Source organism: Mus caroli, unplaced genomic scaffold, assembly GCF_978045245.1.
Source record: "Mus caroli unplaced genomic scaffold, Mus_caroli_1 scaffold_9, whole genome shotgun sequence".
Classification (NCBI taxonomy): domain Eukaryota; kingdom Metazoa; phylum Chordata; class Mammalia; order Rodentia; family Muridae; genus Mus; species Mus caroli.
This window is the reverse complement of record NW_028227264.1, coordinates 38,800,301-38,944,479: the sequence shown is the minus strand read 5'-3', so window position 1 is coordinate 38,944,479 and position 144,179 is coordinate 38,800,301. Positions and strand designations below refer to the sequence as shown.

Sequence of the window (144,179 nt, the reverse complement as noted above, 5' to 3'; positions counted from 1 at the left end):
AGTGCTTCTCACCAGGACTAGAAATCTAGGTCAGTGGCTCTCCATCTTCCATGCATGTTCAGATCCCCTAGAAGTGAAAATGTTGCTGCCCACAGTTGCCAATGGAGAGATTCTGGGGCCAAGGTATGAATGTCTTGTTTGTTTTTGTTATAGCAACCCACTTGATACTTACACATACTCAGTGGATCAGTATGACCCGTGGATCAGTGATCACAAGCCTGTGATTAGTGCTGTTGGTGACCAGGAGGGCAGCAGGACTCAAGAATCAGTGCAAAGAAGGGCTGAGCTTAGGCACCTATCATGGTTTGAATATGCTTGGCCTAAGAAGTGGCACCATTAGGAGGTGTTACCTTGCTGGAGTAGGTGAATCACTTTGAGTGTGGGATTAAGACCCTCACCCTAGCTTCCTGGAAGTGAGTCTTCCACTTCCACCTTCAGATGAGGATGTAGAACTCGCAGCTTCTGCTGCACTATGCCTGCCTGAATGCTGCCATGTCCCTGTCTTGATGATACTGGACTGAACTTCTGAACCTGTAAGCCAGCCCCAATTAAATGTTGTCTGTTATAATACTTGCATTGGTCATGGTGTCTGTTCACAGAAGTAAAACCCTAACTAAGACAGAAGTTGTACCAGGGACTGGGGGATTGCTGTGATAGGCCTGACCATGGTTTTGTCTAGAAGAATGTGGATTTGGGACTTTGGATTTGGAAAGCTTTGGATGTGGAATGCTTTACATGGGGCTTAATGGGCCAACCGAGTAGGAAGATGGAAGACTTTATTGATGAGGGTGATTTGGACTTTTAACATTATTGAGACTTCGATAGACTATGGGGACTTTGGAAGTTGGACTAAATGTACTTTTTGTTATGCTATGGCTAGATTTGGGTATCTATCTAAACATAGATACTCATATGTTTGAACAAGTCTATGGGAGCCAAGGAGTGGAATGACATTATTTGAATATGTTTCACCCAGGGAGTGGTGTTATTAGGAGGTATGTGGCCTTGCTGGAGTAGGTATGTCACTGTGGGTGTGGGATTAAGACACTAACCCTAGCTTTCTGGAAGTGAGTCTTCCACTAGCAGCCTTCAAGTGAGGATGTAGAACTCTCAGCTCTTCCTGCATCATGCCTGCCGGGATGCTGCCATGCTTCCCACCTTGATGATACTGGACTGAACCTCTGAACTTATAGTTGGGGGACTGAACCCCAACTAAATGTTATATTTTATAAGACTTGCATTGGTCATGGTGTCTGTTCACAGCAGTAAAACCCCAACTAAGACAGCACCATAGTAGTCTTTCCAGGAGGCCTTTGGTCAAAGATGCTTCTAACCCAGGTTTGATGTTCCATATTGTTCATCTTGTGGGAGGAGCTCCATCCTAGGTCTAAAAGGCCTGGAGGCCACCAAGAGCACAGACTCAGGGAAAAGACACCACCAGAAAGCACCTCATACACCATAATCTCAGCTTAGTAGACTTGAGCCAGGGATGTGTGTAGAAATGACCAAAGCACAGAGATGGCGGGTCTCCTCCCAAGAAGGTCTTCACTGGCCTAGCCCTGAAAGATGCTTAGATAATTGAGCTACCCAAGGATTCTGGTCATTAGTGTATATTCTCTGTAGGACAGTTCTTGAAGAAAATCAATGAGAAAGCTAACAAGAAATCTTGATAAATGGGTCTTACTACATCTTTCAGTTTAAGTTGGGTAATTATTCCATTAATAATTTGCTCAAGAAATGTTGTCATATACTAGACTTAGTACCTCCAGCTAGGTATAAAAGTGTCAAACAAATCAGACATGTCCCTGCCCATATGTAACTTAAAAACTGAGTTGATAAAACTCTATCCTTCAGCCTATACTGGATAAATCTTTTGTGAATAAAGCTTTATTGAAACACAATATGGCTGTATGTTTACCATTATATATGAGTGCTCTCAGGCTACAGTGACAATTTTGAAGAATCAAGTAGTTAAGTTACAACAGAGCCTCTGTAGCCGGCATGACCTTGATCATTTGCTGTCAGGACCTGTATGAAAGCAGTTTGTCAACCCAGTCCTAGTAGATGGTTGAACTAGTTCTATGTCGTGGCAATCCATTCATTTTTATAAAACTTTGTATTGATTCTTTGTGAATTTTACATCATTCACCCCAACCCCATTCATCTCCTGTCCCACCCCTGCCCTTGCAACCCACCCCCCAAATAATAGAAAAAAGAAAAAGAAACAAAAATCTTGCTGCAGTATATCACAGTGTGTCCCACAGTGTATCATTCTGTCTATACAGCTTTACTTGCAAATGTTCATTGTAATGCATTGGTCTGGCTCCAGGCCTCTGGCTTCTGCTACACTATCAATACTGGATCCTCATTGGGACTCCTCTCAGATATCCTGTTGCTGCCCTATGTCATGGGGATCCTGCAGTTTTGAATCTAGCCTCTTCACTCATGCCAGCAGTTCACTGGTGAGGTAGACATTGGGGCAGCCTACCTCAAAGCCCTGGATCTGGACCTAAGTGGTAGCTAAGTTGGGCAGCCTGCTAGCTCTCCCACACCCACACTACCAGAGCCAGCTTTGCCACTGTCCTGGGTAGCTCAGCCAATGTTACAGTCAGCAAGAGGCAGACAGCTCTCCTGCTTTCATGACTTTAGGGGTGGCTCAACCACACCCATGCCAACTCTCAAGGCAGATGAGGGACCAGGCTGGCTCATTCCCACTCCCACTAACAGAGCCAGCTCTACTTTGCTGCCCAGGCAAAGTACAGGGCCTGCTCTCTTGAGTGCTATAGCCAGTGAGAGGTAGAGGCAGCTCTGCACAGCCCTTGGACATCAACATGGTCCAAGGCAGTAGCCCAGACCAGGAGTGTCCACACAGCCTTTGGTGGTAACATGGGCCACAGACATTGACACAAACCCCTGCTGTTGCATGGTCATGAACCCACAGACGTGGCTCTCAGCAGCAGCATGGCCTGTAACTTCACCATGGCCTTAGGTAGCAGTGTAGGCTGCTCACATCAGGCTACTTCTTTCCACCCCTGAGTTCCTGGTTCCATCTCTCTTCATAATGCTCAAACTGTTCAGCTTCTCTTTCTCTCCCATCTGTATACCTCACACTTGCACACACAACAGGCAAGCCTCTGTGTGTCTTCCACCTCTAATCCTCTCGTGTTTAATAAACCGGGTTCACTTGGTTGTTATGCTGTACTGACTAGTTTTGTGTCAACTTGACACAGGCTGGAGTTATCACAGAGAAAGGAGCTTCAGTTGAAAAAATGCCTCCATGAGATCCAGATGTAATGCATTTTCTCAGTTAGTGATCAAGGGGGAGGGCCCCTTGTGGGTCGTACCATCCCTGGGCTGGTAGTCTTAGGTTGTATAAGAAACATGCTGAGCAAGCCAGGGGAAGCAAGCCAGTAAAGAATATCTCTCCATGGCCTCTGCATCAGCTCCTGCTTTTTGACCTGACCTGCTTGAATTCCAGTCCTGACTTCTTTGGTGATAAACAGCAGTATGGAAGTGTAAGCTGAATAAACCCTTTCCTCCCCAACTTGCTTCTCAGTCATGATGTTTTGTTCAGGAATAGAAACCCTGACTAAGTCATATGCAAAAGAGAAAAAAACATAACAAGAAACCAGAACACAAGCCAGGTCCCCTAAACATTTCTGGAATTTTGACATCCTGGCCAGGATAAAATGTCATAAAACCAAAGACATTTCCTGCTTCTAGACAAGACAGAGCTGCCTGCCAAGGGCAAGAAGCATTTTCCAGGTCCTGCCCTACACTGCTCAACAAGTTTCTTTGATTTTCATCACCTGCAAAAGCTAAGCAAGCCTTGTACCGCTGAATTGCATGCCCTGTCCAAAACAAAATCAACGTTGCTAAAGTTACCATTGGTCATTCGATTCCAACAAGGAAGTTAATGAAATGCTCAGGGCTAGTGCCATAGAATCAAACAGTGTTTCCTGAGTATCCTGGGGGCTTTACTTGGGTATCTGTGTCTTGGGTTAGCCTAGCAATGAGTGATGATAAATACAGATGAGACATGAGTTTATTACCGAGCCCTTTCTGATGATAGGAAATGAAGCCACATGTCACCAAATCTTGAGTTTGCACTGTACATGTAGGTTTGAGCTACCTAGTGCTAGAAGACAAACTTAGGTTAGTTAAGTGGTTTTCTAGTACTGTGAAGAGACACCATGACCACAGCAACTCTTACAAAGGAAAGCATTTGACTGGGAGCTTGCTTATAGTTTCAGAGGCTTAGTCCATTATCATCATGGCAGGGAGCATGGCAGCACACTTGTCCTGATCTGCAGGCAGAGACAGACAGACAGACAGACAGACTAGGTATGGCATGGGCTTTTAAAACCTCAAAGCCCACCCTAATGGCATGCTTCCACTTCCTCAGACAAGGCCACATCTCCTAATCCTTCTAACCTTTCAAAAAGTCCCACTCCCTGTTGACTAAACATTCAACTTTGTGAGCCCACGGGGGCCATTCTTACTCAAACACCACAACTGGCTTTCTTTTCCTTTCTGGATTCAGGCAGAACTTCATTCCATGAAATACATTCCGTGTTTTAGTGGTATGAAGAGAAGATGTTGATTTTATCAACTGAAAAATATCAGAAGCAAAAGAAGTTATTGGTCATTCAAGACAAGAACAGAAAAATAACTGACTGGTTGACAGGGCCTTACCTTCCATTACCCGTTACTGCAGCCATTACTGCAGCCGAGAGAATTTCATTATCATATCAATTGACACAGACTTGTCTGGAAAACTTGGCCTTTGCTTCTGTGACCCTAATTTCTTGGAAGGTCAGATAAACAGCTTAGTTTCATCTTTACTGTGAGTGATTTCATTTTATTTTAGGCTGATCTATATGACTATGTGTGATCTTAGAAAGAAGCAATGACCTGTAATTTTTACTTAACCACCATAGAAAAGCATTTGACTACAGTTACTGCAGAGGAAAAGAAAAGATTGCGCGCGCGTGTGTGTGTGTGTGTGTGTGTGTGTGTGGTGTGAGTGTATGTGTATTTACACATGTATGAGCATATGTGTATGCCGATATTGTACATGCACAAGCTTGTAATGTTGAATGTCTCCCTAGATGGTTCTTAAAATTGTATTTTGAGGCAAGGTCTCTCACTTGTCTATTCTGGGTAGTGCAGTCAGCCAGCTTGTTCCAGGGATGCCTTGGCTCTGCCACTGGACCACAAGCAGCCACCATGCCTGCCTGGCCTGCTGTGGATGCTGAGAACTGGATCCCTTGTCTCCACACTGGCAGGGAAAGCATCTAACTCAATGAATCATCTCTTCAGGCCCCAAGAAAAGCAACTTCTTTTTTTTTAAAGATGTATTTTATTTATTTTTTAAGATTTGTTTATTCTTTCTTTAAAGATTTATTTATTTATTTATTTTTATATATGTGAGTACACTGTTGTTGTTTTCAGACACACCAGAAGAGGGCATCAGATCCCATTAAGATGGTATGAGCCACCACGTGATTGCTAGGAATTGAACTCAGGACCTGTGGAAGAGCAGTCAGTGCTCTTAACCACTGAGCCATCTTTTCAGCACTATTTATTCTTATGTATATACCTGCATGCATACTTGAGTGTCAGAAGAGAGCATCAGCTCACACTATAGATGGTCATGAGGCACCATGTGGTTGTTGGGAATTGAACTTGGCACCTTTGGAAGAATAGCTAGTGCTCTTAATCACTGAGCCATCTCTCCAGCCCTTAATTTCATTTTTTTAATCACATGTGTGTATGCTTTTGCAAGAAAGCACATGACTGAAAGTGCCAATGAGAACCAGAACTGAGAACCAGACCCTCTGAAGCTGAAGTGACAGGCAGTGGTGAGCCGCCTGACTTTTGTGTTAGGAACCAAACTCTCACCCTGCGTAAGAGCAGAACATGTTCTCCACCACTGAGCTCTCTCTCTCTCCAGCGCAGAAACTCCTTAGAGAATCTGAAACATCCTTTCCTCTCCCCGCCCTTTTCTCCTCTCCTCTCCTTTTCTTCTTCCTCCACCTTCTCTCCTCTCTTCTTCTTCCTTTCTTCCTCCTCTTCTTCCTCCTCTTCTCCTTCCTCCTCCTCCTTCTCTTCCTCCCCTTCCTCCTCTTCTCTCCTCTACTCTCTTTCCTTTTATTTTCTGACAGAAAGTTTCTGAGGACCGTTGAATTGACTGTGCACATTCAGACTTCACAAGGGGTTAGGATCTGAAGCCACCTTGATGCATCCTCAGACCTCCATGGCCCCTTGTCAAGCTTCCCTCTCTGCCACCATGGTTTCTTCTCCCTTGCCTGTCTTCCTCCACATAAACCTGAATCATCTGGCTGTCAGCTATGGTCTACATGTTTCAAGAACTTGTAGTCACTTGAAAATCATTACAAAATCCCTTAGTAAACATTTTAATTATTACTTTATGTGTATGGGTGTTTTGCCTGCATGTATGTCTGTGCACCACCTATGAGCCTGGTGCCCAACAGGCCAGAGGAGGATGTTCGATTCCCTGTAACTGGAGTTGCAGATGGTAGTGAGCAACTTGAGGGTGCTGTGAATCTAACCCCGAGCCTCCAGAAGAGCAGCAATCTTAGCTGCTGAGCCATCTCTCCAGCCCACTTAGAACAAGTTCTTACTCTAGCTGGTGAAACTCTATGGATAGTTTAATACTTTAAACAGATCTAAGAACTTGGCCTTTTCTTGCCACCAATTTGGCAGACTAGATTCCCACAGTCTTTCGAATCTCTGTGGAGTTCTGGGACTAAATCTCACGCAGAAACATGAAAGCAAAATGCCATATGAGTCTTCTGGAACATTTCCTTGAGGGAAGACAAAATGATGTGCTAGCTGGTGTTTCTCCTTTCATGAGCATAGGACCATATCCAAGGAGCTTGGGTCACTGGTGATTATAGCCCTAACCAGCCCACATCCTGGCTTCCTTCATGCTAATTTATGCAAATATTTTGGAACTTTCTATTCCTTGCAACTGAGCCTATATCTAATGTTCTTGTTCTCACTAAAAAGCCCAGGACATGGGTGAGATGGCTGAGCTGATCCCCTGCAGGGATCCAGAAAGGGGCCTGGGCAGAGCCAGCTAAGCACTCAGAAGATGTACATGATGCCAGATAACCTGGGTCTGAGTGAAGAGAAATACTAAGGCCCATCACAAAACTGGGAGTGGGTTGATGCCATACAATATAAGCCAAGGTAAGTTCAATTCCAGGGTGAAGGCTGTGAGCAGCTGGCTCCGGGCCAGGTCATCAGGTGCCCTGAGCTGAGGAAGTCAATTGCTCCACTAACAATTGAGAAAGCCTCCGTTATATTTTTAAGGGATCTGGTTAACGTGTTCCCTTGGCTACTTAGGGCTGTGATTTATAGACAGCAAAGTCACTTAGGATAATAAAACCCCCAGGCCTGGCAGCAAACTGCTGAGATTTTTCAAGAAGAAAGATACCATTTAAACATCTCAATCTGCTTTTCTCCGGTGAGTGATATCCTGAGGAAAAAGGCTTCAAAAGTATCTCCATCCGTCACACATTCAAGAAGAAAGATGAGAGAGATCGAGGGAGGAAATACTAGAAAAGCTGTGTTCATTTCAAACCTTTGACATTAGCAGAGACTGTGGCAGGTTTGTAAGAACTACAACTCCCAGCAGGCAGGGCACTACTGTTCTCCGTTATTTCTAAACACTATTAATTGACTGAGAAAATTTGGCTTAAATATCAATTGGTGTTTGTGGCCAGCCTGGGCTGCTACAGACCCTGATTGTTTTTTTTTTTTTTGTTGTTTTTTATTTTTTTTCTTTGTTTTGTTTTGTTTTTTAAAAGGAAAGGCTGAGTATAGTGATACACGCCTTTAATCCCCATACTCAGGAAACAGAGAGACGGCAGAGGCACAGGCAGAGGCAGAAGCAGAGGCAGAGGACCTCTGTGAGTGCAAGGCCAGCTTGGTCTACATGGTAACATCCAGGACAACCAGAAGTACATAGTGAGCTTCTGTCCTGATAAAGAGGAGCGGGGAGGAGGAGGAGGAGGAAGAGGAGGAAAAGAAGAGAAAAGGGTTAGGGAGAGGAAAGGAGAAGGAAGGAAGGAAAGAAAAGGGAAAGAAGCAATGAGAAAGGGAAGGGGAAGCAGAAAGAGAGGGAGGAGAGAGAGAGAGAGCTCATCTGAATGCATCTATTCTGTAATAGGAATATGTGTCATTTTAAAATAGCTTATCTTCTATACATTACACCCAGCTGGGCTGTGGTCTTTCTGTTCAACATCTTTTCTTTCCAAGTGAATAAAATCCCAAACTCTCAATATAACCTTTGTCCACAGAAGCGCCATGCTGACAATGACAGTGTCTCAAAGTAGCTGTGTTCCCCAGGTCACAGCACAGCAGGCACACACTCAGCCACAAAGGCCCCACACTTGAAAGCAGGGATTTAAGAGAGAAATCAGTTGTCCTCTGTGTCTACAAAGCACAAAAAAAAATCATAAATGGTGTTCCAAATTTGGAAACAGAGAAGCAAAACGGGTGTCCCATTCTCAGACAGCAGCAATTTCCAGTAAAAATCTTACTTACATAAACGTGAAATCTTAGAAATAAAGACCAGTTATGGGTGGTTTATTTCATGTGCTAATTGCCTGGGTTACAAGCACCCAAATAGCTGGTCACATGTGGACATGGGTGTGGATATAGAAATGTCTCCAGAAGAGATGAGCCTCTGATTTAGTTCCCTCCTTCTACTGTGGGTTCTGCTGTGTGTCCTGGAAGATGAACTTAGGTTGTCAGGTGCTGGCCCCTGTCTGCTTCTCCCCCTCAGGGTAGCCAAGCCTGTGGTGCATCAGGCTGAACTGGAGGAAGAGAAGCTCAGAAGGACCTGGGTACGTGCAGGCAGGATCTTGATCAACTGCAAGTGTGCACAGAACACGCACATCCTGGAACAGCTTCAGAGAACTGGTTCAGTTGACTGGGGGGAACAAAGGCTATTTAAACCTTTGGGGGTGGGTAGGAGCTATAGGCATATGTTTATCATTGGTCAGGGCCAGGGTTCTGGAAATGCCTCATTTGCACAGAGAGGAATACGTGACCTTATAAGACAAAAGGAAGTTTACCAGGCTATGTGAACTCCTCTGGTGGGGCAAAGATGGGGGTGGGGATGGGGGCACAGGACTACATATGCCAGGACATGTAGGCCCAGGAATGGAGTGGGAGAGATCCTACTCCTGTCAGTCTCAGGATGAGATTTTCAGGGTTTGGACAGGCTTCGACTCCACTCTTGCTCCAGGCCTGCTCCTTCTGGTACCACGGTTCTCTGACCCGCAGTCAGGTTTGAGTGGCAAGTGCTTCTATCCACTGAGCTATTTTACTGACCAGAGATGATGAACTGACTCTGAAGACAGACTTCAGACTGAGATCTGAAATGTGGCAGGAGACAGCCAGTGCAGGCCTGAATGGATGGAAGGAAGGTGGGGTGGGGGTGGGGTGATGAATCTCTTCTCTGCCGGAACTGGGCTGTCTCCTGACCTTCACACCCAGACTGGAGCTGCCCTGGTTCTCAGGCCTGGACTGGACTGGAGCTGAACCACTTGCTTTCCTGGATGAAGGTGGAGAGTTCCATCATCTGCAAAATGGAGATTTTAGAGCCATCTGCTCAGCCTCCATGATCACATGATCTGTCATGGCCTCTTATGATAAATCTCTATAGAGCTACATGTTGGCTTTATTTCTTTGAAGAATGCTGACTAATATACCAGCCAAAAGAAAAGTGAGGGCTAGTTCTTTAGTGCTTGTGTGGGAGTCAGCCTGAATCCCTTGCATTTGGCAGGTACTCAAAGAAGGCAGAGGAGTTAGAAAGCTTTGGAATAGAAGAGGGGGAAGGCATCAGTAATGTGCTGATTGGAGACCTTCCACATGGGAAACGGCAAGCAGGCCCCCAAAGACAGACAGACATCCACAGTCACTGGATAGTGGTGCATATTTTGATTTCTTGGGTTGATCCAAATTTAGGAGGAGAGACAAAATTAAGGAAGATCTTGGTTATCAATCATGCTCTGAGCATTTTGTGTCAATCCTTACAGAAGTGATTGTTTCGGTTTCTGGATTGGCGCCATGCAAGTCTGACACACAGCAGGCTGCTTTCCTGTGCTGCATCTTGGGGGATGATTTCCTGGACAGAAGGCTGCAGGTCATGGCTCAGACCTCTATTGTCTTACGGGCGCAGGCTGTTGTCCATGTGTATAGTCTACCTCTCATCTTTCAGACAGGTGCTGTCTCTCAGCAGCTAACCTCCAGCTGTTGAGGTAATTTCCAGCATTTCTAGAGAGCCATTACAGGAGATAGCTAATTCTCAGAGGCCGCCTTCTCCAGAGTGCATAAGGATGAAGCCAGCACACTCTCCCAGCTCTGCAACATGGTGGCAAGGGAGAATGGGAAGGAAGGTAAGCTTGTAGCAGCAGCAGTAGCTCTAAGGGAAAGGCTCAGAGCCCTGTGGACAGCTGCTCTCAACACACACTAATGCTGCCGCACCTCCTCCTCCCTCACCCCTTGTCTTCGAGATTCTGCTGTAACAGAGCAAGGCTGAGCATCAGGATCCACCCCACCCCCACCCCTGCCCTTAACTCCCCATGTGATCTTAAGATGCAGCCCATAAGGGCAGCTCATGACCAACATGAATAATATCCTTTGAGAAATACCAAGGAAGCCTTCAGCAATTAGTGACAATGAAATCGGGGCAGGTAGCCAGGACGCCTCTGATCTTTCTGTCCAGTGTGGAGCTTTAGAGATATAAAATGGGTGTGAAACTGAACCAGAATGGCAAACAGGGAGAGGTCATGGAGTGTGGGAGACTCGAGATGCAAAATGCAGAGACTGGGCATCCACATGGTGCAAGAACTGGGTGAGGAGACATTTAAAGCACATTCCAGCCACATGGGGTCCCAGCACTGAGGGGCTGTAGACCCAGGTCCCCACCCCTACCCAAGGTGCTGTTTACAGTCGACACCTGATGGCAAAGTGGAAGTCAGTTTTCTCCATTGGTGTGGCACTCCACATATCAACCACACTCCACGGCATGCCCAGGTGTACACAACGAATTCCGTAGTTCGAGTTTTGCTTGGGTTACTTTTTTTTTTAATGGGGTTTTTGGTTTTGTCCATTTATTTTAGGTTTTTTGGTTTTGGGTTTTTTTTGTCTTGTTGGGGGTTTGGGGGGGTTACACTTTTTTCATTTTTGAATTCTTGTAGGTGTTTTAGGTTTTTTTGAGAGAGACCATAAAGGTGTGGGGATAAGGAAGTGAGGAGAGTCCAGGTTGCCTAGGAGAGGGGGAAGCGTGAGAAAGTACATTGTATGAAAAGTGTGACTTGCCCCGTGAGGGACAAGACTCCCGCTGTATCAAGTGACACCCTTTATTTTTATTTGTAACCATTAAAAAGATTACCTTGTCATGTTAAGATGCCAGTTTTTCATGCTACATTTCCCATGCAGTGCACATGTTCTTGATGTAAACACAGGCATTTCTTGTCTACTTTAAATAGAGTTCAGAATAGTTGAACTTTGGCCATAGGAACTCTAGTCTCCACACTAAAAAGAAAAAGAAGGAAGAGAACGAGAAAGAGGAGGAGGAGGAGGGGAGGAGAAGGAAGAGAAGAGAAGAGAAGAGAAGAGAAGAGAAGAGAAGAGAAGAGAAGAGAAGAGAAGAGAAGAGAAGAGAAGAGATCACACACACACCACACACTTCCTTATTTTATTTTATTTCTTGTCATTTCTAAATTTTCAGATGCTCTGGTTTGTGATATTGATACAACATCGCCCCCTGGTGAAAAGTAATAGAAATGAGACTGCTTGATTTAACGAGAATTTTTGTAGCCCATAAAACACTGTTTGGTCTGAAACCCCAGCTCAGTGCTCTCTTCAAACAAAATCACACACAAAACCTCAACAAAAATGCAAAAACAAGCTTCTTGCCCATGAGTTTTAAAATATTTTTTAAAGATTTATTTTATTCCTCTGTGTGTGTGTGTGTGTGTGTGTACCTACAAAAGCCAGAAGAGGATGTTGGAAACCCTGAAGCTGTAGTTATAGGAGGTTGTAGGCACTTCGTGGGCACTAGGAAACAAACTCTTGTCTGCTGGAAGAGCAACAAGCAATCTTAATTGTTGAGCCATCTCTCCAGCCCTGTCCCTATACTTAGGGCCAATCGTAAAACTCCTAGGAGGTTCAAAACAGACTTTATTATTCAACAACAAAAAAAAAAAAGTACTTCTCTCCAAAAGTTAATGACATCCCTGCTCCAGGATTGTTTACTTCAATGAACAATCTTCTCCCAGGCCAAAAACCCTCCCGAGGATCTACAATGAACTGGGGAGGTTAAAGGTTCTGAGTAGACTGAAGTTAGGGAGCCAGTTTAAATTATTCAACTCGGCAATTCTCAAACTTACATTACCACAGACACATTCCCTTTCCCCCCAATACTTGCGACATGAACACTTTGTGTCGTATGTCATTTAAAAAATGATTGTTCCGTCTCCATTAGCAAATTAGCTCCTTGGTCCCATAGACGATTCAGTCTCCAGCATTGCTCATTCACTGCGCAGTCAGCAGCTCTTGATCATTTGTGGTAATGAAGTATGCAGCCTCCATGAGTGCTACGGTAAATCCCCCCTGGCAGCTTGACAAGATAGGGGATTGCTTAAGACAGACGTAAAGCCCGCCCTTTGGGTGGGGCTGAAGGTGTTTCTAGATATGGATGACCTAATCGATGACTCAATCCACGGACAGATTTGAGAATTAAAGGAACTGTTGGGAGATGGTTGAGGTATAGAAGGAAAGTTAGGACGGGGAGTAGACAACTGGGAATGAGTGCTTAGACACTGTCACCCCATCCGCCCTGCTACCTGTTCACACTGCTTTCTTGCAGATGTGAGTTGAACAGCTCTGTTCTACAAGGCCCTCCCTGGCGCTATGGGCTGCAGCTATGAGCAATGCTTTAGGTTGTTTCTGTTAGGTGTTTGGTCCCAGAAACAACAAAACAGACACAAAGTTGCTCCAAAACTGGCATAGCCTTGTAGGCAACTCCACCTCTGTCAGCTACCATGAATACCAGCTGGCATGAGGAAGCTGCTGCTGCCTACGTTCGGTTAAATACAGGGGGTCCACACTGTGTGGTCCCATCTAGTGGGATGATAACTTCCTCTGTTGGCTCTATGACCTGAGAGGATCATGCACAGCTCTAGGGCTGACAGGGAGCCAAGTATATTTCTCACACATTAATCTTCTCTTATGTGCTTACGTGCTTCTGAGCCAAAAATACAAACTCCCTATCACTTTCATCATTCATATAAATTAGCATTCGATCCTCCCCCAAATCTACCCTATAGAACAAGTATTTTTAAATAGCACATATTTTGATAAAAACTGAGCTCTGTGTTCTGTGTCATTACTGACAAGCTTTCTAAGTCTACTGATACTCATTGCAAAGAAGGTCAGACTCAACTTTCAAGCAGTGTGAAAGTTACGAGACCCGGTTATGGACCTTAAGTTGTGCTTTGACCCATATCATCTGGATTACTTGGTGTCAGCTACAGCTTCGACAAGGAAGCAGGGGTCCTAAGGGTATGGATACACTCCATCACCAGCCTGGTGGCTTCCAGAGCAGAGCCCCAGTGCACAGAGATGCCCCCACTCCCGTGGCCGTAGTTGTGGACCACAGGCAGCGTCTGTTGCCCCCGGACTAGGATCTCCTTCTGCAGCCGCACACCTGGCCTGCTGGGCCTCAGCCCCACTTTCTCTTTTACGTCGTAGGCTCTGTGGAGGGAAGGCTCGAGAGCGCAGCATCGAGAAAAAATCTCTCTGCTAAGTTCTGCATCTGGGGATAGATTCCAGTCTCCTTTCTGTCTAGTTCCTCCCAGGGTTACATAGGACATACCGGGGTAAACATAAGTCAGCCCGCCCCCATCTCGGATGAAATGCTTCACCCAGGGGGCCCGTGCCTGGAGCACCTGGCCCCTTACCGGGGAAATCATGGGGTCACCTACAAGTCGCCGGCTTCCCAGGCCTGAGCAATTGACCACGATATCAAAAGATGGCTGCAGCTCCCACAGGTCTTCTATTCTCCTGGTAAGTAGCAGACCTCCACTCCCCTTTATCCTGGGAAAGAGAGACTGGGGTGAGCCTTGGTAGCCACCACTCACCCACTTCCCAGAAATGAAGGGCAACTGGAACAACAGGCTTTCGGGAGCTTTGAAGGTTCACCCACATCGCATCACAGTCTAGCTCTGTGCTTGGCCAGTAGAGACTCCTGTGGTTAATCTTTGGAAATCCAAACCAAAGAAAATCACATCTTGTTCCTCTAACATTCCATAGAGTTCCTTTATCTAGATGCAAAACAAATACCAAATTGAGCTGTGCTTTAAACACCCAAGCACTCCTTGCTCAGATTGCTCCTGCTCCTGCTCCTGCTCCTGCTCCTGCTCCTGCTCCTGCTCCTGCTCCTGCTCCTGCTCCTGGTCCTGGTCCTGATCCTGATCCTGATCCTGATCCTGATCCTGATCCTGATCCTGATCCTGATCCTGATCCTGATCCTGATCCTGCTGTGTCATAGGCTATTAATTCTTGCATGTGCCTTGGGATTTGTCAGCTCTCTCTAGTAGATGGTTGCTCCGTGTTCCCTCTCTGTCTCTATCTCTCTCTGTCACACACACAAACACCTGCTCACTCACAGGTAGGAGGGATGTTTTTACAAAAGGAACAATACAGAGAACTGATGGAATAAATGGCCGCTTATTATTGGACCAAATGAGAAGGAATGGCTTAGCCAAGCCTCATAATCATAGTTGAATTGTAAGCTAATACACACAGAGTAAAACCTCACCACAGGGGCCATTTCTAAGTAGCTCAGTAGCCCTAAGCTCATTTGTGTCATTGTATGACCCTTACCACCACCCATCCCAGAGACTTTTCTTATTGAATAGAGAAATTCTGTAGCCATTAAAAAAAAAAAATAACCCCAGTAATCTTGTCATCATAATCTTAATCCCCTGTAATCCTATAATCTTATTCCTGGGTTACTTATAGGATACAGGAGATTTAATATAAGAGACTCTTGGCAGTACTGTTCAACAGATGCAGGTTGGCCATCTAGAAGCAAAACATTGCTAAGAGGAACAAAATCTAATAAGACACAGTGCTCTTTCTCAGGGGCCAGAGAAAGAACTGGGAAAGAGTGTAGCTAGCTGAAAGAATGAAGTATTAACATACAGATATGTGCATACATACACACACACATGTGCATGCACTCACATACAGATATGTGCATACATACACACACATGTGCATGCATTCACATACAGATATGTGCATACATATACACACATATGCATGCATTCACTACGGATATGTGCATACATACACACACATGTGCATGCCTTTACATACAGATATGTGCATACATATACACACATATGCATGCATTCACTACGGATATGTGCATACATACACACACGTGCATGCATTCACATACAGATATGTGCATACATACACACACATGTGCATGCATTCACATACAGATATGTGCATACATACACACACATGTGCATGCCTTTACATATGGATATGTGCATACATATACACACATATGCATGCATTCACATACGGATATGTGCATACATACACACACATGTGCATGCCTTTACATACAGATATGTGCATACATATACACACATATGCATGCATTCACTACAGATATGTGCATACATACACACACATGTGCATGCATTCACATACAGATATGTGCATACATACACACACATGTGCATGCATTCACATACAGATATGTGCATACATATACACACATATGCATGCATTCACTACGGATATGTGCATACATACACACACATGTGCATGCCTTTACATACAGATATGTGCATACATATACACACATATGCATGCATTCACTACAGATATGTGCATACATACACACACATGTGCATGCATTCACATACAGATATGTGCATACATACACACACATGTGCATGCCTTTACATATGGATATGTGCATACATACACACACATGTGCATGCATTCACATACAGATATGTGCATACATACACACACATGTGCATGCCTTTACATACAGATATGTGCATACATATACACACACATGTGCATGCCTTCACATATAGATATGTGCATACATATACACACACATGTGCATACCTTCACATACAGATATGTGCATACATATACACACACATGTGAATGCCTTCACATACAGATATGTGCATACATATACACACACATATGCATGCATTTGGGTGCACACATACACACACAAACACATCATCAGCTTCATCTCTGGATAACTCTGACAAATAGACTGGTACCACAGAAACATTTGTCTCCCTGTATGCTGTCACTCAAGAGAGAACCCGGGGACGACTTGACTGACAGCACAAACAGAGGTTTGGATGCCTGTACCCTCTGTGCCTCTGAGAGAGCAGAAGTTCACATGCCAGTTCTCAACATACCCCTCCTCCATTCTGGATGAACAAAGGTTTCACAAGAAGGAAAACACAAGAAAAGGCAGAACCTCCTGGACATAGCGTAATCGTGACTGGAAATGGTGGCACAGTTTCATTGCAGATTTTGACTCAACAAGAAAAGACTCTGACTTTCTATTCCCGCTTGCTAGCTGGGAAGTTCAACTGAGACTTGCATTGAGGTCTGTGAGGAACTGGCCTTCTGACACTGGTCTTTCTATTCCCACTTGCTAGCTGGGAAGTTCAACTGAGACTTGCATTGAGGTCTGTGAGGAACTGGCCTTCTGACAGTGGTCTCATTTCTAGAAAATGCCACAAGTAGAGGAGAGTATACGAGAACATTGCCACTCCCCAGCGTCACAGACCTGACAGCTGCCTTCCCAGCTCAGCTGAGGGTGGCTGGAGATCGGTCTGTCAATCGCCACATTCCTCCCACTGTGGGGACCATTTCACCACTGAGCAATTTAAAGGACAGCTGGAAACCTCTGGATTTGAGTCATGCATTATATACTAAATATTTACAGAAGGCCAGCTATGCTAAGCCCTCAGTAATTCAAACCTGGAGTGTATTTTCTTTCCATTCAGTCCAGAGGTCCTTTCAGGCACTAATTTTCACCCTGTGCATCCTTGCTTATTATTCAGAAAACCACTGGAAGGCTATGCCATTTACTTGGGACGAGAAAATCAAAGACCCTGGCAAGCATTCATGGCATCGACCACAAATAACCATGAAAAGTTTTAGTATGATGGAGTGACTTGAATAGGTGAGAACAGAACCTCTTATTTCATGGACATAAATTTCTGCTCTCTCCTTGCAACAATTTGGAAGCCAAGATCATGTTAGTTGGATGTACACTAATGGACTGTCTTTAAAGGTGAAGCCATTCTCTCAGACGGAGAGAGGGATGAGTTGGTGCTTTGCAGTGACTCTATCCAGCACACTGTTTTGTGGTGTTTAAGACAATAAGCACCAATGCCACAGAAACCTGGAATGAAAAAGTGCGTAAGCCAAAATGTGGGGAGGAGTGCTCGGGGAGTCGGTCTTCTGGGCATCCTCTAGCTGCTATAACCGTGAACTGGCAGCAGCCAGTGTGACCTGCAAAAGATGGGCACAGACTGGGCCCATCAATGCTTCCTCCTGGATAGGGAGGGGCTCAGGAGGCCCCGCCTTTCCCTGGTAGCTTCTGGAGAAAGAGGTATTGTTTATTTCAGAGGGGTAGCCACTGATAATTTGCCCATGTTCTAGTAATAAACCTACACACACACACACACACACACACAGACACACAGACACACAGACACACACACACATGTTTTAATTAAACTCAGTGGGTCACAAAAAGGAAAAAAATACACAAAAGTAGGAGCTGTCTGGAGGAAAGGTGAGCTGCTTGGTCTTGTTTTGTTTTGTTTTGTTTTGTTTTGTTTTGTTTTGTTTTGTTTTGCCAGATTGATAAAAGCTAGGGTTATCTGAAAAGAAGGAACCTCAATTGAGAAAATGCTGCCATCAGATTGGCCAGCAGGCAAGCCTGAAGGGGATTTCCTTGAGTGGTGACTGATGTGGGTGGTGCCATTCCTGTTACGTAAGAACGTAAGAACGCAGACTAGATGTGGTGTTTTGAATAAAAATGGCCCCCCTTGGCTTGAAGGGAATGGCGGTTAGGAGATTTGGCCTTGCTGAGTATGTGTGGGTTTGTTGGAGGAGGTGTGTCACTAGAGCTTTGAGGTCTCAGAAGCTCAAGCCTGGCCAGTGTCTCATTGTCACTTCCTGCCACCTGTAGATCTAGATATCTCTCAGTTCCTTCTCCAGCACCTTGGCTGCCTGGACGCTGCCACCCTTCCCACCATGATGATAATGGACTGAACCCCTGGACTGTAAGCCCCAATGAAGTGCTTTCCTTTATAAGAGTTGCCGTGGTCATGGTGTCTCTTCAGAGCAATAAAACCCTAAGACACTGAGCAAGCCATGCAGAGCAATCCAGTAAGCAGCACCCATCCATGGCCTCTGCATCAGCTCCTGCCTTGAGTCCTGACTTTCCCTCATGACCATGTTCCTGCCCATGTTTCTTTGACCATGTTTGCTCACAGCAGCAGGAAGCAAGCAAGGACAAAGGGTTTGAACAGAGGAGGCAGAGGCAGGAGAGAGGGTAATGGGAACTGAAAACAACTAGAACTCCTTCTATGTGTAACACTGTCAAAAACTAAAAGCAGACAAGGACCAGGAAAAGACTTGGGGAGCGAGCCATCTCCCCTCACTGTCCCTGTAACCTTGTTAAGCTAGCTCCTTCCGCCATAATGCCGTGAGGCCCTGGTATCAGCTCACTGTGAAACTGAAAGGAGCAAGTATCTGACTGTGACCCACCACAACTGCTGCGGCTGCTTTCCTAGAAAAGCAAGACTCTCAAGGGTTGGTCACTTAAAGCACAAGCCCAGCTCTGTGACCTGGGGGTAGCCCTGCTTCACACCCGCGTACTGCTTATATTTAACTACAACCATTTGTCTCTTTAAAGGCTTTGCCTGGTTGCTCTTTTTAAACGCTATCTTGGCTTTGATTTCTTTTAATAGGCTGTGGGTTCTGTGTGCTAGTCTTTGAACATTCTGACCTGTGCCCCATCATTCGAATCAAAACTCAGGGTTAATTTTCTAATTCAGGGAGGTAAGTGGACTTCTCAGCCTTGGGGTTCATGTAATTTTCTTAAATTCACTGAACTTGTTTCCTTAATAGCCCAGGGATAAGCGAGTGGCCCGCTCAAAGAGTAGTTAGGTCTATGAGAGGATTCAATAAATGCAAATGTTCTTTTCTATTTCAACAGCCCTCGCTGGGAGCTATGATAAAAGTCCAACATGTTATGGGAGAGGAGCCAGGTGGCGGATGGCTGGGATTTTGGAAGGCCTGGCCAGGCTTGTTGTGCCGAGTCCTTTTGGGTGGAGGAGACTTGCTGCCCATGTCCAGAGGCAGGTCAGCCCGGGCTGTCTGAATGGGCATGCATGATGCTGCCCATCCATCATTACGTATATGAAGCTGCTATTACAGAAGCTGGGGAGGCTGACTGTGGCTGTAAAAACACTCAACCAGTTCCCTCTGGGACTTTTGGCAACTGAGGGAGAGCCCATCCTGTAGAGGGAGCATGCCATGGCTGAGAACCCATGAGGAAAAGGGAGCTGTATTGGCTCAGGGCACTGATGCAGAAGGAGGAGCTCTGTTGGAGAAATACTGTAGTGAGGATGGCAGGGTGGAGGAAACAGATCAGTGCAGAGGGCAAGCCCACCCCACAGCGCTGCCCGACCGTGCCCTGGAACCCACTCACCTGGACCAACCTATGAGACACATTCTAATTTTTAAATAGGAACTTGGTGAAGAGAAAAGGAAGAACAGTAGACATTTGAAAATCATTTAAATTTTAAGTGGTTTCTAAGCTGGCAAACATTCCTTTGAGACAGACTATACCTTATTTTGAGAATGTTACCCAAGTAATTCCCTGCATTGCTAAGCTATAAGGTGAAAACTCCTTTTGCAGATTAAGTCAATGTCGGAGAGTAGGTAAAAGATTGGGCTTATGTCCCTGAAGACTACTTGCCCAGGACTTACGCAGCTAGAGCAGAGGAAGGAGGCTGGTACCCTGCCCATTCCCATGCCCAGCCAGCTTCTCAGGCATCGGTGCATCCTACCTCAGAGGATGAGAGCATCCATCCCAATAGAATGGAGGAGGCTGGAGGCCGAGCAAGGCTGCCTGGAATTGGGGTTCAGAGCTGAATGTGGAATGGATCCCAGTAGGAGCAAAGATAATTGAGAGACATTTGTCCCCTCGCTTTAGCTATCAGACTGTTGAGAATGGACCCCAATTTCCCCAGGAATCTCATGCTGAGAGAGGAAGGCTGAACCCCAGTGTTAGAGGCTGAGTGTCTCCTGGAAAGAGATTTAGGCAGTCCTGACAACTTGTTAGACCATGTGCAGAAAAGACTGCGGCTGGACACAGCGTGGTACCCAGACCACACCCTGACCGGAGCGCTTCAGTGACACACACCTCTCCCCTCTCTTTAAACCTGATGGTGGATGTGGTTCTGGAGGGTGGACTGGATTTTGTTAACAATGTGGCTAGACTGAATAATGCTCCTTTTTGTTGGTTTGTTTGCTCCACTTTGCTTTTCACCATTGTTTAATTGGCTTATGGAGAATGGGGCCAAACCTGACTTATTAGAGCTACCAGGAGCTCTGGCCGAACCATTCATTATATGAAGGAAAACATCTCTCTTGGTATGGAGTTAGGTCTCCTCTCACCCGAGAATGAATAGAGGCAACCTTGTTAGGGGTCTCTAAAGTCAATCAGAATGAGTTTTTAGTCACCATGGGAAAACAGGTTTGGAGTGGAGAAGTGAAAAACAGCCACACTGTGGATGAAGAGAGAGGTAAGGATGGCCGGGTGGGACTCAAGGACGATGCGAACTTGTGAGAGTTGTGTTAGGACCGCTCACTGCATGCGCACGGTTAGTCAGCTTTAAAGCTAACTCGCAAATCTCAACCCAAAGAACAGCACCTTCTCATCAGAGATTTAAAAAAAAAAAATCACTTATGTTCAGTCAGTTTGTTCAGAAACAAAAAGAAGCCTAGTTTAAAGTCTCAGTTGGCAAGTCTTAGAGACTGGTTTCTTCATAGCCTGACATTGCTCCAGAGTTAGAGCTTTAAAATGTATTTTAGGTTGGCAAAGCCGCCAGATGCGTGTGGTCTAATTCCGTCTTGACGCCATCACTGTCTCTCTGACAATGAGCTGCTGCTATACCCTCTGGGAGTGTCCGTCCACCCCAGCCTGGCCGACTCCATGAATACACACAAATCACTCCAAGCACACCAGACATCGGGTATAAAGCAGCTTCCGGTCCTTCGGACCCTCCGCGGAGCGTGTATGCGCGTGGCCCAGGGGTTCTGTAGTAGAAGTGGTGGCGAGAAGAAGATCCAGCCAGGAAGATGCCTCCAAGCAGACGAAGGCCTTAATAAATCTGCAGTGGCCACTGCACCCACCCTGCAGGGCACTGGCGGTAAGCTTTGTAAGGAAAAGCAGACACATCCTCTTTCTGCCTTTTACAGTGTTCTCTCAATTCGTCCTTGCTTACACCCGGAGGAAAAACAACAGTGAGCGCGTTCAACTGTGTCTGCAGCCTGTGCGGTCTCATATTCCTCTAACGGACACTGGAGGACAGAAGATAAGCTGGGGTGGCGGTCTCTAAGGGATGCTTCAGACAGGCTATGCTCCAGTAGACCCAGTGTGGGCTGGGCCAGAGGGGCACAGGAGTCTGCTCCATACACAAGAAAAGGCCCTTGCAAGTTGGTCAAGCATAAAACTGGGACAGCCTGCCCCCTAGGTGAAGTGCAGGGTAGGTGTGTATTTCTATATAAGCTAGGAAATCACAGGTGTCTGGCAGGGAGAAGAACACAAAGAATGTGAGGAAGTCTCAGGGATTCAATGCCCGCCCAGAAAAACAGCAGAAAAGCCAACAGCGTGGGCAGGGAGGTCAGCGGTGTGATCTGTGTGGGCCACAGGATAAAGCCTGGCATCCTGGAAGCAATCAGCTGGTCTAAATTACAGGCCTCCAGCACGGATAGAAAGCACCAGGCCTTCTAGATGCCGTCAAATGCAGGGTGACTCTGCTCCCTTCAGAATAATTTATTTAGGTAGGCTGCCTGGCAGGAGACTTCTTGCCTCTGTGATTCATTTCCTGGGATGGAAAGAAGAAAAAAAAAAAAAAAAAACCACAACCAAGTGTGTGACTTTACTGTCCCAAGATATAAAATATTACCTGCATGGGTGATTAAGCCTCTGAGGGCTTTTGAGTATCGGGTTGTTTTAGGCAATGTTTGAGAAGGAGATGACCTTTGCTGGTTTTAGAAATGAATGAACGATTTAAGTTGTAATAAGATAATAGGCTTTTACTGGGTTTTGAAGACACTGCTTCAACACTCACTGAGAGGAATGTTCCCTTTTGAATCAGGACACGGAAGACTGAGTGCTCACACTGCGGGGGAGAGGCGTAGGAGGCAACAGAACAGGCCCAAGTGTGAGAAGCAGCAGGGATTGCGTGACTGCCCATCTGGGCCTGCCCAGCCCACAGAGTGAGCCCCAGATGTCCAATTCCTTCACTGCCCCACCTCCCTCCAGCCTGAAGGCCTCCCCTTGGGCTGCTATGAGACCCTGCTCTGTCCCACAATGCCTTTTATGAAAGAAAAGGGGCCAGGTAACCCACGTCATCCCTTATTGGTTATCTGGCCAGATGCCAGGCTCATTAGTTATACTAAAAAACAAAACAAAAAGAAAACTAATTTCAAAATGCCTCCAGTCCCAAACATTTTAGATTCGGGTTCTTTGCATCACACCCAGCTTTGGGGACTGACAGCGCTTATATTTAACAACCTCACCCATCCCGACCCCCCAACATCATGCAATGGCTAAGAAAATCAGCCAGAGATTTGTTGGTGTATCGCAAATGAAAACACTCTCGCTGTGAATCCTAACAAGCTGGACACAGGATGTGCGGAAGCCAAGCCAAAATGAACTGTCAAGGGCTGAAGGTGTAAAGTACAGGCCTCCGAAAGGTTCTCGGTTTTAATGTTCTCACCCATCACACATTAGCAACAATAAATAGTGAAGCTATTTCTACTGAAGATGAGAAAAAGATTAAACAATAATTCATGATCAATATAAGATTTTTCCGATCATAAGAACTAAAGGTCTGTATTATCTGAATGCCTCCTTTATTATTATTATTATTATTATTATCTGAGGAAACTAAGATTTTAGTAACTGGCTTTGCTCTGAGGGAATGGGGATGAATGAGGCACCAAGTTATCACGAGTGTGCTAAGGATTTAGTCCCTGCCTGGCAAACACTCTCCAGATGCATTCATAGACCCCTGGCCCTTTGTGAGCAGCAAGACCCAGAGAGTCTGCTGCGTGAGTTAGGAGGCTGTGCAATAATTTATCACCATGTCAAACAGGACAAAACACAGAGACATTTCAACCAACCTTCTCTCCAGCCACGGGAGGTAGGCAGAAGTCTCGCACTTCAGGGTTGTAAAAGCCTGACCAAACACATACTGAGGGAATCGCTTCAGCTCAGCCTCTGTCATCTTTCGAAATCCCAGCACGACATCAGCCCAGAAAGGCACTTCTTCAGCGGGGACGCTGCGGAATATCTGCCAACTGAAGCACCAGAGGTAGAAAGTACTCCTTAGGTTTTCTTGTGAAGTTGTGTGTTTTTCATTAACTCCCTAAACTCCATTCAAATACAACTCGATAAGGCATTTTAAAACTTTACTTCCTATAAACACAAAGAGGGACAGCGGAATCCCTCCAGTCTCTGATAAGTGAGTAGCTAGATTTCAGACGTTCACAGCTGAAGGCGTCAGGTGTTTGAAAAGCACTCTCAAGGCTGGGACTTTACTCGGTGAGTAAATCCTAACTAGCACTCAACAGGTCAGATGTTTAACCCCCAGCATGACAGAAAAATAAAAATAAATAGTATGCCTTTTAAAAATTTGTACTTATTAGGCCAGGCAGTGGTGGTCTGTGCCTTGCACTTGGGAGGCAGAGGCAGGTGGATCTCTGTGAGTTCGAGGTCAGCCTGGTCTGCAGAATGAGTTCCAGAATAGCCAGGATTGCACAGAGAAACCAAACAAAATAAAACAAAACAAACTAAACTTTATTTTTTTCTGAAATGTTTTTCCATGATTTCCACTATTTACATGAGACTGTGTATTTTAGAGGAAAAGTTTTTAATGTTTTTGCACAACCCTTCACATGAATGAGAAAAGGAAAAGGCAAGGAATCCAAAGAATAGCCTTGATTTTGAACATGATATCTTATTTAGTAGGATTTTGTTTGTTTTTGAGACAGGATCTCCCCATGAAACTTTGGCTGGCCTGAAACTAACAAGAGTGCTGGGATTAAAGATATGAATCACCAAATCTGGATAATGGAAGGAAAGGGGCACGTGACTTTTAAGTCAAGTTCTAGGTCATAAAGTAAGGGTCACCAAGAGGAGACTATGGAGGGGGTACTGGGGCCACAGCGCAGCTGTGTACTGTTGGTCATTAACAAGAAGCTTGTACCACAGAGGGCATTGCCTGAAACTTTCAAAGAATTAACAACAAAAAAGAAACCAAAACTTTAGATTAAAAAAAAAAAGCTTGCAACCGGCTGCCTGGAGCTGCTCCACGCCTGGGGACTTGCTAAATCCTGGGCTGTTTCTGTCAGCAATTGACCACTGTCCCTGCTCTAAACAAGACTCAATCTGAATGTTAAAGACGTGGCTGCTGACATCCCGGAGTTTATGTCTCTTAAGTACACCAGTTTACTCAGAGAGGAGACCCTGAGAAGGAGGAAGTATGGCTTGGGCACGGCAAGTCTTTTTCCCTGTCACTGTGCAAACCCTTCCTGGGTTCTGAGGCCCTCCTCCACAACTTTGTCACCTCATGTTGTTAGACCTAGTGGGGAAACCCCCACCCCATTCCCGATTCGGCGTGCACCCAAAAAAATCACGAAGGACCATCTCTTGCTGTAATTACATGAGGACGTTTAATTACGGAGCTCCGGTCCGACATGCATCTCACACAGGAGATAACGGATGCCGGCCACGAGGCTCGAAAGCTAGGAGTTTTTATGGGGTAAGGGGCTTAGGGGTGTGGAATTCAGCATAGCGACACACTATTGGCTTATTCAAACATTAACAGAAGGATTACAGAGCAACAGGACTTTGTTCCTGTGGGCTGGGGGCTTATCTTTGTTCACATAGCAACCAGTTGATGTATGACTTTTACCTGGCACCAAGGGGCAATAGACAGAGGGGGAGGTTCCGGCCAAATGGTGGGGACTCAGACAAGATAGCCTTGCCTGCGTCCTTGAATTCTTTTCATCTTCACAGTTAAGATGTTCTTAGGAATGCCTTAACAGCCCTGCCCTGGCAGGTCTGGAGGCTGTTCGCTTTGTTCCCAGTCCCAGGCCTGGGGAGTGGGCTCTTAAACAACTCACAATTTACAATATTTTACCTTCTTTCAATGTTACCTCCAATAGGGCACAAGTCTAAAATGTTAATTATCTTGCCAGGTGCCCAGAAGAGCCCTTCTTGATCCCTAGCTCCCCACACCATTAACTTTTTTTTTTTTTTTTTTTTGGATACAGTGTCTCCCTGACAGACCAGACTGGCCTCAAACTCACAGAGATCTCCCTGTCTTTGCTTCTGGAGTCACCACCATGGCCTGGTTTAACTATTAAACTCATCTAGTCTCCTCTTAAGCAGTTTGCTAATCTGTCTGCTCTGTCTGCTCACTATCAATGTATCCTACTATCACCTCTCTCCCCAGTTTAGTCTCTCCACTACAGATAAAATGCCTTTGTGTGGGGAGCGGGTGTGGCGGCAGTCCCAAAGGCACCAGGGACTGCAGCTAAGTTGTATGACTTGCACCTGACTTCCTCATATAAACCACAAACATCGTGAGAGCTGCGCAGGTGTACCAGGTTACTGGTGAAGTCATTTTGGTGGAGATATGCCCCTGCTGCCCTGATTAGCTGAAGCTGCATACCTGGTGAGGTGATGTGGCCTGCTGTGAGTGGATGGGAACTGATAGTATATAAGAGTGAGAGGCCCAGGGCTCGGGGTCTTTCGCCTACACAATCAATGCGCAGCCCAATAAACATGTGCAGAAGGATCCTATTGTGGTGTCTTGCTGGTGAGATGGGCGCTCACACCTTTGCAATGCAAATCTGAACAGTTACCTCACTGTGTTCAATACCATGGATTTGCTTGAGTTCTCCAATACACCACAGTCACATGAGACAGGTCAGTATGTGTGTGTGCCTTTCTTTCTTCCTGGACCTGTCTCCTCTGAGCCCAAATCTGCATGAGGGTCTCATGGGAATCACTTTTTCTTACATGGCTGCTAGTGAGTCTTTAAAGCAAATGTCTTCTCTCTATATATTTTTCCATAGCCCTTTGTACTCCAGCCTTTGGTAACTGATGCTTCATTTGTAATTAGTAAGATTTGGGACATTTCCCATAGGCCACAATCACTTGAGGACAGGACTGTGTCTGTCTTCTGCAAAATTCACTTAACACATATTTATTAAGTGTAGTGGCTATTCCTGGTTGTCAACTTGACTATATTTGGAATGAGCTATAATCCAGAATTGGAAGGATCACCAGTGACCCTAATCTGCTGGGACATAGAAGTTTCTGACCTGGATCCTGGTATGGAGATCTTGAAGGCAGGAAGATCTCCGAGTTCAAGGTCATCTGGGATTAAAGGTGTGGTGGTACGCACCTTTAATCTGGGCTACACCTTCTGCTGGAGACCATATAAGGACATTGGAAGAAGGGAATCGTGCTCTCGCACCTTCGCCTGCTTGTTGTGTGGGACTGAGCAACTGCTAGATCCTTGGACTTCCATTCACAGCTACTACTAAACCATTGTTGGGAATTGGACTGCAGACTGTAAGTCATCAATAAATTCCTTTACTATATAGAGGCTATCCATAAGTTCTGTGACTCTAGAGAACCCTAACTAATACATTAAGCATTTACTGTATATGAAGTCCCTTATTGCCAAATCCCTAAGACCTAGAAGACCTGCTTCAGAGAGGACTGCCAAAAGTCCTCTTGAAGGAATGAATTGAAGATTAAAGTCATATCGGAGATACATGGGACATTTGTAAAGCCTTAATTCTAAAGGGAAAGAGAATTAGAGCATATCTGTTTCTAAGAATTACTTAGAGGCAATGTCGGTGAATCCTATTGGTTTTGGAACAAGTTAAGCATGACCATAACACAGTGAATGCCATGCTTCAATGTGGCTCCATAACTCACGTTGGGAAGGGAGATTAGACCCTGCCGTTGATAGAAAGAAGTCGATGCCTCATGTTTAAGCAAAATCTGCCATCTGGACTAGGGGCTTTGGAAAAGTAAGGATTTCACATCCATCCTGGTGGTTCTATGGTGAGGGAAGGCGTGAGAGAGTAGAAATCCTTCTGACACAAGTGTGCACTCAATACACGCATGAACTTAGAAGAGGCGTCCTTCGGGGCCTGGCATCAAATGGAGGGACAGGTACCTTTCTTCCTTCTGCTTTTTAAATATTATTTGTTTACTGTATGTGTGTCTGCATATGTTTATGAAAACTGTGTAGGCAGCCACACAGAGGCCAGGGAACCAGAGCTGTGGGCGTGGTGAGAAGTGTTGTGCGTGCTGGAAACTGAACCCACATCCTCTATGAGCACAGAAAATGCTTCTAACCACTGAGCCATCTCTCCAGTTCCAAGACTGGCACTTTTTAAATTGTCTTAATTTCACAAAGATAGAATTGCCAGTGAAAACATCCCTCTGCTCTTCAGAAGGCAGTGCTGGCACATAGGATAACATGGGTGACAAACGTCTTTTGACATTTGATGACACCAATTAATTTGATGACCTGAGTTAAAGATGCTAGAACATTTAGCAATCTCTGCTTAGGAGAATGTAGGATGAAATCATCGTTTTTTGAGTGCTGTCTGCGTTAGAAATGCTAAATTCAATATGTCCTCAAACCTCACTTAAGTGTGCATCCAATCCGATAGTAACAATCAAATAGAAACGTATAGATCTTTTCAGAAATACTATTTTCCAAACGACGCTTTGAGAGGTCGTTTTAGGAGTGGAGATAAAGCTCTGTTGTAGAGCAGAGGCCTAGCATGCGCAGGCCCTAAGCTCAATTTCCAACACTACCCCTCCCCACAAAAGCAACTTTAGTGATGGATGCACAAAACTTACTTTGGGGGCCATCTTGTTTTCTAGTGATTCTAAAATAAATTAGACTCTCCTCTGCCTAAGGTCTCTGCCCATGACTGTGTCTCATTTCCATCAGCTATGCCACCCTCCACATACCCATACTCAGGGCTTATTTGCTATTCAGGACCTTTTCTTGTTTTTTCCATATTTACAAACCTCTTCACATTCCTTCAGGAAAATTATACATATATAAAATTTATACTATATGTAAATATATATACTATTTATACATACATAATATAGTATACATATAATATATTCTACATATATTATATTATACATATACAGTATACTATACATGTGTTACATTGTATGTATATTAGACATATACAATACATTATACATATATTACATTATATTATATTATATAAAATATATCACTATATTTTATATATGTGTGTGTGACAAGAAATAGCAGTTAAAAACAAAACAAAAATAAGCAATCCCCTTAATTCTGTAAGTAGTGTTTCTCAAGTTCTCTGGAGACTTTTCTAAATCCTCCCTAAGGCTGATAAATGTTCTACTGACCTCTGATCTCTGTGTTGCTTACCCTACAACAACTTCAGATTCCTTTCCTTACCCAGATACCAGGTGAACACCCACATCTGCAGCCTCTGCAGACTTGGCAATTTCAGAAAGATGCTCGAAGGTCTCTCTAAACCATCGCTTCTGCGTGGGCACCGGGGTATCTGCGAGGTCATGGAGAAAAGCAAAGGCTGGCATGAAGGGAATGGTCACAACCATGCTTCTGCCACAAAGGTTCTCAGGGAGGGGCATTTTGACAGAATTCCCAGAATTTTACATGCTGATGTGTCTATCTGACTCACTCTTGTAATGATCTACTGATGGAGTGGGAACAGGCTAGGCAAAGTAAAAGATGTAGAGGCCAGAAGCTTGTCTTAGGTACAAGGTATAATCCTAAAATGCCAGCCTGAGAAGGAATGGGTGTATGACTGGGAAATCCAGCCAGGCTTATTTCTGGGACAATAGAAAGACCTGAAAGGCTCTTTATAAGAGGGTTGGAAACACAATAGGTGACAAGCAGGGACCCTAGGTCAATATGGATATATTAGAAGCAAGACTTTTAAATAAAGCACTGGTTATAGAATCAATAAATATTTCCATAATACTGACTAAGCATTGACATCAATAAAAAGTATACCCATGTGAGTGCCATACTCTCTCGCTAACTTTCAGATAGGCTGCTTGTTTAGAGATAAAGAAGAAATGATAGCTGCATTGCATGATTACAGTAGACTTCAATGGACTGTCCTCCAAGGACCTATGTCAGTGTGGAGAGCTGATTTAATATGCATGTCCATGTTCCTGCCCCTGAACCTAAAAACAACAGACTAGTGGCCAAGAGCCACACGCTACAGTAATCATCCCCAAATAACAGACAGTTCCAATTCAACTGTGGATCGAGCAAGCTTTGTGACCTAATTCGTATTCAAGTGCTGGTCAAGCAAAACTGTGGTAGCCAGAGAAGCAGGAGTAATTGCAAATGCTGATAGAGGGCTGATTCTGTGCAGGACACTGTTCTGAACTTTGTGATTAGCTCATTTAATCCTCACAAGAGCCTGCCGCTGGATAGGCATGGAGTAGACAGTATTTGATCTGAATCATGCCTAAGGAAGAAATGTGGGGACCGAATCAAAGCCTTCATCTAACAACAGCAGAAAGAAAATGCAGCTGATCCAGGAGACCAAGGCACTCAGCCACAGAGAGAGTGGAGGTCCGTGTTTGGAGGAACTCTCAGATGACTGGGGGACACCAGGCCATCTTCAGGATCACTCATGCCTATTGGTGGCTGGTGTGAAATTAGCATCTTGCAAATATTCCGTCTCTCACCTGCATACTTGTGAGGGATAAGCATCCCAGCTGCTACATTACTGGTGGTATCAGGAGTGAACCTGTCTGAGATGACAGTGACAGTGCATCTGGGAACCAGTTGGGAAATGCACGCTGCAGTAGACAGCCCTATCACGCCAGCTCCAACGACCGCAATACACACCGTGTCCATGGCCTAAGGAGGAAAACGCAAATGGACCACCTTGCTTAGGGCGTTATTCTCCCCAGATGAAGTCTGACCCTACAGTTCTTTCCTTACATCAGGCAGCCTCTCAGAGTAAAACTTCCTTCCGAAAAGGGTTACCAGGGCCCAGCCCAGCAACCCTTTAATCTCTCATTCCATAAATAACAGTTCGAACTTCGAGGTCTCTCTACAGGCAATTGCTACCAAAACAGAATCAGCCTAGGTTTGCCTGCTGTGCTCACCAGCACTAATCACATGGCATTCGGGGTAGAATTCTAGTCATAGTGCCCTTGCCTGAACTTTTTCCCTATGGGCACATTCTAGGGACTGCTGAGGAGGTAAACTAGTCCTGGGAAGCAGCCGAGCTGTGACCTCTGCTCCCAGGACTCTGGGAAGCCGACACAGAGGTCATGTCTGGCTGCCACAGATGATTGCATAACAGGAAGAAATGGCGGCGGTCTTTTAGGCCTTCACCTGAAGATGGCACCAAATGAATTCTTATTAGCCTCTTTGAGTAGTAAATGGCAAGCCACTGAGGCTGTCTCCCAAACAGATCCCCTGTGGGAGGATATAGGGAAAATGTAGATACCAGGTGCCTGCGCCAGGCACCCCAAGGCTGACATCTTGTGTGGAAGGCAGAGTGAGGGGCAAAGACATCAGTGTCCTCCACGCTCTCCGCAGAGGCAGCAGAATCTGTTACTTGGTGCTGACCTGTCAGCCTCCTGCCCGCCTTCACTTCTTTGACTTACTATGTGTGCTCCATGCCCAACTCCCTCTATCTGGCTCAATTCCAGATTAAGGAGAGTGGACAAAACGTAATTATTCCAGTTCGTTATTGCCATTTCTTAGGGGTAAAGTTCTAACTCTCAGCCAGCTGCTTGTGTTGTTAGCCTAAATCCCGCCCGCCCCTGGTACAATCCCTTCATGCAACGGGCAGTGAACAGGGCATCGGGCCAGGTGAGGTTAGCCATGGCAGACATTATGAGGTCTGGCTATGAGTGGTTCTCTGCCTCCTCCCTAGCTCCACTCGACTCCCACTCTGTGAGCCTTGAAGCCTTTTCAGGGAGGTTTAATGTGTGCCTTTCCTCCAACTGAGCCACGGTATGCGTTTCTGAGCAGGTGAGCTGAGATGTCAGACTGCCAGGGTTGAGGAAAGACAAGAGAAGGTTCCCGGCAGGACACAGTCCAGTGGGGAAGGCTGGGAGAGGGAGGTCCTAGACCTGTTTCCAGAGGGGGTAAAAGAAGACTGACAGCCATGAATTTACTAGTTGCCTGTTCAGCAGCCTTGCACCACAGCTCTAATAAGTTAACACTAGGGTGAAAAGCAATCTGTGGCTAAGAATAACCAGCTGCCAGTGGAGTGGAAAGAGAGCCAGCAACATAGGGCATATCCTGATATATAGTGTGACCTGTCAATCTCTGGCCCCAATCCCACCAAGACACACCCCTAAAATCCCAGAGTGGTACAGAACGACCCTAGAGCAAAGAGTGAGGATTCAAATACCTGTCTCTGAAAAGGCAGTCTGGAATCCACCGGAGGTCCTGGCACCAACGCTTGTTTTCCAGTGACCTGTTAGCCTGGTCTCCTAAGAGACAGGGAAAACGAAACTCCTTCCCATTGGGGAAATTATTAAGGACACTCTCTCTAAGCTTACCCTCCATTGGTCCATGCCACAGTGTCTGCCTCCGACTCCCCAGGAGAGAGGCGCATGTAAGCTCTGTGGAACTGCCTCTCTGCCAAGCCTGCAGGGGAAGTTTCGTCCTCTATGACCTGTCTTTGTCTGGCTTCCAAGCACTTCAGCTTGCCACCAGCCTGGAGTTTCTCCGGCTGATTTGTTTGCATGGTAAATAAACAGGTGGTCTGTCTGACTTCCAAAATGTCCCAGCTAGAACCAAACACCCATTTCCCCCGCTACACTGTTCAGAGTTGTTGATAGCCGAGATGCCGGCCTGGTGGCAGATGGACAATTTATTCAGAAAATAAGTTAGGATGAACCTAATATTTATAGAAGGGAACTGGTATTTGCTGAGTGTTACCTCCTCAGAAACACACACAGTTCAGTAGTAGGAAAAGTCCACATTAAACCTCCCTGAAAGTCATTTGCTTCTAGAGATGTAATTGGATGTATCACAATAGCTATAATATATCTTAAAGATTTATTTTATATTTAAATTGCTGTGGTCTGTTGGTCTGTGGTCTATTGCATGTTGTTCTCACATGCGTGCAGTGCCCATGGAGGCCAGAAGAGGGCATCAGATGCCCTGGAGCTGGAGTTACAGGTGGTGGTGAGCCACCTGATGAAGGTGCTGGCAACTACACGTGTTATTTGCTGAGCCATTTCTCCAGCCCAGGTAATATTTAATAGAATAATATTAACCACATTAATATACTAATAAGAGATTTCGCTTTAGCCATGACTGTATCACCACGTAACACCGCTCTCCTGTGAAATGAGATATATCCTCCTTATTCTACAGAGATATAAACCGAGGCTCCAAGACATGTGGAAAAGCCCATGGTCTCTTGTGTGATAAAGGCCATTCTGTGTAGCAGACTCCCTATGCATGCTCTCAGCCAAGCAGACGTCCTCTTTGTCAAACCTCACTATCTTATCTTGAGCAAGTCAGAGGCTGTCTCAGTCTGTCTTCCCATCTGAAAAGGAGAGAAAAATGATTCCTTTTGCATGTGGCTATGAGCCTCTGGTGAGCTCAGCTAGGAACGATTTTATACAAATGTCAAAAGGGAAAAGAAAGGGCATTGTCCCTTCAGCCCACAATCCCAAAGTCACAGAAAATGGAACAGTTCTGTGTCTAGGGGAATGGGTTCTTTCTCCACACACATTCAGCAACCAATATAGCAGACACATCCGGTTCAGCAGGATTCTCTTTCAATTCAATTCTGGCACCTTCTACCTGAAGATGGTATCTGGTACCACAGGTTGGAGGCTCAGGTCTTAAGACTTACCCCTTATCAAAGGTCAGATGCATATCTCAAACCTCGGGTTGTGCCCTGTGCCTTGGGTCCCACCACAAATCTGGGGTTCTAGGTTGCCACACAGGGTTCAATTCATTTGCTGCAGTACCTCGTAGAACTCAGGAGAGCTTAGTCTGATATAAAGGCTGCAAAGAAACCACTAACCCTGGTGTCTTAGTTAGGATTTACTGCTGTGAACAGTTAACATGACCAAGGCAACTCTTACAAGACAACATTTAACTGGGGCTGGCTTACGGGTTTTGAGGTTCAGTCCATTATCATCATGGTGGGAAACATGGCAGCGTCCAGGCAGGTATGGCTCTGGAAGAACTGAGAGGTCTACATCTTCTTCTGAAGCCAAACAGAAGACTGGCTTTCAGACAGCTAGGATGAGGGTCCTAAAGCCCACACTCACAGTGTCACACTCCCTCCAACAAGGCCACACCTTCTCCCACAAAGCCACACCTCCTAATAGTGCTATTTCCTGGGCCAAACATATTCAAAGCACCACACCTGTCCTTTTAGATATTTATGTTGACTTACATCCACAGATGTGACTGGCTATACATCTCACTTCCCTGGAATCTGAGGGAGGATGCTGAAAGTCTCTACCTTCTAACTATGCCTTGTTCATTTCTGTGGGAAGAATCCTTCATGGCAGAGGCCCTCATCAACAAGTCGATGAGTGCATACAAAAGACACTCCTAACCCTCAAGGTGCTAAGAGTTTTAGGAGCTATCAGGATTTGAGAATAAAAACCAAATGTAGACTGCACTATATCCCAGGTGATATCCATATTTTATTATTATTATTATCCATATCCATATTTTTATATTATTATCCATATTTTATTGAACACAGCTAAAAATCAGGAACTGCTTATAGAGTAGTCCCTCTGTCGAGGAACACTTCAAAGACTTTAAAAGATTTAAGGATCTCTCTCTCTCTCTCTCTCTCTCTCTCTCTCTCTCTCTCTCTGTGTGTGTGTGTGTGTATGTGTGTGTGTGATTTTTTATTTATTTATATTTTCCATTACTTTTCTTAGTTATTCACTTTACACCCTGATCATAACCTCCAATTTCCTCCCAGCCCTCCCCCCTTCACACCACTCCTCCTCCTATCCCTCCCCCTTCATCTCTGAGAAGGTTGAGGTCCCCACTGGGTACCAACCCACCATGACACCTCAAGTCACTGCAGGACTAGGTATATCCTCTCCCATTGAGGCCAACCAAGACAGCCCAGTTAGGGGCCTGAACAAGATCCACAGGCAGGCAACAGACTCAGGGTAAGCCCTTGCTCCCGTTGTTGGAGCATGAAGATCAAGCTGCACATCTGCTGATATGCATGTGGGAGGAGGGGTAGCTAGGTCCAGGTCTTTTATGTTCTTTGGTTGGTGGTTCAGTCTCTTGGAGCCCCCAAGGGTCCAAGTTAGTTGACTCTCTTGGTCTTCTTTCTGAATCCCTGTCCCCTCCGGGTTCTTCAGTCCTTCCCCTAACTCTTCCACAAGACTTCCAGAGCTCCATCTAAAGTTTCGCTGTGAGTCTCTATATCTGTTTTGGTCAACTGTTGGGTTGGTTCTGGAACCTCTCAGAAGACAGTTATGCTAGGCTCCTGTCTGCAACCATAATAGAGCATCATTAATAGTGTCAGAGATTGGTTCTGGTCCACGGGATCCCTCAATATCTGTGGCACTTCTTGTAGGTAGGACAATTTTTGTGTCAGAGTTTTTGTGGGTATGCTGGTGTCCTTATCCTTCCACTGGGAGTCCTGCCTGGCTACAGGAGGTAGCCACTTCAGCCTCTGTATCCTGCATGGCTAGGAGCCTCAGCTAGAGTCACCCTCATAGACTCTCTGGAGCTTCCCCCATCCCAGGTCTCTGGTACATCCTAGAAATGCCTCCCCACTTTCCCATGTTATTTTCTATTCACTCCTCTAGCCCTCTCTTCTAGGCTCTGCCAACATCTGATTCCACCTCCACCCCTGTCCACTTCCCATCCTCTCTCCCTCCCAGATCCCTCCTTCCATCCAACTCTGTTGACAATTCTATTTCTGATTCAGAGTGAGGTTCAAGCATCCTCCTTTGGGCCCTCCTTATTATTTAGCTTCTTTGTGTCAGTGGAATGTAACACGGCTATCCTGTACTTTATGGCTGATGTCCACTTATAAGTGAGTACATACCATGCATGTCCTTTTGGGTTTGGATTACCTCACTCAGGATGATATTCTCAAGTTCCATCCATTTGCCTGCAAATTTCATTATGTAGAATTTCATTATGTAAATGACAAGTTTCCTTTATACATTCTTCAGTTGAGGAGAATCTAGGTTCTTTCCAGTTTCTGGTTATTATGAATAAGGCTGCTATGAACATAGTGGAGCAAGTGTCCTGGTGGTCTACTAGAGCATCTTTTGTCTATATGCCCAATAATAGTACATCTGGGTCTTGAGATAGACCTGTCTTAGTCAGGGTTTCTATTCCTGCACAAACATCATAACCAAGAAACAGTTTGGGGAGGAAAGGGTTTATTCGACTTACACTTCCATACTGCTGTTCATCACCAAAGGAAGTCAGGACTGGAACTCAAGCAGGTCAGGAAGCAGGAGCTGATGAAGAGGCCATGGAGGGATGTTCTTTACTGGCTTGCTTCCCCTGGCTTGCTCAGCCTGCTCTCTTATAGAACCCAAGACTACCAGTCCAGAGATGGCACCACCCACAAGGGGCCTTCCCCCTTGATCACTAATTGAGAAAATGCCTTACAGTTGTATCTCATGGAGGCATTTCCTCAACTGAAGCTCCTTTCTCTGTGATAACTCCAGCTGTGTCAAGTTGACACAAAATTAGCCAGTACAAGACCTATTCCCAATTTTCTGAGAAACTGCCAAATTGATTTCCAGAGTAGTTGTATACATTTGCTCTCCCACCAGCAATGGAGGAGCGTTCCCCTTGCTCCACATCCTCTCCAAAATGTACTGTTGCTTAAGTTTTTGATCTTAGCCATTCTGATTGGTGTAAGGTGGAATCTCTGAGTCATTTTGGTTTAGATTTTTCTGATGACTAAAGACACTGAACATTTCTTTAAGTGATCTTGGCCATTAGAGACCACTCTGTTGAGAATTCTCTGTTTAGCTCTGTACTCCACTTTTCAATTGAGTTATTTGTTTGTTGGTGTCTAACTTTTTGAGTTCTTGGATATTAGCCCTCTGTCAGATGTGGGGTTGGTGAAGATTCCTTCCTAATCTGTAGGCTGCCATTTTGTCCTATTGATGATGTCCTTTGCCTTATTGCAGTTTCTTGAGGGCCCATTTATCAATTGTTGATATTAGAACCTGAGCTATTGGTGTCCATTCTGTTCAGGAACTTGTCTCCTGTACCAACGTGTTCAAGAGTTTTCCCCACTTTCTCTTCTATTAGATTCTTTGTATCCAGTTTTATGTTGAGGTCTTTGATCCACTTGGACTTGAATTTTCTGCAAGGTGATAAATACTGATCTATTTGCATTCTTCTACATGCAGACACCCAGTTAGACCAGCACCATTTGTTGAAGATGATTTCTCTTTTCCATTATGTGGTTTTGGCCTCTTTGTCAAAAAGTAAGTGTCCATAGGGGATTATTTCAGGGTCTTCTATTCAATTCCATTGATCACCATGTTTATTTTTGTTTCTGGACTAAGTCTGTGTGGTGTTCCAGAGAGAATAGTACAGCGGCAAAGCGTGGGTTTGCCACATGTGCACCACAAAGGCCGTGGGGGTTTTGAAGCATGGGGCTGACCAATGGGAACTTAGGTGGGTGGAGAGATTTTGGAGCTCTGAGTCAGAGAGTCTAAACGAGATAAGAAAAGGCCGGCCATTGCCACCGGTGCATAGCCGTCCAGCCCGCCGGGGCAAAAAGTAGCTGGGTTAAAACTTGCTGTTCCCCCTTTATTATTCCCACAACAGTCTCTGTACTGATGGCATGCAGATTTTAATCAGTGTCTCTCTGTAGAACATCTGAGATCAGGGATGGGGATTCAGAAGCACTTTTGTGGTTCAAGATTGTTTTAGCTATCCTGGGTTCTTTGTTTTTCCATATGAAGTTGAGAATTGCTCTTTCAAGGTGTCTAAGAAATTGTGTTGGGATTTTGATGGGGACTGCATTGAATCTGTAGATTGCTTTAGGTAAAATGGCTATTTTCACTATATTAAACCTACTGATTCATGAGCATGGGAGATCTTTCCACCTCCTGATATCTTCCTCAATTTCTTTTCCCAGAGACTTGAAGTTCTTGTCACTGATCTTTTACTTGCTTGGTTAGTGTGATGCCTTGTGTATGCTCTGCCCAGGGAGTGGCACAATTAGAAGGTGTGGCCCTGTTGGAGTAGGTGTGTCACTGTGGGTTATAATATCCTCATCCTAGCTGCCTGGAAGCTACTATTCTGCTAGCAGTCTTCAGTGCCTGTTGTCATGCACCCCCCCCCATATCTGATTTTGTCTTTCTGCATTTTAGTTAATTTGGCTAAGAGTTTATCTTGTTGATTTTCTCAAAGAAGCAGCTCTTGGTTTTGTTGATTGAATTGTTCTTGTTTGTGATTGATTTCAGCCCTGAGTTTGACTATATCCTGCCATCTTCTCCTCTTGTGGGTGTTTGATTCTTTTCATTCTAGAGCTTTCCCGTGTACTGTTAAATTGCTATTAAGAGATCTAATTTCTTTATGAAGGCACTTAGTGCTATGAACCTTCCTCTTAGCACTGTTTTCAATGTATCCCATAAATTTGGGTATGTTGTGCCTTCATTTTCATTGAGTTCTAGAAAGTCTTTCTTTATTTCTCCTTTGACCCAATGGTCATTGAGTAGAGAGTTGCTCTATTTCCATGAGATTGTGGGCTTTCTGCTGTTGTTGAAGTCCAGCTTTAATCCATGATGATCTAATAAGATGCAAGGAGTTATTCCAATCTTCTTGTACCTGCTTAGGCTTGCATTGTGACGTATATGGTAAATTTTGGAGAAGGTTTCAAGAGGTGCTGAGAAGAAAGTATATTCTTTTGTGTTTGGATGAAATATTCTATAGATATGTTAATTCCACTTGAGTCATAACCTCTGCTAGCTTCATTATTTCCCTGTTTAGTTTCTGTCTGGATAACATGTCCATTGGTGAGAGTAGGGTGTTGATTACTACCACTATTCATATGTGGGGTTTGATGTGTGATTTAAGCTTTAGTAACCTTTTATGAATGTGGGTACCTGCCACACCCACTCCAGTGGAATCTGCATGACAGGCCTAAAGGCTTGGATACAGTCCCGAGGCAAAGAGTTTCATGGAAACTTAGCCTCCTGGAACCTTGGCATTCCCATAGCAAGAATGCTCCAAATTTGTCCCTGCGATAGTGTGGAGGGTCTTGCATGCTTTCTTGCAGTATTTTACTGAATAAGAAATGTTCTATAGGGCTGGTGAGATGCCTCAGTGGGTAAGAGCACCCGACTGCTCTTCCAAAGGTCCAGAGTTCAAATCCCAGCAACCACATGGTGGCTCACAACCATCCGCAATGAGATCTGGCGCCCTCTTCTGGAATGTCTGAAGACAGCTACAGTGTACTTACATATAATAAATAAATAAATCTTTTGTTAAAAAAAAGAAAAAGAAATGTTCTATAAATATCTGATAGATCCATTTTGTTCATAACTTCTGTTAGTTTCACTGTGTCTCTGTTTAGTTTCTGTTTCCACTATCTGTCCATTGCTGAGAGTGGAATGTTGAAGTCTCCCACTATTATTGTGTGGGGTGCAATATGTTCCTTGAGCTTTGGTAAGCATTCTTTTATGAATGTGGGTGCCCTTGCATTTGGAGCATAGATGTTCAGAATTGAGAGTTCATCTTGGTAGATTTTTTTGCTTTGACCAGTATGAAGTGTCCTTCCTTATCCTTTTTGAAACTTTTGGTTAAAGTCGATTTTATTCAATATTAGAATGGCTACTCCAGCATGTTTCTTGGGAACATTTACTTGGAAACTTGTTTTCCAACCTTTAACTCTGAGGTAGTGTCTGTCTTTGTCACTGAGGTACGTTTCCTGTATGCTGGAAAATGCTGGGTTCTGTTTACATATCCAGTCTGTTAGTCTATGTCTTTTTGGAGGAATTGAGTCCATTGATGTTAAGAGATATTAAGGGAAAAGTGATTGTTAATTCCTGTTATTTTTGTTGTTAGAGGTGGAATTATGTTTATGTGTCTATCTTCTTCTGGATTTGTTGAAAGATAACTTTCTTGCTTTTTATAGAATGTAATTTCCCTTTTTGAATTGGTGTTTTCCATCTACTATCCTTTGTAGGCCTGGATTTATGGAAAAATATTGTTTAAATTTGTTTTTGTCATGGAATATCTTGGTTTCTCCATCTATGGTAATTGAGAGTTTTACTGGGTATAGTAGCCTGGGCTGGCATTTGTGTTCTTTTAGGGTCTATATGAAGTCTATCCAGGATCTTCTGGCTTTTATAGTCTCTGGTGAGATGTCTGATGTAACTCTGATAGGCCTGCCTTTATATGCTACTTGACCTTTTTCCCTTACTGCTTTTAATATTCTTTCTTTGCATTTGGTATTTTGACTATTATGTGTCGGGAGGAATTTCTTTTCTGGCCCAGTCTATTTGGAGTTCTGTAGGCTTCTTGTATGTTCATGGCCATCACTTTCTTTAGGTTAGGGAAGTTTTCTTCTATAATTTTGTTGAAGATATCTACTGGGCCTTTAAGTTGGGAATCTTTGCTCTCTTCTATACCTATTATCCTTATGTTTGGTTTTCTCATTGTATCCTGGATTTCCTGGATGTTTTGGGTTAGGATCTTTTTGCATCTTCCATTTTCTTTGACTGTTGTGTCAATGTTTTGTATGGTATATTCTGCATCTGAGATTCTCTCTTCTATCTCTTGTATTCTGTTTGTGATGCTTGCATCTATGACTCCTGATCTCTTTCTTGGGTTTTCTAACTCTCTTTGTGATTTCATCATTGTTTTTACTTCCATTTTTAGATCTTGGATGGTTTTGTTCATTACCTTCACCTGTTTGTGTTTTCCTGTAATTCTTTAAGCAACGTTTGTGTTTCCACTTTAAGGGCTTCTAGCTTTTTACCTGTGTTTTCCTGTATTTCTTTTTTTGTTTGTTTGTTTATTTTTTAATTAGGTATTTTCTTCATTTACATTTCCAATGCTATCCCAAAAGTTCCCCCTACCCTCCCCCACCCACTCCCCTACCCACCCACTCCCACTTCTTGGCCCTGGCATTCCCTTGTACTGAGGCATATAAAGTTTGCAAGACCGATGGGCCTCTCTTTCCAATGATGGCCGATTTCCTGTATTTCTTTAAGAATCCTTTGTGGAGAATTTTGAGGGATGGAGGGGTGCAGAAAGCAGGAGGCATCAAAAAGGAAAGAGGAGTAGCCAGGGTCATGTGAGGTGGAGGATGGGAGGACAAGGAACACGAAGGATTGGGGGATGGAAACATGTCCTTCTTAAAGTCCTCTATTATCATCTTGAGAAGTGATTTTAGTTCCAAATCTTGCTTTTTGGGTGTGATGGTGTATCCAGGACTTGTTATGGTGGGAGAATTGGGTTTTGATGATGCCAAGTATTGGTTTCTGTTGCTTATGTTTATGCTTGCCTCCTGCCATCTGATTATCACTAGTGCTACCTGCCCTCCCTATATCTGACTGTCCTTCCTGTGATCCTGGTTGTGTCAGAACTCCTCAGAATTCAGCTGTTTCTGTATTCCTTTGATTCTGGAATCCTGTGATCCTGAATTCCTGGGTGTCTCAGAGCTCCGGGGAGTCAAGCTGCCTCTGGACCCTGAGATCCTGGTGTGACCAAGTTCCTGGGATCCTGTGATCCTGGGCATGTTAGAGCACCTGAGAGTGGAGCTTCTTCTGGGTGTTGGGGGACTGGCTGCAAATTTAGTGCCCAAAGTCTGCTCAGGGCACCTCAGATCCTTTGATCCTGGGCATGTTAGAGCACCTGGGAGGGGTTCTTCCTCTAGGTGTTGTGGGACTGGCTGTGGAATTCGCGCCCAAGGTCTGCTCAGGGCACCAGACCAGACCAGAAGGAGCATTTTTAATGCTCCTGGGCATTTTTAATTGTCATAGAAATTTACATTGGAATGAATATACCCAAATATTATTATTTACAGCTTCATTCCTTCACTTGCAAGTTTCATGTTTTTACAGATGGATGAAATTCCAATGTGTAAATTGTTAACTAACTAAGGACAGAGTCTAAGACTCCCTTGATATTCAGGGCTTCTCTTCCTCTGACTTTGGGGAATTCAACCCCCCCCCCCCGCCACACACACACACACACACACACACACACACACGCGCACCTACCAGTTAGATTACCGGTTCAACTTCCTTTCTTCTAGCTGCTCGCTAGATGCTGAGTGGGATAAGGACCCATTCAGCTAGCCCCTGAGACTCCTGAAAAGCTTCCCCATGCTAATAAGGAAACACAATCCCTAAGCCTTCAGCCAGTGACCTTTGCCTATCCCAGATGCTCCTACTCCTAGTCCCCCAAGTTATATTATTTACCCCAAGTAAAGTTGATCTGCCTCCTTGAAGCTGGTCCAGATGTAATCATTCACTGGATGTACCCAGAGTTCCCTAATCCCCAGTTGAACATCTCTCTTCCCCTTGCCCCTGTGGACTGTATCAGCCGATGATCCCTGAGGGCAGGGAGAGCCACATAAATACAGAACATTTTCATTATCCACTAATCAGCTGGTGAGCATCTGGGCTGTTTCCATTTCCCAGCTATGGTAACTAGAGCAGCAAAGAACATGGATGAGTAGGTGTCTCTACAGGAAGACAGGAGTTCTCAGAGAGTGAGCCCAGAGAGGAGCAGCTGGGTCATATGGTGGATCTAATTCTAGCTTTTCTTTAGTGGCTGCACCAGTTTGCATTCCCACCAATGGTGACTAAGTATCTCCATGTCCCTGTAGCTGTGGCAACATTTGCTGTTAATTGGTTTTATTTGTTTTGTTTGGGAGGGATTAGTGTTGTTTTGGTTTTTTATTTTAGCCATTAATACTGGGGTAAGATGAAATCTCAAAGTGCTTTTAATTTTCATTTCCCTATGGCTCTGGATTTTGAATATTTTTAAAAATAGTTTTTAGCTGACTGTACTTCTTTGGGGAACTCTATTTAGTTACACGCCCTATTTTTAAAAATAGAGCTGGTTTTTGGGTTGTTTTTTTTGGGGGGGGGGTTAAAGTTCTTTTATGTGTTCTAGAGACTAACACTTTCTCAGATGTATAGCTGGTGAAGATTTTTCCCATTCTTTAGGTTTCCTCTTTACTCAGTGACCATGCCCTTTGCTCTACTGAAGCTTTTTTGGTCTCATGAGGTCCCGTGTATCAGTTGTTGGTATTAATCCTTGGACTACTGCAATATTTTCAGAAGGTCCTCACCTGTGACAAAACTTGAAGTGGATCCTAGCTTTGACTCTTTAGATGTGTTTAAATTGGCAGTTCCATGTAGGTTGGTAAAGTAAGGATCCTTTGTGGGGAATTTTGAGAGATGAAGGGGTGCAGAAAGCAAGTGGCATAAAAAAGAAAAGAGGAGTAGCCAGGGTCATGTGAGGTGGAGGATGAGAGGACAGGGAACACGAAGGATTGGGGGATGGGAAACAAACATTAAAGACCTTGGGGAAGCCATCTGGAAACCAGCTATTGTAGAAGCTTCATGAAATGCATAAATGTAGTTAATAAAAAGATTACTTTGAGTTCCATTCCAGTGGGAGGAGGATAGTGCCCCTCTCAGACACCATGGACTATTAAACAAAAAGCCTGTACTGGGTATGGGTTACCGCTTTTTGACTTGTTGATCTAGGGGGCCCCATAGGTCACCTCAAACATTATAGGCTATTGCCGTTGTTCTTTATTACTCTTCAGACTGGTGTCAGCCTGCAAGCTTCATCTCTGCTGGCTGGCTTTCATGCTGCTATGACATAGCATATGGTTGCTGTGTCTACTTCTGGGGAACAAAAATAATCAGTAGTCCTGCCCAGCTGTGACCCCTGCAATCTACCAATGACAACTGATCTGGAAATATGCCTAATGGTATAGTAGTAGCACAGATGTTAGGGGCATAACCAAACACTTATTGATTAGGTTTTATCCCATTACACTGGATGGAACTAATGCCTGATACTGTTAACTAAACCAAGAACTCATGGCTGTCTAGATCATAGATTCTAAAGGAGAACCACAGATTAGCACATCTCTCAATCCTTATCAGAGACACTTCTTTTTGAAGTATACGGCAATCAATAAGAATATTCACTTCAATAAGAATATTCACAACTAGTGAACATGCAGAGAATAAAGAATTATAGAGAGCTCAGCCCTAAATGGGACATGTATATTACACTACCACCCCTGCCCCAGGCTCGGGGATCACCTTGAAAGAAAGCAGAGATTGTACGAGCCAGAGGCAGCAGATGACCTCTGAGAAACAGTGTCTCTGGACCACAGGACCATTGCAGACCTGAGTTCAGAATGCTGTAACTGCATACACAAGATTTGCACAAGACCAAACTGGAAAAAAAAAATCACAGCATCCCTAAGAGAGAAGCTTTTGAAGTCCAACCCCTAGCTATTGGCAATTAATAGCTGCAGTAGAAGGGAAAGTGTCAGAACACAGGCCATGAGGCTACCCATGCTCCAGTACATGGCTCTCTACCCATGAACACTATGTGAACTCAGCGTCTTTAATAAAAGAAGTGAAGGGAAGAAGAAATATTGATATAGAGTATAAAGGAAGAGTTGGAGGAGAAGATATAGGGGTGGATCTGATCAAAACATATCCTAAGTATGTACAAAATTCTCCCAAAATGTATGTTATATATATGCATGTGTATATATATATATATATATTATATATATATATAATATAACCAAGACTATGCAAGACTGTTTTGAATGAAATTATATTTCATTAAGAGACATTAAAAGATAACTCAAGCAAACAGTGTGCTGCCTAGTTTTATGTCAACTTGACACAAGCTAGAATCATCTGAAAGAAGTGAACCTCAATTGAGAAAAGATCCATAAGATCAGACTATGGGAAATTTTCTTATATAGTGATCAGTGAGGGAGGGCCCAGCCCATTGTGTGTGGTACCATCTCAGGGCAGGTTGTTTGGGGTTCTATAAGAAGAAGACTGACATATCCATGGGGAGCAAGCCACTAAGCGGCATCTTTCCATGGCCTCTGCATCAGCTCCTTGAGTTCCTGTCCTGATTTCTTCTTTTTTTTATTAGATATTTCCTTTATTTACATTTCACATATTATCCCCTTTCCTGATTTCCCCTCTGAAAACCCCCTATGCCCTCCCCACTCTCCCTGCTTACCAGCCCACCCACTCCCACTTCCTGGTCCTGGCAGTCCCCTACACTGGGGCATCGAGCTTTCACAGGACCAAGGGCCTCTCCTCCCATTGATAACTGACTAGGCCATCCTCTACTACATATGTGGCTGGAGCCATGAGTCCCACCATGTGTACTCTTTGATTGGTGGTTTAGTCCCTGGGAGCTCTGGGAGTACTGGTTGGTTCATATTGTTGTTCCTCCTATGGGGTGCAAACCCCTTCAGCTCCTTGGGTCCATTCTCCTCCATTGGGGACCCTGTGCTCAGTTCAATATTTGGCTGAAAGCACCGACCTCTGTATTCGTCAGGCACTGGAAAAGCCTCTTAGGAGACAGCTATATCAGGCTCCTGTCAGCAAGCAGTTTTTGACATCCACAATAGTGTCTGGGTTTGGTGACTGTATATGGGATGGATCCCCAGGTGGGACAGTCACTGGATGGCCTTTCCTTCAGTCTTTGCTCCACACTTTGTCTCTGTAACTACTTCCATGGGTATTTTTTCCCCTTCCAAGAAGGACCAAAGTATCCACACTTTGGTCTTTCTTCTTCTTGAGCTTCAAGTGGTCTATGAAATGTATCTTGGGTATTCAGAACTTCTGAGCTAATATCCACTTATCAGTGAGTGCATACCATGTGTGTTCTTTTGTGATTAGATTACCTCATTCAGAATGAAATTTACTAGTTCCTTCCATTTGCCTTTAAATTTCATGAAGTCATTGTTTTTAATAGCTGAGTAGTACTCCATTGTGTAAATGTACTGCATTTTCTGTTTCTATTCCTCTATTCAGGGATGTCTAGGTTGTTTCCAACTTCTGGCTATTATAGATAAGGTGTTATGAACATAGTAGAGTATGTGTCCTTATTACATGTTGGAGCATCTTCTGCGTATATGCCCAGAAGTGGTATTGCTGGGTCTTCAGGTAGTACTATGTCCAATTTTCTGAGGAACCGCCAAACTGATTTCCAGAGTGGTTGTACCAACTTGCAATCCCACCAGCAATGGAGGAGTGTTCCTCTTTCTCCACATCCTTGCTAGCATCTGCTGTCACCTGAATTTTTTATCTTAGCCATTCTGACTGGTATGAGATGAATCCTCGGTGTTGTTTTGATTTGCATTTCTCTGATGACTACGGATGTTGAACATTTCTTTAGGTGCTTCTCAGCCATTTGGTATTCCTTAGTTGAGAATTCTTTGTTTAGCTCTGTACTGGCTATTTTTGTGTCAACTTGACACAGCTGGAGTTATCACAGAGAAAGGAGCTTCAGTTGAGGAAATGCCTCCATGAGATCCAACTGTAAGGCATTTTCTCAATTAGTGATCAAGGGGGAAAGGCCCCTTGTGGGTGGGACCATCCCTGGGCTGGTAGTCTTGGGTTCTATAAGAGAGTAGGCTGAGCAAGCCAGGGGAGGCAAGCCAGTAAAGAACATCCCTCCATGGCCTCTGCATCAGCTCCTGCTTTCTGACCTGCTTGAGTTCCAGTCCTGACTTCCTTTGGTGATGAACAGCAGCATGGAAGTGTAAGCTGAATAAACCCTTTCCTCCCCAACTTGCTTCTTGGTCATGATGTTTGTGCAGGAATAGAAACCCTGACTAAGACAAGCTCTGTACTCCATTTGTTAATGGGGTTATTCACTTCTCTTGAATCTAACTTCATTAGTTCTTTGTATATATTGGATATTAGCCCTCTATAGGATGTAGGGTTGGTAACGATCTTTTCCCAATCTGTTGGTTGCTGTTTTGTCCTATTGACAATGTCCTTTGCCTTACAGAAGCTTTGGGATTTTCTGAAGTCCTATTTGTCAGTTCTTGATCTTAGAGCATACGCTATTGGTGTTCTGTTCAGGAAATTCTCCCCTGTGCCCATGTGCTTGAGGCTCTTCCCCACTTTCTCTTCTATTAGTTTCAGTGTATCTGGTTTTATGTGGAGGTCCTTGATACACTTGAACTTGAGCTTTGTACAAGGAAATAAGAATGGAATCAATTTGCATTCTTCTACATACTAACCGCCAGTTGAACCAGCACCATTTGTTGAAAATGCTGTCTTTTTTCCACTGGATGGTTTTAGCTCATTTGTCAAAGATCAAGTGACCACGGATGTGTGGGTTCATTTCTGGGTCTTCAATTCTATTCCATCTATCTACCTGCCTGTCATTGTACCAATGCCATGCAGTTTTTATGACAATTGCTCTATAGTACCACTTAAAGTCAGGAATGGTGATTCCCCCAGAAGTTCTTTTATTGTTGAGAATAGTTTTCACTATCCTAGGTTTTTAGTTATTCCAAATGAATTTGAGAATTTCTCTTTCTAACTCTATGAAGAATTGAGTTGGAATTTTGATGGGGATTGCATTGAATCTGTAGATTGCTTTTGATAAGATGGCCAATTTTACTATATTAAACCTGCCAGTCCATGAGCATGGGAGATCTTTCTATCTTCTGAGATCTTTGATTCCTTTCCTCAGAGATTTGCAGTTCTTGTCATACAGATCTTTCACTTGCTTAGGTAGAGTCACGCCAAGGTATTTTATAATATTTGTGACTATAGTGAAGGGTGATGTTCCCCTAATTTCTTTCTCAGCCTGTTTATATTTTGAGTAGAGGAAGGCCACTGATTTGTTTGAATAAATTTTATATCCAGCCATTTTGCTGAAATTGTTTATCAGGTTTCAGAGTTCTCTGGTGGAATTTTTTGGGATCACTTAAGTATACTATCATATTATTTGCAAATAATGATATTTTCACTTTTTCCTTTCCAATTTGTATCCCTTTGACCTCCTTCTGTTGTCTGATTGCTCTGGCTAGGACTTTGGGTACTATATTGAATAGATAGGAAAAGAGTGGGCAGCCTTGTCTAGTCCCTGATTTTAGTAGGATTGCATCAAGTTGCTCTCCATTTAGTTTGATGTTGGTTACTGATTTGCTGGGTATTGCTTTTATTATGTTTAGGTATGGGCCTTGAATTCCTGATCTTTCCAAGACTTTTATCATGAATGTGTGTTAGTATTTTGTCAAATGCTTTCTCAGCATCTAATGAATTAATCATGTGATTTTTTTTTCCCTCTGAGTTTGTTTATATAGTGGAATACTTTGACGGATTTCCATATATTGAACCATCCCTGCATCCCTGGGATGAAGTCTACTTGATCATGATGGATGATTGTTTTGATGTGTTCTTGGATTTGGTTTTGCGAGTATTTATTGAGGAGTTTTGCATCAATATTCATAAGAGAAATTGGTCTGAAATTCTCTTTCTTTGTTGGGTCTTTGTGTGGTTTAGATATCAGAGTAGTTGTGCCTTCATAGAATGAATAGGGTAGCGTTCCTTATGTTTCTACTTTGTGGAATAGTTTGAAGTGTATTGGTATTAGGTCTTCTTTGAAGGTCTGATAGAACTCTGCACTAAACCCATCTGGTCCTGGGCTTTTTTTTTTTTTTTTTTTTTTTTTTGGTTGGGAGACTTATTAATGACTGCTTCTATTTCTTTAGGGGTTATGGGACTGTTTAGATCATTTATCTAATCCTTATTTAACTTTGGTACCTGGTATCTGTCTAGAAAATTGTCCATTTCATCCAGATTTTCCAGTTTGTTGAGTATAGGTTTTTTTAGTAGGATCTGATGATTTTTTTTTTTAATTTCCTCGGTTTCTGTTGTTATGTCTCCCTTTTCATTTCTGATTTTATTAATTTGGATACTGTCTCTTGCCCTCTGTTAGTCTGGCTAAGAGTTTATCTATCTTGTTGATTTTCTCAAAGAACCAGCTCCTGGTCTTGTTGATTCTTTGTATAGTTCTTTTTGTTTCTACTTGGTTGATTTCAGCCCTGAGTTTGATTATTTACTGCAATCTACTCCTCTTCAATGTATTTACTTCTTTTTGTTTTAGAACTTTCACATGTGATGTCAAGCTGCTAGTGTATGCTCTCTCCAGTTTCTTTTTGGAGTCACTCAGAGCTATGAGTTTTCCTCTTACCACTGCTTTCATTGTGTCCCATAAGTTTGGATATGTTGTGCCTTCATTTTCTTTTTTTTTTTTTTTTTTTTTTTTTTTGGTTTTTTTGAGACAGGGTTTCTCTATAGCCCCGGCTGTCCTGGAACTCACTTTGTAGACCAGGCTGGCCTTGAACTCAGAAATCCACCTGCCTCTGCCTCCCAAGTGCTGGGATTAAAGGTGTGCGCCACCACGCCCAGCCTTCATTTTCATTAAGCTCTAAAAAGTCTTAATTTATTTCTTCCTTGAACAATTATAATTGAGTTCAGCGCTGTCCAGCTTCCATGTGTAAGTGGGCTTTCTATTGTTTATGTGGTATTGAAGACCAGCCTTAATCCTTGGTCTGATAGAATGCATAGCATTAATTCAATATTCTTGTGTCTGTTGAGGTTTGTTTTGTGTCCGAGAATATGGTGGATTTTTGACAAGGTACCATGAAGTACTGAGAAGAAGGTATATTCTTTTAGGATAAAATGTTCTGTAGATATCTGTTAAATCCATTTGTTTCATAACTTCTGTTAGTTTCACTGTGTCTCTGTTTAGTTTCTGTTTCCATTGACCTGTCCATTGCTGAGAGTGGAATGTTGAAGTCTCCCACTATTATTGTGTGGGGTGAGTTGTGTGCCTTGAGCTTTAGAAAACTTTCTTTTATGAACATGAGTGCCCTGGCATTTGGAGCATAGATGTTCAGAATTGAGAGTTCATCTTGGTAGATTTTTCCTTTGACCAGTATGAAGTGTCCTTCCTTATCCTTTTTGATAACTTAGGTTGAAAGTCGATTTTATTCTATATTAGAATGGCTACCCCAGCTTGTTTCTTGGGAACATTTGCTTGGAGAATAGTTTTCCCGCCCTTTACTCTGAGGCAGTGTCTGTCACTGAGGTACATTTCCTGTATGCAGGAAAATGTTGGGTCCTGTTTACATCTTCAGTCTGTTAGTCTATGTCTTTTGGGGGAGGATTGAATCCATTGATGTTAAGAGATATTAAGGAAAAGTGATTGTTACTTCATGTTATTTTTGTTGTTAGAGGTGGAATTATGTTTATGTGCCTATCTTCTTCTGTATTTGTTGAAAGATAACTTTCTTGCTTTTTCTAGGGTGCAGTTTCCCTTCTTGTATTGGTGTTTTCCACCTATTATCCTTTGTAGGGCTGGATTCATGGAAAGATATTGTTTAAATTTGTTTTTGTCATGGAATATCTTGGTTTCTCCATCTATGGTAATTGAGAGTTTTGCTGGGTATAGTAGCCTGGGCTGGCATTTGTGTTCTCTTAGGGTCTATATGAAGTCTGCCCAGGATCTTCTGGCTTTTATAGTCTCTGGTGAGATGTCTGATGTAACTCTGATAGGTCTGCCTTTATATGTTACTTGACCTTTTTCCCTTACTGCTTTTAATATTCTTCCTTTCTTTTGTGCATTTGGTATTTTGACTATTATGTGACAGAAGAAATTTCTTTTCTGGTCCAGTCTATTTGGGGTTCTGTAGGCTTCTTGTATGTTCATGGCCATCTCTTTCTTTAGGTTAGGGAAGTTCTCTTCTATAATTTTGTTAAAGATATCTACTGGGCCTTTAAGTTGGGAATCTTTGCTCTCTTCTATACCTATTATCCTTAGGTTTGGTTTTCTCATTGTGTCCTGAATTTCCTGGATGTTTTGGGTTAGGAGCTTTTTGCATCTTCCATTTTCTTTGACTGTTATGTCAATGTTTTGTATGGTATCTTCAGCATCTGAGATTCTCTCTTCTACTTTGTGTGTTCTTTTAGTGATTCTTACATCTATGACTCCTGATTTCTTTTCTAGGTTTTCTATCTCCAGTTACCTCCCTTTGTGCTTTCTTCATTGTTTCTACTTCAATTTTTAGATCCTGGTGGTTTTGTTCAATTCCTTCAACTGTTTGGTTGTGTTTTCCTGTAATTCCTTAAGGGATTTTTTGTGTTTCCTCCTTAAGGGCTTCTACCCGTTTCCCTATGTTCTCCCGTATTTCTTTAAGGGAGTCATTTATGTCCTTCTTAAAATCCTCTATCAGCATCATGAGATATGATTTTAAATCCAAATCTTGCTTTTCCAGTGTGATGTGGTATCCAGGACTTGCTGTGGTGGGAGAACTCGGTTCTGATGATACCAAGTAGCCTTGGTTTTTGTTGATAAGTTTCTTGTGTGAGCCTTTCGACATCTGGTTATCTCTGGTGTTAGTTGGCCTTTCTGTCTCTGGCTGGAGCTTGTTCCTCCTGTGGGTTTGTAAGCCTCTGTCAACATTCCTAGGAGACCATCTCTCTCCTGGCTGGACCTGTGTACAGAAGACTGTGGAACAGCCTTAGCTCCTGGGTCCAGATGGTGACCAAAAAGATCATGTCCCAGCTGCACCACCATTCCTGTGCCCTGTGCACTCCTTGCTGGTCCCAATTTGGATAGTTATTGGAGAGAAAGTGGTGATCTCATCTGAGCCTGGGAGTGAGAGCACTCCTGGGAGACCAGCTCTCTCCTGGTGGGACCTGTCTGTCCTGACTTCTTTGAATGATGGATGACAATGTAGAAGTGGAAGCCAAATAAACCCTTTCCTTCTTGATTTGCTTTTAGTCATGTGTTTCATCTCAGCAATAGAAACCTTAACTAAGACACAAAGACAATCATTAACAGAAGAGATAATAGCAGAACAAAGATTCAGCTTTCCCTAAATTAATCTGAAACTTCTGTTTAATTCAAGCTGAAAGCATGACTACAGCTTCATTGACAGAAGGGTAGGTTTCAGGTCAGCAACAAAGCTATCTTTCCAGCATTGTAGAAGCAGTGCTAATGGGCTCCTGCCCAGCTGTGAGCAGCTTCTTGGTCTCCAGGAAGCTTTTCCTAGTCTAGTTTATCCTGTCAATCCACTCCACACTTTTGCAACTGATTCATGCATTAAACCCTTCTCTGCCTAAAAGATCTTGAATGGTTTCTAGGTTGTTTTGCTTTCTTTTGTCTGGATGCTTTCTGGTACACATAACACATGGATACTGTGGTGTCAATATTTATGTCCCCTAATAATGTCAGAGCCCTAACTCCCAACGTGACCAGGAACATTGAGAGGTTCCTGGGGTTTGTGCAGTCATAAGAATGGGACACTTCTTACACTCTCAAGTGGGTACACGGTAAAATGTCATTCCTCATCAAGTTAAGGAAGGAGACCTCATAATGTAGTGTGCTCTGTCAGCATCTTGATCTTGGACTTTACATCTTTCTGAACAGTGACAAATAACTCGTTCTTGGTTCAGTAACTAGTTTATATTTTTGTATTGTAACCCAAGCTGAATGGGACATCAGGCAATAAAATGTAAAGAAATACCCCAAATCTCTACATGGGAATCCAGACTCCCTAGACTGTAACTACAGTTGGAGATGAGGTCTTTACAGAAATGGTTAGCTGAAAGGGGGACTGTTAGGTAACAGCACTCCTCTGTGGCCTCTGCATCAGCTCCTGCCCTGTCTGAGTTCCTCCCCTGACCTCTCTCAGTGATGGAGACTGTAAGCTGAAACAAACCCTTCCTTCCCCAAGGTACTTCTGCCCATTGCGTTTTGTCATAGCGGTCCTGAGACACTTTTCTTTCTTCATCCTCCTGTTGGTTTTATTTTGCCTTATTTTGAGAGACCAGACCAACTACATCTTGAGTTCAGATTTCATCTTAGAGAACCTGACCTAAGGTTGAACTCAAGTTAATCAACAAGCCTGCACCTAGCCCTAGTCTCCAGGTCATTCCCTAACAACCACCAATAAGGAAAAAAGCAGACATTACAGTTGTACCTAAAGATATTTACTTATAAAAGTTTATGATTTGGCTCCCAGCACCAGCCAGTCATTCTAAAGAGCATCAAATTCTATAATAGCACCCCCCCCCCCAATGAGATGTGTGCCAAGCTGGGTACCTCCTTGCTTGTTTGCTTGCCTCTATAAATGCTTGCTTGAAACTCAGGGCTTCACCCTTTCATCCTGTGTGTCAGTGATGACAGTGTAGCCCATACTCAAGCTTGAATAAAGATCCTAATGTGATTGCATCTGAATAGGTGGTCTTTTGGGGTTCACAAAACAGGCACAACAATTTTAAAAGGAGAAACGGTATTTTTGTTTACTTTACAAGTGTAAAAGTCCAAATGAAGATCTAAGCAATTACCCTAAGAACTGAATTAATATAAAATGTTTCAATAATTTAGGTCAAATGGCTCCCTTATTTTAGCAATTACTTTTAAATTCACACAGTGGACTCCCAGACTCACCGGTGCACATATATAGAGGAATTTTAATCCAGCAACATGGCTTCTCTGGCAAGGGATCACATCCAAAGACCTTCTAGGTCTGTGTGATCTGGTCAGTATATAAACATGCCTTTAATCTCAGGAGACAGAGGCAAGCAGATCTCCGAGTTCAAGGCCAGCCTGGTATAGAGCAAATTTCAGGTAAAGAAAAGCTTAGGTCCAGGGGTGGCATGCCTTTAATCCCAGCACTCAAGAGACAGAGGCAGTTCTGAGTTCAAGTCAGTCAGTCTGGTTGAGTCAGTGAGCTGAGAAGCAGTGGAGTGAAGTGGGGTTCATGGTCTTTAAGTTCGTGAATTTCAGAGGCAGCTTTTACAGGGACAGTTGTACAGTGACAGATTATATTGAGAACAAGTTAGACACAGGTGAAGAATGATCCAGAGAATGAAAAGGAATCAGAAGATTAGAACAGATTGCCAGAGTTAGTTTGAGGACAAGCAGAGCAATTCAGTGAGAAGCTGAGATAAGTCAGATTAAATCAGTCATCTTAGAAAGGAGTTTGAAGGCCGGGCAGTGGTGGCGCATACCTGTAATCCCAGCACTTGGGAGGCAGAGACAAGTGAATTTCTGAGTTCGAGGCCAGCCTGGTCTACAGAGTGAGTTCCAGGACAGCCAGGACTGCACAGATAAACCTTGTCTCAAAACCCAAAAAAAGAGAGAAGGAAGGAAGGAAGGAAGGAAGGAAGGAAGGAAGGAAGGAAGGAAGGGAAGGAAGGGAAGGAAAGGAAAGGAAAGGAAAGGAAAGGAAAGGAAAGGAAAGGAAAGGAAAGGAAAGGAAAGGAAAGGAAAGGAAAGGAAAGGAAAGAGAGAGAGAGAGAGAGAGAGAGAGAGAGAGAGAGAGAGAGAGAAAGAGCTGGGTGTAGTGGTGCACACCTTTTATCCCAGCACTTGGGAGGCAGAGGCAGGCAGATTTCTGAGTTTGAGGCCAGTCTGGTTTACAAAGTGAGTTCCAGGGCTACACAGATAAACCCTGTCTCAAAAAACCAAAAAAGAAAAAAGAAAGGGGAGGGGAGGGGAGGGGAGGGGAGGGGAGGGGAGGGGAGGGGAGGGGAGGGGAGGGGAGGGGAGGGGAGGGGAGGGGAGGGGAGGGGAGGGGAGGGGAGGGGAGGGGAGGGGAGGGGAGGGGAGGGGAGGGGAGGGGAGGGGAGGGAGAAAGAAAGAAAGAAAGAAAGAAAGAAAGAAAGAAAGAAAGAAAGAAAGAAAGAAGGAGGGAGGGAAGGAGGGAGGAAGGAAGGTGTTGCGTCCGCTCTCCACCAGCAAGAACAACACGACCACCAGTCCTTCTAACAGCAGTTTATTCAGCAAACTTCAGTCTTCATCTCTCTTCTTTCTCTTCATCTATATCTCCCTCGAACCCTGGGGCTCTCACTCTTATATACTCTCAGTTCCCATCCACTCACAGCAGGCCACGTCACCTCACCAGGTATGCAGCTTCAGCTAGTCAGGGGCAGCAGGGGCATATCTCCACCAAAATGGATTCGCCAGTATCCTGGTACACCTGCGCAGCTCTCACGATGGTTGTGGCTTATATTCAGGTGAGGAAGTCAGGTGCAAGTCATAAGACTTAGCTGCAGTCCCTGGCGCCTTCTTGGGACTGCTGCCACACCCGCTCCTCACAGGAAGGAAGGAAGGAAGGAAGGAAGGAAGGAAGGAAGGAAGGAAGGAAGGAAGGAAGGGAGGGAGGGAGGGAGGGAGGGAGGGAGGGAGAGAGAGAGAGAGAGAGAGAGAGAGAGAGAGAGAGAGAGAGAGAGAGAGAGAGAGAGAGAGAGAGAGAAAGGAAAGAAGAAAGAAAGGAAGGAAGAAAAAAAAGAAGAGTTCAGAAAGAACTAAAAAGGGTGAGCTTTCTCAGCAATAAGCCTCCAAGACAACTACATCAGGCTAATAAAACATATATTTATATCTGGTGCCCAAGGTAATTGGAGAAGGACAAAGCCCACCAATATTGCAGAAAGCAGAGGACATTGGACAGAAACACCAAAGAGGGCAGGCGACATCTGACAGACAGCTGCAGAGGAGAACGTCACTTGGGACCACCTCCAGAGGAAGCATCTGTTCTTTGAGTTCAGCTGAACACCAGAGAGACTCCTGAGCATCAGCCGGAGCCTTGAGCCCAGAGCAAAGATGCCACAGGACCCTCTGAGGCAACAAAGCACAGTAAGATGCCCCAAAAGATGGTTTCAATTCTATGGTCAGACTTTTTCTACATTCAGGAGACTCCTCCAGAAGACCTCAGCCTTTGGTATTTGTAGAAGGTGTGGTAAGGGTGCAGATCAGCAAGAGAATGAAAGAATGTTTTCCTGCAGCAGACACAGGTGAAAGAATGCTTTGATATAGCAAACGTTTGAAAGAACCCATGAAGAAGGAGTATAAATGTGACTCCACAGACACTGGGAGATGAGCATTAAGCATCAGTTTGGTTTGCTCTGCCTCCCAATTCTTTGCTAACGACACATATGTATTGGTTCACCATTGATGATCTCCACTAATGGTGACACCAGAAAGAAACTAACCCAAGAACTGCTCTGGGGTTCCTGATGCAGCTTGCAGCTTCTGTGGCCTCACCTCAGGCCGGTTGACAAGCTTTGAGGGCTTTCTTCAGGATTAAACTTACAGCTCCTGGTTCATGCATGGTGTCTGCCTGCCTAGAGGACTGGACTGAAGCTGCTGGTTTGTGTGTGGTGTCTGCCTGCCTAAAAGACTGGTCTACAGCTGCTGAGTCATATTTGGTGTTTGCTACAGGACTGAGCTGCTGCCAAAGAAGATAGAGCTCAACCCACAGAACTATTGCTGAACAGGTCCACTTCCCCCATATCCTAATTCCACTACCTCTGGTGGGTGGCGGGCTAGAGGAGAGGTTGAACACTACAAAGGTAGGTTGCAAAACATTTATGCCTACAACCTCCCTTTAACAACAACAAATGTTCATTATCGTATAAATGACCAAAAGCCATCCAAACCCACCTCCTGGGAATGGAGGTATTCGTCTCTTTAAATTGTTTCCTGTCTGGCAGCATTGGTTTCTTTTGAAAGCCAAAAGAAAATTGGGATGTTGGCCAGTCTTAAGAAAGCTGGACAACATTTGTTGTCCAGTCTCTGTGTGCTGTAAAAGTTCAGGCCTTAAATGAAGTCCTGCCTGGAACCGTCGAGAGGCTGGACCAACTTGGTTTCAGGAACTTTGAAGCTGTCCTGGAAGCAAGTTTTGATGTGACAGTTAATGAGGTAGTCTGGGGTTGGATGAAGCAGGATGCCAGCATAAATGTGTCTTAGTGTTTTAGCATCCTTTTCAGCATCCTCACGGTGAATCTTGTCAGGGCTGCTTTAACTTCATTGGTGTCTATAAACATATAAACTTTCACAGGTAATATACATTTCTGCAGTAACATAGGTATGGAATGTGCAGTGTGCACAATTAACTAACGATGGTTTTTTGTTTTGTTTTTTTGGTTTTTTGGTTTTTTTTGCTTTCTGTATGCGCAGGTAACACAACTGCCTTTCTCTTATAAGTTAGCTTGGATATATAACCAAACAAATAAATTTTTATCCATGCCATGTCTTGTTTTTTGTTTGTTTGGTTTGGTTTGGGTTTTGGGGGTTTGAGGGGGTGTTGTTTGGTTGGTTGGTTTTTTGTTTTTGAGGGGTTGGGGTTTTTTGTTTTTGTTTTGTTTTTGAGACAGGGTTTCTCTGTGTAGCTTTGGCTTTGTAGACCAGACTGGCCTTGAACTCACAGAGATCCACCTACCTCTGCCTCCCAAGTGGTGGGATTAAAGGTTGGGTCACCACTGCCCAGTGCCACCCCCTGCCCATTGATAAGTCTTGATGACCATTGTAGCCAACAAGATTTTTTGGCTATGCTTTGTTGAAGTTTTGACTAAAGACATTTCATGCCTCAGCCAGTCTCAGAGCTGTTCCCAAGTAGAGGGACCAACAATACAAGTTACCTGTTTTGTTGGTCTTCATGATTTCTTTCTTTCTGACTGCAGTCACAATCTTTAGGAGGTCTCCGTTGGTCTAATCTGATTTTTATTCATTTTGAAGGAATCCATAGTTTTTCTTTTCCTGATGAAATAAGAGCATATTCTCTTCCCCAATGCAACACAATCCCTGCCTTCCATTCTGAGGTTACCACATGTTTATGCTGATCTAAGTCAGCAGTCCAGTGCTTTTTTTTTTCAGCAGCTGTGTTATAAAGCATTATTTAATCTACCTTTGGGACATTCCATAGCCCCCTTCTGTTCTGTGAGCATTTCCTTTAAAGTCCTGTTAGATCTCTCCATAACTGTTTGACCTGTAGGATTATAAGATACATCTGTAACATTTTTTATGCCATATGTCTAAAAAGTTGTTGTATTCTAAAGGATGCACATTTTGACACATCATCAGCTTCAATCTGTAAAGTCATTTTCCAAGAAAGCCATCGCCTCTAATAAATGTTGCAGTCTCAGAATCAGCCTTTTCAGAACTCGGAGCAGAAACATTCTGATATTCTGAATATCAACTTTATGATACATTAACATATGTACATATATTAATTATCCAATGTCTACAAAACATGTCATCTAGTGTATGTCACTGCTCTAAGGTAGCATCCCTAAGGAGAATCTGGATCCTTAACTCAGAATATTGTATCTCTATGGGCTGCTGATCTACTTCCTCAAGCCTGTGTGGACTTTTCTCATCTGGAACTATCTTTTCTGCTGTCACTGTAGGATCCAGGTTGAGTTCTTCTCAAGATCCGTGACTCTGATTTAAAGAATCCTCCCACCTCTGTTCTATGGCCTGTAACTAGTGTTCCACCTCTCAGTCCTCTCCTGATCTAAGTCTGCGTTATTCTGATCTTCCTTTAAAGGGATATATAAAATTGTAATCACTACTGAACATATAAGTATTTTTATGTTGACAGTCAAAACAAAACTATACGGGGTCCAAATGCCTTCTTCTATCGTGTTTTCCATATTTTAGCATGGAAAATACTTCCTTTTTTAATCTCTCTAATTTTCTCCTTCCTCTGGAGATTTCAGTTTATTTTTCTCTCTCTTTGTTTTAGAGACTTTATCTTCTAATGCTTTCAAAGCTTAATATTGTTTCCTGTACATAAGTTTTCTTAACTCTTTCCCATCTTTATGTGGCTGTTCTTTTTAAGTTATTTAATTTTTCTCTTTATGGACTTCATTTTGTTAATTTTAAACTATTTATTTGTTTATGATGTTTTATACACAGTCTCTCTCTCTCTCTCTCTTTTTTTAATTTAGCATTTAAGCACAATTCTGATTTCTTCTGTGTGTTCTGTCTCCCTCTGCTGTTTAGATTAGGACACTGCAGTGATTAGTTCTGCCCCTGTCTTTCCACTCACAGAGAGAGGTAGAAACTGCAGCGTCTGTGTTTGGGGACCTCTCTAGACTGCCATGCATTCTGCCATCTGTCTTGAGCTCTCATGCCACCCTGCTACACTGGGCTGAGTTGGTGTTTGCCAGGTCATGCCAAGCCTAATCCTCTGCTCTGGGGCTCCCGGTTGCCGGCGGCTTCTGTTATCCCCACCAGCCTCGTGATCCTCCCAGCTCTGGGGCACTGCTCTCCCGATGCCTGGCCCCTCCCCATCAGCAGGCTTTTCCCACTTTGCACAGATGCTTTGGGAGAAACGCAGTGCACCTCTGGAACCCACCAGCTGTGTTAGCTCGTGTCTAACCTTAGAGCTGCACATGAATCTGGGATGCTAGTATGTGCTGAAGGCAGGCTTGTCCCAGAGCTGTTGCTAGGAAATCATTACAAGTCGCTGCCTCCTGGGTGCTAGTGCTAATCTTCAGGCACAGGAGTTCATCCCTTGGCAGGTCCTGTATCTATCTAGGAACCTGCTCTGTTCCTGGGGAGTGCTTGTTCTCTTGCCTTTCACCAGGCTTGGATTCTATGCCCCCATGTTGGGTGCCAAATAAACACAGTAATTAAGGATGTAAGGCTTGTCTGTTCCTGTTCTAACTCATTTTAGCTCCCAAATACTTGACACAGAGCCCTATGATTAACAAGCTTTAAGCACTATGACTAGCAGATATTCATCTACGCTAACCCTCTCAGCTGCCTGTTTCCCACTCACATGGCCCTTTACCTTCAATCTGAGTCTCACCTGGCTTGTTCTGTTCCATGTGTGTCCTCATGGCGAATCCCTTGGTGACATGCTCATCATGACTCCTCCTGGACCCTCTGCCTCAACCCCAGCTCTCCACATGGTCTCTCTACCTCTTCTCTTTCCCCATAGTCCTCCTACTTCTCTCTTCCTGGGACCCTGGTCCTGGTCCTGCCTTCTCTGCGCAGTCATAGACCGATTAGCTTTTTATTAACAAAACAGAGAAAATTGGGGAGCAGTCTTTATACAACATTGATGCAGGAGATGATTTAGCAGTCAAGACAACCCCACTGTCTGTACTGTAACCAAATCCCTGGGCAAAGAAATCAGCATCTGAATACACAGTGCACAAAACCATTCTCCAACACATACTGGTTTTATTTCATTTACTTTTACAAAACAATTGTTTAATACTTTCTCACATTTTTTATGCAGATACATAAGTAACGTGTAGAAAGGAAGAATAACACCTCTCTAACACAAAGTGACTGATGCCAACATCCCGGGTGCTGGGCACCATGGAAGACATTTATTTATCACCATCAGAATCCCCCAGGTTACTCACTTCCATGTCTTCTATCTCATTTTCCATCTCAGTGTTCTTTTCAGGAGGGGCTCTGCCTGAACCCCCACCCTCATCTTCAAGAGAAGCTCTGCCTGAAGCACCCCTCTCAGTCTCAGGAGGGACTCTGCCTGAACCCCACTTCTCAGCATCAGGAGAGGCTCTGCTTAAACCCCACCTCTCAGCAAAAGAAAGGGCTCTGCCTGAGTCCCATCTCTCAAAAATATCAGGAGGGCCTTCACCTAAACTATCCTTGTTTTCTGGCACCTGCTCTTCAGTCGTCTCCCAAGTAGATTTCATTGCTGTGTTCTGGGTTTCTGGAAGCTTCAATGACAACAATCCACTCAGTATGGCCAGGATCCCAAATAAAATCTAGACGGTATGTTAAATAAATAAATAAATAAATAAATAAATAAATAAATAGTAATAACAGTTACACACCCAAAAAAAAAAAGAAATGTGACTTTCAGAGAATAAGAAGTACTGGACCTTATTCAGAGAGCAACAGAGTTGGGACTGACATTAGATGTTAATGTGTTTGCTGAGGTCTTTAGGTGCCTGTGCTAGGCTGGGAGGTCACTTTAGCGTCTTTGGAGCTTAATCTCCATTCATTCATTCACAAACCACTGAGAAGCATCTGGAGGAGAGGAAGAGCCAGCTCCTGCTTGCATTACTTCCCTTGCAAACTCTGCCCTGGGAACTATGGCAAAGGGGATGAGCGCGGGGGTGGGGGAGTCTTGCATCTTATTCTAGATGCCAGAATCTACAGAAGCCAGGCTCGAGTTAAGTCAACCCTGAACACTCGTCAGGAACTAGTACACTGCACCATCCAGTGTCATGGAGTCTCTGACCCCTGGGACAAGATCACAGACTCAATCCAACTATAAGTAAAGGATTTATTGATTACTGCTAGCAGGACAACAATCTCTGGGCCAAGCTGAAGATTGCCATGAGAAGGGGAGTGAGGGAGGGATTTTTAAAGCTGAAAACCATTAAGACCTTGAACATCTGCCCAAGGAAGCCAAGAGATGTTTTGCTCTGCCAAGATTAGGTAGTCAAGGTGACCTGAAAGCCTGCATAGGCAGGTTACAGAGCCAGCATGCAGTCTGTTGTAACATAAACAACGAGATGATCATGGCTTTACATTTCTGAGTGGAAAGTAGATGAGTCGAGGAGGGAGGGTGTGGGGGACCTGGGAACTTATCTTCCAGGGACTGGAGTCAGAGACAAAGGACTGGTGGATACCAAAATGGATCTCTATCATAAAAATGGAATCTTTGTAGCCATCATATCCGTTAATGATGGGGAAGAGGAACAAATAAATGAAACTTCCAATGAGTTGGAACCTACAGAAATTAAGGGAAACAAAGACAGTGAGAATTCATTGCTGTGTGGCATGGCGAAGACCTGTGGATCTCATTTCCTATAAAAGCTCATAAGATCTCACTATGCAGCTTAGGCTAACCACAAATTCACAATCCTCCTACCTCAGCCTCCAGAATATTGGGATCCTTACCATGCCGTGTGGCAATAATTGCCAGCCAGGTAGTAGACAAGTCCCCACTTCTTCATCCTACCACTCTGACCAGCTCTCCTCAGCCTACAAACCTCAAAAACACCACAGCAGACCTCTGCCCTGCTAGGCAGGCAAATCCCTCCCTTCTGGGAAGACTCTCTGGTCCCACTTACCCTTCAGCCATCTTTGTCACTGTCCCCAGTAGTCCTCTGTCCTTCCCACAACTCACTTTTTTTCTTCCTGGTATCTGTCTTCCTCAATAAAAACCAGTCTTAAGCCATTATCATATATATATCCACTCTGCCTGAGTTCTGGCTACTTGGCCCCTCTTGGATCTTGTATGAGTTATTTAATGTCCTCAGATTCCTTATCTATAAGATGGAACTAAGAATGGCACCTATTGGTGCTGGGGGAAATGGCTCAATCAGTAAGGTGTCTACTACACAAGCGTAAGGACTTGAGTTCAGATCCCCAGCTCCTACATGAAAGGCCAGATAGAGCAGCATGCACCCATCACCGCAGCACTGGGGAAACGGAGGCAGCTGGATCCCTGGAGCATTGTCTGACAAGTCAGCAAGCTCCATTTCAGGGAGAGACCCTGCCTCAAATATAATGTGGAGGGCCAGAAGGATGGATCAGCAAGTAAAGGTGTTTGCTGAGCAAGTCTGACAACATGAGCCCAACCCCCAGAACACTATACATAAAGAAAGGTGGAAGCCCATAAAGACAGGATGCGCATAAAGGCACTACAGAGTGATCCTCTGACCTCTGCACACAAGCTGTGGCGCTCATACCCACATGCACACTTCACACAACACGTACCAATGATGTCTTTAAAGTGGAGAGAATAGCTGAGGAAGAACCATGGTACCAACCTCTGGCCTCTACACATCCACACATACTGGATACACTCATGCGAATGCGCTCATGGCACATGCACAAAGGGTATTTAATACCTGCCTACAGGGACTACTGAGGTGGTGGTGTAGTTGAGGCTGAGACCAGTGCCTGGCTCATGATGAAAAGTGAATACACACTAGCTGTCATTACTGTCTCATGATGAACATGTTTTCAAGGTTTTGCCACTCCCGCTGTGATATATATTATCAAGCAGGACATGTGTTTGAGTCCCCTTGCCCATCCTATCCTTAGGTGTCCTTGTGTCCATCCCCTTTCCCAGCATTCCTGGACCTGCCCCTCTACGACTTGACAGCTCCCCCACCCCAAAGTTGCTCTTCCCAGGCACAAGGGGGACAAGTTCCTGTCCTGCTCTATCCTAATTGCTGTGCCCCTGTGATGTGACCTGTGGAGCTTAGCCACTCACTCCTGCCGGCCCTTCAGTCTCCACCTCATCCCCCTCATTCCACCTTAACATTGTTGCTCCAGGGGCTCTGCTCTTAGGTCCCCTAGATCTGCATCTCTGAGCTCCAGCTACGCAGGAACACCCACCTTAGGGTCTCATCCTGGACATCTTGTAAGTATCCCACCTGCATCATAGTCACATTGGATCTCTCCAGTCCTTCCAGTGACTTTTTCTGGCCTCAGACACCCAACAGGCCATCAAGGGCCACCAGGGATTGTGGATATGACCTTCCCGCCTGTAGCTTGAACATTAATTATCTTCTGGGCTCTCTGCCATCGTCCCAGGCTCTATGCAACAGTTAGTAGCCGCAGTGCCTGTATCCAGTGTCCCTTTTCCCTCTGAACCTCTGTTTTTCCATTCCCTGTGCATGAAGTCTGCGTCCGCCTGGCTAACTCTTCCTGGACTCTGTATACAGACAAAAGGTCCCTCCCTGCAGGAAGCCTCTCTGACCTTAGCAGCCCACTCTCATGCCCCATGCTCCAGCCATCTCTCTGGCTGTCAGTGTTAGCTCTTCTCCCCTCCCTGATGCCTGCAAGTCTTAGGATACAGACTTCCCCTTTCATTCCTGCTTTTTCACCTAGCAGGGTACCAAGGCAAGACTGAAAACCAGCAGGGCAAATTCCAAATTCGGTATCTCTATGTCTGATGTCAAAGCGCTCTTCAGATCTCCACCTCCTTCTCACTTTGTTGACTGACCAAGTTTCTCTCTCTCGGGCTGGTCGCACACCCAGTCTGCAGCTCTCCTTGGCAGAGCTTTCCCATGGCTCTGGCATCTCCAACTTCTTGGGGTCTCCAAAGCAACTCAGGCTTCATCTTCATAGCTCCACACAACGGCCTCTCTGGGCCTCCATGCAGGGACACTCCTAACACATGCCTGAACTCAGTGGCTTTCCTTGGCTGTAGAGGGAGAGTCCACAGACCCCTTCTTGTGTCCTTGGCTCCAGTGTGGCCTAAGCTGACAAATTCCAGCTGTTTGCTGGAGCTGGAACTTCAAATACATTTTCATCAGCTTCACTGCTTAAACTTTTGATTAATTCTTTTTCACCAGTTGGAAGCTCAGCTAGGTGGGGCCTTGCCCTGAGGGTACCATTCCCTTTTTCCACTTAGCATCAGGCTTTTCTTCGATCTGTTTATCTCCACCAGCACAGAGCTCAGCTCCATTACACTTCCTGATGTTCCTTTTCTCCTCAAACTGTAATTTGGGGTTTTTTTTTTCTTGTCCAGTTTGCTCCTTTTCATTATAAATCTGTATAAGACTTGCCACTAATAACCATGTGGCACAGTAAATACTAGGCTGCCTCAAAATCTCTTCTGCCAACACCATTAATCCAAAACTCTTCATTCAATGTAGCCTCAGGTAGCCACATTCTTTGCCAAAATATCACAGGAATGATTTCTAGGCCACTTACTAATTTTCTATCCCTCTGAAACCTCTGAAGCTAGGCCACTGTAATCTCACTTGCTCTCAGCACCACTGTCTTCCACACTCTTCCTAGTATGACCCACTAAACTCTGCTCAAAGCTTCAACGGCTTTCCTAATCCAAAGTCCACAAGCAGCATGGTCAGGCCTGTCACAGCAAAACCCCAGTCCCTGATACCAACTTCTACCTTAGTCACTGTTCCACTGCATGGTAAAGAGACACTGTGACAACAAAAACTTTTATAAGAGAACACATTTAATTGGGGCTGGCTTAGAGTTTCAGAGGTTCAGTCCATTATCATCATGGTGGGGAGCATGGTAACACACAGGTAGACATGGTGCTAGAGAAGCAGTGGAGAGTTCTACATCTGGACATGCAGGCAGCAGGAAGAGTAAGACAATGAGACTGGCTTGAGCTTTTGAAAGCTCAAAGCCCAACCCCAAAAACACACTTCCTCCAACAAGGTCACAACTCCTGATCCTTTCAAATAGTGCCACTCCCTGGTGAGTCTACTGAGGGGGTGAGGGGGCATTCTTATTCAAACCACATTCTGTTGATTTTAAGGTGTGAGACTTTTGCTAATAATTATTTTCTGCAGGTCTCTTTTCTTGCTTGTACAAGAGGAAACAGCAGTATCTGTTTTCTACAAATAATAATAATGCTGGGCATGGTGGTGCACGTCTTTAATCCCAGCACTTGGGAGGCAGAGGCAGGCGGATTTCTGAGTTCAAGGTCAGCTTGGTCTACCAAGTGGGTTCCAGGACAGCTAGGGCCACACAGAGAAGCCCTGTCTCGAAAAAAACAAAAATAATAATAATAATTGTAACAACAACATCTGAAAGCGCTTAAAACTAAGCCCCCTTAGGTATCTGTTAAATAAAAGATCCTTTTTATTCTATAGCCCTTAAAACACTTGGCAAATATCCTTCCCTACGACTTTTTGTGTGAATTTATAGTAGTTTGCTTTTATGGATTTGTCTGTCTTCTTTTTGTGAGTTTTGCTCCTTGCTTTAAAGAACATTTTGATCTCTGTGATCTCTGCCACCCTCCCTCCTTCCCTCTCTTCCTTCTTCCCTCTCCAAAAGAAAAAAAATAAAGTGCTAGTTCAAAGGAGAAAATTTCACAAAATTCCCTGCCTTAAAATGGGTGGCGGATTTTCCCCGAACTCCTTCTGTGTGCATCTTTGAGGTCAACCTCTGACTTCTGCATGCCCATATTCTTTCTTTTCCTATAAACAAGTTCTCCCAAGTTAAATTTGCGGAGCTAACTTTATTTCTGTCTGTTCCAGCAAGCTATCGATGATTTCAAAATAATTGGGTCAATAAGAGCTGGGTGCATTGTAATGTTTCCTGTACCACATCAGGTTGGGCCACCAAGGCACACCACGTAATTCTCTTTTCTTCAGCACTAGGCAGTTATTAGCAAGAATAACCAATTTCACTTGAGTCATCTGATCATCTTCATGATTTACTTTTCACTTGGCGTAACAGTTTGGAGCTTGGAGATAACTTGCCTCCTTTATAGAAACTTAAAGGTCCTTTGGAAACTCAGTTGTGTTGGATGGTGTTTTGCTTGGGCAAACATGTGAAGGCGTGTTTTCCTGAAGTGGACACACGTGAAAGGATATTTTGCTAAAGAAGACATGTAAAGGAACATTTTGCTGAAGCTGACTCATGAAGCTGACAGGTGAAAGGCTAAGGCAGACTCGTGGAGGAACATTCAATGAAGCAGTCACAGGTGAAAGGATGTTTCACTAAAGTAAGCATGTGACAAAACATATGATAAAGGAGTCTTTGCTAATGACACACATGTATTGGTCTACCTTACATTGTGTAGTTGAGCTCCATTTGTTGGGACTCCACAGAGAGAAACGCACCAAAAACTTGTGGTGGCATGTTGTGGCTTCTTGTCACTTCAACAGACTCATGTGCTGAGGCAAGACCCATGGAGGACATGAGATGTTTGGAGGGAGTATACACAGGACTCAGGGGACAGTGACAGTGATGGAGGCTGGACTGGGCTTGCTTGCATAGCTAACACTTCTTGGTCTTGAGCCTTTGCTTTGGCAAGAGAGGCAGAGCTGAGAACTTCTGGCATTCCTGTTGGCCCTGGTCCCTCCTGCTGACTCATGCCAATTCAGCTGAGGCCTGGCTGTTCCTGCTGTTGTGTCACTACTGCTGATTCATGTTTTCTATCCCAACTCTAACAAACTAGACTGCTGGTATACCCGGAAGTGTTTGTGAGTGAATCGGGCTGCCGTTGTTGATTTCCTGACAACACAGATAGGATTTGCTCCAAAGAACCATTTCTAAACAGGTCCACTTCCCCCATATCCTTTCTTTTCCACTACCTCTGGTGGGTGGTATACTAGAAGAGAGGTTAAAGTGTTTAAGAACCTAGCTTTGAAAAAGTTAAAACCCCCAACCAAGAGCACTTGCCAATGTGTCCAGAGTGGGAGAAAAGCAAGTCACACTGACGACAGCTATTTCTCAACCTAAACCAACTGATGAAAGAAGCTGGGCTCTGGTACCCCAAAGAGGCAGACTTTGCTGAGCATTTGTTCCTGGGGTGTGGGAGTTACTCCTTCAGGCCAATGATTCCCAAAGAGTAATTTGCTTTCCACTTATGTCTACAAGATATTGGTGGGACTCAAAACTTTGGTTTCTCCTGAGGTTATGTTAGTATATTCTACAAAAAATATATTGGCATGGTGTTGAAGAGTAAGTTTGGTCAATAAAATGTTATCTACACAGCATGAAGACATCAATTCACTCCTCAGAACCCACACAAAAAGGCTAGTGGTAGTGCATGTTTGCCATCCCAGCATCGTGGAGACAGAGATGGGTAGATCCCTCGGTGCTGGCTGTTCATCCACCCTAGAGGACTTGGTAATTGCCAGGTCAATATAAGCAATCCTACCTCAAAGATGGGTGGCTCCTGAGGAGTGCCTGAGGTTGACCTCTGGCCTCTGCACACACATACATGCACACACATGAACCTGCACACACATACACAAATGTATTAGTATTCAAGCAATAAGAAGGGAGCTCTTCAGGACAATGAGAGCTGTGACAACAGATGTGAAGTGAAGTAGAAAAGAACCCTGGGATGAAGAAGATGTTGTGTCCACGTGTTGTGCTTGAAGTCATTGACTTGGCTAAAAGTGGGAGGCAAGAAGAAGATGGTCTCCAAATCACTTACAAGCTCCAAAGATGTCTAGAAAGAATAGCCAGGAACCTAGTTGTAAGACACATTTGAGAGTTGAAAGAGATGGAGGAGGGGCACATTGAAATCTTGAAAAAAAAAAGCAGCAGTCAGAAGAGAAGTGAGCATTAAGAGAGAACAAGAAGCATAGAGGAACAACTCCACAGGGAGGGTTTGGAGGAGGAAGGCGATTGTGCTGAGGATCCCAAGTGTCACATGCTACCATCCCTGTCTTCCTCCTCCCAAAGCCAGGTGATCCACCCACCCTCCCGGCCTCTCAGTCCTTCCATGCTACTGAGCGAAACTGCTCCACTTTCCAAACCCAAGCCAACAGCTCACGTTGCCAGGACCAGGAGAACTCAAAGGAAAGAAAGGCCCTCAGGGCACCACAGACTCTGAGGGAGCAGGCAACCCCCAAACTTTCCCCAGAGCAGCATACCCACTATGGAAGTGCAGAGGCAAGGGCAGAGCTAGGTGGTGGGACAGAAGCCTAAGAGGTGACACTGGGTAGACCCCTGCTGCACTGCTGGTGGCTGCTGGTTAAGGGTGGAATAAAATGGATAGTAACTGGGGGGGGGGGCACTGCTGAAGGCAGTCAGTGGGCAACAAAACCACCCGCACCTCCCTACTTACCCTCTGGTGAGCTAGCCTGTTTCTACAGACCTCTATTATACAGTGATTATAGTGGCCTTCCAAGGAAGGAAGGAAGGAAGGAAGGGAGGGAGGGAGGGAGGGAGGGAGGGAGGGAGAGAGAGAGAGAGAGAGAGAGAGAGAGAGAGAGAGAGAGAGAGAGAGAACAGAAGGAAGGAAAGAAGCAGCAACATTGGTTGTGCTGCCTGCCAGCTAACATCCCCACACACACCCCCCACCCCCCACACACACAACCCCCGTGTCTAGGAAGCGGTAAGGACCTGCGGCAGGAAGATCCAGACTTTGGAGAAGTGACTGGTGAATGGGATGAAGATGCTTGAAACGTGGGACACCATGTTGCTGCTCCCTACAGCCAAGCACCTGAAAACACCAGGAGAGTTAATACACAGGCAACTACCAGGAATGAGCAAAGCAGAGGGTGCGGAGGGTTGGACCCACACTCAATCAAATAAGTGGCCAACGGATTCTACCTTCATTGTATGAGACAGCTGTATATATGAGCATGCACATAAGCAAGGCGTAAGCCGACATCAATCTACTGTTTAAATGAGGCTCTTGTGTTTACAGCAAGCTTAATAACAAGGATCCAGCTTAATAACAAGGATCGGGTAGGTTTGTTTAGGGTAGGGTATGGGAATTTCGGAGAACAAAATACTTGTCTATGGACTGTTCTATTAATGTCAAGCAATGTCTTTAAGACTTATTTTAACTTTTTGTTTTGGATTGTGTGTGTGTGTGTGTGAGTGTGTACACACGTACCACATGTGTCCAGGTGTTGGATCCCCTGGAGCTAGAGTTATAACCTGCAGTTGTAAGAGCTACTGTACAGGTACCCGCCACAGAGTCAAGGACTTGACTCAGGATACAACTCAAGGGAGGAATGTAAGGGCTAAGGTTAGCCTGTACGCCCTTCCTGGAATGCTGGGGGCTGTTGTTCATGGAAGATAACAAGTCACAAAGCCTCCACTTCAGTAAACAAGTTTGCTGGCCCCAACTGCACAGGATCCTTGATCACATGTAGGCAAATGTACACAGGCAGGAAATGTATCAGAATGGAAGCTTGGTCCCCCTTGAATGACAGAGGGGAAATACCGTAGCCTTGTGGGTTCTGCCTTTATGAGCACCTGGCTAACCTAATTGAGTGTCATTCACTGGGAACCCAGGAATGGACCTGGCCACTGTCTGTCTTCCTGACCAGTATTAAATGAAGCTTGCTCTAATTGAACAATCATGGATTTGGTCTTCTCGAAATTTTCAGGCTTAACACACTAAGTCACCTGATATGAGTTCTGTTCAGTACTTCATGTCAAACCCAGATTCTCAGGCATGCTGGGAGCTGTGGTTTGAATGTGAAATACACCCTCCCCAATGCCCCTAGGCTCGTGGATTTTAACACCTGGTTCCCAGCTGGTAGCACTGTTTTCAAAGGTTCTGGAGCCCTAAAGAGGTAGAGCCTCGCTGGGCAGTGGTGGCGCATGCCTTTAATCCCAGCACTTGGGAGGCAGAGGCAGGCAGATTTCTGAGTTTGAGGCCAGCCTGATCTACAGAGTGAGTTCCAGGACAGCCAGGGCTACACAGAGAAACCCTGTCTCGCAAAACCAAAAAAAGAAAAGAGAGAGAGAGAGACAGAGAGACAGAGACAGAGAGAGAGAGAGACAGAGAGAGAGAGAGAGACAGAGAGAGAGACAGAGAGAGAGAGAGAGAGACAGAGAGAGAGGTAGAGCCTCCCTAGAGGAAATTTGTCACTGGGGTAGGTAGGCTTTGAGGTGTTATAGCCTGGCCCCACTTCCTTTGCTGATGGAAAAGGGCCGGCCAGTTTTCATGCTCCTTCCTCCCAGCCTACCTCACCCCACAAATTATAAACCAAAACAAACCCTTTCACTCTTAAAATTTACTTTGTTGGGAGATTTTTATCATAGCAACAGAAATGAAACTAATACAGAAATCGGTACCATGCAGCGGGATCCTTGCCGTGGTGTTGGGAGTGTTAAAAAACTGCAGGGGCCTTTCAAGTTGGACTAACTGCATTTTCATCATGAGTTGGCCTTGAGCCTTTTGGGGTCAGGGGAGGAATGTTGTGGTTTCATTAGGAAATGTCTCCTAAAGGCTCACGGGTTTTAACACTTGATCTCCAGCGGTGACAGTTCGGGAAGGTCTGGCATCGCTGGGAGATGGAGCCTTGCTAGAGGAAGCATGTCACTGTGGGCAAGCTTCGCACAGATGCCCTGTCACTGTCGCATCACCAGCCCAACCAAGACAGCTTTTAATGTGAGTCTTTTGAATCATGGGTACTCCTGGGCGTGGCTGTTCATATTTGTAGTCCTAGCATTTTGGGGAGGAAGCTGAAGCAGGAGGATCGCTACAAGTTTAAGCCCACCGTAGGCTACAGTGTAAAGCTCTGTCTGTACTTTATCTTTTCTAGGTCGTACACATTTGTAAGTAACTCAGTTATTAAAGCTTGATGCTCCTTGGAGGAAGAATTCACACATCAGCAGATCTTCAGATGTTCAGGAAGCCTACGGAATGTGTTCTAGATGCTGTGTATTAAATAGTCGTGTGCTGGGCTCTCCTCCCGCTTCCTCCCTTTTTCTTCCCTTCTTCCCTTCCTCCCAGCACCCTGCCATTTCCTTCCCTCCTTCTTTCCTTTCCTTTCTTCTTTCCCATCTGGCTTATTTTCGAGGACATGTACCTGTGGCTGTAAACCAACCAACTAAATAAAAACTGGTCTTACAAATACCATCATGTACATGATGGCAATGCCAACCGACATGGTTTAGTCGGATAGCCATCCTTTTGCATACACTATGCATTTTCTCAGCAGATATGTATGCTGTGAATAGATCTGGAACTAGGGGAGCCCACAGTTCTGGGGCAGAACTGGACTGGACAGAAATCCATCCAAGTACTCAGAGGCACCCAGAGGCCACAGCAGGCCACGTGCCCCATTTTACAGAGCATTCTCTTCTCTGCAGCTCCATCGGGGTGCCAGCCTGAGCTGACAAGTAAATGAGCTCCCTCTGTGTTGTGTGACAGACACAGTATCCCCAATGACCCCTTATACAATCTGCACTCCATCCTGTCAGCTGCTGAGCACTGTCTGACCGAACTCCCAGAAGCCCCGCCCTCAATGCTTTTCCCTCTGTTCCTGAGTTCTGGGCAAGCAGCCCATCCCTTATGATGCCCAGATTTTTTTCCATGAGTGTTCTGCACATTTCCACTGAACGGGAAGAAAAACCAAATAATGGAGATCTGAGTTCTTTGAACCTAATCTCATTTGAGGCTCAGCTCTATAATCTCTAGCCTGGAGACCATGGTACCAACCTCAACAGAATCATTTTGAGGAGTACGGAAGGCATGTTTGTTAGATTCACACACACACACACACACACACACACACACACACACACACACACAAATAATCTGGGTGACCTGGAAGGAAGAAGAGAAACCCACATCTACACTGAGACAACAGTGGCTTAAAGTCAAAATTATCACCATCATGGAATTTTCCCGTATCTCAGAGATCTGGGGACCATCCATGGAAAGACCGCATTTGTATTTAAAGACCAAATATGATGAAGTGACATGCAAGTAACAGAAATCCAACAGAAAAATAAGAATTCTTACCTTACGGTTGTTGGATACAGCTCCGCCGTATAAAGATAAATAAAGGCAAACACGGAACTTATAACGCTCTTGACAACTAAAGCTGCCATCCTTTTCGCAGTCTTGTAATCCTGGGGCGGGGAGTCATGCACATACATGCAAAAAGGAAAATATTAAATCATTAAAATTACTTAAAACTTCCTTATTCTACGGGCATGTGTGAGAACAGAGTTTTAAATTTTCTGTCTGCATTTGTTTTGTAAACTTTACTCAGGGGTTGCAAAAGCTTTCTGTCTTTGTGGGATTTAGGGGGAGAGTTTCCAATGTGTCCTCCCCTAACTCCAGAAGCCTGTCAGCCTGTCAGGATGACCATCTGGGGCTGAGTGACGCTCCCCTAAGCAGTTGCCTGCACCAGTCACTGACAGACTGAAAGGAGCCCTCAAAGCAAAGCGGTATTTGGGGAGAGTAAGTCAGGTTTATAAACTGTCTCTAAACACAATCCTGTAAAAGTGTCTACTATTTCTGTTTGTTCGTTGACACATCTCTGAAAACCTGCCAGTGTCCCCAACCCACTGTCTGCGGTCTCTAAAGTGCTCCACCCTGAGGTAGCTCACGAGAACCTTCCACACTCTGCTGTCTCCTCCCTTGCCCTCCTCCAGGAGGTGGATAGCAAGTGCCTCAGTGGGTTAGACCACTCGATGCTCTTGCAGAGGACCTGGACTGGGGTTACCAGCATCTGCACACAGTATGAATGTGTCCTCCACTTCCTGGGGATCAGACACCCTCTTCTAGGCTCCCAGCACGCCAGGCATGCACATGGTATACAGCAATAGCCCCAGGCAAACATCTTTACATATAAAATACAATAATAGAAAAATAATAATGGCGGCCCTGGGAGCCTCTCACTCTAGCTAGACAACCATCACTCCACCCTCTCTGCGCATACAGCACATTCTGTTAAATCATAAGGTTTTGGGGGTACCTCTTAAAACTGCTAGTGTCGCTGTTATCACGTCAGTGTTTGCTAAGTGAACTGGGTGTCCTACCTTGTTTCTGTTTTTCCAATGCTAGAGACTGAATGCTCAGCCTCCCCGCGCCAGGCAAACACAAACCACTGAGCTCCAGGTCCAGCCCCAGGTAGTGTGAATAAAATAATAACAATAGTAATAGTCATAATTACTTTCACTATGTTGACACTATCTTTGAGGAGGAGTTTTATTTAAGGGAATATATTTGACATTGTGAGTTGCTGCTCTATCTCTAGAAGTTTCCAGCAGCCACTTTTCTTCCTTCTCTCCTACTAAAAAATGTAAAGTTCTTACGATTCTGCTAGATCCAAAAGGAGCCATCATCAAGCCAACTCAACTACCTTTTAAAAGTCGTGGATAAACATTTCTCAGACTGGCATAGACTGCTCTGCCCTGAGTAGTTTTATTCATGCTGTGTGCCAATCACACAGTCAGTGATTTGGAAATTCAGTATCGTGAAACATTTGGTTCACCAGCCCTGATAATTTGGTAGCATTACCATTAAAGGATGCCACTTATAACATAAATTAACTTTCATGCAATATGCAAAAGTTAACCTGCTTTGCTCTAAACTTGGCACACTATCATTTAATGAAGGTAATAGTTGAAGAAAATGACACAAACTATTCTAAGGTATAGCTATAGGAGCCACCATTCCCAAATTAGGATTAAAATGCAGGCTCAGGTAGCATTCAGGTGGGGTGTCTTTGAAACTCCATAATTATATGTGCCATGGTTCACCAAAATACAGCAAGGGAGGTAACTACTGCTTCTGGGGTGTAGAGCGGCACGTCTCATTAAGAAGCCACATTTTTAAAAACAAGGTTCTCAATGATCTCCTGTAGCCTGGCAAGGCCTCAAGTGGAGGAATTGAGATACCAACCCAGCCACAAAAAGCTTGGACCTACAGTTTGTTCTGCCTGCAGAGTGCTCTGGGACCAGAGCCCAACAGAATCGTCACCAAAGACACCAGAGAGACTTCCACCAGCAAGTGATGGGAGCAGATGCAGAGCCTCACACTATCATTAGGCTGAGCTTGGGAAGTCCTGCAAAGGGGATGGAGGAAGGGTCAGAAGAACCGGAGGGGTCAGGGACACCACTGAGAACACGGCCCACAGAATCAACTCACCAGGACTCACGTGGGCTCACAGCGATCAGGGAGCCTGTAGGGTCTGACCTCTGTCCTCTGCGTATATGTGACGGTTGACTACCCTAGTGTGCTTAGGGGGATCCTTCATACAACTCAAATTCAAGACCCAGCACTATTAGATGGCTCACAACTGCTACAGTTTTGGTTTCAGGGGGATCCAATGTCTCTAGCTCACACAGGCACTGTGTACATGCCCGCACATAGGCACATACATACACATACATGTCATTTTTAAAATAATAAAATATAAATTTCTAAATTCAAGTTTCTCAGAAAATTAATGTATGCTATATTCAATGTACACTATATATTATACTGGCCGACTGTGGGAAAGGCAGACATTGTTTGAATATTTGACTGGTCAGATTTTTAATTATTCAGATGTCCTCACGGCTCCTTTACTCAGGGGTTAGCCTGTACCTTTAGGCCAGATCCTGCAGCCCAGACTGAGCCACACACCCCCAACCTCTGTAGCTCTCTATCTGGACAGTTAAAAACTAGTCTGTGCTGCGGCTTACAGCTCAGTTCATGATACTTGGCTCCCTGGTGCTCTCTGTCACACATACTACGCTAAGCTAAACCACGTGGTGTGACATTACCTGTTACCCCTCTCTGCTACCCCTGCGTAGAGGTTCTAAAAGTCAGATTTTTCTTTGTTCAGGAGATTCGTCCAGAGGTTTCTAGAAGGGTGTTGATGTGGTTTCATGAAGTGCCCGGAAGTGCCTCTCTGAAGAGGCTCCTCTGGGTCACCCCTTCCAGGCCATCCCTCTCATAACAAATCTCTCTCTCTCTCTCTCTCTCTCTCTCTCTCTCTCTCTCTCTCTCTCTCTCTCTCTTTTCCTCCCTGCCCCACTCATCCTTGCAATTAATGGTGGTCCTCTACAGGAAGCCAGTCCTTCCCTTTAAGGCCCCTTTATATTTAGAACTGCACGTGTTACACTGTCCCTGTCCAATGCACCAGCTCCCACCTGGAGGCCTGATTATGGCACTGAGGATCTATTCTCATAAACCTCAGAGTGACAGAGTCACATGTCAGCTGTGTGGCGTCCTCCATGGTTTGCCTCATGCTCATTGTGCGTCACCTCTGAGAGGTGCATCCCCAGACCCTTCCTCCCTTTCTCTAATTCTCACTTCACTCGGACATGCAGCCACTCTCCTCCCTCAACCTCTTTATTAGTATTATTATTATTACTATCATCATCATCATTAATTTCATTCCAGAAACTTGATCCACTTGTCTCTGATACATGCTACACAGTCCTTGAGGGATCAATCCGTGCTGAGTGAGTAACTGCCATGGAGTGGCTGGAGATGGCATGGCTCAGTGGCGAGAGTGTTTCCTTGGCACGCAGGAAGCCCTGAGGTCCAGTCTCGAGCAGCAGCTACACTGAGCATGAAGTTGTAAGCCTGTCATCTCGACGGTTAGGGGGTAGTAGGGGCAGGAGGATAAGAAGTTCAAGGTAGTCCTTGAACTGTACCATGAGTTTGAAAACAACTGGAGCTACATAAAACCCTGTTTCAAAGAAACAGAGTTCCAGGGCCACGGGCAGATGTGATCTACTTCCCTCTCAGGAAATCATTGCATTTCTAAAATACAGCATGTACCATCTTTGACATGTGGGGTTATAGGATATATATATATATATATATATATATATATATATACATATATGTATATATATATAATGTTTATATATCCCGTTAATATTATATATCCATGTATATTCATATATATCCCATTTATATCTTTTTCTCACAATGAACCCAATATTTGTATAAAAGAAAAAGAATGTGTTTTTTAAGAACACCTTTGCCAGGTGATGCTGGTGCATGCCTTTAATTCCAGCACTTGGAAGGCAAAGGCAGACAGATCTCTGTGAGTTCAGGACCAGCTTGGTCTACCGAATGGGTTCTAGGATGCCAGAGCCACACAGAGAAACCCTGTCTCAAAAAGAAGGAGGAGGAGGAGGAGGAGGAAGAGGAGGAAGGGGAAGAAGAGGAGGAGGGAGGAAGGAAGACACATGTCTGAATTGGTCTTTATACTAAAAGGCACTGAAGTCTTTCCACGAACCTGCCACAGCTGTTCCATAAGGAAAACAAACTGACTCACCGAGGGCATGGCCACATGCAGCATACAGGTGAGCGAGGACACCAAGAGGAAGAGGAGCATGGTCTTCCTTCTTCCCACCCTCTTCAACCAGATGCACAGACAGATGTAGGCAGGGATTTCCATAGCACCTGCCATTGACCCAGAGAGCCCTTTGTGAGACTGCTGCCCAGACCCACCGTCGCCCCACGCATCAGCCCACCACCCAGGAGGAGCCCGAAGCCCAGCGCACTCCGAGCTTCCCCGCACCTGTGGGGGACTCACTGGTGTGACACAGTGTTTCCTGTGAGGCCACCAGTCTGACAAAATCCACCCACACCCTTTACACCATCCTGGGGTCAGCTCACTAGGACCCCACATGCTGCATAGAGGTCTGGTGTCTTGAGTGAATGAAGTGCAGAAAACAGGATTTCTTGTGCTTGGCCATAGTTTATGTAAGACCTCAACCACCACCACCAAGCCAACTACATTTAACCACCCTGATTTCTGCCACCTATCTCTAATCATAAAAGTAACATGACGCCAGTTTCACATAGTTACTAGTACGAGTCAATGCAGTCCACCATAGACAAACCCACTTCAACAGCTCCCTCATCCTAAAAGAAGATTGGCATTACAGCCAATCAGGAGAAAGGTCAAGACACTTCCTCTATATTATATATAAACACCACTGTCTCCCACTTCAAAACTTCTATTTTGTAGCATAATAAACTTCTAAACTTAAAAAAAAAGTGTGGTTTAATTTTTTGATAAAATTAAAGTAGTAAGTTTCTAACTAAAGTAAGAACTTCAAATTTAAGTACATTAACTAGTAACAGCCAGCTAATAGATTTAAAAAAAAAAATGGGCTCTGATGCATCCCCAGGCTAGCCTCAAACTCACGCTTTAGCCCAGGACGAGAATGAACTCAAATTGTTGATCCCCCTGCCTCCCCTTCCTGAGTACTGAGATGACTCTTATATCAGAAACATGGAACTCTTGGACACGGCTGGATCCCAGAGCTCCCTAACCTCCTCTGGGTACACTGTACCCCACTTGCTTCCGCTGCCGTTTGCTGTTGTGCTGTTCTAGAAAAGACTACATAATTTCTCAAGCTGTTGTACAGAAGAGGGGTGGGCATTTCTTCTAGACTTGCAACATCACCCAGAAATGCACTCCTTAAAATGATTGCTCTCATAATTATTAGAGAGTGGGAATAAACAAATAACAGATGTGTACCTTGATGAGAAAGCATGATGTCAACATAAAAAGCTGCAAAAGCAAGATCCCGCTGTGGGTAGAACTCAGCCGCCCGCACAGAGACAACTGACTCAGACCAGACAGAGGAATCCAAATGCCTACCATCTCCCTGCACCTCCTCAGCCTGCACACTCAGCTCACATGCGCTAATCCTGAGAGTTACAGTCTGCTTCATATAAAATCGTTCTAACCTTTACTAAAATTAAACAAACATGACAATGTTAGTAACCATTACATGAGGGGCTGGAGAGATGACTCAGTGGTTAAGAGCACTGGCTGCTCTTCCAGAGGTCCTGAGTTCAATTCCCAGCAACCACATGGTGGCTCCCAACCATCTGTAATGGAATCTGATGCCCTCTTCTGGTGTCGGAAGACAGCCACAGTGTACTCACATACGTAAAATAAACAAATAATTTAAAAACAATAATAGTTGCATGTAATGAAGTTAGTTCTACACATTAAGGACAACTGGCATATTTGATTTTTTACACATTTTTATACTTTAGGCATATTATATCAAAAAGAAAATCACCTTCCTCAGAACAGTGTGTCATGAAAGGATCTCATTCATGCCATGCCATGGAACTTTATATGCATGCATTGATAGAGAGGCATAGAAACAAAGTGGAATATGAACGAACCACACATTCTACAAGTTACCCACTGGGAGTAACTATGGGTTAGGAATTGAGAAAGGAAGGAAGCAAGGGAAACGGGGGAAAAAGGAGGAGGAGGAGGAGGAGGAGGAGGAGGACCTTGTAACTCTTGTCCTTTTTTCAGACAAATGTGACACACGTCCTATAGTAGAACAACACTAAGATCTCAGTCACCAATGTTGTTCCCAGCTTAAAGATAATGAGAACATGGCAGACACTTGACCTCAAGGGCCATAGGTAAACACGCACTTACGCTTACCCACGAGGAGGAGGTAAAGGGGATCATGTTCTTTTCTCCGAATAGCCTCCTTGCCAAACATGTAGTATCCCAAATTTGCCGTGAACCAATCCAGCCAAACGATGAGGGTCATCTTTGCGACGTCCAGGTTTTGAAACAGATCTGCTAGTCTGTGCTTCCTAATGCTGTGGGGGCTTTTATTGTGGGACCTCGTCACATCTAGGGATAAGAGCTCTACCAGGTCACAGGAGCTGGACTTATTCCACACAGCCATGGTGTCCACGGTGCCTTGTGCTTCCTTGTATCTTCCTTCAGAGAGGAGCCAAAAGGGAGTCTCTGGAAGCATCCAGCAGCACAGGATGAAGGGGGTAGTCACGATGCACAGGATGATCTGATAGAGCCACCACGTTTTCAACAAATAGCTTGCCAAAGCCACCAACATTGCTCCAATAGCAAAGAAGGTGTTGAGATGTATGGATGCCCATGTGCGAGACTTTTTGCCAATGATCTCCATTACATAGACAAAGACCACCACAAAATAGCCACTTGAGGCCTGAAAGACAAAGGCAAGGCGACTCGGTAATGATGGTACAGTTACGAATGAGGGGGTCTGAGTCCTGCAGATCCATTTCAGCAAGACATAATGTTTCTTCTTTAAGCAGGTCCTTTTTATCTTTCTCTACCCTCCCTACCTGAGTTGCAAACTACAGAGACTATTTATGATAAAAATATTAGATGCTACTTGGCTTAATTTCTAATAAAGTTCCATTATAAGGGATATTCTCAGTTTCTTCTGAAAGCACATGTCTTTGTATCTAAATGTCATTGTAACATCTGACTTATCAATTAGAATCAGACTTTATGGAGATTAATGGGGGAAAAAGGTAGACTCAGTTAAAACCTTATTGTAACAGGCAGCAACAACAAAAATAAACAGATTGGATTTGATCAACCATTCTGTGATTCAAAAAATTCTAGCAATAGAATATAGAGACCACCTTTAGAATTAGAGTAAATGTCTGTGAATCATGGTTTTGTTTTTTGTTTTTTGTTTTTGTTGTTGTTGTTGTTGTTTGTTTTTGTTTTTGTTTTTGGCAAAGGATTATACAGAGAACTCCTAAAGCAAAACAAAACAAAGCAGAAAGAAAACCCCAATTCAGTTCAGAAATGGACAAATAATTTAAGTAGGCACTTCACAAAAGTTATTGACATCACTATTAAGTAGATATCAATCAGATCTATTGTGACATGCCATCTCACATCCATTAAGGTAGGGCCTAGGCGCTGGAGGGACAGCTCAGCAGTTGAGAGCCTGGAATGTCTTACAGAGGACCGGGCTTTGAGGCCCAGTGTCTACAAAGCAGTTATCTACATCCCAGAGTCTCATCTGCTAACTCCTGTTGGATGGGGATCTAATGCCCTCTTCTGGCCACTGTGGGTATTGCACACATGTGGCACACAGACTTGCATAGGCAAGACACCATAGACATAAAATAAAGATAAAAATATTTTTCAAAGACATCGGCTAAAAGAAAAAAACAGCAAACAAAATGCTAGGATGTGTAGAGAAATTGGAGTTCTTGTGTGCCATTAGTGCGAATGTAAAATGGCTCAGCCTCTGTGGAAAGCAGTATGACAATTCCTTAAAGAGATGTAAAATATCTCAAGATGGAGCAGTTCCACTTCTGGCCTACAGAGGGAGGTCCAGGACAGCCGGGGCTACACAGAGAAACCCTGACTCGAAAAACAAAAAAGCAAGCAAGCAAACAAACAAAAAAGGATGAACATTTCACAAAGTGAAATAAGAGAGTTACAAATGAACTGAGTTATACTGCAGTTGGTAGTGAGCATCATGCAGACAAAGTGCCCTGCTTATGAGGGGCTACAGAGAGGAGAAAGAGCAATGATCACTAAGAGCTGGTCTTGCAAATGACAAGCTTTGTGACATATAACTAACTTACCGCAATAGAAACTGGGTAATTTTTCTTATTTTGAAAATAATGCTGTTTTGCTATTGTTGTTTTATTTGTTTATTTATTACTACATAGCCCAGGCTTGTCTCCAACTTTCGACCATCCTGCCCAGTGCTGAGAGTGTAGCCGTCACTATCACCCCTGGCTAAAATATGCCTCACTTTCATTTAGCAAAACTCAGATTATAAAAAGCAATATGTCCTGTTGGGATAAACAAAGATCAGATCAAATGATAAGTTCAAGGCAGGTGGTCTTGGTGCTGCTTGCCTTTCATCCTAGCACTGGGGAGGTAGAGAGAGGCAGATCTCTGTGGATTCAAGGCCAGCTAGGGCTGCAGAGAAAGACTCCTTATCAAAAGCTCAATAAAACCATAGCAAATTATCCCTTGAGGAGTGATTGCAGAGATTTTTTGGTTTTCTTACAGCAAAAATAGTAAAGCTAATGGGTTTGTGAACGTACAGACTGGTTTGTGTCAGTCTGACACAAGCCAGAGTCATCAGAGAGGAGGGAGCCTCAGCTGACAAAAGGCTTCCGTGAGATCCAGCTGTAAGGCATTTTCTCAATTAGTGATCAGTGTGGGAGGGCCCAGCCCACGGTGGGTGGGTGGGTGGGTGGAGCCATCCCTGGTGATCCTGGGTTCTTCCATAAGAAAGCAGGTTCGGGGGGCTAGAGATGGCTCAGGGGTTAAGAGCACTGATGGCTGTTCCAGGGATCCTGAGTTCAATTCCCAGCAACCACATGGTGGCTCACAACCATCTGTGATGGGATCTGATGCCCTCTTCTGGTGTGTCTGAAGACAGCGACAGTATACATAAAATAAATAAATGAATCTTTAAAAAAGAAGAGAGAGAGAGAGAGAGAGAGACAGAGACAGAGAGACAGAGAGAGAGAGAGACAGAGAGAGAGAGAGAGAGAGAGAGAGAGAGAGCAAGCTAGCTCAGCAAGCCATGGGAAGGAAGCTGGTGGGTAACATCCCTCCATGGCCTCTGCATCAGCTCCTGCTTCCTGACCTGCTTGAGTTCCAGTCCTGACTCCCTTTGGTGATGAACAGCAACATGGAAGTGTAAGCTCAATAAACCCTTCCCTCCCCAACTTGCTTCTTGGTCATGGTGTTTCATTGCAGCAATAGAAACCCTAATAAAAACTGTTAGGTTTCTGTTTTAGTTTGGGTTTAGGGTTTTTTGTTTTTCTTTTTGTTTTTGTTTTTAGAGTAGAAGTGGTGTGTTTTGGCTTTCGATTCAAGGTTGCAGTTCATTTTAACCGGGCAGTTCACGGTGACAGGAACTTAAGACAGCTAGGCACATCACATCCACAGGCAGGAGTGCAATGAAAATGGGTGCAAGCACGCTTACTTGCTTGCTGCCAGCTTTAATTGTGCTACGCTCTCCAGTCGAGTCAACTGGACAGGCCGAAAAGCTTAAAAGTCACTCATGAGGCAAAAGAGCTTCAAGGAAGCTCTCCTCCTGGAGTCTAGCGTTCCCTACCCATACAGTAATTTTTCATTCCCGAGTTCCATTCCTGAGTTAGTCTAGTGTATGGATCCACGTGCTCTCTTTCAATATTTTCCTGTCATAAGTGCCTTTTAAGATTGAATTCTGACATAGCTAAACCAGTGTTCCAACAGTCCTAGTTTGTCCTTAGCAAGACCTTGGGCTTGGATTTCAGTACTGCCCCTGGTATTACACTATCTCTTTGAGTAAAAGTTAGCTCACTGCCCTTCACAGGAATCTACCATCACCTAGGAAGAAAGAAGTTTCTGACCGTAGGGGAAACCAGAATAGATGCTTAGAATTATAGCTGAGTTACACCTATTTACAGGAATTTACAATGGTTTAGGAAGCAGATCGGGCTGTGGTTTTAGAGTATTGCATTATTCATGAGATAGTTAGCTAGAACGGAACTCCCTAGTTAGAACCATGACTTGGGTGTGAAAGCCCTTGCCCTAGGAGTGAAAAGTTCTCACACCTGGCTTCTATGACTATAGCTGACCTTAGATAGAGCTGACTTTGTCTCAGTTATTTTACTGCCCAGTTCCTTCCGATCTTTGTGTTTTCATTCCTCTGTTCTGTGTAAGAATCATTAAGCATCCGGTTACCTCATTTGTACCTTGCGGGTATGTCACCCAACTTCTTTATTGTCTTCTGTATAAAAAGTCTGAAGCTCGAATTGTAAAATTACATTCAGATTCTACACACAAACTCTCCTGTGTGTGCCTGTTTGTCACTCATCCACACTTTGCCCACCCGCGTAGAGAGACCCCGTTCCACACAGACACAGGGACCCAGAGGGTCTGCGGCATAATTGTAAACTTAATGGGGTCTCAGGTCACTTGGGAAGAGTCTCAAAAAGGGACGTTCTAGAACAGGTTGGCTTGCCCAGATGCCTGTTGATTATGTCTTGATTATGCTCACTGATGTGGGAAGACCCAGCCTAAAAGTAGGCGGCACCATTCCCTCTGCTTGGCTCCTGCACTGAACAAAAGAGAAGGTGTGTAGGTATTGCTTTCATTGATGTTGCTCTGTGAGAGTTTCTGTCACTATGGGAGCTCTCACTCCATCCCACCTGTCCAGACAGGTGCGGTTGTCTCAAGTTTGTAGACTATAAACTGTGGCTCAAAGGGGCTAACCTGTGCTCCAAGTGAGCAAAGCTGGTATTCACACCCACTCCTGTCCAGGGCTCTCTCCTGCGCTCTGTAACCCACACAAGCTTTCTGTCTCCTCATTCTGCAAAGTCATTATATAATGAGTTTAACAGTACCCTTTACCTGTCAGGTGTGTGCATACAGGTTCCAACTGGACTGATAAAATCACTCACTCGAGAATAAAAGAATGCTTTCCTAGCTACAGGATATAGGCCATGCACCAGACAGAATCAAACAAAAGATTAGTAAGCAGCAATCTTTTCACTTTAATTTCATTTTATTAAGCACGGGTACTAATAGGCACAGAAAGCCTTCTGCAGTGGACAAAGGTTGGTCAGCCCATGGTCTCTTTCGGTAGAGTCTAAACAATCAAAAACCAAACCAAAACTAAACTAAAAGAGTTAAATTTAGCATGCAATACGTTCAACTCACCATCACAAGGAAAAAGCGTGTGATCATGAAGCTGAGATAATCAAATATAAAGAGGGATGCTATTCCAAAGAAGAACACGCCGATGCTCGTGCACCACAGGGCCATTCGCCTTCCGAATCTGGAAAAGGAGGACAGAGGGAAACTCCGGGGTGGCTGCCACTGTTGAAGTGGCTCGCTCGTCCAGTTCATAAGCAACAAACAATATCGACATTGTGTATTTGATTTCAGATATTCATGTGTATCCTGAGTTAACACCCATCTTCAGGAGACATCCCTTCAGTGTGGCGGGCCTCTGGCTAAACTGCGAATATGTGCACAAAGCACTGGACCATCCCCTTAGGACTGAGGGGGAGAGAAGGCGGGCCTGAGAGATGGCTCCCTGGTTCAGAGCACCAGCTGCTCTTGCAGAAACTGGATTCCTTTCCCAGAACGCAGATGGTGGCTCACAGCTGCCTGCAACCCCAGTTTCAGGGGATCTGACACCCTCTTCTGGCCTCTGTGGGCACCAGGCATGTACATGGTATATACATGTAGGCAAAACAGTCACACACATAAAGTAAAAATAAATAAATCTTTCAAAACCAAACAGACTTCTTGCTACCTTCGACTCACAAGCAGTATCATTATTGAGGGAAGGCCTTCTCTGGGGAAAACAAAATCAAATAGCATTCCCACCATTTTCATATGATTCAAATGCTTTAAAACAAAGCCTGCCCAGCTAAACCCTTTGGTGGCTTTTAGTAGATTCACAGGATTGTGTAACCACAGTTTCTGTCTTATTCTGAGACCTATATATCAACTCCCTAGAAGAACAGACCTCAGGAGACACTTATTCCCCACTTCCTGTCCTCCTCGCTTCTGGAAATCACCAAGCCATTTTCTCTCTCATTTGCCTGTTTGGGAAATTTCAGATAAGTGGAGTAAACAACAAAAGGCCTGATGTCTGCCATCTTCTACGTGGCAGCATGTTCTCATGATTCACCTGTCACAGCAGGACTCCTTTTTCATGGCTGAGTAATATTCCTCTGGGTTTTTTTTTTTTTTCAGTAAGCATATACTTGGCTTCTCTTAGTGCTGCTGTGAGCATTTGTAAACAGGATTTTGTGAGAACTTGTTTTCAACTCTCCTAGGTTTATTCATTCTGATTTTTTTTTTTTTTTTGCCAGAGTGTTATCCAAGATGGCTTCCCTGGTTCTACCACCTCATTAGCAATGAGAGTCACAGTTTCTCCACATCCTCACCGGTACCTTCGAGTTACCTGTAGCCATATTGATGAGTAAGAATTACTCCCTCACCATGGCCCTAAGTTACATTTTTCTAATGATTTGTGATGTTGGAAACCTTTTCAGGTGTCTGTGGCAACCCATACTTGTTCTTAGAGAACTATCGATCTCTTGTGTGCTTTTAAATTAATTTTCTTGTTTTTTTTTAATGTTTAATTTTAAGAGTTATGGATATTTTCCAAGTGTAGTGTGGCACATACCTTTAATCCCAGTAACTGGGAGGCAGAGGCATGCAGATCTTTGTGAGTTCAAAGCCAACTTAGTCTACATAATAAATTCTAGAACAGAAGGGCTATGTAGAGAGACCCTCTCTCACCACTACCACCCCCAAAAGAGAGTTATGTATATTTTGGATACAAAATCCTTGATATATATATAATTTGAAAATATATTTCCAGGCTGGCAAGATGTCTCAGCGGGTAAGAGCACTGACTGCTCTTCCAAAGGTCCTGAGTTCAAATCCCAGGAACCACATGGTGGGTCACAACCATCCATAATGAGATCTGACACCATCTTCTGGTGTGTCAGAAGACAACTATAGTGTACTTATGTAAAATAATAACTAAATCTTTGGGCTGGAGTGAGCAGGGACTGAGCGAGCACCGACCCAAGCGAGCAGGGTTGACCAGAGGAAGCAGAGGTTCTAAAAATTCAATTCCCGACAACCACATAAAGGCTCACAACCATCTGTACAGCTACAGTGTACTCACATATATAAAATAAATAAATAAATCTTAAGAAAGAAAGAAAGGAAGGAAGGAAGGAAGGAAGGAAGGAAGGAAGGAAGGAAGAAAATATATTTCCCCCTGTGAGTGACCTTTGACAAATTGTTTTAAGGAGATAGATATAAATATGGATGGATGGATTCTAGCCAGGAGGTTTACTTGGGGCCAAAAAGGAAATACAAACACATAGGGACTTGTCATGAAAAACTATCATGGCTACATTCTTTGTCTTCGTTAGGATTGCTATCGCTGTGATGGAACACCATGACTAAAAAGCAAGTTGGGCAGGAAAGGGTTTATTTAACGTATGCCAATGTGAACCACAGCACTGTTCACCACCAAAAGAAGTCAGGAACCTGGAGGCAGGAGCAGATGCAGAGGCCATGGTGTGGTGCTGCTTACTGCCTTGCTCCCCATGGTTTGCTCCGTTGTAACCCTGGAATTACTGATACTAGAGAGACCTCAGTGTTGTGTACAGACAGTTTGCCTCTGCGTTCCCCACCCCCACCCTCCCTCCCACCCTCCTCCTCAGCTTTTTCCGGCCTTCCCCAAATTCAATCACAGGAGTCCCCTACTTCAGTTCAATGGTTGGGTATGAGTATCTACATCTGTCTTGGTCAGCTATTGTTGGGCCTCTCAGAAGACAGTCCTGTTAGGCTCCTGTCTATAAGCACACCACAACATTAGTAACAGTGTCAGGCTTTGGAGCCTCCTCCTGAGATGGATCCCAATTTGGGCCTGTCACTGGACCTCCTTTCCCTCAGTCTACAATTCTGGGTCAGAGTTTTTGACCGTGGGATGGCATCTCCACCCCTCCACTTGATGCCCTGTCTTTCTACTGGAGGTGGGCTCTGTGAGTTCCCTCTCCCCCACTATAGGACATTTCATCTAAGGTCCCTCCCTTTGAGACCTGAGAGTCTCTCACCTCCCAGGTCTCTGGTACATTCTAGAGGGGGGCCCTCCCCCTACAGGTTGCCTGTTTCCATTCATTCAGCTGGCCCTCAGGGCTTCTCTCCTGCCCCCCACCCCCACCTAATCATGTTCTCCTTTCCTCTCCCACTCCCCTCTCCAACCCAGGTCCCTCCCTTCCTCTGCCTCCTGTGATTATTTTCTTCTCACTCTCAAGTGGGATTGAAGCATCCTCTCTTGGGCCCTTCTGCTTGTTAAACTTCTTGAGTTCTGTGGATTGTATCCTGGGTATTCTGTATTTTTTTGGGGGGCTAATATCCACTTATTAATGAGTACATATCATGTATGTCCTTTTGAGTGAGTTATTTCACTCAGGATGATATTTTCTAGTTCCATCCATTTCCCTACTAAACTCATGATCTCCTTGTTCTTAATAGCTGAATAGTATTCCATTGTATAAATGAACCACATTTTCTGTATCCATTCTTTTGTTGTGAGACATCTGGGTTGTTTCTAGCTTCTGGCTATCACAGATAAGGCAGCTATGAACATGGTGGAGCATGTGTCCTCGTGATATGGTGGGGCATCTTTTGGGTATATGCCCAAGAGTGGTATAGCTGGATCTTCGGGTAGATCTATTTCAAATTTTCTGAGGAACTTCCGGATCGATTTCCAGAGTGCTTGTACCAGCTTGCAATCCCACCAACAATGGAGGAGTGTTCCTCTTTCTCCACATCTTCACCAACAAGTGTTATCACCTGAGGTTTTGATCTTAGCCATTCCGATTGGAATGAGGTGGAATCTCAGGGATGTTGGGATAGCTCTGGGGCTATTTGTAATTTAATGCTAATTCAGTTCTGGGGGAAGGAATTCGAACAAGGAATGAGTCAGCACTCAGGTGATTTCCTGTAAACCTGCTTCCCACCTTAATTTGTAAAATAAAGGCTAGAGCCAGGGATTGGGCAGGAAAAGGGAAGGTGGAACTGAAAGGAGAGAGAGAAGAAGGGAGAGGAAGAGGACACAGAGGAAGAGGTGGAAGGAAAGCGGAGCAGAAGCACATGGCCTGGAGAAACCACAAGTTCTAAGGGGTCTCATAGATGGGGAAGATGGTAGTGTAGTGGTAGATCTGCCCAATCTAGGCGCACAGCTTGTATTCATATTAATGGAGTTGTGTTTTCGTTGCCGGAGCATATTTGGGTGGAGAATTACCACAACACAGAATCGTTTTGATTTGAATTTCCCTGATGATTAAGGACTTTGAACATTTCTTTAAGTGCTTCTTCTCCATGTGAGATTTCTCTGTTGTGAATTCCAACACAGTCTTTAAACTTCACAAGCCCCGCTTCCATCGGCTGCATTACCCTCAACATTCTGACCTTCCAAGCTCCGACCGAACAGCTCTCCAAGCACTGAACAGTCAATGACTTCTCTTGCACAAAGTTCCAAGGTCCTTCCATAATCCTCCCTGAAACAGCATGGGCAAGTGGCTCACAGTCATATCCCACAACCCTGCTACCAACTTGTCTTGGTCAGGGTTTCTACTGATTCAATTAAACGCCACGATGAGAAAGCAAGGAAGGAAAGGGTTAATCTGGTTTGTACTGAACATCACAGTTCATCATCACAGGAAACCAGGACAGGAGCTCAAGCAGGGCAGGAACCTGGAGGCAGGAGCTGAGGTAGAGGCCATGGAGGGGTGCTGCTTACTGACTTTCTCTATGCATTGCTCAGCCTGCTTTCTTATTGGGCCCAGGACCACATGACCAAGGATAGCACTACACCCCATGGGCTGGGTTCTCTGCAGTCCATCATTAAGAAAATGTCCCATAGACCCATAGAAAATGTCCCATAAATACCTTATGAAGGCATTTCTAAATTGAGGTTCTTTCTTTTCAGATAATTCTAGCTTATATCAAGTTGGCCTAACCTCTCCTGCATAGTCTTCCTTAGGCTTCTCAGCTTCCATACACATCAGTGGGGACTGCTGGCCACACCCATGATGTTACCCCATCCTATCTGAGACATGAACACCACCAGACACTATTTTAGCTATTGCTGGTGAGGCCCTTCTGCCACACCAATGTCTTCACTCTCTTCAGGAGAACAGCACCTCTGAATGACCACAGGCCATCAAAGAGGAAACCCCTCACTTCCCTGTCCTGACCACTTTTCTGCACAGCCTGCATCCTCCCACTTCCTCCAAGACCTTAATGTACCTGGCTCGCTCTCTCTCTCTCTCTCTCTCTCTCTCTCTCTCTCTCTCTCTCTCTCTCTCTTTCCTGTCTAGCTCCTTCCTTACAGCTTCAGCCTCATCCACCCTCAATAATAACGTGTCGTGGACAAATGGGTCTTCGGCCACCCTGCATTTTCTTCCTCCACAGATGTAACAAGTAGATGACATGCATGCACATGCGCACACACACCTTCTACAAGTCTACATGTCTCCCAGCCTTAGTCACCCAGCTTGTCCCCTTTCCCCACATGGCCCAACAAATTCTACTTCCTCCCTCTTCCTCCAACCACACCCACTGGGAAAGCCTCCAAGTACAAAGGGCCCCCAAAAAGACCCAGTCTGCCATTCCTGACATTCCTGACAAGTTTCCCAAACCCCCTATCATGAAGTCATAAGCCCCCTCTGCCCTGACACACACACACACACACACACACTGGCACACACAAAAGCACACCAGCCCCCCCCCCCCCCCCCGCTCCCTGCACACTCTTCACTCTATCGCATTAGTTTTGAAACGCCTCCAAGATGCATCTTCATCTCTCCCTGTCCACCTTCCCGGCTTTCCATCAACCCTAAACTGCTTACACCATTCAATTCAACTGGCCTTTCTCACCTCACACCACCATACCGCCCACAGCTCCTCAGATGAAACCAGCACTGGCCTGACTTCTATATCTGGTTACTCGTTTCCTTTCCCCAGTCTTCTTTCCTGACATTCCAACCTTCCTCAAACCCACCAGATGCAAAGGAACTCAGTTTGCTTTGAGTTAGCATCTTTTGTTCTCTGTTCCAGGTTTCTGAGCATTCGGTGTGCAGAGAAAAAGGTATTTCAATATGTTGCATTTTGGCATCGAGCACTGAGCGCATCTCAACAAAAAGTGCCTAGATAATCATTTGTGCACCCCTCTGCCAGATAAAAAGAACATCTATGAGCGTTCACGATGCAGTACATAAAGGCCCTGCCACGACAAAAACCTGCCATTTCTTTGCAGACATATTTCACAGCTGTCTCCTAGAGACAAGGGTTTCTGATCTAAGCTTACTGTCTTTGAGTCGCCAGTGCCCAAAACATGCTTGTAAAACTCACAGCTGTGAAGACTAAACACGTTTCTCTCTCTGTTTTAGCAGTCACTTAAAAGAGTGGTCCGTGTCTGCTCCACAATAAAGGTTTCTCTATTTTAGAGTTCTCCGTTTACTTTAATGTGAATGCTTTAAAATATGGCTGTTCTGTGATGTGCGTGGTGGTCTGCACTCCAAAATGAATGTTGAAATACAATCTTCAAAATGCCCAAGATGATCATGTCATGAGGACTCCCCGCCTTCTGAATGGAATTACACCCTTATCATAGGGCTCAAGATTGACAGGAGAATTCTCCAGCCCCACCCCCTTCTCTTTGTCTGTGTAAGGACATTGTACTCCTCATAGGAGGCCTCAGCAATAACACACCTTCTAGAACCAGAGAGCAGACCTCAGCAGCTATGAGTCCTGCTGACCCCTCAGGTCTTGGAAGTGAGAAATAAATTCCTATTGTATATAACGTACCAGTATGTGGCATTCTTGCTATGGCAGTACAAAGAGACTGTGACAAGTCAGTTAATCAGATTTTCATTTTATAGATAATATGGCCTAAGGCCACCTGTCTTTAAAATCAAGTCTATTGCAAGAAAAAAATTATAGAAACAATCACTACCCATCTAGTGGCTATATGTTCAAAGTGGTTTCTTCTGTATTACTCTTTTCAAGAAGGCTTCAGGATGAATGATTTTTGTGGGGCAACTAGCATTCCAAAACAGATGAGTCTGTTTTCCCAGCAAGCACAGCTAATCGGCAGCACAGGCGGCATCAAAGGCCAGGTGGGCTGCTCAGTCGGTCATCTTTTCACTGTGTTACTCTGCGTGCCTAACTGATGGATCAGCAGGAGGGTACCCGTTAGACAGGAAGTATGAAAATAACTAGGCCTTTGGACATGGTGTTCTGCCCTCCAGGAAACCCAGACAGAAAGTTGAATCCTACGCCATGCAACAGGGCTAAATATTGCAATTTTACCTGTCAGAAAGGTAGCTAAAAGTAATTGATCCCAGCATCACGCCAAATATAATCAAGGGCTGGATCATTCTTGCATACCATTTCTGATCACAGACCAGGTTGAAATTTCTCACCACAGAACTCCTCCATTTGCTCTGATCATAGACGTAGCCATCGGAACAAGGACTGTCATGCTTATAACCACTGTACTCGTAGCCCAAACGTGACACGTTCTCCCTCCAAGTCCTGCTACATCTCGTGAGTTCCCAGATCTCCCCATCCTGCAGCTCCACCATGATGTGATCTTTGTGCTCTGGTGACCTCAGAGCCAATATGTCCTCCAACCTCCAAGCAGATACGTTGTGGAAAACAGCCTTCCGCACCATGCCTGGGGGCTTGCACGCATGCTCAGGGATAATTGACAGGAACACAGAAGACAGATAGTGGATACCACAAGAGAGGCTCTGGTAGGCACATATCAGATACAGGACTATCTGGAACCTATAAAAAAAAAAGAGGGGGGGGAGCTAGTTACTATTGCTGGCCTATCAATGGGGAAAGGACACAGGTAAATATGATGGGCTTCCAAAAGATTGACCTTAGTATACGTATATGCATATAGATAGGTAAATACAGAAATAATTACAGGTGCTTCTCTCTCTCTCTCTCTCTCTCTCTGTCTGTCTCTGTGTGTGTGTGTGTCTCTCTGTCTGTCTCTCTGTCTCTCTCTCTCTCTCTCGTGTGTGTGTGTGTGTGTGTGTGTGTGTGTGTGTTTTCAAGTACATTCACTAAGTTCTAGCTCCATGCCCATTAAGTCATTCCAGCATACAGGGTCGCAAGCTAGTTCAAGTTTATTGAGCAAACAACCTTTGCCCAGCAAGGAAGTCGTCAGAAAGCCAATTTAACCTAAGAAAACGTCATATTTACTATTTTTTTTTCAAGCCGAACATGAGACTATCTCTACTTTTCAACAAGCAATTGAGCACCAAGTGTCACCATTTCCCCTTGAAGGTAATAAAACCAGCTGCTCTCGGTGTGACCCAAAGTCAGCGGCAAGTTTGCCTGTTCTTCCAAATCCTTGACAAGAAAATATTTTGATGTCTTGTAACACAGTGGCCTCTGGGCCTCTAACTGCAAAACAGTAAGAGCCTAGCTGTTTGTCAGTGGGCAATTGGTTAAAGTTACAGGCAGCACACACTAACAGCCTGGGAGATGCAGAATCCAGTGGTATTAAGTTTTTACTCAAAGAGCTGCAGTATACAGTCAAGTGTGAGTCACTTGGAAAAATGAAATCTCAACTGAGAAAATGTCATCATTTTGGCCTGCTGTAGGCTTGTCTATGGTGAGTTTTCTTAACTTGACTGATAGGGGAGAGCCCCATTCATTGTAGGCATTGCCACCCCTGGGCAGGTGGTCTTGGGGCCATATAAGAAAGCAGGTTGAGCAAGCCATGGAAGAGCAAGCCAGGAGCGGCACCCCTCCATGGGCTCTGCTCCAATTCAGTTCCTGTCTCTGGGTTCCGGCCTTGAGTTTTTGGTTTCCCTCAGTGGACTATGACCCAAGCAAGATATGGAAGCCAAATAAAGCCATTCCTGCCACACCTGCCGCACAAGCACAAGGACCTGAGCTCAGGTCCCCAGCTCCCATTTGGTAAGCCAGGTGAGCCAGCAGGTACCGGTATTATCAGTGTGGCGGGGTGAACCGAGGATCCCTAAGGCTGTACTGCCATGCCTAGCCTCTGAGTGAGCTCCAGATTCTGTGAGAGACCCTGACTTGAAAAGTATGAAGGAGGAGCTGGAGAGATGGAGAGATGGTTAAGAGCACTTACTGACATACAAAAAGACCAGAGTTCTCTGTCCCACTACCTACATCAGAGAGCTAGCAAATGCCATTAACTCAAGCTCCAGAGGAATATGACAGCCACTCTGGCCTTGTTGTACATACACACACACACACACACACACACACACACACACACGCACACATGCACATATACATATAAATAAGTTTAATTAAAATTTTAAAATAATAAAATGGAGAGCAACCCAGGAGGACACCCAACAGCTGACTTCTGGCTTCCACATGCCCATGTGTGTGTGCACATGCAAACACATGCATATTCACACACAAAATAAAGTTAACTCAAAATCAACAGAAGGACCGACTAGAACAGAGGGAGAAAACAGGAGGTGGTATCTATCAGAATGACCTCACTTTCTGCTGGGAGCATTTGGCCCTTCCCTCCTGCAAGCTGCTCCCCAGGTCCACCCCCTGCACCCCGCTCACCCCACTCACCCAGCTCACCCCCCTCATGGGGACTCGGAGAACCAGAGCAAGCCTAGGGATAGCAGCACCACCCTGCATGGTGCCTGAGTAACCCAGTGGTACAGATTCCATTCCCAACTGTCTTCTGCTGGAATCCAGATTGGCCTAGGACTCACTGTGGAGGCCAGGCTGGCCTCAAGCACTCAGCAGTCTCCTGCCTCCATCTCCCAAGGGCTGGGATTATAAGTACCAGACACCATGCCTGGCTATTGAGTGGTTTCTAACCTCAAACAGTAACTAAACACTAACTTCTATGATTGCTTTCTCCTTGAACACAAGGAGAAAATGAGACATTATTACGTAACATCTGCCATGTAGGTGAGTGTCTGTAGAAACCTCGGGTAACCTTTTCTTTTTATTGTTTCTTTTCTTTTTTTTTTTTTAACCTTTTTAAATATTTTTTAACCTTTATTTTTTATGTGAACGGGTATCCATGTGAGTCTGTACCCATGCATGTTGGATCCCCTGAGATCTGAGTTACAGACGTTTGTGAGCTGCTGTGTGGGTGCTGGGAATTGAGCCTAGGTCTTCTGGAAGAGCAACCAGTGCTCTTAACCCCTGAGCCATCTCTCCAGCCCCCAGCCCCCCCTTTTTTAAGTGGTATCTTCCTATATAGCTTAGGCTGGCCAGGAGCTTTCTGTCACCTTCCCAGAACTAGGACTACATATGTGGATCACTTCTAACTGCAGCATGTATTTCTACAGTTATTTGTAAGCATCTAAGGTACATTGAATTTAGCCCAGTTTTTCAGATGGGGAGGTGGTAAAAGAAACATTCAGGCCCATTATAGTTCCTATGTGAAAGCTGATCCTTCACCCCCACGTTAGTCTGCTATGGGTCTGCTATGACCACACTGCCTCCATTTCCCAGGCATTCAGACAAGGACTCCAACGGGCCTTTTGCAGTGAGCATGAAATTAAGGGATGCATGCATACGTTGGGTATCTATATGAAAGCAAAGGCTAACCATCAGCCAGGAAAACCTGCCAGGCCCAAAGGGAAAGCACACTAGCGTACATATAGGTATTCGTCCTGGACACTGGAAAAGAACACGGTTGGGCTGGCAGTTTTTCTATACCTGGGACCGTGCCTTCCAATCCTGTTTTTTCCCCCCGGTTGGTGGTCCAGACACCAAGTCCCAACTGACCCGAAGGGGTGCGAATACTGCCTGCACCTGCCAAGTCCAAACAAAGTCCAGCGCCTCCTGTGGCCAGTGGACAAAAGGACAAGCCAGGCCATGGGTTGTTGGCCAGATTTGTGCATGCATTGGTCAAATAGGGGGTTGAGAAGCTGTGGAACCTATCCCAACCGACAGAAACAGACACCTCAGCGCCCCGATCACGTGCCACCCGACTCTGGCTCCATGTCCTGTTTTGTCTCCCTACCTGCCGAAGTGTCCTATGTGGTCAAAAATCAGCTCCACGTTGCAGGACTCCATGTCCAGGTAGCAGTGCTGAGCGCCCTGGACTTGGAGCACCGCACCCCACCCGCCTCGCCCGCCTGTGGTCTGGGGTGCCCCTGCTGGGGAGGCCTCCCTCCTTCCTTCCCAGCAGCCCAAGCGTCTCAGGGATGTCACGTGAGACACATCCTGCTGCTCCATCGCACGTGCCTCAACTCCTGCTGGATGCTTTCCCACACTCTCCACCACGAACCCACGACCCAGGGAGGCGTCAACACTTGTAGGAAGTTTAGGAAATGCAGAGCCCCTGGCTTGGTCTGGGGACTTCAAAAGCACCCAGTCTTCAGCAGGACACGCCTTTGCTCCCTAAACCTTCATGCTTAGGAATCCACTGTGTGGTGGGTTTTAAGTACACATTTATTATTCCACTCCCAGAGATTCAGCCGACCTGAGGTGGAATCAGGAATGATTTTGTTATTGTTTCATGGAGTGGAGATGGACCCGGGGGGGGGGGGTGCGGGGGGGGAGGTTGTAGGTCTATTTATGTATCTATGTTGTTTTGTTTCGTTTTGTGATAGTGTCTAGCTATGTAGCCGAGGTGGCCTGGTCCAACCCAGGAGCTTCCTGCCTCTGCCTGCTGCGCCCACCTCTCATCCTCCAACTCTGGCCTCCACAGGCACCGCACTTAGGAGCGCGAATTCAGACATAACACATACACGATTTCAAAAGAAAAGGAACTTTGTCACAGTATATTTCTCTGCCCACCCCCATGCTTTCCTTCTTCTTCAAACAGCACTTCTTTAAAAATATACCTTTTTTATTAATTGAGAATTTTATATATGCATGAAATGTATTCTGATCATATTCACCCCCTTCTCCTCCCCCTAATTCCTCCAGGTCCACCTCCCCATCCACCTCTAATTTATCCAATTAGTGCCCCCCCACACACACACACAAAGAAACAAAAAAAACACTAGTCAAATTTGCACTGCCCATGGGTAGTAATCAGCCTTCCCAGAGGTCAAAAACTCTCCCTCACTCCTCAGTCAGGGCTCTAAACTGATGAACTCCGCCCACAGCATACTGAAACGTTTACTAGCTTGATCTTAAGCAGGTCTTGTACAGGAATCACAGCCGCAGTTGAGTTGCTGAGTACGATGGTCTTGCCACACCCAGAAGATGCTGCTTTTGACAAGGTCTTCCCTGACCTCTGCCTCTTAGAATATCTCCCCCTCTCTTCCCCTCTCTCCTCCCCTCTCCTCTCATCTCTCCCTCTCCTTCCTCTCTCCTTTCCTCTCTCCCTCTCCCACTCCCCTCCCCCCATCTTCCCTCGCTCCCTCTCTGACTCTTCTGCACACTTCTCCATCACTATCTCCGCTCTTTTTTTTTAATTATTCCATTCACTTACATGTCAAATGATATCCCACTTCCTGGTTACCTCTCCACCAACCCCCCATCCCACCTCTGCCCTCCTCCTCCCCCTTGCCTGTATGAGAGTGCTCCCCCACTCACCCACACTCTCCTGCTCCACCACTCCAGCATTCCCCGATGCTGGGGCATCAAACCTCCCCAAAACCAAGGGCCTCCCCTCCCGTTGCTGTCAGGCAAGGCCATCCTCTGCTACATTTGTATCTGGAGCCAAGTATCCCTCCAGGTACACTCCTTGGTTGATGGTGTAGTCTCTGGAAGAACTGGGTGGTCAGGCCAGTCTATACTGTTTTTCCAATGGAGTTGCAATTCCCCCTCCAGTCCTTCCTCCAGCTCCCCCACCAGGTTCTCTGAGCTCAGTCTGATGGTTGGCTCCAAGCATCCACACCTGCATTTGTCAGTTGCTGGCCAGACCTCCCCAGTAAACACCTCACTAAGTTCCTGTCAGCAAGTGCCTCTTGACCACGGCAATAGTGTCTGGTTTGGTGTCTGAAGACATGATAGATCTCCAGGTGGGGCAGTCCCTGGTTGGGCCTTCTTCAGTCTCTGCTCCATTTTTTTTTCTTTTTTTTTTTTTTTGTCCCTGCTCTTCCTTTGGACAGGAACATTTCTGGGTTAAAATTTTTGAGATGGATGAGTGACCCCATCCCTTGACCAGGGGTCATTGCCTATCTACTGGAGGTGGTCTCAACAGGTTCTATTTCCCCCTTCTATGCACATTTCAGCTAAAGTCAATCCCCTTGGGTCCTGGGATGACTCCAGTGGCTACCCCCCAGTTCCTTATGCCCCCTGACACATATTTTTGTTCAATTTCCTGACCCTCTGTGCCTCTCTCACATCTCCTCAGGTTCCTGATCCTGCCCCCTTATTTCCTTCCTGTCCTCTCTCCCTCCCAGGTCCTCTCTCCCTCCACCTCCCACAATCATCCTGTTCACTTCTTCATGCAGGACTAAAGCATGGGCTTTCTTCCTTCAACACTCCATATCCATATGGTCCTGGGCAGTGTGAGCTTTTGGGCTAATATTCACTTCTCAGTGAGTGCATACTATGTGTGTTCTTTTGTGCCTGTATTACCTCACTCAGTTCCATCCATTTGCCTGTGAATTTCATGTAGTCATTGTTTTTAATCTTTGCTTAGTACTCCATTGTGTATATGTACCACATTTTCTGTCTCCATTCTTCTGTTGAGGGACATTTGGGTTCTTTCCAGCTTCTGGCTATTATGAGTAAGGCTGCTATGAACATAGTGGAGCATGTGTCCCTGATATATGTTGGAACATCTCTTGGGTATATGCCCAGGAATGGTATAGCTGGGTCCTCAGGTAGAACTATTTCCAATTTTCTCAGGAACTGCCAGACTGATTTCCAGGGTGGGTGTACCAGCTTGCAATCCCACTAACAATGGAGGAGTGTTCTTCTTTCACCACATCCTTGCCAGAATCTGCTGTCACCTGAGTTTTTGATCTTAGCCATTCTGACTGGTGCAAGGTGGAATCTCAGGATCGTTTTGATTTGCATTTCCCTCATGACTAAGAATGTTGAACAATTGTTTAAGTGCTTCTCAGCCATTTGAGATTCCTCAGTTGAGAATTCTCTATTTAGCTCTGTACTTCACTTTTTAATAGAGCTATTGGATTCCCTGGAGTCTACACTCGTTTTTTTTTTTTTTTAAGATGTATTTATTTATTGTATGTATGTAAGTACACTGTAGCTGTACAGATGGTTGTGAGCCTTCGTGTGGTTGTTGAGAATTGAATTTAGGGCCGACCTCTGCTCGCTCCAGTTGGCCCCGCTCACTCCTGTCAATTCCGTTCGCCCAGTCCCTGCTCAATCCAGCCCAACGATTTATTTATTATTATACACAAGTACACTGTAGCTGTCTTCAGGCACACCAGAAGAGGGCGTCAGATCTCATTACAGGTGTTTGTGAGTCACCATGTGGTTGCTGGGATTTGAACTCAGGACCTTCAAAAGAGCAGAAGAACAGGGCTGAGCCATCTCACCAGCCCTGGAGTCTACCTTCTTGAGTTCTTTGTACATTTTGGATATTAGCCCTCTGTAGGATGTAGGGTTAGGAAAGATCTTTTCCCAATCTGTAGATTGCCATTTTTTTTCCTACTGACAGTGTCCTTGGCTTTACAGAAGCTTTTCAATTTTATGAGGTCACATTTGTTGATTGTTGCTCTTAAAGCAGATGCTATTCAGGAAGTTTTCCCCCCATGCCCAAGTATTCGAGGCTCTTCCCCACTTGCTCTTCTATTAGATTCAGCATATCTGGTTTTATGTGGCAGTCCTTTGTTGCAGGATTTTCCCTGTGCAATTACATTAGGGCAGCAGGAGACCTGTGATTAGACAGGGGAAAGGGAGACAGAGTTAGGAGTTGCCGAGAGACTAAAGAAAGTATAGGAAATGTGTACGTTCTTCTACAGTATCACACTGCTTGCTTAAGGGAAGTGGGACAACTAAGAAAGGGACATCTGCAGATTGATGAGCAGCTGCGGCAGATTGGTTCTAGGTCTTACAGTGGAAGAGGCAGAGGTCGTCAGTGCCCTAACTTCACCTCCAGTTATGGTACAAATTCTGAGCTATCTAACCCCTCCGAAACAGAATCTGAGCATAAAGACGAGCTGAGTGATTGGTCATTGGCAGGAGAAGATGATCGAGAGACTCGACATCAGTGAGACAGCAGGAGATGCTGAAGCAGGAGGAAGAGGCAGAAGTGTTTCTGGGGGATGAGGTTGTGGTGGACCACGTGGTGGCAAATCCTCCATCAGTTCTGTGCTCAAAGATCCTGGCAGCAATCCATACAGCTTACTTGATAATACAGAATCAGATCAGACTGCAGACACTGACGCCAGCGAATCTCACCACAAGTACTAACCATCGTAGACTGTCTCGTAGACGAAGGACTGATGAAGATGCAGTTCTGATGGATGGAATGACTGAATCTGATGCAGCCTCAGTTAATGAAAATGGGACAGGCAAAAGATGTGATTGAAGAGCATGGTCCTTCAGAAAAGGCAATAAATGGTCCAACTAGCGCTCCTGGCGATGAAATTCCTAAGCTACCGAGTACTCCGGGAGAAGAAAAGACTAAGACCTTAAAAGAAGACAGCACTCAAGAAGCAGCAGTCCTGAATGGTGTTTCATAACTGAAGGAAGTTTCTAGTTTACAGTTCTTTTACATTACAGTTACAATAGTGCTTGTACAAGCTTGCCAAAGATAGAATACGGATCGCCAGTCTTACATCGCACTTTCAGTTCCTCCATTTGGAGTTCAGAAAGCAGAGGGATCCTGAAGAAATCATATGTGAAACATACTTTGACACCTACTGTGTTAAAAATATGTCATCAGATGTGCCTTGAGAATAGTGTACGTAACATTAAAAAAAAAGTTGCTGGCTATAGGATATGTTATTTTGTTTTCAAAATATGGCAGAGATGTGGGGAGGTGGGTGGGGCGGGTCCCTAACTTAATACTCTTTATGAAAGCATTAGCTGCTTTTGTTACATTTTTAATAATATGCAACCACTTCTTCACCTGAGGAAAACTAGAATGAAGCAGTCTAAAATATTTTGCACTGAATTGTAATTTCTTCATTAGTTTAGTCTGGGGACTGGTCTGTTTAATGTGTTTTTTAAATGCTGTTTGTAGAGGCAATTCTGCAGACCACTGGAAATACATGTTAACTCATCTGCAGGGATACTGGGTGATATTGGCAGTGACTGTTCTACATTGAGGCTTTGTTTGGTTTATTTATTTAAGTGTACATTATTTAAAAATCAAATACAGCTTTAGTTGAAACACTAAGCTGATTTATCATGTCCATTCAGGCATAGCCTGAACTACTGAAAAGATCAATTTCCAGAAGGTTTATTCTGTATAAACTACATGTTTAGTCTTCAGTGGAGTACCTTTCACATTTTCTTTCTACCCTTTTTTCTTTTTCTTTCTTCCCCCCCCTTTTTTTTAATTTTTAATATTTTTATTACGTATTTTCCTCAATTATCTCCCCCCTTTTTTGATGTTGGTTATTTGATGTGCAATATGTTTTTGTATGTAGGTAGTAAAATAAACTTTGATCTTCCCCCAAAAAAAAAAAAAAAAGAGTTGCAGAGAGATAGTGTCTCAGGGGAGAAGGAGGAAGGTAAACATGGATACATGGATGAGGTGAATCAGCATGACTTTTACCAGCCATAGGTAGTTATGATATCATAAGGTTAGAATAATTGGGATAAAGCTTTTATCATTATCAATTGGTTCTGAAATTATTATATTGGCATCTTGTAAATTGAGAAATTGTTGATACATAAATCTGATTGGTTAATTATAAGCTTCTAGAGTCTTGATTCTACCAGGTAAATGGGTGTTGTGATGGCTAACCACACAGTGGATGTTCATACAGGGGCTAGCTAGAGAGATGCCAGTGGGAGGAGCTCGGGAAGCCTGTCAGTCAGGGCCCACTGGAGAGTTGGCAGGCAGAGTACAATTGGAGTGCAGAGAATTGGCGGTTTCATTTTTAATATTTCTCACAACAGTCCTTAATCCACTTGGACTTGAGCTTTGTACAAAGAAATAAGAGTGGATCAATTTGCATTCTTCTACTTGCTGACCGCCGGTTGAACCGGCACCATTTGTTGAAAATGCTTTTTTCCACTGGATGGTTTTAGCTCCTTTGACAAAGATCAAGTGACCATAGGTGTGTGGGTTCATTTCTGGGTCTTCAATTCTATTCCATTGATCTTCTTGCCTGTCGCTGTACCAATACCATGCAGTTTTTATCTATTGCTCTATAGTATAGCTTGAGGTCAGGGACGATGATTGCCCCAGAAGTTCTTTTGTTGTCTAGAATAGTTTTCACTATCCTAGGATTTTAGTTATTCCAAATGAATTTGAGAATTTCTCTTTCTTACTCTATGAAGAATTGAGTTGGAATTTTAATGGGGATTGCATTGAATCTGTAGATTGCTTTTGGTAAGATGGCCATTTTTACTATATTAATTCTGCCAATCCATGAGCATGGGAGATCTTTCCATTTTCTGAGGTCTTCTTCAATCCCTTTCTTCAGAGACTTGAAGTTCTTGTCATACAGATCTTTCACTTCCTTAGTTAGAGTCATGCCAAGATATTTTATATTATTTCTGACTATTGTGAAGGGTGTTGCTTGCCTAATTTCTTTCTCAGCCTGTTAATTCTTTGAGTAGAGGAAGGGTACTAATTTTTTTAGTTAATTTTGTATCCAGCCACTTTGCTGAAGCTGTTTATCAGGTTTAGGGATTTTCTGGTGGAATTTTTGGGGTCACTTAAGTATACTAACATATCATCTGCAAATACTGATATTTTGACTTCTTCCTTTCCAATTTGTATCCCTTTGATCTCCTTTTGTTGTCTAATTGCTCAGGCTAGGACTTCGAGTACTATATTGAATATGGAGAGAGAGAGAGAGTGGGCAGCCTTGTCTTGTCCCTGATTTTAGTGGGATTGCTTCAAGTTTCTCTCCATTTAGTTTGATGTTGGCTACTGGTTTGCTGTATATTGCTTTTATTATATTTAGGTATGCACCTTGAATTCCTGATCTTTCCAATACTTTTAACATGAATAGGTGTTTTATTTTGCAAAGTGCTTTCTTAGCATCTAATGAAATGATCATGGGTTTTTTTTTCCTTTGAGTTTGTTTACATAGTGAATTATATTGATGGATTTCTGTATATTGAACCATCCCTGCATCCCTGGGATGAAGCCTACTTGATCATGGTGGATATATATATATGTGTGTGTGTGTGTGTGTGTGTGTGTGTGTTAAATTCATTTGGTTCATAACTGTAACGGGAAATATTTAATAAGCAATCCATACCACTGCCAGCAAGGCACCAGCGGACAGGCCAGCTTGTTCTCAGACCAGCAGGTTCTCTGACCCAGAGCTCTGAAATCTCTCCACCTGGCTACCTAAGTTCCCATGGCGGGTCATTGCCATGGCAGCCCCATGCTTTCAAATTCCCATGGTTAGTTGGGGTGCACTTCTTGTACACCCATGCTTTCCCACCATACCCTTCTCTCGGGAACCCAGTTGAGACACACTGTGAAGGAAAATATCATGCAAACTTAGTCTAGAATCAACAGATAACACAATTGTTGGGCACAGAAACTAGCATCCTAATTTGTAAGCTATTCTAAGTTACAAATCCTTCGGTAGTGGATCCCAGGGATCCACCACCTGAACTGGGGCCCTCTGCTACCTACATTTTGTCCTCCATCAACTCTCCTGTCCCAAAGGCAAGTATCCTTCTCCTGCTTCCCCTCTTCCTCTCTCCAACCCAGAAGTCCTGCCTACTCGCTCACTGATTGGTTCCTTGAAATCTTTATTCATTTATTCATTTATTCACCTGCAATTACCTGAGCACTTGATTCACTCCTTGTCCCAGGCAAACTCTCTTGGGGAAGAGGAATTATCATCGAAATACAAACAGCACCAGGGCAATCCACCTTTCCCCCTTTTTGTCCAACTAAAAGACCACTTTATCTCAGATATAACATAACTTTTTTTAGTTTCACTGTCTCTCTGTTTGGTTTCTGTTTCCATGATCTGTTTAATGGTGTGAGTGCGGTGTTGAAATGTCCAACTATTATTATGTGAGGTTCAATGTGTGCTTTGAGCTTTAGTAACATTTCTTTTACAAATGTGGGTGCCCTTGCATTTGGGGCATAGATGTTTGGAATTGAGAGTTCATCTTGGTGGGATTTTTTTTCCTTTGATGAATATGTAGTGTCCTTCCCTTCTTTTTTGATAACTTTTGGTTGAAAGTTTATTTTGTTGGATACAGGAAACACCCCTCAGTGACAAAGACAGACACTACCTCAGATAATGAGCCTGGATAAATTTTTTCTAAGCAAGTGGTCCCAAGAAACAAGCTGAAGTAGCCATTTTAATATAAAATAAAATTGACTTTCAACCAAAAGTTATCAAAAAAGATGAGGAAGGACACTTCATATTTATCAAAGGAAAAATCCCACCAAGATGAACTCTCAACTCTGAACATCTAGGCTCCAAATGCAAGGATACCCACATTTGTAAAAGAAACTTTACTAAAGCTCACAGCATGCATTGTCCCTCACACAATAATAGTGGGGGACCCTACTCTCATCAATGGACAGATCATGGAAACAGAGATGCAGTGAAACTAACAGAAGTTATGAACCAAATGGATATAACAGATATCTATAGAACATTTGAACCTAAAACAAATAATATACTTTCTTCTCAGCACCTCATGGTACCAAAATTGACCATATAATCGGTCACAAAACAGGCTCCAAGAGATGAAAGAAGATTGAAATAATCCCATGCATCTTTTTTTTTTTTTTTTTTTTTGGTTTTTTTTTGGTTTTTCGAGACAGGGTTTCTCTGTGTAGCCCTGGCTGTCCTGGAACTCACTTTGTAGACCAGGCTGGCCTCGAACTCAGAAATCCGCCTGCCTCTGCCTCCCGAGTGCTGGGATTAAAGGCGTGCGCCACCACGCCCGGCTAATCCCACGCATCTTATCAGATCACCACAGTCTAAGGCTGGTCTCCAGTAACAACAAAAACAACAGAAAACCCACATACACTTGGAAGCTGAACAACACTCTACTCAGTGATAACTTGGTCAAGGAAGAAATAAAGAAATTAAAGACTTTTTAGAATTTGATGAAAATGGAGCCACAACATACCTAAATGGGACACAATGAAAGCAGTCCTAAGAGGAAAACTCATGGCTCTGTGTGCATCCAAAAAGAAACTGGGGAGAGCACACACTAGCAGCTTGACAGCACACCTGAAAGTCTAGAACAAAAAAGAAGCAAATACACCCAAGAGGAATAGAAGGCAGGACATAATCAAACTCAGGGCTGAAATCAACCAAGTAGAAACAAGAACTATACAAAGAATCAACAAAACCAGGAGCTGGTTCTTTGAAAAAATCAACAAGATAGATAAACCCTTAGCCAGACTAACCAGAGGGCACAGAGATAGTATCCAAATTAACAAAATCAGGAATGAAAAGGGAGATGTAACAACAGAAACCAAGGAAATTTAAAAAATCATCAGATCCATAATTGCATTTATACCTTAACCAAACAAAGATCTAACAAAGAAAGAGAACTTCTAACCAATTTCTCTTATGAATATTGATGCAAAAATACTCAATAAAATTCTTGCGAACAAAATCCAAGAACATATCAAAGTGATCATTCACCATGATCAAGTAGGCTTCATCCCAGGGATGCAGAGATGGTTCAATATACAGAAATCCATCAATGTAATCCACTATATAAACAAACCCAAAGAGAAAAAAAAAAACCACATGATCATCTCATTAGATGCTGAGAAAGCATTTGACAAAATTCAACACCCCTTCATGGTACAAGTCTTGGAAAGATCAGGAATTCAAGGCTTATACCTAAATATAATAAAAGCAATATGCACCAAACCAGTAGCCAACATCACACTAAATGGAGAGAAACTTGAAGCAATCCCACTAAAATCAGGAACTAGCTAAGGCTGCCCATTCTCTCCCTACCTATTCAATATAGTACTTGAAGTCCTAGCCTAAGCAATTAGACAACAAAATGAGGTCAAAGGGATACAAATGTGAAAGGAAGAAGTCAAAATATCAGTATTTGCAGATGATATGTTAGTATACTCAAGTGACACTAAAAATTCCACCAGAGAACTCCTAAACTTGAGAAACAACTTCAGCAAAGTGACTGAATATAAAATTAACTCAAATCAGTAGCCTTCTTCTACTCAAAGGATAAATAGGTTGAGAAAGAAATTAGGGAAACAATGCCCTTCACAATAGTCACAGATAATATAAAATATCTTGGTGTGACTCTAACCAAGCAAGTGAAAGATCTGTATGACAAGAACTTCAAGTCTCTGAAGAAAGAAATCGAAGAAGATCTAAGAGAATGGAAAAATCTCCCATGCTCACAGACTGGCAGGATTAATAATGGCCATCTTACCAAAAGCAATCTACAGATTCAATGCAATCCCATCAAAATTCCAACTCAATTCTTCATAGAGTTAGAAAGAGCAATTCTCAAATTCATTTGGAATAACAAAAACCCTAGGATAGTGAAAACTATTCTCAACGATAAAAGAACTTCTTGGGCAATCACCATCCCTGACCTCAAGCTGTATTACAGAGCAGTAGTGAAAAAAAAAAAAAACTGCATGGTATTGGTACAGCGACAGGCAGGAAGATCAATGGAATAGAACTGAAGACCCAGAAATGAACCCACACACCTATGGTCACTTGATCTTTGTCAAAGGAGCTAAAACCATCCAGTGGAAAAAAGCATTTTCAACAAATGGTGCCGGTTCAACCAGCAGTCAGCAAGTAGAGGAATGCAAATTGATCCACTCTTATCTTCCTGAACAAACCTCAAGTCCAAGTGGATCAAGGACCTCCACATAAAACCAGATACACTGAAACTAATAGAAGAGAAAATGGGGAAAAGCCTCAAACATGATGGCATAGGGAGAAATTTTCTGAACAGATCACCAAAGGCTTATGCTCTAAGATCAACAACCTACAAATGTTACCTCATAAAATTGCAAAGATTCTGTAAGGCAAAGGACATTGTCAATAGGACAAAACAGCAACCAACAGATTGGGAAAAGATCTTTACCAATCTTACATCCAATAGAGGGCTAATATCCAATATATACAAGGAACTCAAGAAGTTAAAATTCCAGAGAACCAAAGAGCCCTATTAAAAATGAGGTATAGAGCTAAATAAAGAATTCTCAACTGAGGAACATGGAATGGCAGAGAAGCACCTAAAGAAATGTTCAATATCTTTAGTCATCAGGGAAATGCAAATCAAAACAATCCTGAGATTCTACCTCACACCAGTCAGAATGGCTAAAATCAAAAACTCAGGTGACAGCAGATGCTGGTGAGGATGTGGAGAAAGAGGAATCCATTGCTGGTAGGATTGCAAGCTGGTACAACCACTCTGGAAATCAGTCTGGCGGTTCCTCAGAAAATTGGACATAGTACTATATGAGGACCCAGCTATACCACTCCTGGGCATAGACCCAAAAGATGCTCCAACATATAACAAGGATACGTGTTCCACTATTGTCATAGCAACCTTATTTATAATAGCTGGAAAGAACCCAGATGTCCTTCAACAGAGGAATAGGTCCAGAAAATGTGGTACATGTACACAATGGAGTACTAATCAGCTATTAAAATCAATGACAATGAAATTTGCAGGCAAATGGATGGAACTAGAAAATATCATCATCCTGAGTGAGGTAACCCAGTCACAAAAGAACACACATGTTATGCACTCACTGATAAGTGGATATTAGCCCAAAAGCTCAGAATACCCAAGATACAATTCACAGATCATATAAGCTCAAGAAGAAGAAAGACCAAAGTGTGGATGCTTCAGTCAGTTCTTCTTAGAAGGGTGAACAAAATATTCATGGGAGGTAGAGAGTGGGAAGGACTTGGGAGGAAAATAGGAGGGGGAAGGCATAGAAGAGGGACAGGATCAGATATAAGAGAAGAATGGGATGATATACAGAGGGTCAAGAATTTGAACACAGGTGTATAGCAATGGGGTTTGGGGAACTGGATGTAGCCACTAGAAAGTCCCAGATGCCAGGAAAGCAAGAGGCTCCCAGGACCCAGTGGGGATGAGATTAGCTGAAATGCCCAAAAAAGGGGAGAGAAAATCTGTAGAAACCATATCCAGAGGTTAGGCAAGGCCTTTGGCTGGGGGATGGGGCCACCCACTCATCTCCAAATTTTTAACCCAGAATTGCTCCTGTTTAAAGGAAATACGGGGACAAAGTGTAGAGCAGAGACTGAAGGAAAGGTCATCCAGAGACACTATTGTGGATTCCAAGAAGTGCTTACTAACAGGAGCCTGATATAGCTGTCTCCCGAGAGGTCTGCCAGAGCCTGACAAATACAGAGGCAGATGCTTGCAGCCAACCATTAGATTGAGCACAGGGTCCCCAATGGAGGAGTTAGGAGAAAGACTGAAGGAGCTGAGGGGGTTGCAACCCCATAGGAAGAACAACAATAACAACCAACCAACCCCCCCACACCCCCGAGCTCCCAGGGACTAAACCACCAACCAAAGAGTTCACATGGAGCCCATGGCTCCAGCCCTATATGTAGTAGAGGATGGCCTTGTCTGGCATCAATGGGAGAAGAGGCCCTTGGTCCTGTGAAGGCGCAATGCCCCAGTATAGGGGAATGCCAGGGCGGTGAGTTGGGAGTGGGTAGGTGGATGGTTAGGGAGTACCCTCATAGAAGCAGGGAAAGGGGGGATGAGATAGGAGATTTCCAGAAGGGAAAATGAGAAAGGAGATAACATTTGAAATGTAAATAAATAAAATACCCAATAAAAAAGAAAAATATTTTAAAATGTCTATAAAGATTTTCATTTATATAAAATGTACATACAAGATGTGAGAGAAAATAAATAAGGCAAAATATTAAAACTTAAGTTCCTGGAGGACACATAGCATTTTTGATCCCATCCTTGCAACTTTCAATAAATCTGAAATTATGACAAAAATAATTTACCATCCTTTAGCTGAGCAAAGTGGCATGTGCTTCTAATTTCTGTTCCAGGGAGACTGAGGCAAGAGGATCAAGAGCTCAATGCTAGCTTGGGGTACACAGTGAATCTGTGTCTCAAAAGTAAATAAATAAATGTCTTTTTAATACTTATAAATTCGACTCCTTGTCTCATTTCTGTAGCAGCTTGACCTTAGACGCTAACCTGTAAGCAAGAATCTGATCAAATCGTTTCCAGAAATTACTAACTGTTGTTAAGTATGTGAAAATGCTTCCTAGAAATTTTGCTTTAGAAGTGCACAGTCATGGGGCCTATTAGGATTTCTTCCAGGATAATTTTTGGATGGGAAAATCTCCAGTTCTTTCCCAGTTCACATCTATGAACAGTTGGCTTTCTTTCCCAGTTCACATATATAAACAGTTGGCTTTTTCTACACTGACTTTTGCACTGTGCGTTCCAGACATGTAGAGTCACATTGAGGAAACATTGTTGATCCTCTGTAACAGTGGTTGTCAACCCACTGTGGCAAACCTCTGTCTCCAAAAACGTTTACATTATGATCCATAATAGTAGCAAAGTTACAGTTACAAAGTAGCAATGAAATAATGTTATGGTTGAGTGCTGGAGGCCAGCCCCAGCAGGTCTTCTTTCTTGTTTGGTTCTTCTTCAGGCAGTGGAGGGGGAAGGGCATAGTGTGGAATAAGACTTGGTCTTATGAGATATTTAGGGTTGCTGTATAATTAAAAAAAAAAAAAATGTTTACCTATCTTTAATCTAAGTCACTTTGCTTCAGTAGCTGGCCTGCCTTCTGAGTTCCTCTGAGACTAGAAACTGAAGTCTCTGGCACTTAGCACCTCAATTTAAACCAGCAGGAGATTAAGCAAGGATAAATTGCTAGAGCCTTTTCCCTCCTGTCCCGATGCCTCTCACTTGTCAGGCTAGGGGAGGTTTGGAGCAATAAACTTGCATTGAACCAGGAGAAGAGAATCATGCTTGCAGAAGGAAAAACTTTTACACAATCAAGTATGCATAAACTTCCATAAATTCGTATACAGATGCATGCATATACGTTCTTCCGAGATCAGCCGAGATCGGGCGCGTTCAGGGTGGTATGGTCGTAGACGCATATACGTTCTTAAAAATCTCCATTGAAACCAGTATGGGCCCATACTATACTAACTCATAATTACATACTTACACACACACACACACACACACACCAAGTACTGTTGGGTGATTAGGGTGTCCCGCTTCCACTCTGCCACAGGGCTTCTACTGGTAAAAGCAGGACACGGGAGTTTTGACTGCGCTATGTGAAGCTGCTGGACACCAGCTCTGGGTGTAGGGGAGCGCAGGGACTCTTGGGATTCCCGGGCCTGCACGAGGCCAGGGCCTTCTGGTTCTCAGGCTCTTGGGTACTCAGACATTGTTGGATGCTGCAGAAGAGCTGAGAATGGAGTGGGGGCCCTCCAGCTGGATCTAGCCCCGAGGCTGAGGGGGAAAGGCAGGGAGCGCTGAGAGGCCTTCTGCGGGAGATTAGACGCAGCTCTTTAGGTGAAGACCTGCTCCATTGCTCCCCATGGTGGATCCTGATGGAAAGGGACAGTCCATGGTTTTAAGGTATTTATTGTCGTGGCAATGAGTAAATGAGTGGCAATGAGTAAAACCGTACCCCACTTTCTCAGGGCGGGTCTGAGGTTAAATATCTTTTGCAGGGAGGAGTGTCTGGGAAGGGAAGTTTATTGGCTAAGCCTCCAGGTACCTCATTAACATGGAGATTTGTCTTCAGGTAATGTGATCTGTGGTCACTCTACCTGTGCAGGGGCTTGGGGCATTGCCCTTATGTGACTGATGGCTACAGACCTATGGAGAGCTGTGGCCTCATGCCAGGAGCCTGGTGTCCAGGAGCATGGCAAAATGCCTACTGTCCCCTGCAGGGTCACCAGGGTTTCAAGCCTTAGCTCAACCAGAAACCAAGCTGCCTTTCATGGTACCAGTGCAGAAAGAACTCGCTCATTCTGGATTTTAAAAAAAAAAAAAAAAAATGAGCTCCAATCTTTATTGCATAGAGAAAGAAAAAGCATCCACCGTTTTATTGATAAATGAGTTAAACCCAAGTCTGTAAGAAGAAAGCTTTGTTCTCTTTAAAAGACTAAGCCCGCCTTGCTATTAAGAAAAGTCCCATGGTAATGAGAAGCCTGCCTGCTCCTTCTGCTCTCTCTGTGGCTTCTTTTTCCCCTTTCCTCTACATTCTTCACATTGCTCTCTCAGTTTTTTATGTTACCTCTAGTTTCTAAGTTAGTCCACTCTGCATTCTCCTTCTAATCTTGCTCTTTCCTCCTGCTCTGACGTCACAATAATGCCCTTACTCTCAATGCCGTTTCTCCCAATGCTATGCCTTTACTTCTAAGTTCTTTTTGACTTCAGTTCTGTCTAAAAAGTTCTAAAAAAAGATGTGCTCAGCTCAGTTCTTTTTTTTTTTTAATGTATAACAGTCTCTTAGTTTATTATAAACCAGCTTCGTAGGCCACAGAGAAAAAGGACTGTGTAATACAGCCTTTTGAGAAGGAAAAGCAAGGAGCAGAGGAGGACCAAGATGAGTCTAGGGCCTTGGAAGGCACATTTCCCAGGGAGGGAGCCCTGAAAGGGAAACCAGACATCCAGTGAGACTCCATGAACTGCCTAACAAACAAACAGGTCTGTGGTAACCTGACCCTGGGGAACAGGGTCCACATCTCTGAACTATGTACAGTAATGCTGTGCGGAAGATAAAAGCAGACCTCAAGTGTCTGGAGGAGGAGGCCACATCCCATTAGAGTTCCTCGGCCAGGAGGGAGCTCCACTGGGGGACCCATGGGAGGCCACATGCCAAGAGGTGGGCCCACCAAACCTGGACGAGGGGCCCCATGGCCAGGTGGGTACTGAGTTGGGGCTCCTGCAATACTGGCTGTGGCTGCAGCTACAGCAGCTGCAACAATGCCTCTTCCTTGTGGGGTCATCATCTGTTGGGATATGGCCCTCCAACACCTCGGACTGGCCCAGCAAGTCCTGCAGGAGCTTGGGGCATGGGAACACCAGCAGGGATTCCTCTGCCAGCAGCCCTGCTGATTCCTGGCCCGACAGCAGCTCCAGCAAGTGCCACTTGGGCAATGCCAGTATCTTTGGGAAGAGGTCCTTCTACTGTCATGCATACCAGGTTCTCCCTCCACCCCCACCGCCCAAGCAATACCAGACCAAGGACTTGCTTTTCTTCCCTTTCTGCTTGTTGGAGTTCTTTGGCTTGATATTCCTGAACTCATCACAATCACACAGGATCAAATTCATGTGCTTGTCAAAGGCTCTGAAGGTCCTGATGAAGATCCAGCCATCTTGCAGGATGCACCTCATCCTGTAGTCAATGTGCTGCAGCATCTTGCGCTCTTGCCCACCATCATGGTGGTGGCTTGGATGGCTCAGATTGCCGCCGCTAACCTAATGGAAATGCAGCCTGCAAAATCTCAGCTCAGTTCTTTTTCCTCTCTTCATCCTCAGCACTTATACATCTTTCAGAATACATGATCACATGGTAAAAAGTTTACACATAAACTTCTTTCTTTCTTTCTTTCTTTCTTTCTTTTGTTTTTCCAGGCAGGATTTCTCTGTGTAGCCCTGGCTGTCCTGGAACTCACTCTGTAGACCAAGCTGGCCTCAGAAGTCTGCCTCCCTCTGCTTCTCAAGTGCTGGGATTCAAGGCGTGTGCCACCACGCCCAGCATTACACATAAATTCAAATCATAAATTGAATAAGTAATTAGAAGAAATTATCTGGCTAAACATTTGTCGTCTGTCACAGGTCTATAGGTTCATGGAGAGTTAAACACCATAACCTTTTGTGACTAAGTATTAGTTTTGTATAGATAAACCCAGTCAATATTTTATCCTCTGTCCTAGCACCTATAGTAAATTGTTAGTTCCCTTTTTGTGACTTTGGTTAATGGTTTTACAACCTCTTGGAATGTGGTCTGAGTGGTAGATGCCTTCCTGCTATCCAAGAAGCAATTGACTCATGACACTACAGAATGTCAGAGTTATCATTGCAGTTTTGACTATCGAAAAGATTTGATAGCAGTGTATTATAAAGGAGCTTAATAATTACTATAATAATTACTTAATAATTACTATAATTTTAGGAATTCTTATAGGATCATCATTAAAGATTAAAAAATCTATTTGTATATATAGCATCTTTGTTATTCTGAAAAGATTTACTCAAAAGGGTGGGCTAATATCTAGTGGTTGTTATATATATTTAATAATAACAGAAAAGCATATTAATAGCAGTAATCTTTCCTAAAGTGGATTTCTCCTGGGCCTTGCCTACCAGAGCAAATCTGTTGTAGATTTTTTAATCTAAGGCAGAACCGCCTCAGGAAGACCACCTGTTTGTTTTTAATTTCTACTTGCTGATTCCTGACAATTGAGGGTCACCACAACATGAAAAACTGTATTAAAGGTTCACAGCATTAGGAAGGTTGAGAACCACTACACTATAAGACCATATGAAGTCTCACTTTTAAATACAAAAACTAGAATGTTAAGTCTCCTTAAAGTCAAGAAGACAATAAACACCTCCAGAGACAGAGAGCACACTGCTGAGAGACCTTCAGACAGAGAGCACACTGCTGAGAGACCTCCAGAGACAGAGAGCACACTGCCGAGAGACCTTCAGACAGAGAAAGTAAGGAAAGCAGAAGGTCACTCTCAAGCTATGAAATGATGAGATTCCCCCTCCTGGGGTGTGTGTGTGTGTGTGTGTGTGTGTGTGTGTGTCTGTGTCTGTGTCTGTGTCTGTGTCTGTGTCTGTGTCTGTGTCTGTGTTTGTGTCTCTGTGTGTATATCTCTGTGTGTGTGTCTGTGTGTGTGTGTCTGTGTGTATCTGTGTGTGTGTGTCTGTGTGTATCTGTGTGTGTGTGTCTGTGTGTATCTCTGTGTGTGTGTCTGTGTGTATCTGTGTGTGTGTATCTGTGTGTATCTGTGTGTGTGCCTGTGTGTGTGTATCTGTGTATGTATCTGTGTGTGTGTCTATGTGTGTGTGTATCTGTGTGTGTGTGTGTCTGTGTGTCTGTGTGTGTATTCTCAGGCATGTGTTCCCATCCCAGTGGTCCAAAAGATTTATCCAGAAGTCAAATTAAGGCACACCAAGTATTCGAACAAAGAGTTCCAAAGAGACAGAGTGAGCAGAGTGAGGGTAACCACCCAGGGAGGAAAAAGGGAATCCTAGCCACTGGGAAAACCATTCCTAAAATGGTGTACTAGAGAGGTATCTACAGGCTGTTTGTAGAGAACAAGAGTGGGATATTTTGTAAGAAAACAAGTTTACAGCAGCCCAGTTATTACAATCTCACTGGGTGACAAGAAAGGGGCAGGGTGTTGATTGGTGGTCAGGCACTGACACTGCTGTCTAGCAAGAACAAAGAAGCTCTTCCTGGGGCTGTTGCTTCATGGTGTCAGAGAATCCACAAACCTGTCTTGGGACAGAATGACACAGGAGACTTCAGTTTCATGCCTCATGTTTGTCTCCACGGTAAGGAATTGTGCAACCTCATTTTGCTCAGTGCATAAGTCAAAATTCAAAAGTTACCTTTGGAATATTGGAAGAGGAGACACAGGACAATACTCCCTGGCCCGGGGAGATAAAGGCAGGAGAGGATTATCCTTGGCTACACATTAGTTTAGAGGCAGGCTGGACTACTTGACACTATGAGCAAGCAAATGTTACTGTGGTCTAACAGGGACTATTTGTCTAGTCTTTGTCCGTGGTTTTGGGTTTGATATCATCATACCCTTGGAACTTCTTGATGTGGATAACTGCAGCATCTTCCATTATCCATAGCAATTTTAAGCCACACTGAGTTTATGCTAATAAAGTCACTCTAATTCAGTCATTCTCAAGCTTTGTAATGCTGTGACCCTTTAATACAGTTCCTCATGTAGTAGTGACTCCAACCATAAATCATTTTCATTGCTACTTCATAACTGTAATTTTGCTACCGTTATGAATTGTAATATAAACATCTGTGTAGAGAGAATATTTTGTGTATTGTATGGGTGCACCACTTGTCAATAAAAAAACCTATGGCCTATAAGAAAGGGTAGAATAGAAGGTGAAACATCCATAGGCAGATTGAATTCTGGGATAGAGAGAAGGTGGATTCGTCCCAGGTCATGAAGAACAGATGCTTGGGCCACATGGCAGAATTTAGATTAGATTAGATTAGATTAGATTAGATTAGATTAGATTAGATTAGATTACAATAAACAGGAATTGAGTAGAATGAGCCAAAGTGTATGGCCAGGGTGTTTGTAAATATAGAGTCTCAGAGTTGTTCTTCTTGAAACTTTGGGGGTGGGGAATATGCATCAACACATTTCTGTTTTCCAATGGTCTTAGGTGATCCCTGTAAAAGGGCCATTTGACCTTCAAGGGGTCAAAACCCACGGGTTGAGAATAGCAACTCTAGGTGACTTCAGGATGGGCTGAGCTCCCTCTAGTTATAGGACAAGAACTTTTACCCTCTGCTTTCAGAAAAAAGAAAAGCTAGAAATTAAATCAATCCCCACCACCAAAAACTTTGACTTTATGCTTACGTAATGAAATGCCTGAGGAGTAGATATTTCCAAACCAGTAAGCACATCCATGAGCCAGGAGATTTGGGTTGCAGAAGCCATGAGTGCTCAGAAGCCAATGAACTGCTATGGAGGATAATACTGAGAGCAGTGGAGATAATGGTGGCCTGGATTGTAGAGTTTCAGAGAAAATCAAAGACTCTTTCAGGACCATTGTGATGTGCTTGAATTAAGAATCTGGAATTAAAAGTTCTCCTTTACTGGAACCATAGATTGTGCTGGCAGCAGATCCTGGAAAATAATGTGTAAGAGTCTCCTACGTGGTACTGGTTTTAAAGGCATAAAGAGGTTGTGGAGAGCAGCCAAGGCTTGGTTGGCCTTATATGACAGGGTCAGAGTCTCTCTGAAGAGAAGCCAGATGAGGCCATCAGTGAAGATGCAAATTCAATTGCTTTGGAAGCCCCAGGATTAAAGGGGTCATGGAGAGAAGCTGATGCTTGACGCTGTGTAGCCAGAGAATGCATTGGTGAAGGTGCAGCCTCTGCTGACCCCAGTAAACTAGAGATACCGGGTCCAAGCCAAACAGCAAGGCCTGATCCAGGTATGGAGTCAGTCTGGACTGAGCCTATTGAACAAGCTACACTCTTGTAGATTACAAAGCCAGAAAAAAGGGGTTGCCTGAGCCCCTTGGAGCCCAGAAGATTATGAGCGAATCCCACATGTCAGACACTGAACTTTTAAGACTATTAGATTTTGATTTTGTATTAATCTAATTGTAATTGTGCCCAGCTGATCTTCCCTTTTAGGGTAAGTAAGTATTGAACTTGACTTTTATTTTATAGGAACCCACAGTTAAGAGCCTTTGAATCTTGTAAATGACTTTTAAATGAAGACTGTAATATGGGAACAGTTTTTCTGGGTTGTTTGTTTGTTTGTTTGTTTGTTTGTTTGTTTGTTTGTTTGTTTTTTGTAGCCTGCCTTCACAACTTGAACTTTTACCTAACCTTATAACCAAGTTAATCATTTGTTTTTAAGATCACTTAAAGCTATGTATTGTGCACTCTGCTTATCTACATTTAACTCATCTTTAAAGAAAAACAATGCAATCCATCTTATTCTGCCAGGGACTCCTGTAATCAACCTTTGCAAGCTAGGCTGGACTCACAGCTTCAGTCTTAAGCTATGCTCCCTGTCTCTCCCTCACCCCTCCATGCTCCTGACTTGGTGCACTTGTGTGAGATGTAGTGATTGGATCTAAGAGCACTGTTGAAAGCAGGAACACAGGCCATAGACGACCCATGGAAGGTGTAGAAAGAGTGTGTTCATGTAGGTTGATGATATCCACTTATGGCTTGGCTTGCTGTTCTCGGTCAGTGAGATCAGAAAATCATCTTCTTCCCTTGTAAACCTCATGTAAGATATTAAGGTCTTCATTCCTTTCTCATACCATGCTAAATGTGCTGTTCAATAAGTAGAAATGACAGCCCTTGGTTAAGGGAATTGGACTTTTGGCTAAATGACTCCAGGGGCCTGTCTCTTTCCTGTGACACTGTCACACTGTGTGACTTTTAAACTTATACTACTAGGTTCTATATTGTGATCTTAATCTAAATCTTGGGAGATAAACAACTGGATTGAGTTGCAAAGCAAGCTCAGCGGGCTGTGTACTCCTGTAGGAAATTGACTTCACCTCAATTATTAAGGTCCAACTATGGCAAACACTTAAGGTCTATTTAGCCTGCTCAAGGCTGGGGGAAAGGCACAATTCCCCCTTTTTTGTTTTTTAAAGATGAGCTGGGGCGGGGGGGGGGGGGGGGGAGGCACGAGATTTACTTGTTTTCCATAATCCTGTCTAGGGTATAGAGTGTTTAGGCAACTGTGCCTGTCTTAGGTCCGTGTCTATATTGCTCCTTCTTTCCTGTTGTGGACCACAAACATAGCTTTTTGGTGTATGTGTCTGTCTCAGGTTGATAGGAGCCCAAGAACAATGTTACCCATCTGTTGGGAGCGACCCTGTTTGAATGTTAACTGCCTTGTCAGCCATAAGTGCTTACTTACAAAGTTTTGGCCTTAGTGGAAAAGTACTAGCTTAGTTGAGATTTCTATGGGAAAAGTTGAGGCCTCTGTAGGAAAGTACTACGCCCAGTTAAGAACAAATAGCTCTAGATCTTGTGGACAGGTACCTAGCAAACCATTCTGTTCTGTTTCTCCTGCTGAACTTTTTACCTGGCCAATATCCTGCTTTTGGGAACAGGTGAATTCCCCCAGATACAAAGCGATTCTGCGTTATCCCCCTCCCCATACCCTGCTTCTGTGGGCATAAAACCTTCCTGGGAATAATAAAAAATTGACAGCTTGATCAATCAGATTTGCTGTCCATCCTTATGTTTCTCACCCTTCATTCTCTCCACAGGTGGTTCCTCAGACCCTGTTCAACTGTCCCGCAGGCTGGGACACCCATCTCTGGCCACCAGCCTTCAAAAGCACACTCTTTCCCATTCAAACCAAAGCCCCAAAGGACATGTGACTATGCACTTAATGCATTTCTTCACAGTGATGAATGACTGCCATGGTGAATAGCTGAGCTTGCTGAAAGAGATCCTGTGTGAGGGCAACCAATCTGTTTAAGATACAAAGTCAAAGTTAAAAGCAACAAAATTATAATTAGAAATTAAAGTTGTCTGTGGGATGTCCAAGGTATTTAATTCAGCTGCTAATTGACAAAGATCAAACACAACACAAAGTCTGGCCACCAGGTATATGGGGGTGGCTACACACATCTTATATGTTTAGACCAAACAAAATGTTCTTGATTTTTCTAGCTGTAATTTCAAGAGAAAAAGCACCTTGTCATTTGCTGAACCTGATAAACACAATTGCAGAGATTTTTCTAGGAAAAAACAGCCATCAGCTTACTTACCATAGAATGTGAGACGCTGCTGGCCCCTCTAAGAGCAGCTTTTGCAGACAATCAGCTACTGGCAGGGCTTTTCCCACTGTGTTTGACTCACAGCTACAGTGCAGGGTAACTTCTCAGTTTATGTTGTGCAAATTAAGACTGCCTTTTTAAACAAGTTAAACTAACTCAAGGGGTAGATAGCCAGCAGATAGTTTTAACCAATTTTTCATTTCAACATGAAACAAAGAACAATCATTCAAACAACAAAACAAAAACAGACACAAATTGACACACATGGACAGATTGGTGCACCAAGGACAGACAATAGACAGAGAGGGAAGAAAACTTGATGTCCCAAAGGGACCTAAACATAACCTAAACTAAGGATATCTCCGGTAGGAGTGAAAGAGGAAGCAGGGCATCTCTTGATTTCCTCCTGTTCCTAGGAGATCTCTGAGATAGCTTATATCCATTTTCCTTCTCTTTTGCTAATGCATCCCAGACAGGGGACACATGCTTTTCTGAGACCTATTCTCTCTCTCTCTCTCTCTCCCTCTCTCTCTCTTTCTCATGTCATTTGTATATTTACCATTCCTACCTCTGGGAACCATGCACAGCATAAATCTACTTGAGCTAAGAATTTTTCTAACTTCTTTTGTCTTTTGTTTTATTGTTTTTTGTATTTTTTTTTAAACCCTGCTCGGGCTGGTGAGATGGCTCAGTGGTTAAGAGCGCCAACTGCTCTTCCGAAGGTCCCGAGTTCAAATCCCAGCAACCACATGGTAGCTCACAACCATCCGTAACGAAATCTGATGCCCTCTTCTGGAGTGTCTGAGGACAGCTACAGTGTACTTACATATAATAAATAAATAAATCTTTTTAAAAAATAAGTAGTATTTGTGAAAATAGGAGGAGCTTTAAAAACAAACAAACAAACAACAACAACAACAACAAACCCTGCTCCTCTCACCTGATGCAGCCCTTGCCTGCAGACAAATACCTATATAGAATTCCCCTGTCCCATTGCACTATCACCCCTAGGTGAATTCGGCATCTGAGTCAACACCTGTTCAGCCTAGCTGTATCCTATCTTAATGTACCTCCTGCAACAACAGCCTCCAAAAAATAAAATGTATGGCTAGTGCTAGCATTAATGCCATTTGTTGCTTACCACTGTGCAGGATACTGTTACTTTTCTTCTGTTTTCTGTGGAGCTCCACCAAGACAGTGTTTCTCAGTGGGCCCCACCCCCCACCCCCATCTTCAGTCCCCTTATTTTCAGCCCCCTCATTTGAGCACCACATGTAACCGTCCAGCAGCCATGGAGAACTGAGTAACTGAAAGGGGGGCTGGAAATGCAAAAGGATGGGATTCGAGAGAAGGATGAAGTCAAGACAAAGTTTATGATCAAGGCTCAAAGTTTAATAGTCAGCACTGCATTTATATAGGGAGAGCCCACAGACCCTGACCCATCTAGCAGGTCCAGTTATTCGAGGGTCTCGAGGGGACCTTCTCTTAAGAACCAAATGGGGGGGTAGAGAGAGACGAGGGTCGTGTGCGAATAACGACACGGAAACGTTCTGAATTACATCAAGACCCCAATGTATTAGCCAAGCCCAAGGTTTAAATGCACAAGCAAAAGGGGAAGTACAGATACTTATCAGCGGGAGGGGTGGGGCAATACAAGCAAAAGGAGAAGTACTTATCAGTTGGAGGGGGGCAATAGAAATTTTTTCTTTTGGCAGCTACAGGGGAAGCAGGAACTTGGTGGTATCAGGGTGTGGTCAGGACATCGGCAATGACTTAGGGCTGGAACATTCTGTGGTTGCTCTCGGAATCGGTGTGTCAGTGGCCCACTTTTGACCCCCTTTTCTTCTGGGGGGGGGGGAGAGGCCCAATTTAGAGATCAGGACAATTGTGTTGTCTTAATGACTCCCAACAAGACCCATCCTTTATTTCAGCTGAGTTGAATTGCAAAGCAAGCTCAGGGGGCAGTCTGCTCCTGTAGGAAATTGACTCCACCTGGGTTGTTAAGGTCCAACTGCCGCAAACACTTAAGGTCTATTTAGCCTGCTCAAGGCTGGGGGAAGGGCACAAGAGGTCAGTTGTGCTGTTTAGTTTCTGTCAACTTGACATGAACTAGAATCTTCTGAGAAGACAGAATCTCAATTGAGGAATGGCCTGAATATGATTAGCTGTGGCATTTCTGGGGAGCATTTTCTTAATTGATGATTAATGTAGGAGGGCCCAGGACACTCTAATCAGTGCACAGGTGCTCTGGGTTGTATAAATAAGCAAGCTGATTAAGCCATGGAGAGCAAGCCAGTAAGAAGCATTGCTCCAAAGCTTCTGCTTCAGCTCCTGCCCTGAGCTCCTGCCCCAGATGAAGGACTAGGAGCTATACATTGAAAAGAACCATTTCCTCCCACTAAGTTGTTTTTGGTCCATGTTTTTTTTTTTTTAGAATTAATTTTTTTATTAGGTATTTTCCTTATTTACATTTCCAATGCTATCCAAAAAGTCCCCAATACACTCCCCCCCCCACTCCCCTGCCCCACCTCCCTCTTCTTGGCCCTGACGTTCCCCTGTACTGAGGCATATAAAGTTTGCACGACCAATGGGCCTCTCTTTCCAGTGATGGCCGACTAGGCCATCTTTTGATACATATGCAGCGAGAGACACGAGCTCTGGGGTACTGGTTAGTTCATAATGTTATTCCACCTATAGGGTTGCAGATCCCTTTAGCTCCTTGGGTGCTTTCTCTAGCTCCTCCATTGGGGTCCCTGTGATCCATCCAATAGCTGACTGTGAGCATCCACTTCTGTGTTTGCTAGGCCCTGGTGGTCCATGTTTTATATAGCAACAGAAACCAACCTAAGACAGAGAGACAATACATTTCTATTATCTAAGTCACACTCACCTGTGTAACTTCTTTTGCATCCCAAGACACTTGGAAATCCATTCCAAAAAAAAATTGAATTCAGGAATGTGGAGCTGGCACAGAAGTTAAGAGGGTGTGCCTCTCCTCCTGAGGAAGCACCCACAGTTTTAGCATCCATGTTGCGTAGCTCACAATCACCTGTAATTCTAGCTTTAGGGGACCTCATGCCCTCTTCTGGCCTCTGAAGGCACTTGTACGGATGGGCACAGACCCACACAGAGACACATATTTTAAAATAGTATAAATCATTTTTAAAAGAAATATTTGATCTATAAGCAAACACAAATAAATATAATAACCTTCTTTTTTCATACAAATTATTATACAACTCTGTACTCTAGTTGAAAAAACAACCCAATTTACAACATTGCTTTGAAAAAATTCATGGTATCTTTCCATTATATTAAGGAACCGCTGTAGCTCATTATCCAGACGTCCGCTGCTAAACATTTAAATTGTTTTCAAACTTTTGAGGTTATAAATAATTCTATGATGAGTGACTTTGTCATAAAAGAAATGTCGTTTGCATACATGAGAGTTGTTTGTTGGCTAAGTTCCTAGAAATGGATTACTGGGTAAAACGATATTCAATCTGTAATGTTGTTAGACACTGGCAAATCACCCTCTCTAGTCAGTGTGCCAGTTTCTACTCCAGGCAGTGTCTGTGTCTTTGTTCCTGGCTTCCACCTACACAGTATGCTAGCAAACACCAGATCTGCCAAACTGATACGAGAAATGTTTATTTTTTTTTTCCCGTATGTGAAATTGAGCATCTTGTTACATGTTTTGTACTATGGCTCCCATCTTTTCCTTTTGGTGGTCATTTTTCTTATTGCAGTGCTGGGAATCGAACTCAACTCTTGAATGCATCTTTGCCCATTACTGTCTCACAGATGCCCTTGTTAGATGAAACCGAAGCCTTACGAGTAAGAATGGCACACTTCTCTTCTGGTTGTGGCTGAACTTCGTTTTTCTATGGTGATCTGTCATAATGAACTTTTATTTTTATGTATTTTTATGTAGTTCCTCTTGTCAAAGATTGGTGTTAAGCCTTCTGGGTTTCCTGTTATCCTTAGAATTTCCCTCAATTCCAACTCAAAAGACCTCATATCTCTTTGTCTCACAGATTCATCAGAAACTTATTTTGATACAAGATAAGAGGTACACATCCAACTTTAAACCTGGAAACTCACTCATATTGCCCCCAAACCACTAAGTGAATAATCTGCTTCTCTCCTCTGATTTGAAATGCTCCTTTATCATACACCAGAATGACAGTAAATAAATTAGACCATACTTGTGTGAGGATTTTGTATCTGCTCCACAGAGCTGCCTCCTATGACCCCATGTTATACATGTAAGTCATTGCTGCTTTATACTAGGTTCGTAATCTGTATTGGAGGGGGGAGAGCCCACATGCCACAACACATGACTGAGGTCAATAGACAACCTTCAAGAGTCCATTCTCTCCTTCTACCATACTGGTCCCTAGGAATAAACTCAGGTCATCAGCTCGTTCACAAGTGCCATTAACCTTACTTTGCCACCTTGCATCTTCCTGCCCATTTCTCTTTTTTTTCCCCAACATAATATGTTTATTGATTATTTGGAAATTTCATACAGTGTGCCCCTATCACATTTACTTCCCATTCCTCCCAGGTCCATTCTCCTACCCTGTGCCCTCCGACACCCCCCCAAAGATAAAAATACACCAAGTCCAATTTGTACTGCCCATATACACCTTGGAGCATGGTCAAGGTCCTGTGGCCAGCCCCTTAAGGAAAACTGAGACCTTCACTGCTGCCTGTCTCCTCCCAGCCCAGAAGCCATCACTGTGAAAAGCTGTATTTCAGCATCGTCTTTATTCAATGGTTTCCTATATGGGCTGTGGCTTTTTCTTGGGGGTTGGGGTGGGGAGCTTGCCACAGGAACCTTCAGTGTTTCTCATTCTCAATCACAAGTCTCCAGTCATCCAGGCCATAAGAAGTGTCCCTGCTCACAACAGCAGCAGCAGCAGCAGCACAGATCATAGACTTCCACAGAACACGGACCTCAACATGTTCCCCAGCGGCAGCACCCACCACAGACTTCAACACGGCCTCCGTCAGGGGCACAGATCACACACACCAACATTGCCTCTGGTGGGAACACAGACCACCGACACCAGCTTGGCCTCCAGTAGCAACACAGACCATTGGAGGTCTTTCAAGGGGACTTAATGCAGAAAATGAACTGTTCTTCATCTCCAACATCTTCTTGTTGCTCAGAGGGTAATTGTGGGTCTGGGCAGCCCATTTGGTGGCAGAGCTGCGTGATCTCCAGGTTGCTGCACACCACCCTGCCAGCCCTACTCAGCAAAGACAGGTTCCCCATCCACTGCAGCCATGCTCCCACACAAGTCGCCATGACCAACGTGTCTCTCGTCCATCCTGCCCCTTTTTCATGTCTCCATCACACATTCATCTGTCACAGTAACTATGCAAGCTGCCGTGTGTCACACAGCATATAGATATGTAGGTAGATATGTATATATTCATACATATGCTGTGTGTTATTTGTGTATATGCATATACATGTGAGTGTGTGAATGTGTGTGTGTATGTGCGTGCGTGTGTGTGTGTGTGTGTGACCAAACAGCTTTACATACAAATACTTATTGCAGTGAGGCATTGGTCTGGTTGAAGCTCTTTGTTTTCTGAAGCACCATAAATACTGGATAAATACTGGAATATTGCTGAGACCCATCGTGGATATCCAGTTCTTTCCCAGAGTCAAGGTGACCTTGTGGCTGTGCAGCTCATCCAATACACACGGCCCTTCCCTGGCTTTCCAGCAGAACCATCCTGCTTGCAGCCCAAGGGCAGCACCAAAGCCTCCCGAGAAAGGCTGAGGACCAGCCCCACTCAGCAATGACCTGGTCCACCATCCTCGAAGGCGGCAGCAGCTGCTGCTGCTGCTTCTCCAGCTTCGCTTTTCTCTGCCATGCACGTAGCCGGGCCCTACCATCTTTTCTCCAGTTCCATGAGACCACTTTTAAAAAGCGTTGTCCAGTGAAACCCGCCCCTCTTCAGTTGTTCCAGAGACACTGTGTCCCCTCGAGGACATTCTCCACTGAGTCCTCCAGGGTCTCCTAGGCTCATTCTCCACTGTGTCTCCCCTTGAAGATCCCCCGGGGGTCTCCCCAGCTCCTCAAAGCAGCTCTGCCTCATTACATGGATGCCCTTGGCCACCGCCATCTTGAATCATCCCCATTTCTTTATAGTTAGCTTTGGGAATGTAAACTGATGGGTTTTAGCAAGGCAGAGGGAATGGGGGAGAAGGGCAAGGCCTGCCAGACGCTATGTTTGCCATGCTATAGCTGACCAGAGTTCCTTCAAAATCTAATTTGTCTAAGTTCTTCCATTGCCTTTCCTAATTATTTTTATTTAAAAGCATATTTATGTCTTCATTTTTACTTTTTACCAAGGAAAATTACTTCCTATTTGACATGACTTTTACATTTTTAGATGTAACAGCTGCAAATAATCATATTACCTCTTCTTAATGTCTAATTTCCTTTATCTAATTGATTTTGGTAGCACATACAGCCTACTGTTAAATGGCTCTAATTGTTAGTAGACATCTCTGCCTTGCTTCTGACTTCAATGCAAACATATATTATTTCTCCATATATTCTAAATCCCTGGGCTTTAGACTGAAATGAACACGTGTGCTAATGAATGTAAGTGTTCAATTCTTGCTAGTTGACACCATCTTCCACCAAGAATGAGTATCAACTTCTCTCAAATGCTATCTTAGTTCCTATGGAACAAAACAGTAATTTTCTCCTCAGAATAAATTTCCTGGTTGTGGGAAATCCTACTGTCGTGTCTATGAGTCTGTTAACATGATGCTAAAGTCTGGTTAATAGTAGTTCATGCTGGAATTTATCCATATGGGCTGATATCCATAACTGAGATTTGGTCTACAATCTCCAGTGTAGCCATTGTTGCATAGAATTTTCAATGTCATTTCATATTCATGTAAAGTAGTGCAGGTTCCTCTTTCTGTGCATTGAAGTAATCTGTGGCTCACATAAAAATTTGCATCTTCCTTTAATTTAAATTTTATTTTAATGTGCACAGGTGTTTTTGCCTGCATGCATGCTTGTGCATCCCGGGCATGCTCTGTGCCTGTGGAAGTCAGAAGACAGCATTGGATCACTTGTAGTTACAGACAAGTGGGAGATGTTATTTGAGTGTGGGGACTCAGACCTGGGTCCTCTGGAAGAGCACTGAGCCATCTCTAGACCTCCTCGTTTTCTCTGTCTTTTTCTTTCCTTTCTACCAAAGTTTATAGTTAGGCATGAATAGCTTTCAGTTGCCTCATCAAAGATGAGTTAATTCATTCCAAATGTTTTTTTAAATGAATGTGCATTACCCTTGTGATTATCAGGTATTCAAATATCATAAAATGAAGGACTAATCATAGAAATGCATAAACATCTCTATGCAAAATTTTCAACAACTAGTATTTATAAAAAAAAAAACAAAATAAACAAAATATTTAGGGGCTAAATATTAACAAAGACTAGTAAATAAATAATGGGTGTTCTCTGTTATTTGTTTATACAATAATACAAAACGCAATATTGAAAATGACATGCTGGTATGAAAATGCTGATATGAAAAACTCCTCGATTTTCTTGGCTGTTTAGTAACGGGAATTTTTTACTTTGTAATGAATAATACATAATTTGCAAATAGAAGCCCTGGTATGGTTGTATAGCAACATGAAAGGACATTCACAGTATGTAACAATGTGTGATTAGGGGAAAAAATGACCCCAGTTTTGTAAGATCTGCTTTCCATGTGGGTAGGTTGGAGATGATTTTGAGGGGCTAACTTGATTTTGGGCAATATTGTTTACTTTTTCTTGTGCTTATATTTCCAAGCTTACATAAGAAGTACTTACGTAAGAGAGTGGATGTTCTCCACAAGGGCAGGGGCAAGTGCTTCCAGGTTCTTGGCCTCTTGGCCTCAAACAGCTGAAAATAACGGCTCACACGAATTTGCAAAAAAGCAAGTAAACCTCATTCAAAGAGAAGCAAGAGCGTCTGTCTGTCTGTCCATCCGTTAGGGGGGGACACAGCTCCAGCTTGATGGCAGCTTCAAGAGTTGGGGTTAAAGGCTCAGGTCACAGCCTGGGCCTCTGCTCCCAGACCTCCTCGCCTGATGTCTGCACGCGCTCTCGAACCCTTTCTCTCTGCAGTAGATTTTACCCAGGTGTTTTATCCAGGCAACATAAAAAGTAACTGTTACAATATACAACTTTAAATTTACAATCCAGTGCCAGGGCAAGAACACACAGGCAAGACCAAAAAGAAAATAAAGAGATTTTTCAATGTTCTATCTTTGAGATATATATCAAATATATATTTAATATATATTAATGTGTGCCAATTAATACATTATTAATATGTATTTATATATCAATGTGTTAAGTAAAACTAATCTCAACATTTAGTCCTTTATAGTGTGCGATACATATGCTTTCCTTGGTGGTGTGTTTTTAAAAGAAAGAGAGAAAAAAAGCAAATTCATTAAACTATTTTTAAAAGAAATACTGGAATCTCTGAAAATACTTTTGTTCCCAGATAGGTTTGAAGACAGCACACTCACGATGATCTGGGGACTGTGCCAGTGGGAAGGGGGACCTTCAACATTGTCAATTCAGGAGCATGCCCCAAACAGGAACCCAGGGAGAGGAACTCATAGTTACATGGATTCATTCTAGAACAACTCCCTTATTTTCATAGAGGACTCTGTTAAAATCAGGATTGTGCTGAGAGGCTGAGAGCCGTGAGGGGGCAAGCAGGGAATGCAAACAAGGACAGCCCCAGGTGCTCACTCCATAGATGCCAAGGATCTTAGATGCACTTTCTCAACAAGGCATGGGGTGTCACCTGAAACTGGCAGATGAGGACACTCAAGGTGAAGCCAAGATTCTACATAGGTAAGATGTGTTCCTCTGCAGTGTAATAATGTGATTTTTAACTCAAGGTCCTAATATGCTGTGGACTGGACTCAGTGGGTCTCTCAACCCGCAGGGAATCAGGTTCCCAGTATTCAGGTAGGCAATGAGTCAGCGGGGTGACAAACAAACTCGAATATAAGGGAGCGTTGATCTGAATGTAATTTCTCTCTCTCTTTTTTTTTTTTTTTTTTTTTTTGGTTTTTCGAGACAGGGTTTCTTTGTATAGCCTTGGCTGTCCTGGAACTCACTTTGTAGACCAGGCTGGCCTCGAACTCAGAAATCCACCTGCCTCTGCCTCCCGAGTGCTGGGATTAAAGGCGTGCGCCACCACGCCCGGCTCTGAATGTAATTTCTCAAAGCGAGCATCAGACTTATAATACAAAAGAGAATAAGGAAGTTAAGTGATACATTAAGGTCATCCAAGGTACGTTGAGGTTACCCGTTGCAAATGACTTTTACACAAAACAGAGGAATGCATACATAAAAGCTAACAGAAACCAGGTAGTATTTACAACTGGGATAAAAATCAGTGTTAACAACTGGAATCAAAAGCAGCCCCACCTATTCTTATTCTTAGAAGCAAGAAGTCCTTGCCTTAGTTCCAATTCTAGTCTATTGTATAATCCACCTTACCCTAAGGCCATTGTAAATTCCTGTGTATGGGAATGAATGACTCAGCTATTGGTTTAAGTATTTACTCTAGTTCCTTCTTAGATCACAACCTTCCTTCTTTCTAGGCAATTGTAAATTCCTGTGTATGGGAGTGACTCAGCTGTTATTCTAAGTATACTTTGTAGACTAGCCGTGAGATTTCTAGCTCTATTCCAGTAAATTGTAATGCCTGATTTCTTTCACTGTCTCTCTGTCAGCACTGGAGGTTTTTCATCTGAATGAGTAGCATTCTTAAAAGAATCAAAGTCCAAGGTTGGCTCAATGATTTCCTAGGATATTGGAACACTAGTGGAAGCTAATCTAACTTAGCTATATGTCAAAAATCATTCCTTAGAGGCACTTATAATAATACAATATTGAAGGAAAGCACACAGAACTGTTCACCGACTAATGCAAGGCCAAGTTTGGAGCATTCCTGTTACAGGATGCCAAGGCTCCAGGAGACTAAGTTTCTGTGAAACTTTTTGCCTCAGAACTGCATCCAAGCTTTTGAGCCTGTCACACAGTTTCCACTTGAGTGGGTGGGGCACTAATACATACTAAAATGTACATTAAACTCATAATAAGCTGAGGATGTTTTTAAGATTGATTTTTGCTTGTTTTGTTCTTGGTTTTGTTTGGGGTTTTTTTGTTTTGTTTGTTTTTCTTTTTTGTTTGTTTAGTTGGTTTGGTTTCATTTCATTTTTCAAGACAGGGTTTCTCTGTGTATCCCTGTGTGGCTATCCTGGAACTCTCTTGGTAGACCAGTCTACGCTTGACCTCACAGAGATCCACCTGCTTCTGCCTCCTGAATGCTGGGATTAATGGTGTGTACCACTAACACCCAACTTAGATTGATTTTTATTTTTGTGGGGGGTGTGTGTGCGTGTGCACTCGTGAGCACAGGTCAGAGAACACCCTTCAGGAATTGGCACTTTCCTTCCACAGTGGGCTCTAAGGGTCAGACTCAGGTCCTAATACTTTTGAGGTTATTGCTTTTGCTCACTGAGCCATTTGTCTGGCCCTGAAAGTTTTAATACTAGGAAGTCCTAAGGTCATGAATTTATTCGAGTTTTCAAAATTCAAAATATTTGTGTTTTCACATGGTGATCTCCTCCAGTAGGCACGGAAGCATAAGAGGCGATGTGGGAAGATGAACTAGGTTTGATGGGCACAGATAGCTATGAAAAAAAAATAAAACTTGAGACCTGTGATTCATGTAATTTATGTCAAGTAGCTCAAAGAGTTGTTTGTGAGCTTTGAAACCTGGGGCTGAGAACATAGCAGAACAGGCCAGGACATGCCTGGGCAGGCCCGTCGTTAAGACATTGCTGAGGCTGCTTGGCCATAAAGATAAAGAGAATGACATGTCCCAACTGGCTCGGCGCCTCCCTATCTCCCGCCCTTCTGACCTAAGTTAAATGTTATCTGTATGTACAGTCTGCTGATGTTTAAATGGACCAATCATGTGAAACTACAACAATTCTCCTCCTCCAACCCCAGCCCCAGACCCTTTTCTTTAAAAAGCCCTAGCTTCCAAGCCTCGTGGTCGAATCCACTGTCTCCTGCGTGAGATATGTTTCGACCTGGAGCTCTGCCATTAAACTACCTCCTGTATTTACATCAAGATGATCTGTTTGTTTGTGATTCTTGGGTGCACACCGAATCAGGAATTGAGTGGGGGGTTCCCCACTAGGTTCTTTCAGCTACTGTGGCTGCTGGGTGTTAACTAGTCTTTAACAGAAAGTAGCATCTCTGTGGTGGACAGAGGGGGCAGGGGCTGCTTATAATTAATGATTGCCAGTCTTGCTTTGTTTCCAGTGGGAGAAAGAAATAATAAACTGCGTGAAAATTGTTTATTTTTTAGGTAGAAAAATTGAACCGACCAAAAATACATTTTCTAAAAACCATTAAGGACCTCTAAGAGACAGAAATGGGATACTGTAATGGCAGCAGCATTGGATAGTGGAGCTTTGGGGCATAACTGTGCCATGGGGAAGCAACAGCTCTTGAAAATTCTGTGGCTTTCTGAATTGTGAAACAGCCATTTCTAAAGTGTGTGAGCTCACTATGGCTCTGTTTGGAGTCCTGAATGAAATACAGCTCTGAACAGGATCCCGTGAGGCTCACTCTTGGACTGCAGCCAGCTGTAGGACAGAGGGCGCAAGCACATGGTGTTTTAGTATGCCTTGTACAACGCTGGTTTACTTAGCACCTTGCATGGAACCTTTAAAGGTTCTCTCTTTAAAGAGGAAAAGGACAGGGTGGTTTAAAGGTTTATATATGGGAGGGATTTTCTTCTCAGTCATTTGAAAGTACCACCTCCTCCAGTCACTCCTCAGAATGAGAACTAGGCCTTGAGGCAGAATGGGGGAGGGGGAGGGATGCTGGTAGAGCCTCTCATCCAGGACCCCTCGTGCACATTAGGGACTAAGTCCACCCAGTCTTATAGCAGCTAGCTCTGCATCACTTCAGCAAAAAGGGGAGAACTCAAGGAAGAATGTGGGCATCTCTTCCAGGTGGTAAAGCAATGTCTTCCATCTGCCTACAACTTACTTCTTTCGTTTGAGTATTCTCCTCCCACCCCCTCCCCCTCTCTCTCATTGATATTCTTGGGATAGATGGTGACACGTAGCTTCCTGGGTCATGGTTCCTGAGAAGATGAGCTCACCTGTCCATCCAAAATCACGTCTTCCCTGCTGGCCTAGCGCGGTTCGGCTCTCAGTGTCCGTTAGTTAAATGAGTGGATCTCTCAGTAAAGTCTCGGAACCCAATCCATAGTTTACTGGAGCAGTCGGCCCCGCCTACTTTCAACTCTTTTAAAGAAAAGGGCATGTTGCTTTATGTTTCATGTGTGTGCACCACCTGTACACAGGTGTCCACAGAAGAGGGCTTTAGAATCCCAAGAGCTGCAGTTATAACCAGTTGTAAGCCACCAGACACATTACAAAAAGAAAAAAGAAAAGAAAGAAAAAGATGAGCCTGGAAAGATAGCTCACCAGTTAGGAGGTTCAGTTCCCACCACTTGTGTGGCTCACAACCACCTGGAATTCCAGTTTCAGGAATTCAATGCCTGCTTCTGCATTATGCCTGTGTACCACTTCTGTGCTTTGCCCAAAGAGGCCAGAAGAGGGCATCAGAACCCCTGGGACTGGAGTTACAGTTAAAAGCCACCTTAAATGATTCTGGGAATTGGACTCAAATTTTCTTGAAGAGCGGCCTGCGCTATCTCTCCAGCCCCACAATTTTTATTTAAAGGTTGTTTTTAACTTATGAATCAAAGTGAGCCACAAAGTGGATGCTGGTAACAGAACGTGGGTTCCCAGGGAAGAGCAACAAGTTGCTGAGCATCTCTCCAGCCCCAAACTGTCCAAATCTTGCTGATTACTGTGTTCATTCCCCCTGTTTGTTTCAAATTTTCTTCTGTTACAAATGAAATGTTTAGACAGCTAAGAGTTCTACATCTTGATTCAAAGGAAGTCAGGAGAAGACTGGCAAAGCCCACCCCCACAGTGACACACTTCCTTCAACAAGGCCACACCCATTCCAACAAGGACTCCTCTCCTAATAGTGCTCCCTGTGGGTCAAGCATTCAAACACAAGAGTTTGTGGGAGCCACACCTGTTCAAACCAATGCGCACAGCAATAGAAACCTAAACTAAGATAGTGTTCCAGTGTACTCCAGCTTAGGTTTTGAGATGGGGCTCCTCACGAACCTGGTGGAGCTTGAACTATTTTGGCCAGAATAACTGGCAGACTATGGGGCTGTGGGTGTGGGGGAAAGAGGGGAGTGGGAGAGAGCCAGTGTCCCGCCAGAGTTCGGGTGCTCTGGGTGGGCAGACGAGGTGAAAGAAGTAAAACGTAAAAACAAAATTCTAGGCCTTAAGGCCCAAGCTTGGGAATGTGGCCTCTGTGGCTCAAGTGCTCCGAGGTGTGCTGGTCATAAAACAGATAGCGACATTCCTTCCAGAAGCTTGGGACATTATCTGCGTGACTGGTAGTCACAGAATTATGGAGTTGGAGGCTCTGTGGTTTCAGGCACCTGATTCTGGGAACGTGGCTTGCTTTTCCATCCTTTGTAGAATTTCCTACTGGGTTGCCGAAGCAAGCCCCATTCAACCAAATAGGCTGCCTATCACAGTCCCACAGCAGACAAGTCCTTAGAATCCACCTGTCTCTGCCTCTGTCAATCCCAGGGGCTGCAGTTACAGACCCACATAGCTACACCCAGCTTTTACATGAGTACTGGGCATTAGAACTCCTGTCCTTGTGCTTGAAGATCAAGTACCTTACCACCCCCTGCCCCAGCCCTTGAACCCTACCCTTTTATTTATTGTTTTTATCAGCCATTTAAAAACTACATTACCAACTTAAAATTTTCCCCATTGGGTCTGTGGTGCTGGCTGATAAAACAGAACTGCACAAGAGCAGGGAGCATACGCAGATATTGTAACTTTTACTTTAACAAAAAGTGTCCCAAACAGTTGTAAAATGATCCACACCATCACCTTTTTTCTTTACAGAAATGCAAAATGAGGGAGACCTCGTTTTTTCTAGCCACTTTATTAACTCTGAAAGAGTGTGCTGGTCGCCTGCTCACGTGCGCCTTCAGTCCTCTCTGCAAGGGCAATTGTGTGTCAGCAGCACTTCCTGTGTTCATAGCAACCTTCTGCACAAAGCTGCCCCAGGGCAATACCATGTCCGATGTCCCGCTTTTCTTCTGCAGCCTGGAAGCCCCCACCGGAAGTGGGTTCTGAACTCAGAGAAACCACACCCACATGCAGAAGGCACTCGGAAAACGTTGCTGGGGGCCAGAGTCCTTGTCCCTCAACATTCCTCGATTTCCCCTGCCGCTCAAGACAAGGCAGTCCTGTGTCCTGCGACTGCACTGCAGATGACTTTTGTAGCCTACAGAAGAATCTAGAACTCAGCTGTCCTGGGAAGAAGATGGTAACAATGAAGGCTAAATTTGTACCCTCTGTACTAGGAGCGTTGCGGACTACCTCCCCCGGCATCACTTTCTAAAGAGTATCTGGAAAGTCTACCTGAAATTACCTGAAGTTATAACATTCAGACTGAAGTGTGCAGCCAACCCTTACATTTTTTTTAGAGAGACCAGAACTCCCTGGGAAGACCATGGCACACTTACAGAGAGGCGCTGTTACCCACAAAGAGTGAAGGCTCACCTCTCACCTAGTCTAAACAGGGTCTTCCTCTGACCTCGCAGAGTGTGGTGTGGGTCCCAGGAAATTGCCAGTCCTGGGGACAAGTGACTCAGGACTGAGGAAGCTAAAGGTGGGAAGTCACTGATGGCTTTCAGCTAGGGACCACAGGGCAAAAGAAAGCTGTCACTCTGTGATAGATCTGCACCAAGAGTAATCCGGAACTTTTGGGGGCAGGATTGGAGTGACTGGACAGGACAGAGATTCACTGTTTCAAAAGAGAAGGAGGATGAGGAGGAAGAGAGAATCTTGCCTCCCACCCTCACATTGTCTGTAAAGATTAACTAGAAAGCAGCCAGCGACTTAAACACAAGAGTCAAATTTTATAAGTCTTTAACTTTTAAAAATGTATAATTATTGGTGTGTGTGATGGGAGGGTGTGTCAAAGGACAACTGGGCAGAATCCGTTCCCTCCTTGGGTCCTGGGGATGGAACTCGGGTCATCAGGGAAATCGCCTCTACTGAGCCATCTCAGCAGTCCCAAATCTAAAAAATTTAAAGATAACTGCTCTGCCTGTTAATTTCTGAGCAATAATGTTATAATCAGCACCTTGTGCCTTGAGACAGCCCACATTTATTATCTCCCGATTCCCATGGGTCAGGCTCCTCTGCTTGGAGTCTCAATGGCTGCCATCAAGCTCCTAGACATGTGATCCCTTGATGCCACAAAGCCAGATTCTCCAGCGAGATGGGCACAGCTTCTTATGTAACAGTCATGTAATCACCGGTGCACCCATCGGCTGTACAGCATTCTGCCTAGCAGCAAGCCACAGATCTTGCCCACAGTCAAAACCAAAAAGCAGCAATGTAACGATGAAGAGAAGCACAGCTACCCTGCCCTGTCTGTAGATGCACCCCACGGTAAGAATGAAAACCTATGCAGGAGGAAACCCTGCATCTGACTGTACTTGGCTTCTTGTCATCTTTCCCGAAGTGGTGCTGCCTGGACCCTCCCATTTACCCTGTATCCCGTATTCCAAACAACCTGGAGGCAGACCAAAGTGTTTACGAGAATACAAAGAACTTGAGGGTCTGTGAAGGCCCTGGAACCAGATTCCCAGGGATCTCTAAGGAGAGCAGATAGGAGGCTTTTCTGAATGGGGAAGATGGATACAGGGTCATGCAGACCATCTGTTTGCATAAAATCTTTTCTCTGTGGATGTTCCTTGGGCTCCCTGTCTGCTCGAGTGTTTCCTGGGCATGGCTTTAGTTCCTCTCTTGCCCTAGCTTCTGACAGAAGGGGGAAGGAGCACACTATGGGTCAGTAGCAGCATCTCGCATACAGTTAGTTCCTGGAGTTGGGTGCAGCCAGGTTGTGCAATGGGAAATCCACAGCCTGATGGGCCTGGGAGATCCCAGCTCTCACTTGCTGGTTAGGTGAACAGCAGCTAATAAGAAATACTTCCTACTCCCTCTCTCGTACATAACCTCAGGGCTCAGAGATAATTAAATCAGATAAAGTGAGGAAACGGCCAGGTTCACAAAATGATTAAAGATTGCTGTTATTTATAGGTGATAGTAACTAGCAGTGCTGCTCTAACATGAAACAGAAACGAGGAGGTCCCTGTGACAGCTATTTCTTTGCATATATCGAAACACCGGGATTCTTGCTGATTGTCATAGGATGACTACAGCCAGGCAGACATACTCTGACAATGGGCTCTTTACAGATCACCTGCAGGATGTCTCTCTGTTTGTTTGTTTTTGTCTTAGTTTTTGTTTTTCAAGACAGGGTTTCTCTGTGTAGCTCTGGCTATCCTGGAATTCTCTCTGTAGACCAGGTTGGCCTTGAACTCAGAAATACTCCTGCCTCTGCCTCCCAAGTGCTGGGATTAAAGGCATGCGCCACCACTATTTTTATTATTATCATCATCATCGTCGTCATCGTCATTATTAATTTTCATATATGAAAAAGATAAATCTTGCGATACTTCGAGACTTTTCCTCCTATTCTATCGAGAGTGTGGCTGCTTCACACAGGGGTGAAAATACACTAAATAAGATTTCTAACCTGTGTCTGATTATTATTAAATTAAAACGCACCAGTGTCTTCTGCATGTAGTAACACTTTCTTCCACAAGGGGGCAGAATAAGGCTGCATATAATGTTCTTTTAAAAAGGGAAGAAGTTCGTATTACATCTTAAGAGACACTGTATTCCAGTCATTGTTTAAACTTGATTTTTTTATTTCCTACATACATGAATTAATTGTATTCTCTTAGGCAAGAGAAACGGAAATTGCAAAATCATTTGGGAAAATGTTCTTAGCCGACAGCTGGTTAAATTAGCGGCTTAATTCTCTGTTTAAAAATGCTAAAAATTCATCAGCTTTTCTGGGAGTCATTTCCTATAGGTTCTGAAGAGGCTTTATGGCTCTAAACTGCTCTCCATTCCTAATTCTTGGTATGCTTGCTACAGGCCATCAAGTTCATGGGTTTATTATAGCCTTGCAAATTAGTAGAAAAAATTTACTAGCTCATAAACATTTTCTCGGTTCCATCATACTCCCCGGGGCAGATCTATCGGGGATGGAAGCTGAAAGCGTTATTATTCGTAACTCATTCAGCTGAAAAGCTGGTGGCTGTTGTGCAACCAGTCTCTGGCTTACATTCCTCTCCTCGGGCTGTGTGGATAGCACAAGTGGGGAATATGTGTGTCCAGATGAACCCGTTGCTCAACACCTCATGCAAGAGCAGTTATGTGCACAATCTAACTTCAGCATCAAATGGTGGCCACCCTGTTCCTGTGGTCTGAATGTTTGTACCTCTCAAATTTTATATAGTTGGAAAACTGAGGAGATGCCTCAGCTGGTAAAATGCTTGCCACCCAAGTATGAGGCCCCGAGGTCAGTCCTCAGAACTCCTGTAAAAATGGGGATCCCAGCACTGTGGGGGTCAAAACAGGCAGATCCCTGGGGATCACTGGCCAGCCAGCCTAACCTACTTCATAAGTTTCAAGACAGTGAGAGAGATTCTGTCTCAAAAAATAAGGTGGACAGCTCTGGTGGAGAGAGAAGGCAGTGTGGGGTAGTCAAAACCTGCGCTCACGTGATTCTGGGCTTACAGGAACTTCCTGTAAAGTGTCCCAAAGTCAACCTGTGTTGAATTGGTCCAAAAGGTGTTCAGCAGGGTTCATCGCTAAAGCCAAAATCAAGTAGGCATTCGGAGCAATCAGAGTTTGATCTTAATACCCAAAACTGAGTGAACTCGGTGGTACACATCTGTGAGACTAAGGCAGGAGGATTGCCATGGGGGGAGGGGGCGGGGGGGTGTCTTTTGTTTCCTCCTAGACATAGAGAGAAATCACAGACCCTCATGGCCACATGGACTAAGGACTTAAATGGTCCAAGAAGAAAATACACCATTCTACGTGGAGAAGAAAACAGCTATTGTTTAGAAATTAGAGTTTAAAAAAAATTCCTGCATAAACAGTGGACAGCTGTTCTCAGCCTCTGCTTTTAGAGCCAATGGAAGGGGGGAGGGGGGAGATACTCTTTCAAATGTGGTTTTTGTTCAGAGCCCAGATTTTCTTCAACTAATTTCCAACCCAGAATTAGGGCCTGGTTCAAAGTTTTATTTTGAAGATTATAGACAACAGCAGACTTCCATCAACCACGAAGGTCCAGACAGAGGCCGCAGCCGGCAGCTTCACCACACCAAGAGGGAGGTGGGCAAGTCTGTGTTAAGGACAGCAAGGCTTCCACATCTTCGAGCATCAGGAAGACAGGACACTGGCCCACCCAAGCGGAAGACAGCTCTTCAAGATCATGTTTGACTTCAGCCCCTTAGTCCATGGGAAAAGCTGTCCTACAGGACCTGGGCTCTAATGAACACTCCCCCTCTAGTAAACAAGGAAATTATAGAGGTTTCCAACCAGGATATTCATATAAAAATTACTAGCTAAGTCTTACAATTATAAAGGCAGAGCGGTAAACAGTGAGATGGATCTCTCTGTAAACAGACTTGGGGATGACCCCTTAGTTCTTCCTTGCTTCTCTGTTACTGCTCTTTGTGCCCCCCAAATACCTCTCTGTCCTTTATAGAGGTCTTACACTGTAAGAAATCTCTCTTTCCCTGAATCTTTTCAAGTTACATACATAAACGTTAACAAGAGAGAGAGCAAGATCTGAACGGTTCTCTATTTCCCATATAATTGTTTTCTTCTCAAATATTTGATGCGAGGAGCATGACGCTGGCTGATGTGTATCTTGCCACTGTGTCTATATGTCCCCGACATTCTGCGTACACAGCCTTCATTCCCACTGTTATGCCAGAGCAAAGTCCCTGAAGGCTGTCCTGCCACCATGCAAGATGCCCTGACACACAAGGTGGTTTTAGTGCACAGCTGGGCTCCCAGAGAGCAGAAAAACGTTCTGAAGTCCAAGAAACTTACAGTGAGAAGAAATCTGGGCAGGAGTCAGTGAGGTGGAAGGCGGTCTGCAGAGACCTGGGCCTCCCGAAAGGCGGGAGAGCTTGCATTTCCCCCCTTAAACCTTTAAGGAGGAACAAACTAGTCTTCTGCATTCTGAAGAAATGGAGAAAGAAGAAGAAACTTGTAGAATCTTCTGGATTCTCAGCCTCCAGTCTTCCATGGACCATGCAAAATCTTTAGAATCAAAGAACACTAAATAGCAGAGAGAGAAAAAGAGTTGAAAAATAATTAGCTGTATCTGAAAATTACCCACGATGTGACATAAAGAGATGAAAAGATAGAAAATATGAAAAGAAGGGTTAAGACCTGGACCATGATGGGAAGCGAGGCTCCTGGAGCATGATGGGATGCTCAGACCCAGGAGCTTGATGGGAGGCTCGGGCCCAGGAGCATGATGGGAGGCTCGGACCCAGGAGCGTGATGGGAGGCTTTTCTTAATACCAACCTAGTCTCCAGGAAAGACCAGTGATATCAGAGAAAAGGCGAGATTTGGACAAATAAAACAATAAATGTGTTTCCGGAGCTGATGTAAGCCACAGCTCCATGCACACCGGAAACTCGGAAACTCGGCGGACCGACATTGCACCATGAACCTGTGCAACAGCCAGACTCATCATTTAAAATGCAAAGTTGCCAAACTCAAAGGGAAGATTTTAAAGGAAAGAAGAAAAACAAGATAGATCTCCTACAAAGAAAACAATTGGACTGCCACCAGGCACTGCTTCAGAGCCCAGCATCCAGTGTAAGGAGAGCGTCAGCGTGAGAAGGGAGAAACGGGCGTTACGCACCACTTCCAACCCCTTTTAAGAAAGAGTGGGAGACAATGAAAATTTTGAAATAAACATTATGTATGGACAAGAAAATGAGCGCTCTAAGGTAGTGCGAAGCTTAAGCTTCCTTTGGAACATACTCCAGGGATCCTTCTCTGTGAAAAACAGATTTAATAAGAGGTTAGCATTTCCCGAGTTGACTGACAAAGACGGGCTTCCGTGCTCCCGACGCTGGGAATTCAGGAAGCAGCTGAGTGATTGGTAGTTTACAATGTCAGAGAGCAATAATCACAATGCACTCCTCACTCTCAATTACTTCCAGCATTGTCTGGCTCCGAGGCGATTCTTGAGAACTGAGATGTTTTTCTAAGCCATATTGTGTAGTTTCCACGTGCTGGGCCTGACTAATGCATTAGTCACAGGTTACAACATGAGAGACTCAAGCAAATAGTCTCCATCCTTAACAACCTTGCTTCCCCAGTCCCACGGTCTCCATTCAATGTTCCCCCAGCCTATGTCTCCCAGACTCCCCTTGGCAGGAACTATTTATTAAGCTGAACTGCCTGCCTCTGGAAACCTTTAGCTCCGTGTTGTTGTTGTTGTTCCTGTTGTTGTTGTTGTTGTTGTTTTTCTTTTTAATCTCCACATCCTACCATATGTAAACCTTCACTGAGCATCACTCATTCTTTGCTGGACTCTGTTGTCTCCGGTCAGATAGTGCGTGCCCACAGCTGCCAAGAGAGCTAAGAGCAAGCATGATGTGGAGCTGAGGCCACAGGAGAAAAGAGATCTTAAGCTATGCTTTCCCTAAGGTGGGAGAGTGTGGGCTAACCCAAGAATCCGGCAAACAAATGGAGCCGTGTGTGTGACTATGACTGAGATAAACACAAAAGCTGAGGGATCGTAGCTGCCTGTGGCTTCAGGAGCCAGAGAACTGTCCTCATAAAGTAGTGACAGGACATGAGCACAAGGGACAGACTACCCACAGAACCCACTGTGCTCAGGGCCCCCAAGCGGCAATCATCAAGCCAATAAGAGAACTAAAGGCTGGAAGAGAAGGTGGACTCTGCTATCTCTCTGTATACTTGTATCGTCTGTCCTTTCTGTTGCGTCTGTGATTCTTGTGTGTTTATCCACACAAAGGGGCCTGTACTTACTTTAATTGGTGGCCTGAAAACGCGATGATTGGAATCAGGAGAACCATGTCCAATACTAACTTAGCTGTCATAGACGACTGAACTTTGAAACTTCCCTTTTTGATTCCTGACTATTTTACGGATATAGAGGATTGGGAAAGGTCTTGAAAAGGAGTTTCAAGATCAGACTCAACCACTGGAGTCACAATTCTGTAGACTGATCACTGGGACAGGAACAACATTGACAGGGTGTGCTATGCACAGTGCCCAAGTCCTGAGGCTTTAAGGACCGCAGCCATGTTAAGTTTGATGTGGGAAAGGCACATGATCCATTTATTTATTTATTTATTTATTTATTTATTTATTTATTTATTTATATTGGAGACAGAGTTTTACTGCATCTCTCTATATGGCTTGGAACTCACTATATAGACTAGGCTGGCCTTGAACTCACAGAGATCTGCCTGTTTCTGCCTTCTGAGTGCTGGGTTTAAAGGTGTGCACCACCACACCTGGCTTATCTTGTTTTAGTTTGTCTCAAGTCAGGGTCTTCCTACATTGTTGAGGCTCAAATGTCTGGTCTTCTGTCTTAGTCACCCAAGTAGCTGGGACAGCAGGCATTCATCATGGCTGCCAGCTCATGTTTAAGTATGTTTTAGATATTTTTTTTTGCAACCATGTTCTATGTTGAACTTCCTGCTATAAACAAAGATATGGTGAAATTATATGTAATTATTGTATTCAAGTTATGATAGATAGATAGATAGATAGATAGATAGATAGATAGATAGATACCAACGAAGAGGCAAAAACCGCATAGTAAACTTGAAAGAGTGCTTTTCAGGAGACTGACATTAGCAGGACTAGGTCAGTGAGACATAAGGTAGCACTAAGGAATATCAGAAGAGCAGAGGGAGAGACAGCAGCTTACATCCTCAGCCCCTACGCCCAGATAGACCATTCAAGACAGAGGCCATCTTGTCCCAGACCTCATGGGTGGAAAAGGTCATGAGGGGATTGACCTTTCCAAAAACCCACTCTCTGGAGTGCTGAAGAAGCCATCTGCCAAGAAGCTGTGAAAGGGGTTGCCAGGGAAGCTGGCCAAGGGGAGGCACCCACTCTTGGCAAGCTACTGCAAAGCCTGAAGCATTGTGGCAGAATCCATTCACTGGAAGGTGCCAGGGAGGCTGCCACAGGAAGGCATGGTGTACTGCTGACACTGTGAAAATCTACAAGTTAGCCCCTAGACTAGAGAGAGAAGTCCTCCCCCGGCTTCTGTCCACCCTGACAAAGCTCAACCCACTCTGCTTAGCAAAGCAGAATTGCTTAAAGAGTCCTGACCTTCTGGCCCAGAACAGGTACTGAAGGGTGGATCTGGAACAGACAGGTAGCCACACTCACGACTGCCCTAATGGGTAGCTTACGGTATTAGAAAATATTTATTGAACAAAGAAAACTGCAAGGTAAAGGGACATTAAAGCCTCTACAGACTGATCAGCAAGAATTCTAGATGAAATAATGTTTACATGGTCAACCAGAAAGGCAGACGAAGAGTAGGAAAGGCAGGCATTCGGTAGAGGCAGTAATACATAATACCTAAAATCCTACTTGGCCTCACAGCAATGACAAAACGTCCTGGGGATAGAGGAGAGACAGGGAGAAGTCCTGTCTGAGTCTGGTAAGCCGAGGCGGAAGAAAGTTGGACACCATCAAGGTTTCCTGAACATCCACCAGCTAGGTGTATCTGAGGTTTTGAAGCTACTAAGACAGACAACAAACGCAAACTGTCAGGTATGAGCCTCTCTGCTGCACCCTCTTCTTTCCTGGGACCTCAATTTTCCTGTGCAGATCCATGCCTACCTTGTTGTCATAGCAACATGCTAGCTGGGGCATCTGGTGGTTGTTTTGACCAGAGGATGGACACAAGGCTGAAAGTTCTCTCTTGAGATCTGTGCTTGCTTTGTTTTCAAATCTTTTCAGAGAATAGCATCTTTATACCAATGATGTGAGATGTGAGAATCAGGGCTGGGGATGTAGCTTAATGATAGAGGAATAGAGTGAATGATAGCAGTGTGAGGTCCTGGATCCAGTCTCCAACAAAAAGAGAAAGGGGGAAGGAAGAAAGGAAGGAAGGAAGGAAGGAAGGAAGGAAGGAAGGAAGGAAGGAAGGAAGGAAGGAAGGAAGTGAGGAGGGAGGAAGAGGGAGGAAGGGAGGGAAGAAAGGAAGGACAATAGGAAGAGGAAAAGAAAAAGTCCTGCTGCAATGTTTAGCAACTAAATAACACCTGTGTCTTGGTTTTTGACTTCGAGTTACCTACTCTTCAATAATCAGTACCAAACGGCTGAAAGCCTGGGCTGTGCTAAATATATAACCCCAGACAAATAATCTTTGTGAGCTTCAGTTTTCCAATCTGTAAAGTGGGGGAGACAAAATGCCTACGTCACAAGATTGAGAGGATTACATGAGTTAAAATATAGAAGATTATTTAGGACCTAGCCTAGTACATAGTAAAAACACTATATGTGTCAAATATTACTAATATTTGAAAACAGTAATACCCAGCAACTGCAGGAGGTGGTGATGCACATCTGTCCTTCCAGCACTAGAAAGGCTGAAGCAGGAAGACCAGGGGTTTAAGGACAACCTCAGCTACATAATTAGTCCAAATCCAACATGAGTTGCCTGAGTCTCAATACAACAATCAGTAGAGGAAGGGGAACATCTACAGTGGTGACAAGCCTGCAAGATATGTAGGTGCAACTGTGGCAGAGCACACAAGGGAGACACCAAACAACACCTGATCTGATGCAAGGCCACTCCGTGAGACGCCATCCATGCCTAACACCTCTTAGGTAGTCACAAATCTGAGACAAGATAGAGCATGGGCCTCGGGAAAGGTCAAATGTCACTGTTCTGCTAAAGGACGTAGCAATAAAATGGCTCTTAGTGGCATCATCTGCTACTCAGAGATCAGTGTCTTCTTGGACAGCCATTATCAGAGCAACTTCCTCCTGCAGAAAATGGAAACATATAAACAGCTGAACAGTGTGTAGAGAGTGAGAGAGCTCAGAACACACATGTGTGCACATGCACACACACACCTACACATACAAACATACACACACCACCCACAAATACACACACACAAACACACATATACACACAAACACACACCGTACTCACAAATACACACACATACACCACACACAAACACACACCCATACACACATACACCACACACAAACACACACACACACACACAGGAATCCCATTAAAAACACAACCCCCAGAAGGATGTCTCCATCAGACCCTCCCCTCAGGGCACAGGAACCCCAAGGAAGAGGAGGCAGAGAGAGTGTAAGAACCAAGGGAACTGAACACACATGGAAGCGGGGGTCCTTCTAAACACAGCTCATTGGCTCGCAGAGGCTATAGCAGCATGCCTGCATGGGTCTGCACCTCATGAGGCCTAGGACTGAGAGGAAACATGGGCACACGTTCCATCCCTACCCCAGAAGCTATCTGCAATTGATAACCACTCTCTGTGGAATCAAACCACTCTGAAAGCCAGGATCCAGGGCCCATGCCTGGCAGGAACAGCCAACAGAAGATGAATACAGTGGCTCCTTTGGACAGTCTTCCTCTCATAATGTCGTGCCAGCCCTACCCCCTCCCCCCATGCCTTTTTTAATCTTACATGTTTTTTGCATGTACATTATGGTTTTGTGTTTTTAATGGGATTCCTCTGTATGTGGTGTGTGTGTGTGTGTTTCTCGTGTGTTTCTTGTGCTATTTCTTTGGCTCTTTTTCTTCTCTTTGTTTTGTTCTATTCCACCTTTTTTGTTTTGTTTTACCTTATTTATTTTATTTTATTTTATTTTATTATTATCCCTTAGAAGCCTGAAAGGGTATGGATCCAGATGGAGAGGTAGAGATGACCTGGGAGGACTTGGAGGAGGAGAAATAATAATCAGAATATATTGTAAGAAAAAAAACCTCTATTTTCAATAAAAGGCAAAAAGAAAGAAAAAGAAGGGAGGGAAAATTAACATATAATATGGAGACCCACTGGACCCCCCAGGCTCTTCCCAGGATGTCATTCCCCACAGCTGCTCCTAAGGGACACCCCAGCACAGAATCTTTCTGTGTGGCCCATCACTGCCACCAGTCACACAAGACACCCGGCTCCCTCTTCTATCGTCAACTCTGGACAAAAAAGCTGAAAAACCAAACAAGAACTTGTCCCCAAGGAACTGATCCAAACAGCTCAGGGCCTGGCAGTGCCAGTGGAAAAGCAAAGACAAACAACACACAGGCTTGCCTTTGTCATGTCTGACCCCACCCCCCCTCACAGCCAGACTCGGGACAGCAGCTCTAGGAGGTAACTGAATCCAGTTGTGGATTGAGGTTATATGTTAATGAGGTTTAAGACAGCTGCGTGTCTTAGATTTATTTGCCTTTTCCCGTAGAGTTATCTTTTTTTTTTTTCCTGACTAACTCCTGATAAGCATTCCCAGAGCATTCCTGGACAATATAACCCTGAGGTATACTCACCCAAGATCTGTGATGGGAATCCTTGAGACTGGCCCTGGACACTGAGTTCTGCTCTTTAATAAATAGCCTTGGGGTGGTTTTCAAACAACTCAATTCCCAGAAACGCTTTAGATTGGCTTTATCATGGTTCCTTTGTCTGATTAACTACTTTCTCTGGGGATCTCCTAGGGGACTTAGGGGTGTGTGGAATCGCTGGTCAAGTCAGATTTGGGTTTTATCTTGTCTCCAGGCTATTGCTGCTTGCTCACCCGAGGTAAGGGGAATGCGGTAGATCCGGTTCTAGCCTCTGCCACCTACCCACGACAGGACCGCAGGTCTTGTGCCACTCAACTGCCAGCCTGCCCTGGGGCCAGCCGGCATTCGTCCATTTTTTGCCTGAAGCTCTTCAGAGATGCAGACTCTACTGTTTTCTGCATGACTTTGGTGGTCTTCCGCTGGCAACGTGCTCCGCATGGCACGCACAGCAAGCTGTGAGTTCAGTTAAAACCAATGAGGTCTCTTCCTTAGACAGAAAAGCAAATGGTTCTTGGTAGCCGCACTGATCCCAGGATTCTGTGTGTGGATACTACAGTGTGTAGCAGTCCCTCCTGCCCTCCAACCCCATGTACTCAGTCCTCTAGCTTCTGATCTGGTGGCTGCTTGACCACCCATATTGCTCAGGGTGTTTGGCACGCGTAAATGTGTCACAGTTTAGTAAAGTAACTATTTGTAGTGGTGTGGCAGAGTACAGGGGAAGCCACAGGCTGAGTGGAGAGTTGCCAGTGACAATGGGGCACTGTGACTTCCTCAGACTGATGGTGACAGGAAGACACAGGTGCTTCCTCCTGAGACAAACGGCCATGTTGAAAGGACCTCCTAAACAGACCTGTAAAACAGCCACCAAAGGGAACCCCATAGCAGAGAGCAGGGGGACCCCCACCTGAAACCCCTGACCTCTGCTTTTCTGTCCCATTCCCTGCTAGGGGCCACACAGAAGCCAGAGAATAAGGAGACCTGTGGATGACACCGTAAAAGTCAGCCTCCTGGGGCATGAGCAGTGCAGAGGACAGAATGAAAGGGCCAGGAGGAACAAGCCAGCCTGCACACTGTACCTAAAGCTTCAAGTTCAGTGTCAAGCACGTAATATATGCTGTTCCCACCCCTGCCTCCCGAAACAAACACAGCAGAAGAAAGGTGATTAAGTACAAGTGAGGTAGGTGTTAATACATGGAAATTGTCAGAGGAGAGAGGGCCCTGTGGCCTAGAGTAAGCAGAGGGGTACAATATGGAGAGCTCAGAAAACTGGGCCTCAACAGGGTGCAGAGTGTGGTCAGCAGAGAAGAACAAGAGCCAGAAAGCAGTAGTGAGCACCTTCATGACAACATGGGGACCCAGAGTGTCACCACTGGGTGTGCAGCTTGAGCAAAGATGACAAGATTTCAGGAGACCACTCTGCAAAGGGAGATGATGAGTGACGGCCACAGTATGGGAAGTTCCTCTCTGCAGCAGGTGGCATTGGTACCTAGTCTAAAGAACAGTAGGGACAGTCTGGGAGGACAATGTGTCCCAGAGTAGGATGAATGAGCTAGTGGGTACAAAGGGAAGGACAAAGGCATCAGAACCGAGACAGAGCCAAAAGGCTTGGTTCCTTGCTGGTCGGGGAAGACAAAGGAGAAAGGAGTCACTGTCCTTGTCAGGAACTGAATTTGAAGCTGGAAAATTACAGTGCTCATAGCCCAGAACCCTCCTGAGGTGGCCTGTGTTCTCTTCAGGGACAAATCTGCCATTAGATTCCAGTGCCACAGGAGGACCAAGCTGTTCCTGGTAGTCCTCCAACCTTGAAGTCGATAGTGAGGCACATGGGAGGACAGCCATGCCAGCTCTTCCCAGACTGATTCCCCAGCCTCCTTGGTCCTCAAAGGGTTCACACAAGAGTCTAGAGTCAGGTGAAAAGATAACATTTCTAGTGGCCAAGGGGCCTTCCTGAGGTTCCTGGTCAGCCTAGTCTAGATGATGGCTGGCTATGACACCCCATGGCCCCAGAAGGAGAGCAGTCCTTGTATCACTGGTATATACAATAGCAGATATGACAGGAATATCATCAGACTTGACTCTCCCTAATGTGGCCTACCATTGTCACAGACCCCCTTGTCACCTGGCCT

At 44.3% G+C, this 144,179-nt stretch overlaps 2 protein-coding genes and 1 pseudogene across 2 annotated transcripts; all 3 read right to left on the bottom strand.

Moving 5' to 3' along the window:
* Positions 1 to 11,731: 11,731 nt before the first annotated feature.
* Ddo (D-aspartate oxidase) lies at positions 11,732 to 32,026 on the bottom strand. Its single transcript, XM_021174971.3, has 5 exons — positions 31,879 to 32,026; positions 30,191 to 30,365; positions 28,920 to 29,028; positions 23,548 to 23,724; positions 11,732 to 14,142 (listed from the first exon to the last, which is right to left on the bottom strand). Exons 2-5 carry the CDS (start codon positions 30,360 to 30,362, stop codon positions 13,575 to 13,577), a joined length of 1,026 nt encoding a protein of 341 aa, XP_021030630.1. The 5' UTR covers positions 30,363 to 30,365; positions 31,879 to 32,026; the 3' UTR covers positions 11,732 to 13,574.
* A 27,450-nt stretch (positions 32,027 to 59,476) lies between these two features.
* Positions 59,477 to 93,930, bottom strand: Slc22a16 (solute carrier family 22 member 16). The gene is made up of 8 exons (XM_021174548.2): positions 93,786 to 93,930; positions 90,098 to 90,577; positions 82,901 to 83,018; positions 77,876 to 78,407; positions 75,725 to 75,852; positions 71,458 to 71,567; positions 68,091 to 68,190; positions 59,477 to 60,046 (listed from the first exon to the last, which is right to left on the bottom strand). Exons 1-8 carry the CDS (start codon positions 93,836 to 93,838, stop codon positions 59,642 to 59,644), a joined length of 1,926 nt encoding a protein of 641 aa, XP_021030207.1. The 5' UTR covers positions 93,839 to 93,930; the 3' UTR covers positions 59,477 to 59,641.
* Positions 93,931 to 108,122: 14,192 nt separating this feature from the next.
* LOC110303519 (small nuclear ribonucleoprotein-associated protein B pseudogene) lies at positions 108,123 to 110,224 on the bottom strand (annotated as a pseudogene).
* Positions 110,225 to 144,179: the final 33,955 nt, after the last annotated feature.

What these genes read in the sequence shown, in the direction of transcription:
- Slc22a16 (XM_021174548.2), bottom strand. Translation starts at nt 93,838, where the DNA reads ATGGAGTCCTGCAACGTGGAGCTGATTTTTGACCACATAGGACACTTC. An exon ending in CACGCTTTTTCCTTGTGATG is followed by an intron (nt 78,408 to 82,900) that starts GTGAGTTGAACG and finishes TTTGTCTTTCAG; the next exon opens with GCCTCAAGTGGCTATTTTGT. An exon ending in CTGTATCCAACAACCGTAAG is followed by an intron (nt 68,191 to 71,457) that starts GTAAGAATTCTT and finishes TGGTGTTTTCAG; the next exon opens with GTGCTTGGCTGTAGGGAGCA.
- Ddo (XM_021174971.3), bottom strand. Translation starts at nt 30,362, where the DNA reads ATGGACACGGTGTGTATTGCGGTCGTTGGAGCTGGCGTGATAGGGCTG. An exon ending in TATCCCTCACAAGTATGCAG is followed by an intron (nt 29,029 to 30,190) that starts GTGAGAGACGGA and finishes ATGACCTCGCAG; the next exon opens with ATACCCCGGTGCCCACGCAG. An exon ending in CTCCCGTGGCTGGAGAGAAG is followed by an intron (nt 14,143 to 23,547) that starts GTTGGTTGAAAT and finishes TCTCTTTCCCAG; the next exon opens with GATAAAGGGGAGTGGAGGTC.